Raw genomic sequence first — 103,167 nt, 5'->3', positions numbered from 1 at the left:
TGGTCCTGAACTTCCGGATTCTACCCTGGCCCCGCCCCTCACCCAGGTCCCGAAAGGCCCACCCCCTCCCTCTCTCGGCCCCGCCCGGTCTTCGTCACGCCCCCTGCCGGCACCCTGCAGCCAGGCCAACACAGGAGAGTGATGCCTGCAGTGCCGGCCGTGGCCGCTTGGAGGCAGCCGCCCGGCTCTGGCCCGACCGCTCTGGGCCGCGCGGCTCGCTAGCCCTCCGACTAGGCTCCGGCTGAGAGCGACCGCCCTCCCCGCGCCCAGCGCCGACCCGCCGGGCTCCCCGCGCCGGACCCAGCACCTCGGTTCCCCGGGGTCGGACCGAGGTCGCAAGCAGCGCCGCGGGGTGTGGGGCGGACCCAGGAGATGAAATGACAACGTCAACCCTCCAGGTACCTCGGCGCGGCCCGGCCGGCTGCGGAGGCCGAAGGCGGTGCGGCGGGGCCTGCGGGCCTTGGAGCCGGCGGGCGGGCGCCACCTCCGAGCCCTGGCCTCGGGGTCCAGCCTGAGCACCCGTCCCGTCTCCGCCGTTTCTCTTTTCACGTACTGGGAGCAGAGGGAGGTCTCCACCCCCTGGTCTCCGGCCCTTGCCCTGCTGGCGGAGCCGAGAGGACACTACGTGCAGCCGGCGACCAGAACCGCCGCTTTACAACTGCTCCTGGGCCCCGGGCCGCCTCCTTGGCAGGCTCTACTCGGGTTCCTCCGGTTGCTCAGGGAGCGATGCTCACTCCCTCCTGCCCTTAGGCCCTGGCAGCTCCTCGGCCCTCTGCGAACAAGCCACGGTCCTTTTGGGTTTACGACTCCCTCTTCTTAGCCGGAGACCCACCATTCATTGCCTAGATTGTGCAGGGTGGTGCTGGGCGGCGCCGCTTGGATGAATGACGGGCCGGTCCTCCAGGTGCCGTCAAAAAACAAACATACATGCTCAGGCCTCAGACCCGGGTGCGAACCCCAGCTCTGCCACGCACTAGCATGTGACCTTGGGCTAGGTTTTTGATCTTGGAATCTCCGGTATGCACATCTGTAAAATGGGGCGATGTAGGATATGGTTGTTGTGAGATGCCTCTAGGTTGAATAATTCCGGTAAAGCATTTTTACTATAGGTCTTGTACATAGTAAGTGCTCAGTAAGCAATGGCAGATAAACACTTGGGAGAATCAGGCAAGACTTCATGGAAAAGGGGGCATTTGGCTAGAGCATCAAAGGATAGGTAGCATTCAGATACCTGGTGGTGGAGGAGAGATGGTTACCCCAGGTAGGGACCAGCATGGAATAAATTGGGGTACTGGGCTAGGAATTAGATGGAGTCCAAAGCCAACACCCACTATCAGCCAGCACCCACTATCGACCAGCAGAAACTCAAATGTTGCCACAGGAATCTATAAACTTCAGTCCATAGATGCCATCTGCCAGTCCAGTTTTAGTATAGTCTGTGAGCCAAAAATGTTTTTTACAGCTTCTTGAAAACAACTTTATTAGAATATAACTCATCTCACATGACATACAATTTACCCATTTAAAGATACTACTCAATATTTTTAGTGTAATCACAGTTGTGCAGCCATCACCCCTCACTTTTTAGAACATTTTCATCACTCTGAAAAGAATCCCCATGCCCTCTGTCCCTCTCAGGAAATCATTAATCCACTCTCTTTCTCTATAGATTTGCCAATTCTGGGCATTTTCTCTAAATGGAATCATACAACATGTGGCTGGCTTCTTTGGCTTAACATAATGGCATAGGCATTTACATTTTTTAAATGGCTGGAAAAAAAGACTTTTATGACATATGAAAATAATTTGAAATTCAAATTTCAGAGCCTATGAATAAAGTTTTATTGGAACACATCCCAGTTCATTCATTTACATATTATCTGTGGCTGAGTTGAGTAGAGATTGTATGACTAGCAAATTCTAGAATATTTGCTCTTTGATTCTTTTCAGAAAAAAGTTTGCCAGTTCCTCTGTTAGCACACCCTTGTTACTTTTCTCCTTCATCCTCATCCTTTGTCACACTTGTTACTAGAGATGTGGCAGGGCTGGCAGCTTTGTCACCTTACCCTCCCGTTATGCAAAGCTGTTTTTCATTAAAACTGCACCCTGCGTGTAAAAACAGTATTGGTTGCCTGAAAAATCTAATGCACTTCAGTGTATTAGTAAGAATGTCTAGAAGGACAGCAGGGATGAGCCCCCTCCCTCGCGCCATGGAGCAGAGCATACCTTGAACTTTGTTCAGAGCCCCCACTTCAAAAGGACAGACCCAAGCAAGGAGCAGTACCGAGTGAAAAATTCCAAGGAACTGGGGTGTTCTGGAGAAGCCACCAGGATGGAAATATGGTCTCCATGCCTTATCTAAAGGTGAATAGACAGGATTTGTGCTTTAGCTGATTGTGCATGAAAGTTCAGGACTCCTAGTCTTCCTCTGTAAGTAGGCAGAGGAAGGAGCAAAGACTGACAGTAGTAGCCAACACTCTCGCTTTTCCTGTCTTTTCAGTCTAGTGAGGACCCTCTACGTCCTTCAACTGGCACACCTCAGCTTGCTTCCCTCAGCCAAAAAGAGAAGATAATTTTCTTTAAAGTTGGCACTTGGGAGGGGATACCTGGCCTGTTTCCCTGTCAGTCTCGTAGAGCTCTCCTTGTGCCTTTCTTTGGGAGACTTCTTACAGATGAAAGGCTGAACCAGTGCTCTGACCCTGCCAGAGTTGATCAGGAGGTTATCATTTGCTGTGACTGGAACTAGGTCTGCAGTGGGATCTGCCAGCCTAGCTACTAGAGCTGCACTGGATAGAGATGAATTCTGGTTCGGCTTGTGGGTTGGGGAAGCTGCAATTTCTAAAACTGAATGTGTAGGTGCTTCCAGTTTGCAATTCAGCCAATATAGAGACCTACAAGACTTAGATGACTCCCAAAGACATTGCTCACAGAGTTCTTAGAAGTTCCAAGGGAGGGGCTGGGGCTGGGGCTGGGGCTCAGTGGCAGAACACTTGCCTCACATGTGTGAGGCACTGGGTTCGGTCCTCAGCACCACATAAAAATAAACAAGTAAAGACATGCTGTCCATCTATAACTACAAAAAAATAAAATTAAATTAAAAAATAAAAGAAGAAGTTCCAAGGGAGTTTCCCTCAACTGGCAGCATATGTCATCTGTAGTAAGCAAGCATTTTCCTTCCTGGAACTATAGGTATTATATGGAGCTATGTGGCCAAGTGTCACCTTCAGACAGTTTAAGAAAACGGTCTTCCCTTTTCAGCTGAGGGAAGCAAGTTGAGGTGGGCCCATGGAGAATGTATAGGTGTACTGAAGCCCTTCTCTTGGGTCTGTGAAAGGCTTTCCTACCTGGCTGGCTCTTTCGCAGCCCCAAGGCCCAGTATAGTGTCTGACTTCCTTGCTGAGCAACACAGCAATCAATTGCTTCCAGTGTTTCCTCTCAGCTTAGTCTGGTTTTCTTCCTTGAACCCCAAGCCCCAGATATTAGGTCAGGTTTTCACTTGCTGTGCTCCAGAGAACCGAAGAGGATATTGTTTTGAACTATGTGATCTCTCTGGGAAGAGGGACAATTTTTTTTTTCTTTAGTTGTCAGTGGACCTTTATTTAATTAATTTATTTTTATGAGATGCTGAGGATCAAAACCAGGGCCTTACACATGCCAGGCAAGCGCTCTAATACTGAGCCAAAACCCCAGCCTGACAATTGTTTTTTGTTGTCGTTGTTTTGGCAGTACCAAAGATCAAACCCATTCTAGGCAAGCAAGTGCTCTACCACTGTTACATCTCCAGCCAAGACGATTGTCTTTTAAAGCTGCCTTTAAGGCCTCAGTTGATGTGAGAAAAATAGGGCAATATACTGATCTGCAACCAATGAATCCACAGGTCTGGCACTCTCTCCTCATATCTCATTCTGCTGCTTGTGACCCCAAGGGGCTTTCTGAATCTCCTAGGAAGCAACCTGAGCTATTTGCCTTGTTTTTCCAGAAAGCCATTGATCTGGTGACAAAAGCCACAGAAGAGGATAAAGCCAAGAACTACGAGGAGGCACTCCGGCTTTACCAGCATGCTGTGGAGTATTTCCTCCACGCTATCAAGTGTGAGTCATGTCAGGGCCTTCCAGCTTCAGAGCTTCTCGAGAGCAGGGTGGGCACACAAAGCTCATGGGTCCGTTTTCTGCTTCCCTTTGCAGATGAGGCACACAGTGACAAGGCCAAGGAGAGCATTCGAGCCAAGTGCGTGCAGTACTTAGACCGGGCGGAGAAGCTGAAGGATTATTTAAGAAACAAAGAGAAACACGGCAAAAAGCCAGTCAAAGAGAATCAGAGCGAAGGCAAGGGGTGAGTGTGCTGGAGCACACTGCTGACCCTGGTGGAAACTGAGCCGCCATGTGCATGTGCCCTCTTCACATATCACTGTTATTCTTGGTGCTAATGCTGCCTTGGACTCTCATGGCATCCTCCTTCTGGGGAATTCCACTCATAACAATAATGCCAACAGCTGTTTTCATTAAGACTTTGCAGAATACTCACCCATGTTATGTTATTGGATCTGTATAGAAAAGCCATAGGGATGTAGGGGCCTAGCATGGGGTGATGAGCCTTGGCCTTTGCGGTGCAGCTCAATAGAACCCTGGCTCTCCCATTACCTTGCCATGGGACCTTGACTTCTATGTCTCTGTAGTCTCATGTCATAAAGGGAAAATGATAGACCTCTTCTCCTAGTTTTGTAAGGAGCAGATGAGATGATATGGGTAAAACCTTAGATGGGAGCTTGGTGCATAGTAAGCATTCAGTAAACATCAGCTGCTATTATCACAGAGAACCATTATCTGCATCTGACAGGTAAGGCAACAGAAACTGAGAGGCTGAGATTAGCTAAGGTCATTGAGCTAAAACATGTTTAGAGTCTGGACCCCCATCCAGGGCCTCTTTTTCTCATCCCACAGCTAGTGGTCTCTCTGTAGCCTCTCAGGTCTGGGGATCACTTACCACAGTGATCCCAGTCAGCTGAGCACAAATGTGGTATCTGGAGTCTGGCAAGGGCCCCTGGGGCTGGAGAGGTACAGGGTAGGAAAGAAGTGAGTATGTGTCAGCTGCCTTATCAGAGGTGAGATGCTCTCCTGTACAGAGAGTCCATGCCTGTGGTCTGGTTCCCTAGAACCAGAGATATACCAAAGAACTAAGAGGCCAAGTGTCTCCAGAAGGGATAGAAGAGTTTTGTGAATGATGAATAAATGATAGGATAGGAGCTGGCTCTTGGGATGAGAGCACATTCATCTTTTTTTTTTTTTTTTAATTTTTTTTTTTTTGATGTTGATAGATCTTTATTTTTATTCATTTATTTATATGTGGTGCTGACAATTGAACCCAGTGCCTCACATGTGCTAGGCAAGTGCTCTACCACTGAGCCACAACCCTAGCCCCTCATCTTTTGATTTTAACTTTACCTCCTTTCTGTCCTTGGAACCGTTTTGGAGTCACTGCCACGTGCTCTTTCCAAGTCCATAGGAAAGGGTCCTGACAGCTACATTGGCTTGACTGACTGCTCTTCAGACTTAGCCAAAGCACATTTCCCTTACCAGCCCTTGGAAGAGGCCAGAAATCTCTATCCTTGTTCCCTTAATGAAGAAATGAGAATAGGTTATGGGCTGGTGAATAGCCAGTGGCCCTGGTGTCTCAAGGTTCCTGCCTACCAGTCCCTTACCAGTGTTGAGGAGGGGGCATTCTTTATCCACAGCAGTGTGGCCTCCCACTGAGGGCCTCCCTGCTCCCAGGCTGAAGGGCCAGCTTGTGATCTTCTATTTCCTTTCCTAGCAGTGATAGTGACAGTGAAGGGGATAATCCAGAGAAAAAGAAATTGCAAGAACAACTGATGGGTAAGAAGCCTGCAGGCCTGTGGCAATGGGAGGAATGTGGCATGGTCTCCTGTTGGCTCGGCTCATGCTCACAGGTTGGACTCTGGTTCTGCTTCCCTCTGTAGGTGCTGTTGTGATGGAGAAGCCCAACATACGATGGAATGATGTGGCAGGGCTGGAGGGAGCCAAGGAGGCTCTCAAAGAAGCTGTCATTTTGCCAATTAAATTCCCACACTTGTTCACAGGTAAAGAGTCGAGCCACCTGAAGCTCAGGTATAACACTATCAGACTTCTGAGGGAGCCATTCTGGGGTTCCCCCTCTGAAATGTCCTGGAACAGATGGCATCATCTTCCTTAGCCCCAGAAGATCAGGCCTGGCCTTGCCATGTGCTTTGTCAGGAGAAGCCCCAAGATCTGCTCATCAGTTATCTACTGTGGCATCAAAAGCATCTGTGTGACTAAAACTTTGAGTTGACCCATTTTAGTGGGTGGGCAGGATCAGAAACCAGTGCCCGCCAGTGTCACTTGGTAAGAACAATGAAGATCATTAACAAGGGCTAGGGGTTTGTTGTGTAACTCAGTGATAGAGCATAAGCATGGGTGAGGCCCTGGTTCAATCCCTAGCATCACAAAAACAAAAACAGAAAACAAGGACTAAGCTTCCAGTAGGTGTTTGATTCCTCACTTTGTTCCTAGAATCGGTTGTTTTCTAGGACTTTCTCTTTCTTACTGTACTTACAGTGCCCAGAGACCCTCTGCTCTTTTTGTTTGTTTGTTTGTTCTTTTCCCATTCTCCAACCAGGAGGCTTACTTCAGTTATTCTCTGTTGCAGGCAAGCGTACCCCTTGGCGAGGGATACTGCTCTTTGGACCCCCTGGCACAGGGAAATCCTATCTGGCCAAGGCTGTGGCAACAGAGGCCAACAACTCTACCTTCTTCTCTGTGTCCTCCTCAGACTTGATGTCTAAGTGGTTGGGGGAAAGTGAGAAGTAAGTCAGCCATGGGGCTGCACTCTCCTGGCAGCTCTGGCAGCTGTGGTGGTCCAGCTTCCTTGCCCCTTGGAGTTGCCACCAACACAAGCTGCTGTTTAATATTCAGGAAAAGTAGCCAGGAGAGTGAAATCTTGCCAGCTTATTGGTTGGGACACCATCCTGATAAGTGACTAGAAGAGAACTTGGGAGAGATGAAGTACTCAAGAAAGAAAGGGAAAGGACCTAACCATGACTGAGTATGAGCTGACTGTCCTATCAGAGGATTTAGTTTCATCCCCACACTGATTCCTATCTTACAGATGACGAAACTGAGGCTTAGAGCAAGAGAAATGACTTGTTCTAAGTCCAGAACTAGTGCATGGGCCCCCAGGGTCTGAAGCTGGTGCCAAGGCATGCTCTTCTTCTTAGTGCACTGCTGCCAAAGAATTTGTCACCACCATTCTCCCTGACATTAATTTTTAACCTCCTTGCAGGAAGGGCAGAAGCGGTGACTGGAACCCTGGGTGGGCATGTTTGGGAACATCCCAATCCTAACCCCTTTTTTACTCTTACAGGCTAGTCAAGAATCTGTTTGAGCTGGCCAGGCAGCACAAGCCCTCCATCATCTTCATCGATGAGGTGGATTCCCTCTGTGGGTCCCGGAATGAAAATGAGAGTGAGGCTGCCCGAAGGATCAAAACAGAGTTCTTGGTCCAGATGCAGGGTGCGTGCCAGTCTGGGTGCCCCCTGGGTCGTCATTCCACCTAAAGCCAACTCAGGGCTCCAGGTTTTGCTGTAGCTGGATGATTGTCCTCGGAGTGGAGGAAAAGCACTTCTTGGCATCATCTCCTCAGTCCTTAAGTGGGTTTTCACCACAGAGAGGTTGCTGAGACTTTTGCCAGCCAGCCACTCTACCTTTCCTGTGGCAGATGGTGCTGTCGGTCTGTTCACCCCAGCAAAGCCAGACTAGGGTATGGTTTAGTTTCAGTTGGGATCCTGCCAATGGTGGCACAGGGATGGCTTCCCCTGAGGTCTGTCCCAAGAATTCTGATGACCTTTGCAAGTGTCCACATCTTTGTCTCCCTTTCTCCATAGGGGTGGGGAATAACAATGACGGAACTCTGGTTCTTGGTGCCACAAACATCCCCTGGGTGTTGGATTCAGCTATTAGAAGGAGGTAAGTCTTCCACGGGATGGGCTGGGGACTAACTTCTTCCTCAGGCCATTGGCAGCCTGTGGGTGCACTCTGACTTCATTCTCTGGTGTCCTCCCTGGTCTGATTGGAGCAGAGCCCTTATGAAGCCAGGTTCTTGAGATGCCAGCAACACTGGCCTGAAAGTACATCCCATTTGATCTTTGTGCTGTGCCTTCTTTAACTCCATTCTGTGGTCAGCTTTCATTTCCTGCTCTGCATTTGGCTCTTTAGGTTTGAAAAGCGCATTTATATCCCACTGCCAGAAGAAGCTGCCCGTGCCCAGATGTTCCGATTGCATCTGGGGAGCACTCCCCACAACCTCACAGATGCCAACATCCACGAGCTAGCCCGGAAGACAGAAGGCTACTCGGGTGCAGACATCAGCATTATTGTGAGGGACTCCCTTATGCAGCCTGTCAGAAAAGTGCAGTCAGCAACACACTTCAAGAAGGTGAGTGGTGGCTGGGTGACTTGGGAAGTCGAGGCAGGGCGATTGCAAGTTTGAGGCCAGAACTGGCAACTTCGTGAAACCCTGTCTCAAAATAAAGAATAAGGACTGGGAATGTCGCTCAGTGGTAGAGCATCCCTGGGATCAATCCGCAGTACCAAAAAAAATCAGGTGAGCGGCCAGTACTGGCTTAGGCAGTATCTAGGGGTATCTATTTTCTTTGCCAGCTCCCTGGCTGCTCAGAGAACACATTTCTCAATTTCTTGGAGAACCACGGAAAAGAGTCAGGTGTGCCTGCTGGTTCCAGGGGACAGGCTGGCACCTGCCCTCCCATCACTACAGCCCTTGCCTAAGTGTGTCTGTCTCTGATTGTGAGGAGCCAAAAAATGGGCACTGTCTCCACAGCTCTGCAGCCTCCCCAAGCTGCACTGTGTAGTGTGAGAGTAGATGCCAAGTAAATGCTTGAATGTTACTAATTGTGAGGACCCACGCTCTCCTTCAGCAGATCTTTACTGAGTGTCTGCTGTGTGTCCTGTGTGCCTGATAGTCCTAGGTGCTGAGAAGTCATTAGTGACCATAACAGACAAAACTCTTTCTAGTAGCCTCCCTTCAAGTGGGGGAACACCAATAATAAATAAGATAAAAGTCAGTTCCTTAGCAGGTGATGAGGAAGAACTAAGCAGGGTAAGGTAGACCAGGAGTGCCAGAGTTTTAGGGGGCAGGCAGGTTGCACTATTAAAAGCCAGGCAACACCAGGGTGACATTTGAATAAAAAATTGAAGGTAATGGAAAGAGTCTTAGGGTATTTGGGGGAATGTTTTGCTAGGGCATACACTTCAGTGGAAAAAAATTTTTTTTTATTGCTACTGCATTTTTGATGAAATTTAGTGGCATTAATAAGGAAGGTGAGGGCTGGGTTTGTAGCTCAGTAGTAGAGTGCTTGCTAGCGCTTGCCTAGCACGTGCAAGGCACTGGGTTCTATCCTATAAGTAAAATAAGGAAGGTAAGATGTTTGGGAATATTAGTTGAGATTTTGGAGGTCAGTAGCTGTCAGAGCATGCTGTCAACACACTCTGAAATTAGACTGAGCCACTTTGACCACTCAGCACAGGAGTTGTTTTGTTTGTTTGTTTCCAGTGCTGAGGATTGAACCCAGAGGCCCTTACCACTGAGCTACATCCTCAGCCCTTTTTGTGTGTTTGTGTATGCTGAAGATTGAACTCAAGGGCTTAAACACTGAGCCACATCCCCAGCACTTTTTAATATTTTTATTTAGAGACAGGGTTTCACTAAGTTGCTGAGGCTAGGTTTGAACTCACAATCCTCCTACCTCAGCTTCCTGAGCTGCTGACGTTACAGGCATGCACCACTGTGTCCAGGTAGCCCTTTTTATTTTTAATTTTGAGACATGGCTTTGCTAAGTTGCCCAGGCTGGCCTAGAATCTGTGATCCTCCTGCCTCAGTCTCCTGTGTAGCTGGGATAATAGGCATGTGCCACTCTGTCCTGCTAGCCCAGGAGTTTTGTTTTGTTTTGTTTGGTACCAGAGATTGAACCCAGGGGTGCTTAACCACTGAGCCACATCCCTAGCCCTCTTTATTTTTTGAGATGGGGTCTCACCAAATTGCTTAGAGCCTCACTAAGGCTGGCTTTGAACTCATGATCCTCTTGCCTCAGTCTTTTGAGTTCCTGGGATTACAGGCATGTGCCATTGTGCCCAGCTAGCCCAGGAGTTCTGAAAGAGCCTATTCCTTCTCTGATCCTGATGTCCTAGAAAACCAACCATTCCCTTCCTTAAAGACATCCTTAGAAATCCTCGAGGTGTCCTGTTGTCCCCTAAGAACAGCTATACCAGCCTGTCAAATTCCTGCTTGGTTTCAGGTCTGTGGTCCTTCTCGCACCAACCCTAGCATTGTGATTGATGACCTCCTGACCCCATGCTCTCCAGGGGACCCAGGGGCCATAGAAATGACTTGGATGGATGTCCCTGGTGACAAACTCTTAGAGCCTGTGGTTTGCATGGTAAGTAAACAGCTGGGAGAGAGGGCTTTACAGAGTCCAAAAAATTAGGGGCCTGGGTCCAAGATGAAAACTGAGTTTCTTTCCACGTCCTGGGTTATCATGGCTCCTCTGAAACAGTGTCCTTGCAGGTTTGGGTTGCTGAGACTCTTGCTGTGACTAAATGGGGGGCAGAGGCAGTAGCTTTATCGGTTTATATTCTTTAGCAATAAGAGTAAAGTCTAGATAATGTGACTGTCATTCCAGGGGTTTGACTTAGTTGGTCCAGAAGGAACAAGAAAAAGTATGTCAGCAAGGTTTCATTTAATGCAGTGGCAGAGGCAGCCTGTCACCCAAGTAGTCTGGCCCTCTCCATCTCCTAGTCTTACCAGTCACAGTGCTCATTCTGTCCTGGTGTGATGGATATGCAATTTAAAAATGGGAGTTATGAGATGATGGAATCATGATTCATTCAGATCAGGCCTCTGGAAATGATATGTGCTGCCTCAGTATGGAAGAGGGTCCCTGTCACAGGCAGATTCAAGTGGAGCAAACATAGGGAGTTCTGCACTGGGCAGTGACATGGAAAACAGGCCTCTTGCTCACCTAGATGGCACAACTTTGCAAGGAAGGAGACAAGCACCTGGAGCCTGGCTGCTTCTCAGTAGGATGCTCTTGTCTTTGCAGTCTGACATGCTCCGGTCTTTGGCCACCACCCGACCCACAGTGAATGCAGATGACCTCCTGAAAGTGAAGAAATTTTCAGAGGACTTTGGACAGGAGAGTTAAAAGCTTCTTCACGTGGGTGAAGGTGAAGGTGGGAGGTTGAATGGGGCAGATCTACGGTACTCCCTACACTGGTGGCCAGACAGGGCTCCAGGGCTCGTCCTAAAGTCACCACAGTGTCTCCTCTGCTGTCTGGCCGCCAGCCAGGGAGCAGGAAGAAAAGGGCCTCCACGGCAGCCAACGCTCCGCTGCGGTCTGGCACTCAGTGGATACTGGCTCTTCCTACTTCTCTCTTGTGGATGCTGACCAGTTCTTTCCCTGCCCCTCCATACCTTTATTTTTTATTTTTGTTCCCCTAAATTAATGCTGCTTTGATTTGTCTTGTTTATAAAGATAAAATCCCCTGGAAGTGTCCAGGAGTGGGAGTAGCCAGGCCCCAGCTCCCTGCTCCTTTTATGTCCAAGTTTGGCTCCTTGAGAACAGACTGATGAAGAGTAAGAAAAGCCATTCCCAACCTCCTAGGTTTGCATCCAGGGCCCTGTGTCTTCCTTGCAAGAGGAGGAGATGGTTTCTGTGAGCACAAAGCTGTTTTGATCAGGAGAGAAGGCAGGTGCATCTTCACTGCTGCCTTTTCCCCCCGAGTGTAAGAGCACTGAACCCAGCCGCTGCCCTGGGTCCCTATCCTGGAGATGGTCTAATAAATCCTTTTCCCTTCTTGAGCCACTGGAGTGGTCTCATCTTTGACTTGTCTGGGGCTACCTGAAGGCCACTCTTGCTTCTAGTAAGATGCTCTGATTTTCTTTGCTTCCTCCTCTCTTCCTCTCTCCTCTCAGCAGAGTAGGAAGCAAGCAGGAATGCTGGCCATCTGTTACAGTTCTCAGGCCTGCTTTCTGGTAAGGTGGCAAGAGCCCCTCCAGCTAAGGCTCAGAAGATTGACTGGGGGTATTTAAGGGACCTGGTCAGCTCTTCCTATGGTCCAGTGTCCAGATCAGAGACTGCAAACTGGGAGGCCTGTGTGCCAGATATAATCTATAGCTGTTTGGTTTGGTCTGCTGCCAACATTTAAAAATCAAGAATTGACATAAAAATGCAGATTTTGCCGGGTGGTGACACATACGTGTAATCCCAGTGACTTGAAAGCCTGAGACCAGAGGGTCCCAAGTTTAAGGCCAGCCTCAGCAATTTGGTGAGGCCCTGTCTCAAAATTTAAAAAATTAGAATTAAAAGGGCTGGGGATGCAGCTCAGTGATAAAGCACCTGTGTTCAATCCCCAGTACCAAAAGTAAAAAATAAAAAAGCAGATTTCTGGCTCTGGAGGTAAAGCTGGGCCTGCATCCCTGTTAGACAGCCTATCAGCGGCTGCTGAACAGGGGCTGCTCTGTTTAGGAGTTCCCCTTCCCCACTCAGTTACGTTGCCTGCCAGGCAGCCAATGGACATGGTGACCCCTGAAATAGACACCAAGGTTCCAAAGCTGGTAGTCCCAGAAATGCCTTGTGACATGGAACAGACACAGCACTTTCAGCTTCACCCTGTGCACAGGAATACACTAGTCAAACCACATGCACATGGAAAAGGCCTGACAGGAAACAAAGACTACAGCCTGTGAAGGAATGGTCTAACCATTCTTCCTTCCAAAACTGGTATTATCCTATATTTTATTTTACTGGGACTTAGCAGGCCCTCAAGCATATTAAGCACATTCTCTACCAGTGAATTATACCTCCAGCCTTAATTCCTCTCTTAAAACCTGAATGGGACCAGGGGTGGTGGCACAAGCTTATAATCCCAGCAACTCCAGAGGCTCAGGCAGGAGGATTACAAGTTGGGGGCCAGCAACTTAACGAGGCCCTAAGCAACTTAGGCCCTGTCTCAAAATAAAAAAATAAAATAGGCTGGGCATGTGGCTTAGTGATTAAGCACCCCTGAGTTCAATCCCTGGTACCAAAAAGAAAAAAAAAAAAAAAAAAAAAAAAAAAAATTCAAGATTCTGATTGGTATGTATGTATGGTTTGTGTGGCCAGTAACTTGGTGGGAGAAGTTTTCTTTATTGGAAATGCAAGGATTTGTTGATACTAACAAAGGGCTGTGACCCTCAGAAGACTAAGGAAGCATTAGAATGTTTTGATGTCACTCTGCAGGAGCTTCTGAACACTGTTCAAGTGAACGAATACTCACAGAATTCTAATTTTAAAGACCCTTGTTTTCAGTGTGAAGAAGTGCTTTCTACAAACATCCCTAATGGCTGAGCCTCTAACCTTGGGGCAGTGCTCCATTGTGACTCCTCTCCAGTTTGACTCCATCTTGAGCCAGTCAGCCTGCTCCAAAGTTAGAGAAAACTACAGGCAAGAGTGGGTGTTTCCTGGGTTTGTCTAACTACTGTTTAAAACACTTTTTCTCTAAATAATTTACTGGGCTCCCTATCACTGAGCTACATTCCCAGCCCTTTTTAGTTTTTGAGACAGAGTCTCAGTAAGTTGTCAAGGCTGGCCTCCAACTTGTAATTTTCTTACTTCAGCTTCCTAAGTAGCTAAAATTACAGGCATGCACCACCATGCATGTTGTTGTATTTTTGCAGTACTTGGGATTGAACCCAGGACCTCCTGTATGCTAGACAAGTGCTCTGATCTGCCATTGACCTATACCCCCAGCCCTCACTGTGTACATTGATTTAGAGGATTTTGTTTTACAAGAATACCTGCTTCAGAGGCTAAGGGTGTAGCTCAATGGTAGAGCCTATGCACAGCCTCCAGCAATACAAAAAAACAAAAACAAAAAAACCTGAATACCTCAAACCTCAATATAAGAATGAGGTTAGACAATTTACCTAATACTTTTGGAATTCACCTCTTAACAAAACTCTTGACAGTTTCTTAAAAGTTAAACACTGGTCAGTATAATGCTCATTTGTTTTAATTATGACAGGAAGGGGCTATCAGTTATCATCCCCACCTGCAGCCCTGTTCCATGGCCTCCACTCAAACAATGAGCCAAGTACCAGCTGTTCAACAGATCTTAGCAGCAAACTTTTTTCTAACTTTGTTAAAGGTGGCAGGTAAAAGACCTGAGCTGGGTACAGTGGTACACGCCTATAATCCCACCTACTTCAGAGGTTGAGGCAAGAAGATTGGGAGTTTGAGCCCAGCCTGGGCAATGAAGCAAGATGCCATTTTTAAAAAAAGAAAAAAGAAAGGTGGAGACCCAAACTATCTGAACCTGTTAAAATGTGTGGATACTTATTTACATTAATAATGTCATTAAACACTTTCTTGAATTGGGACCACTCTGTCCTGTGTTTTACTTTTATAAGCAGCTGATGTCGAAGGCAAATAAGGACTCTGCAAGTCAGACACAGCCTTTTGTAAAAAGCAGAACTCAGGGAATATGGTCAACCTCTGCCTTACCTGCATTTTTAAACACAGTTTTCCAATATTTGGGGACTCTATTATTATGAAATCTTGGCTTTGGGAGTAGATTATACAAGACTTTTATGATATCACTTCTGAGAATGGTTATTTACTTGCTCCAATTCTCTCCATACAAAATTGTCAGGTAACATCCACGTCAGGGGGGTTATTTTTCTCAAGTTGTAGCAGTATTTTGTCCAAACCTGACTTGAATAAACATTCCTAAGATCTTCCTCCAAATCAGTTCGACATGCATTGGCAGTCCACTGTTTTCTTTCAGATCTGGACTAATACCAATGTGAAGACAAGTAAGATGTTCCCAGCTCAAGGGTTTTCCAGATCCTCAGCCCCAGCAGGAATGCCTCAGTCATTCACCTCCATCCAGTGGATGTTTGTAAACGTCCTGCTGTCCATTTTGTCAATGAACAGGCAGCCTTGCAAGTGGTCCATCTCATGCTGGATGATGCGGGCAGTCCATCCTTTTGCTTGCCACTCCACCTGCTCTCCTCTTGGGTCCATCCCTGCAAAGGAAGTTACACGATGATCCAGGTGAGGTGAGGACATGCCGAACTGCACCATTCTCAACCTCCTTGCACTGTTCCCTGCTCCCTCCCCTATTTGCTCCTATTTACAAGAGGCAACATCAGGAAGCAAATATAGACAGCAGCCCCTATCCCTTCTAGAGAAGATGCCTCACCTCTGGCCATTCCCAAGTATTCAACCTGGTTCCCCCTCTAATAATAAGGTTGTGGTGCTCAGTATGGGGCGGGCAATGAAAAACTTGCTAAGACGCCTCCTTTCTGAAGACTCCTCCCACTTCTCAAGTGTTGCTTCCTATCAAAGGTATTTCAGCCTGGTACAGTAGAAAATAAAGAAATACCTTCTGATGCTCTTGGACCAAGTGATCTGCTCAAGAAAAACAATCATCCCAACCCCGCCAGAGAACCACATTCCACAAAGCATCTATGGTATGACAGAGGTGGAATGGCTTATCGCCCTGGGCTGGGCAAAGTTGGGTTCCACTTCTCCAAACCCATCATGACAGATAAAGTGGAGCAGGAGAAAGTGGGATGGAGAGAGAGAGAGAGAATGAATGTGGTGTGGGGAAAGAGGAAGAGAGAAGCAGGGAGGGAGACAGGGAAAGAGAATAAAGTCGAGGCTGGACTGGGAGCTAACTGCGGAATTAGGGCACCTCCCGACCCGTGTCCAGAGGGGCCTTGGCCTGACAGGCGCCTCCTTCCCCACCCGTCCGTCAGTCCTGAGTTCCGTGCGCTCCCAGGTCCTGCTTCGCTCCCAAGGGAGGCTCTACAGACAAACTATGCATATGTCTGCACTCTCGCTGGAGATTCGCAGAGACCATTCCGCGGGCTTCGGTGCCGCCGCCTCCACTGGCAGGACGAGAGTGCAAGGTTATTCAGCCGTCCCCAGGCCCTGCCGCCCACACCTGAGATCTGCACAGCCTGGAAGCGGGGAACGCAAGCCAGGAAGCCGGCGACGCTCTCGCAGCCCTCGGGAAAGGTGACAAGACGGCTGTCCAGCACCCGCAGACTGGGGTTCACGAGCACGCGCAGCGGAAAAGGCTCCATTTGGCGGAGCTCGCGCAGGCGCGGCGCGCAGGCGCGGAAGAGCGCCTCGGGGAACTCCAGGGCCAGCACCTGCAGCGGCACCCCCAGCTGCGGCGCGCTCAGGCCTACGCATCGCCGGCGCCGCATCACCTGCACCAGCCGCTGCACCAGCCGCTGCAGCTCCGGGCCCGCCAGTTGCGCCGGCTCCACAGGGGCCGCCACGGCTCGCAGCACCGGGTCCCCGACCTGGCACACGTGCAGGTACGGCGGCTGCGGCGCACCTAGTATCAGACGTCTCACGTAGTGCCAGTAGGAGCGCCGGCGCGCGGGGCCCTCCAGGCCGTCCGCGGCCGCCATAGAGCTGCAGACCCGGGCGGCACTCGCCTGTTCCCCGCACGGCCAGGCGGTCCGTGGGCAGGCACGCGCCCGCAGCGGTCCAAACAGCAGCAGCCCGTTCAACAGCCGACCCATGGTACGCACCAGCAGGAACCCGCTGCCCCCGCCGTTTCCCTCCCGCTCCGCCGCCGCCAGGGACGCCGGGAAGTGTAGTTCCCGCGTGCCTTGGGCGAGGCCATCAGCCATAGGACAGTAGTCAAGACGATGACGATCGTCCAGCTTTATTGTTAAATTCTGCCGATGTACAAGAGTGACTGGGAAGTACCCGCTTTGTCCCGGTGAACACCCTCCCAGCTTCCTCCCAGCCTGTCCTGGGCGAGGCAGCCCTGACGGAGAGCGACTCTATTCCCCGGTGTTGCTGGAACCCCTGATCCTACGCACCACACACTGTTCCCCTCTTGGGCGATGCAAACACAGGCTAAGACCCTGTACTAGGCACCTCGGCCAGCAACGGGCCCCCCTCCATCAGCTTCCCCTGCAGCGACTCCACTGGCTCCATCTCCTCTGGTTCATCAGTGTGACAGGCTGCCACAGCAGACCCCAGAACTGGCTCCTCGGCAGAAAGCTCCGGTGCTGAAGCTGTAAGCTTGGGCGCTAGCTCCTTGTCATCTAGAGAAAAGACCATCTCTTTCTTAGGCAGGATAAAGGCAAGAGGCTCCTGGATAAGGATGATGTTCACATGCCCAAGGTTTCCATACTTGGAGAGCTGAGTGGGTGGAATGCCTGCCCCAGATGGTAGAGAAAGTGAAATAGAAAAAAACATTATTAATAAAATCAAATGCAGAAGTCACAGGAAAAAACACTAAAGAGTAAGGAACATACACCAATTACTTTATTTATTTATTTTTTTGGTACCAGGGATTGAACCCAGAGTTGCTTTACCACTGGACTACATCTCAGCACTTTTTTTTTTTTTTTTTTTTTTTCCGGTGCTGGGGATTGAACCCAGGACCTTGTGCTTGCAAGGAAAGCACTCTACCAACTGAGCTATCTCCCCAGCCCAGCACTTTTGTATTTAGAGACAAAGTCTTTTCTGTTGCTGAGGCTGGCTTTGGACTTGAGATCCTCCTGCCTCAACCTCCTGAATCTCTGGAATTACAGGGGTGGGACATCAAGCCTGGCTCACAATTATATATTTCAACACAGCAAAGACCATCTTTGTGATGTGGGACAAGAAGCTATACTGTAAAGCAAGACCACAAAGGTAATTTGGAATAGCATAGGGAAGGGTAGATGGAGCCAGAGTCAAAAGGTTACTAAACAGATTCCTGGGACAGACCCAAGGGAAAATTAGAGCTAAGGTGGAGGGCAGCCACTCTTAGCCAATGTGATCACTAACTTACTGCCCTTTGGGAAGTTGTGCCTCCCTCACCAACATCAGGATGGGACACAGTGAAGAGAAAGCAATTTGGGAAAAAAAAATATTTTTAAAACCCCTCCTTCTCTCTGGCTGTATAATCCTTGCCTAGTGTGCTTGAGACCCTGGTTCAATCCCCAGCACGACCCTCAAAAAACCCTAAATAAATAACGAAAACACTTCTCTAATGCTGGGTGTGGTGATTTACACCTGTAATTCCAATGACTTGGAGACTGAGGCATGAAGATTACAATTGAGGTCAGCCTCAGCAACTTAGTGAGACCCTGTCTCAAGAAAATGGGCTGGGGCACAGCTCAGTGGTAGAGTACACCTGGGTTCAACCCCCAGTACAACAAAAACAAAGCAAAAAATGCTTCTCTGGGGCTGGGGATACAGCTCAGGGATAGAGGTCTTGCAAACAGAAGGCCCCTGGTTTGATCTCCAACACCACAAAAATAAACTGGGACAGAAATAAACAGAAGGGAGGTTGCCTGGGGCTAAGGCTGTGACTGAGGAGGAACCAAAAGTGGGCACGAATGATCTATTTTGAGGTGTTTGAAATGTTATAATATCCTATGGTGTGATTGTACATTTACTAAAAAACAAATTACATACCAATAAAAGATTTTTTAAAAATCCTTTCTCCTTTCTCTTACCTAAAGTTTGTGCAATCTGAGCTGGTGGGAAAAGGACTTGGAGACAACGATTTAAATAAGGAACAAGGTCTTCCAGGAAGACAGTGCAGAATTGGACGAAGAGTTCTTGTTCTCCACTGCTGAAGGCAGCCTCTTCAGCGCGATGGAAGGCCAGGATTATTTTAGTTACCTAAGAGACAAGAATGCCATCAATCACTTGCACAGTGCATGAAATGGAACACAAACATGCAGCCTTCAGGTTTTCATGAAGTCACTCCAAACAATACTATCTTGTTTAAACTCAGAATTGTGGTCAATCTTTGCAACTGTCACTTTCCTGATGTATTTCTTATCCAATTTGTTTCATTACTGACATAGTTTCCAGTTCTAGTGGAAGAGAGTCATGGAATTATACAGAGAATACATGGTTTTTGATATCCTTGCAGGGCTGGAAGAGGATCCAGGAAAATCAAGCAACTGACTTTGAATTATTCAAAAGGGAGATTATCCTAGATAGATATGCTTAATCAAATGACCCTTTTTCTTTTTAATTTGTCCTTTTTAGTTACACATGACAGAGGAACCTTTTAAAATAGGATACCTAAAAGAAGAGACTCAAGTTGGGGATATGCGCTCCTGCTGGCCTTCAAGAAACAGCCATAGCTGGGCATGGTGGCACATGCCTGTATACCCAGCAGCTCAGGAGGCCGAGGGAGGAAGATCACGAGTTCAAAGCCAGCCTTAGCAACTTAGCAAGGCCCTAAGCAACTCAGTGAGATCCCTTCTCTAAAAAAAATATAAAAAGGGCTGAGGATATGCTTAATGGTTAAGCACCCCTAGGTTCAATTCCTAATACCGAAAAAAAAAAAAAAGAAGAACCAACAGCCCTGATGTGAGCTGCCAATGGAGGGGACAGCTGTTCAGATTTGAGGATCTCAGTCCTGTAACTTTTGCAACTGTATGGAATGAAAACTGCCAACCGGAATAAGCCTGAAAGAGAGTCTTTAGCTACAGACACCACCACAGCCTAGATAACCTGACTACAACCTGGTGAGACCCTAAATAGGACCTAGGGATGCTGTGCCTGACAATAATAGATGTACTATTTTAAGCTGCTAGATTTGTGGAAATTTGTTATACAGTAGTAGAAAACTAATATATTACTGAATCATGATCTCAGGTGAGCCACTTCATGGACAGTTCTAGGTTCCACAAAGCAGAAGCTTCTCAACTACAAAAACCTTTAAAACCACACAACTTCTCCAGGTCAGCAGACACCACTTTCACATGAACTGGTTTATTACAAAAGTCTGGCCATCTGTTACCAAAGAAGGTCCAGGGTAGGAGAAAAAACAATGAATACACTCACCTTGGTAAGGGCATCCTCCAAGGCACCAGTCACATCCTGTGCCAGGGCCACAGGGCAGCAGAGACGCAGATCATTGAAGGCAACCAGAATATTGTTGAGGAAGCAGGCAAGGGGTGGGAAGTCTAAAAGTACCATTGGTGGCTGCAGTGTCCCTGGCTGAGTGGCTGGCACAGCAGCAGGAATGTTACTGCTGCCCAGAATGGCTGGAGCTGAGATGAGGGTATAGGAATTCATTTCATCCTGGAATTTTTCCACTGCTTCCTGAATTGCTTTCTGGAAAGTACTGATGGCCACCCGCTGGAAAACAGGAGCCAACTGACCCCGGAAATCAGCCCCCACCCGGCTGAAGGACAGCCCAAAGTACATGCACTGGCCCAGCAGAGAGTCCAGGCGGCCTCCTATCCCCCGGTAAAGGTCAGTCTCCAGCACTTGCAGAAACTGTGAAACTTTCTGCAGCACCCAGCCATGGAAGATGGCACCCTCATTCACTGTGTGCTCCCCGGTGGCAGTGGGCAGCAGTGGGTCCTCATCTGAGAAGATGGCACGGTACTGTGTGATGATATCAAAAAGGTGGACTCTGCAGGCCTCAATAGTTTTTGTGATATGGAAATAGGGATCATCATTAGGGATGGCAGTCAGGATGGAACGAAGCCAAGCATCTCGGGCCTGAAGAAACTTTACTCTTAGCTCAGCTTCAGTGAAGATGTCCATGCGCCGTAGGTAGCCAATGACACGGAGGCAGGCAGGGAGCTGGATGTTGGTCCTCAGTTGCTGGATCAGTTGGCTCAGCATCAGCTGCATGGACTGGCGCACTTCATTCACAATGCCCTGATGATACAGGGAGTGAGTAAGAACAGACACTCTCTGAAACCCACTCTGCTAAACCTGAACATTGCAGACCAACTTCCCATGGTTTTCCTGACATACAAAATACATCTCTAATGCTGATGCTACCAGGTTCACAAAAAAAGATCTGGTTGCATAACTCCCTTGCTTATAATTCTTTTTTTTTTTTTTTTTTTTTTTGTACTGGAGTTGAACCTAGGGGTGCCATAGCTATACATATATAGCTATATTCCTAGTTCTTTTTATTTATTTTGAGACAGGGTCTCACTAAGTTGCTAAGACTGACCTCAAATTTGCAATCCTCCTGTCTTAGCCCCATTTTCTTCAGATACTTACCACTATCTAAAAGGATCACATTATTTATTTGTTAATTATCAGACCTCCACTAGGATATAAGCTTCATGAGAGCCATGGCCTTGGCTACTTTGATCAACCATAGTCCTGGCACCTATATCAGTGCCTGGCACATGATTAACATGAATCTTTGAGTGAATTAATTAATGTTTTCTGCTCAAGCCTGCCTCCCTGACAGAAACTGATGTGAAACATGCAAAGGTTTTTATCTAACAGTTCAGTCACAATCACAGAATTAATGATTATAAGATCAGTTTAGCCATTTGTGATGGCCCTGACCTATAATCTCAGTTGCTCAGGAGGCAGAGCCAGGAGGATTTCCAAGTTCAAGGCCATCCTCAGCAACTCAGCAAGACCCTTATCAACTGAATGAGACCCTATCTCAAAATAAAAAATAAAAAGGGCCGGGAATGTAGGGACATAGCTCAGTGGTGAAGTATTCCTGGGTTCAATCCCCAGTCCTAAAAAAATCAAAAAAGAAGGTCTGAGGGCAATCCCTAATACTGGGGAGAAAAAAAAAATCAGCTTGAATACTCTAAGCAAGTAGGATACCTGGATGACAGGGATGGAGGAGTATTTCCTTTCCAGTCGCCGTACATAGGCTGCAAGCTCCAGGGCCTCTTCATAGTAGCTGTTCCGGACACAGGTATCCATGAGCTGAGGGATCTCCAGAATTTCCAGGATTTCTGTGTGCCGGTTTAGAGTCAGGGTGTTCATCCGGCGATTAGAGCTGATCTCTTCAGCTTCCTTCACAAAGTTCCTAGAAATAATCAAGATAATGTTAGTCCCTTAATGCTTTGCCCCCAAACATTAGCTGGTTACCAAGCACTTACTATAAACTGGGCACTGGGTTAAATGGCTTACCTGATTTAATCCTTACACCAAACCTGTAAAGTAAATAAATGTACCTGAGGAAATTTTTAACCTCAGATAGGTGAAGCAACTTGTCCAATATCACACAACTAATAAATGACTGATAGATCTCAATCAGCTGCATGGACTGGCACACAGAGGACTAGATTTTTCTAGATCCTGTAAAGGGGAAATAAGTAGCTGCAGCAAGGGAGCTCGTCTCTCTAGAAGTGTTTCCTCATTTGTAAATCTTTTTTTTTTTTGGCACCAGAGATTGAACCCAGGGTTGCTTAGCCACTAAGCCACATCCCCGGCCCTTTCCTTTCCTTTTTTTTTTTTTTTTTTTTGGTAGTGGTAGTGCTAGGGATTGAACCCAGGTCCTTGTGCAAGAGAGGCAAGCACAAGCACTCTACCAACTGAGCTATATCCCCAGCCCCCGCCACACCCCTTTTTTTGAGACAGGGTCTTGCTAAGTCCTTAGGGCCTCCATAAGTTGCTGAGGTTGGTTTCAAATTTGCAATCCCCCTGCCTCAGCTTCCCAAGTCACTGGGATTCTAGGCATGCGCCACTGTTAAATCTTAATAGGCAGAGTAAAAGAGACAAATATTCCTTTAATAATAGTTACTTTCAAAATAAAGCACTAACTAGCCTACAAGACACAACCTTGCCCCAAGTTCCCTCAGGTTTTAATGTCCTATGCTACTGTTCCGCCTTAGTTCCCATCACATCTACTTTGTTATTTATCTGTAGTAACTGCAGGAACTTGCTCTATGAAGTCCCTCATCTATTTTGGGGCATGGAGGGTACAAAAGCTGTTAAATATCTAAAGGATCAAAAGGAAAATTAAACTTGAATCATAAAAGGCTGGACTACAGTTTAGGGAAACTGGACTGTGACCCAATAAAGTACAATATAGCTCAAAAACAAAATTTTTATTGTCTCTGATGCCCCAAAATGGGAGGATTTCCTAGTTAGCCTCCCGTCAGTGTTTTGGAGCAGATGGCATTCTATGTGAGCTGTTGTATATATACATAATTATATAAATGTGCACATATAGTAAGCTGGCATTTATTGTGAGCTATGTCAGACCCAATGATAAATGCTTTACGTAGATTCTTTTTATTTAATTAGTACTCACAACAGCCCTACAAGGAGGAATATGCTCCTGGGTTCCAATCGCGACTTGAAAACTTAGTAGCTGTGTAATAAACAAATCACTAACCTGTATCTCAACTTCCTTATTCAAAAAATGGTAATTACAGTAGCTACCTCGAAGGCTGTTGTGAGGTTTAAATGGATTAATAAAGTGTTCAGCGGAGAGCCAGCACATAGTATGCGCAATGTGTTAGCTATTTCTATCATCCTAAATGTCAGCTATCATAATCAGAGAAGCCCTTTAGGGCCGGGCGGCTGCACCTGCAGTTCTGCTGGAAGCTGGGCAAGCGGTCGAGAAGGCGGCCGAGGGACGCCTCCACGTCGCCGAAGAGGCGGTGGATGCGCTCGGTGCACTCCGCGCCACGGATAAAGGTCTTGTAGTTGGCGAAGGCCAAGTCGCGCGTCTGTTGCAGCAGCTGCGCCCGCTCCTCGGCTAGGCGCTCGGGCTCGCGCCGCAGCCGCTCCAGCCCGGAGCCGCTCAATTCCCGGAGGTAGCGGCCCACATCGGGCCGCTCCCGCCACTGGGCCTCGGGAAAGCGGTCCCGGAACAGCGACGCCAGAAGCCCTTCATCCTCCACCTCTCCGAGAGCCGCGGCCGCGGCCGTGGCCGTGGACGAGGATGGGAGAGTCGCCGCAGCCGCCATCTTCCCGGCAGCCGCGTCACTTCTCCTCCAGACCGGCGAGGGCGCGGGCGGAGCACCTGGGACCGGAAACGACCGGGACACATTTCCTGTCTCTATGGTTCCCTATTTGGCCGACTTTCTTTCCCCGGCGGTCCTCCAGGCAAGGGGGCACTAGTGCAGGACAGGGCTAGAGAGGCAGGCTTTGGGTTGCCTGGGAGCCGCCGGTACCCGACTTCCGTTTCTGACTACTGAGGCACGAGGATCCGGTGTTTCAACCCAGCGGGAAAATGCGGCCTTTGACTGAGGAGGAGACCCGTGTAATGTTTGAGAAGATAGCCAAATAGTAGGAGCACGCGGGGCGGACGAGGGAGTGTGTGTGCGGTGGACCCTGGGTGGAGTGGGGACGCGGTACCGGGGTGCATCCGTTCGGGCGTGGCCTCCAGTCCTCTTTTTACCCTCAGCATCGGGGAGAATCTTCAGCTGCTGGTCGACAGGCCCGATGGCACCTACTGTTTCAGGCTACACAACGACCGGGTGTACTACGTGAGGTGAGGCGTTGCTGGGCAGGCAGTGAGGACGAGTGGAGGCTGGCGTCCCGTCAGCCTCCCTCACTCGAAACCTTCCTCCCGCTTATCCCGTTAGTGAGAAGATTTTGAAGCTGGGCGCCAATATCTCCGGGGACAAGCTGGTATCGCTGGGGACCTGCTTTGGAAAGTTCACTAAGACCCACAAGTTCCGTTTGCACATTACAGCTCTGGATTACCTTGCGCCGTATGCCAAGGTTTGTGGGATGCCTTCCATTTCGTCACTGGGAAGGAGATCGAAGATGAGGGGCACGTCAAAACGGTGACACATGCCTGTAATCCTAGCAGCTCGGGAGGCTGAGTCAGTAGGATGGCAATTTCAAGACCAGCCTCCGCAATTTAGTGAGACCCTGTCTCAAAACAAAACGAGGGCTGGGAATGTGGCTCAGTAGTAAAGCACCCTGGGTTCAGTCCCCAGTACCTCCCTCCCCACCAAAAAAACCCGCAAATTATTGGGCAGCTGTTTTTCTGTGGAGTGCCTGAGAGTACCTGGCCCTGTGCCAGCACATGGGGACGTTTGTAGGACTTGCTGCTTGGCCGTGCAGCTGCATTGTATAGTTATCTCCAGCAAAGTAGAAAAGCCTATGCAGATCCAGCTCAAGATGAGAAATCAAATAAATGACTGTGATGAGGAGAGTACTGGGATCCAGAAAAAGAGCTGTTAAACTGTCCATGGGAAAAATTGCTTGTAGAGCTGAGGAACTTTTTGGCAGTTCTGTTCAGCGGATGAACAATTTGAGGGAAACATCACCTCCCCCTCTCTCCAAATTCTTTTCAGAAATTAATCACAGAGCAGCAGGTAACTTGTCCACAGGGATATAACTATGACTGTTTTTTCTCTTTTGTATTTTAATTTTGTCTTACAGTATAAAGTGTGGATAAAGCCTGGAGCAGAGCAGTCCTTCCTGTATGGAAACCATGTGTTGAAATCTGGTCTGGGTCGAATCACTGAAAACACTTCGCAGTACCAGGGAGTGGTGGTGTACTCCATGGCAGACATCCCTTTGGTAAGTAAAGATAGTAGCTGTTACAAAATCCAACTGTCTTTTGATTCAAGAAGGGTGTATTTTCAGTCTGTCCATCTGAGAGATTAATTTCTAAGCATTTTTTTAATTCCTCTAGGAGAAGAACTGTGTTTTTTTCTCATTTTTATTGTTTTCAATCCTCAGCATGGGCTTGTTGAATGACTTGAGTGAATTAGTGTCTCTTCTTTTGAATCCCAGGGTTTTGGGGTAGCAGCAAAGTCTACACAAGACTGCAGGAAAGTAGACCCCATGGCGATTGTGGTATTTCATCAAGCAGACATTGGGGAATATGTACGTCATGAAGAGACATTGACTTAAAATGAAGTCATCGCGAGAACTTAACAGCTGTGTGGAAGGGCCTAGCTTTGTTTCCTGTGTCTGTGCAGATGCCTCCATCATGTTGAATTTTGTCAGCACTGTGACCTCTACAGGGACTTCTTAGTTTAATATTCTCATTATCACTGACAAGTGCAGGCTCTTTCTTCCTATACAGAAATGACTCAAAAGTGAGGTTTTAGATCTTTGCATTTGTGATTTTTATATTTGAATCAGAGGGCTCTTGTTCTGAGTAATAGCTCCTAAATTATTGGAACTGAGGACAAGAATATAGTATTAATTGTTATCTGTGATAACACTTTTCCAGACTCATGGTAAGAACACAATGGATTTTCTTTGTTATTTATTAATATCACAAAAGATAAAGATAAATACTGCTATATAAGAATAGTAGGCCATGTCTGAGGTTTTAGATATGAATTTGGCTAAAATAATAAGTGCAATTTAGTCAGCTGTTTTTCTATACAGTAAATGCTGTATGGTATAAGAAAAACTTGGATTCGAATCCCACTTCTGCCACTTACCAGCTGTATGACCATGGGTAAGCTTCATTTTCTTCTGTTTAAAAAAAAAACTAAAAACCAACTTTAGCCATCAACGTAAGAATGTTTTTTTAGGATTAGGAATCATGATTGTAAAGCATAAGGCACTGTGTCTGGCAAATAATAGGTGTTGGAGAAAATGGTAGAGGAGTTATTTATATATTACATATTTCTTTGACTAAGCATAGGGTCTTATATACTTATGAGTATAATTTGATTACATTGTCTTGTTTTTTACATTTTTTAAAATCTTTTTCTTGGATGGAATGATCCCAGTTTGTAATTTTGTTTCATTACTTTGATTTTATAAAACACTTCTCTTATCAACCTTTACTTACCTGACTAGACTGAACAAAAAGCACTAATTACAAACCCTGAAGTAATTCAGCTCCTTGATCTTCATACTTCCTCAAAATCACTTATAGAATTACAGTATTTTATACAGAACATTTTAGAGACAGAAGTTTTCAAAGCTACCTGTACTGTAAAACAAAACAATTTCTTAAATGAATATAATACTTTTAATTCCAAAATTGACATCTTTAAAAATAAAATACTTTAAACTACAAAAAGCACTCTACCAACTCCTCTTATTCTCTGCAAGCATATTTGCTTTTGTCCCATCATCTTCTACTCTTCTCCCTTCCACGGTTTTCTGTTAACCTCTAAGTAGAATCACTGAAGGCTAATGGACTGCTTTGTAATGAACACTGTTTTGATCTTGGCATTTAATACTTATTTTAGAAATAGTTAAACAGAACATTTGCACTATGAATTTTATTGCCTTTTTGCTTTTGTTGATAATCACAATAGATTAAAATATTAAATTGATTTTTTTTTCCCTCAATAACTTTTCAAAGCTGATTTGACCAAAGTTTTGAAAAAGCTGCTGCCCCAGAAGAAAAGCCCAGATGCTGGAGTCAGCTTAGCATCTTGGCTTTTTTGTGTCAATAGTTGTTGGAACACTGAAGAGACGCTTCAAGAAATAGAGCTGCAAAATCCCAGAAAGAACAATAACAAGGCTCTGGGATGCTGACCACCAGTTCACATAGGTGTAGTTTGATTGGACAAGGAAAAAGTCAGCCGTTTTCCTCATTCGTGTCAAGGTGTAGAATCGCCACATGTGGAAGACATTGTTGTGCACCTTTCGTGTACTCTCCTGTGGGAGAAAAAATAAAGAAAGGAATCCACCCCCAACTATCCTCATGGGTGCTCACCAGCACTAACCTATCAGAAAGTCAAGTAATTTACTCATGATTTTAAGGTATATAATAAAATGTATTTGGCAGGGCTGGGGCTCAAACCAGCACACTCTAGGCAAACACTACCACTAAGCTAAATCCCCAGCCCTGTAAAACTATTATAGTTGATAAATGCTAACTTTGAAGCTGGGCATGGTGGCACACTCTTGTAATCCCATTGACTCAGGAGGTTGAGGCTGGAGGATCAAGGATCACAAGTTCAAATTAAAGGCAACTGAGTGAGTGAGACCCTGACTCAAAAATCAGGGGCAGGGCAGGGTAGGGTTGTGGCTTGGGTAGAATGGCCCTTGTTTCAATCCCTAGTACCAAAAAAGGGGGAAAAAAATCAGTGTTAGTTTTGCTGTATATCAAAAGCAGTTTCTACAACAGGGTGGCAGAGTGGTTATTTTTTTTTTAATATTGGGGAACTGGGGATGTGACTTGGTGGTATAGTGCTTGCCTGGCATGCACACGTTACTGGGTTTAATCCCCAGCATGCCAAAAAAAAAAAAAAAAAAAATGCGTATGTGGTGCTGGGGTTAGAATCCAGGGCCTCCTCATCTGTAGTAGGCAAATATTCTACCACTGAGCTACATCCCTAGTCCCCCTATAAAAAGTTGTTTTCTTTTCTTTTCTTTTTTTTTTTTTTTAAGTGCTGGGGATTGATCCCAGGTCCTTGTGCATGCCAGGCAAGCACTCTACCAATTGAGCTATATCCCCAACCTGTTTTATTTTTTATGATGAAAAAGCTTCAGTGCTTTATTAGAAAGCTCTTTCCAGAGGATCTCTGTACTTAGGCATGTATTCCGCCCTTTATTATACTTTTGGTGATTTCTTACTGCCTGTAGGCAGTAAATATTTTGGGTTTTACAGACCATCTTGTCTCTTGCAACTCTAAATTCTGCCATTGTAGTACAAAAGTGGCCATAGATACCTTGTATTTGTCAAATGAGCATGACTCTTCAAATAAAACTGATTTACAATAGTGTTCAGTCCCTAGTACCACAAAAATAAATAAAAATAAAACTTCCATTTACAAAACAGCTTTTGCACACCAAGGAGACTATCAGGAGAGAAAAACTGGCTCAGCGGTATATACCTATAATCCCAGCCACTTGGAAGGCTGAGTCAGGAGCATCACAAATTTGAGGTTAGCCTGGGCAGCCTAATGAGACCCTGTCTCAAATTTTAAAATGGAGTTAGGGTTGTAGCTCAGTAGTAGAGTGCTCACCTAGCGCATGTGAGGCACTGGATCCAATCCTCAGCACTACATAACGATAAATAAATAAAGGTATTGTGTCCATCGAAATAAAAATTATTAAATAAAAGGTGGGGGTGGTGCTGGGATGTAGCTCAGTAGTAGGGTACAAGCCTAGCATGCACAAGGCCCTTGGCTTCAGTCTCTAGTACCACAAGAAGAACAAAGAATGAAAGTGAAAAAACATCCCACAGGATTATCTGCAAATCATTTATTTGATATGGACTCCTGTCCAGGATATATAAATAAAACAACTCTACAAAGACAACCCAAGCTGGGCACATGCCTGTTATCCCAGTGACTTGGGAGGCTTGAGGTAGTAGGATCACAAGTTTGAGGCCAGCATTGCCAATTTAGCAAGACCCTATCTCAAAAGGACTGGGGTTGTGGTTCAGTGGTAGAGTGCCCCTAGATCAATCCCCAGTACCACAAAAAATAACTCTATTTATGGCAGGAGTGTGAGGTGCTAGAATTGTGCATACTAGGCAAGCGTCCTACAACTGAATCAAATCCCCAGCTCAACCCACCCAAATTAAAAATGAGCAAAGGAAACCAGGCGTGGTGGCACATACTTGTAATCCCAGCGACCCAGGAGGATCGAGAGCTTAAACCCAGCCTCAGCAACTCAGTGAGACCCCATCTCTAAAAAAATATAAAAGAGGGCTGGGAATGAGGCTCACTGGTTAAGCACCCCTGGGTTCAATCCCTGGTACAAAAAAAAAAAAAGAATTAGCATAGAATTTTTAAAGCAGATATGCAGCTGAGCACTAAATCTCGGAAGCATTTGTAACTTGGGAAGCTGAGAAAAGAGGATCACAAATTCAAGGCCAGCCTTGGCAACTTGGCCCCTAAACAATTTAGCAAGAACCTCTTGGGCTGGGGAGATAGCTCAGTCGGTAGAGTGCTTGCCTGGGTTCGATCCCCAGCACCGCAAAAAAAAAAAAAAACCTCTTAAAAATAAAAAGGCCAGGGATGTGGCTTAGTGGTAAAGCACCTCTGGGTTCAATCCCTAGTAACACACACACAAACGGTCAATAAGCACCTGAAAAGATGCTTAACATTAATTATTAGGGAAATGTAACTCAAACCACAAACCACTTCATATTCACTAGTGTGACTATAAAATTAGTGTCAGAATGTGTCAAAATTATCCTCATACACAGCCGATGGGAAGGTAAAATGATTTAGCCACTGTGGGAGATAGTATGACTGTTCCTCAAACAGGTACAATGTAACCCAACAATTCCACTTTTAGGTAGACCAAAGTAGAAACTAGCACAAATGCTTGTAGGCACATTCATGGTCACATTGTGATAGCCAAAAGGTAGAAACAACTCAAAGGTCCCTCAACTGATAAGTGGGTAATAAAATGTTTATTCACACAAGAGAATATTATTCATCCATAGAAAGGAATAAATTGCTAATACATGCCAAAACCTTGAAAACATGAGTGGAAGAAGCCAATCACAGAAGGTGACATGCGTGATTCCATTTATGTGAAATTTGCAGGATAGGTAAATCTGTAGAAACAATAGAATAGTGGTTGCCAGCTGGAGAGATCATGGGGGAATTGAGAGTGACTAGCGGGTGGAATTTCTCTTTGGGGTGATGAACTTATTCTGGATTAGATGCTGGGGATGGTTGTACAACCTTGTGAATATACTAAAAGCCAATGAAATGTACTTAAGGTTAGTGAATTGTATATGGATTATATCTGTGTGTGTGTGTACGCGCACATGTGTGTACACAAACATACAGGTAGTAGGCCCTATTTGGTTTTGTGAGCCATAGTTTACTAGCCTGTGGAATAAAACAGGAGGAATTTAAAGAGTTCTAAGTCATAAAAATCTGTTAAAGGATTCAGATCCTCGGGCTAGGGAGATAGCTTAGCTGGTAGAGTGCTTGCCTCAAAAGCACAAGGCCCTGAGTTCGATCCCCAGTACCGCAAAAAAAAAAAAAAAAAAAACCAGATCCTCTTGCATGTTTGGTTTCTACAAATATGAATCCTCAAGGATATTGCCCCCATAATTTTTAATCTTTATCAAATCAATTTCCATGGATATTTCTTTGTCGCAGAACATATTACCTGAATTGCATCCAGGGTATCGTTCAGTTTTTTTCTTTGAATGTGTTCGTGGTCCATCTCTGGCCCTTCGTAGAAAACTCCAAAGTTGAGGTACACTTGCACAGAACCAAAGTGATTTTGCTGAGTTTTTAGGCAAAGCTGATAATAACCTGTAGGAATTCCTAGGTCATTACCAAGTCTTTGGTCTCCCACCCTATCTTAAGGTTTTCCTGGAGATACCTATTCCCCTTTTTAAATTGCTACTGCTGCACATTCTTTGATTATTTTTTTTTTCGCGGTACCAGGGATCGAACTCAGGGCCTTGTGCTTGCGAGGCAAGCACTCTACCAGCTGAGCTATCTCCCCAGCCCTGCACATTCTTTTTACTTAGGAAATATCCCATTTTTAAACATGGAGGACACTGTTCTAGTCTTACTAAATATTATCAATATATTTTATTAAATATCATAACTTTCGTTCTATACTGGGCAGATAACAATGTTTTTCCTTTCTAACCTGTAATTGCCATATCTCTTATTTAAGATATTCCTTCTCAACAGACTGTTGGAATTAAGAGCATGTGTTTTTCTGTGTCTTGTACACTGTTAGAGCTGAGGACACCATCTTGAACTTGAAACTAGGAAAAAAAATTGATGCTTCGTGAATGAAAAAACTGCCCTATTGGAGTAATTGCCTGCAGGGTGGTCTATTCAGCAACTGGTGGGGTTTCTATTAGAGCTGTTTTGAACTGGGTCACCTCTCTGTGCGTCAGGGGTCATGGCAGAATTATAAAAGTGTGGCAATTTTTGAAAGGCACTCCTTGCACCGTAGGGGCCAGAGATGCTAAACATCCTTTAGTATAGAATGAGTATCTTTCACATGTGCTACACAATGGAGGACTGTCTGATGCCTCTGCTGGGAAATCTGTCTTGTTTATTAGGACACTTGCTTAGTTACTAAGATTGCCTGGTGCTGTCCAAAGTGAATAGGCTTGATCTGGCTCTAGGTACTTTAGCTGGAGAAGTGCTTTGCTGTGGAGTGTGGGTCTCTCACATGACCATGCATTTTCTTTTGTGCTGAATCTGCTTTTAAATGACTGAAATATTCTGGTAACTGGAAAGAAATGTGACCCCATGATAAATTTGTTAATTGGAAATATGTATTATAACTTGTTTTTATTTTAGTCACTCCTTTTTTTTTTTTTTTTTTTTTTTTTCGGTGCTGGGGATTGAACCCAAGCCCTTGTGCTTGCAAGGCAAGCACTCTATCAACTGAGCCATTTCCCCAGCCTTGTTTTAGTCACTTTCTAAGAATTTGATCATTTGGAGAGATGAGAAAATTGAGTTTCCACTGAGTGCAGTGAATGGCGCACACCTATAATTCAGCTACTTGAGAGGTTGAGGCAGGAGGATCTAAGTTAGAAGCCAGCCTGGGCAACTTCGGGCTATGGGTGTTGTTCAGTGGGAGTACTTGCCTAGCATGAGAGCCCCTGGGGTCAGTCCCTTTTACCAGGAAAAAACAAAATTGAGCTTCGATACCCTGGGTTTATAATGCTCACCTTGAGACCCTGCTCCCAAACTGCCATTGGAATGCCAGTTGACATCCTTAGATGTCAGAGGTCTCCAAGAAACTCTTGGAGGTGAAGGCTAAATTTTCTTCCTACCATCTTACTGTTTTCACCATCTCTATGTACTTCCTCATTATTTTCCCAATTTCATAGAAACCTGTGATTATTATAATAGCTGTGGGGATGAAAACAGACCTGTCTCTTGGACAAAGAAATTAATCTGGCCCCGAACATCCTGGGAGGTGCCTACGAGGAAACCCTGTGGGGTATGTGCAGTGGCAGCAACATGCCGTTCATGTGACATCCCGAGTATCCGCTGAACCTGCCAAGACATTAAGGAGGGACAAAAGGCCCTGCTACATCACCAAGAAGCCAGCTAGGTGGTAAGATTGACGTCCCATAATCATCAGCACAGTGGTTCTCAGTCTGGCATGGTACCGACCACCCAATCCCCCTTCTGGTGAGTTTGGAATTGAGCTTTTTGGTTGTCACAGTAATGGTGTTGTGAGGAGCCGCATCTGAACAATCTGCAATGTCAGACATGGCACGGTAGGACAAATAATTGTCCAAAATGCCAATGGCTCCCCTGCTAAAGAAGAAGACTGTCTCCAGCCACACAGCTTGTATGGATCAGTTGGTATGTACAATTCTGCCTGTAGAGTTCTTGGCTGAACTTACTTGGTTGCTGAGCTCCCTGGTGGTGTCCCAGATTTGGGCATTTGCTGCTTGGCAGCCCATGCCTATAGCAGATATTCCATGGACACCTGTCCCCAAACTGGATCTTGATAAACCCAAGCTATAGTAGCTACTGTTTTAATACAAATTCAAAGATAAGAAAAAGCTCTAAAAGTTATGGTGGGGTGGAGTAAGATCAATATTATCTATTACTATATAAAAAAATTGAAGCGTTAACAGGTTTCTAAGATAAAGAACAAAGGAAAGGTAACAGCCTCTCCAGGCACAGTGTTGCACACCTGAGATCCAAGCTACTCAGGTGAGGCAGGAGGATAGTAAGACGGTGCCCAGCCTGGGCAACTGAGCAAGACCCTGTCTCAAAATAACAAAGGTTAGGGGTGTGGCTTAGTGGTAGAGGGCCTCTGAGTTCAATCCCCAGTATGGGATAAATAAAGGAAGGTCAGGGGGTGGTTGCTCGTGCTTCTAATCTCAGCAGCTAGGGAGGACAAGGCAGGAAGATCTAAAGTTCGAGGCCACCTCAGCAATTTCATGAGGACCCTCAGCAATTTAACAAGATCCGTGTCTCAAAATGAAAAATGTTTTAAAAGGGCTGAGGATGTGACTCAGTGGTTAAGCACCCCTGGATTCAATCCCAGCCCCAAAAATATATAGATAAAATATAAATAAAAATAAAGGAAGAGGGCAGCTGGAGTTGTGGCTCAGTGGTAGAGCACTTGCCTAGCATGTGTGAAGCACTGGGTTCTATTCTCAGCACCACATATAAATGAATAAAATAAAGGTCTATCAACATCTAGAAAAAAATTTTTAAAAATGAAGGAAGGAAAGAAGGGCTGGGGATGTATCCGAGTGGTAGATCACCACTGGGTTCAATCCCTAGAGAAAGGAAGAAAGGAAGGAGGGAGGAAAGAAAAGAACAGCCTCTAACTTTTAAGTGTTCATCATCCTTGAGCAATACGGTGTAAGATCACAATATGGGCAAAAGTACTTGACTAATAGAGAAGTAACAAACACATTTACCTTGCTAAAAGAAGTAGATGTCTGGCTGCATGGAAAACTTTGAGCCAGCAATTATCCAGTCTGCCATGATTACCTCTAAAGGTTACTAGTGGAGTAGATGTGGCTCCCTCAGCCCCATTCAGTACAGCAGTTTTCTTTTTTTTTTTTTTTTTCAGTGCTGGGGATTGAACCCAGGGCCTTGTGCTTGTGAGGTGAGCACTCTACCAACTGAGCTATCTCCCCAGCCCAGTAATTTTCTTTAAAAACCTCTTGGTCAATCTGCAAAGTTCATGTGTTTTCATTGGGCTTTGTATTATATTCATGTTTTATTTATTTCTGTATGCTGGGGACTCATGTATTCATTTTTTAAAAAATATTTTTAAAAATGTATCCTTTCTCCTCTCATCCCAAAATCCAAGTAAATGAAATGGTTGCCTCTCCAGGGAGAGATATCTCCTTGGTCCCATGGCTTTGAGCACACTTCTGCAGCCCCAGTTTGAGAAGCCAAGCCATATGTTTTACCTCCCATTGGCGAATGATTATTCCGCCAGCTCTCACCAAGAGTTTCCCTCTAACTGCAGATCTATTTCATCAGTAGGTGGGGATCACAGCATAATAGACAGCTAGAACTTGGTCTGATCTAAACCTGACTCATGTTACAAAAGGAAAAAAAAACTTCCCCATATGGCCAGAGAAACCCAAGTACCTCATAACTGAAATAGAAGTATCCAGTCTGGTGGGCAAATTGCCAAAAGCATTCTGTATTTCCTGGAGGGATCATGATGGCAAAGTCATGTCGATCAGCTCTATGGAAGAGCGGTTGGTCCCCAGAGCCACTTAAGGGTTCTGTCTTCTGGCTCCTAGCAGAAATCACTAGATTTAGAACCAATAGCCAAGCCCTAAGGAGTAAAGGGGACATGCTGCCTTCTGTTGACTCCTCTGCAGGTGGACTGCTCGAAGCCCTGTAGATCCAGGTAGTTCTGATAACCATTGGACTAATCATTAACTCAGGTTATATTTCAGCCAATTTTAGAGCTATACGTAGAACTCCCATGTTTGACTCATGGGAGAGTTTTTTCCTTTACCTCAAAAACTGGCTTAAGTGGCTTAGCTGGGCGCAGTGGCTCCGGATGCTGAAGCAGGAGGATCTTGAATTCAAAGCCAGACTCAGCAAAAAGCAAAAGCACTAAGCAACTCAGTGAGACCCTGTCTCTAAATAAAATACAAAATAAGGCTGGGATGTGACTCAGTGGTCGAGTGCCCCTGAGTTCAATCCCCAGTACCCCCAAAAAAACAAAACAAAAAACTAAGTAGCTTATCAGACCTACTCCATGGGTGATAGAATCTACTACCTCATCAGAGAGATTTCTACCCATTCCTTAGGCCATCATTTTTCAATTCTTGGTTCTTGGGGATGAAATATTGGGTAAATGCATTTACAGCCATCTAAATATACTGACAAAGATTGGCTGGAGGTGTTTTTGTTTTTTTAAATTCATGACATTTGCCAGTGATATCTCTTGCTCCTGTAAAATATCCAGAGCAACGTGTTTCAACAGATTTCTACCTAGAACTAGTTTAGAGCAAAGCTCAGCTTGTGTGAGCAAATGTTTAAATTGATGAGTAGAGTGGCAAAGACAATACCCAGTCCTCTCTACTTGGTAGTCACCTTCCTTCTGCTAACTTCAACCTGACAATGCATCCAAAGCTATCCAAACCCCACTTAATGACACTGTTCAAATCCTTTGGCTTCATTTCTTCTCTTATTCATAACTTTTTCAGCCTGATAGGTTTAAAACAAAAAAAGGGGGGCCATCCAAAACCCACTTCAAGACTATTATATTGTTCACACCATCAATCTTTCTTCTTTTACTGATGACTTCAAACACCACTGACTTCATGGCAGGCACTGAGCTAATAAATTTACCTGCATCTTTCTTACTTCAGTCTCACAGCAGCCCGGAGGTACTGTGATGAGGACACTTGACATTTTAGATTCGAGTGGCTGCACACAGTCTCACAAACACAGCTGGCAGGGCTGGGCCCTTAATGGGGCTCATGCTCTTAACTTCCAGGATAGTGTTTTTCAGGCTGTCAGTTTCCATATTCTGATGTCTAAACATTTTTTTTTTTTTTTCCAGTCAGTCTTTAAAAACAAAAACTGCCCAGGTGTGGTGGCGCCTGCCTGTAATCCCAGCAACTTGGGAGACTGAACTTGGAGGATAGCAAGTTCAAAACCAGCCTCGGCAAAAGAGAGGCGCTAGGCAACTCAGTGAGACCTTGTCTCCAAATAAAATATAAAATAGGGCTGGAGATGTGGCTCAGTGATTGCCTCTGAGTTCAATCCTCAGTATCCACAAAAACCCAAAAAACAAAAAACTGCATTAGCACCTTCTAACCAAGAACTACTTCAGAAGTCATCACAACTAATGACTCCAAGCCTCACAACTAATAAGCAGAGAACAGACTTAGTAAGTGTGGTTCAGTTCCAGCCAAGGTCACATGGCATCCCAGCACTGGGAAGGCACAGTGGGTCTGTGGTGGTCTTGCTGAAGTCAAGGCAGGAGAACCTGGGGCCACCTCAGTAGCCCCAATACCCAAGCCCTGCTGCCACCATAGTACTAACACCAGTCATGTCGGGGACAGCAACTAGCTTCTATCAGTTCATGAAGTTTTATAGTTCTAAAGAAGCCATAAGCAGAGTTCTGTGTGTACACATTTCAGTAACAACATAATAAAAATAACACTTAAGTTCTATGAAAAAAAGGCTAATGGAATTACACATTTTAGTGTTTGATTTTGTTTGTTTGTTGTGGTACTGGGATTAAACCCAAGGGTGCTCTGCCACTGAGCTAACATCTCTAGCCCTTTTTATTTTGAAACAGGGTCTCCCTAAGTACCTAGGCTGGCCTTGAACTTGTGATCCTCCTGCCTCAGCCTCCCAAGTAGCTGGGATTACAGTAATGTGCACAGTGCCCAGCTTCATTTCCCAAACTTGACAAACACTGACTAGGATACTTTGCTTCCCTAAATGCATCATGTTTTCACCTTCTACCCTGAGAGAACCATTAAACAATGTTGAGAGTAGAGGGGAGGAAAGTTTTCTGGACTCTAATCAAGTTTGGAGAAAGACCTCACCTCACAGCAAACAGAAGGCAACTAAGCCAAGAAGAGCTTAAGTTCTCACCTTCTCCCTGTGGCTTCCTTTGGGTTTAGCTAATAGAAAAACAGTAGGATCAAACCCCAGAACACATAGTAAAAGATAATAAAGCTATGCAAAGTTTCCAACTTGTAATTAAAGGATAAATTTTAAAATTTTAGCATATCTTTAAGCCTTGCCTTTTACTCACTCAAAAGCAAGAAAGGGGGAATTCTTTTGTTCCCCCAAGAAGTATTTTACATGAGGAAATGGACAAATTAAGAGGAAACTTCCACATTGTCTGACATGGCTTCCAAGGATTAGAACATCCAGTTCAATGGCTCCTCCCCTCCCCATGGTACTAGGGATTAAACTCAGTGCTCTACCACTGAGCTACATGTCCAGCCATTTTTATTTTTTATTTTGAGACAGGGCCTCACTAAACTGCCAAAGCTGGCCTCAAACTTGGCTTCAGCCTTCCAAGTAGCTGGCTTCATAGACATGCACCACTGTGCCTGGCTGACATCAGTCTCTTTTGATCAATGTATATGTAGTTCAGTTCACAATTTCACTACCTCTATCTGTGAAAACATGCTGTGCTGCAATTAAACAGCTAATTAAATTTGAGAGAAGCAAGACTTTAATGAAGAATGCTACAAGTGTGGACAATAATTAGTTCTCATATTTTAAAAAAAGATTACAGAAAACACTTTCTGAAAGTTTTGCTAAAAAGACAGTCTTTAAGGATGTCTGAGAGACAGCAAGCACGACACAGTACAAAAGGAGAAGGGAATGTTGAATTCCAGTGCAAGACACTAACACAGCACAGTAGGGAATAGGCAGAAGCAACTGGTTCACAAAGAATGGAACTAGGCGTTTATATTCAATCAGGAATTTTTTTTAAGCTTTCAAAGTCCAGCATAAGGAAGGAAACTGAAAAGGAAGGAGGTGGGGCTTAGAGGGCTAAGCTTATCTACAATCACCATTTTACCAAAAAACACACTGGTTCAACCACATGAGAAGGAGGATAAACCTGCCAATGTAGCCCAGCATATATTAAGAGCAAATGCCAAGGCAGTCAGATCTAGGGTTGATTTCACAGGTGGCTAAACAGTTTTTTAAATGATTCCACAAGGACTGGTCTCTCATCAACCTGGGCTCAAAATCGATGGAGTTCCTTTGCATTTGCATCAGAAGGCCAAAACTTTATGAGGAACAAGTTCACTCCAGATGATGCTCATGTTGCTGGATTTAACAGGTCATAGAGTCATAAGTGACTCCAAACAGACTCCACCATTTCTAGAAGAAGATTCTACAGATTACTGGGGATTTAAATTTAAGCAAACCACTAAAGAAGGGAAACACTAATGGTATGTGGCACTGTACAAGCTGTGCCTGTCACCTCTGCCAAGAACACAGGGCGGGCTTGGCTTCGCTTCTTAGTTCTTAGCTCCATGATCTCCAACAGTAATGAAGTGGACTTGGGACCTCCTCCATACTGAAGGAGGTTGCCCAAAATTCTCATCCCAGCCCAGCTTCTGAAAGAAACAGCAGACTATCAGGGACTATTATTAGGAACCATGCTCCTGTGAATCCTGGGAAAATGAAAGCCCGTTTCAGTTCATGCCAAGTTTTTTCATGGTCCGCCAGCGATCCTTAATCATCACAGCTGTTCGGTTAACAAATGGATAATTTTTAGAAATGGCAGCCCAGTTTCCTTCCCCGTATTTCTGTACTCCAGCCTTGACCCACTCACTTTCTTCTACAGTCCACTTCTGCAAAAGAAAACCAAAAAAGAGTTATCAAAACCCATCTTTACTCACGTGTTTTCCAAAATAGTAATGAGGTAAATTCAAAAGGCTCAAATGCAGTTCAGTGGCAGAGTGCTTGCCTAGCATGTATACAGCCCAGGAGTTGATCCTAGGAGATAATCAACCACTGAGCCACATTCCCAACACTTTTTATATTTTATTTTGAGACAGAGTCTCTCTGAGTTTCTTAGGACCTCACTCACTATGTTGCTGAGGCTGGCTTTGAACTTGTGATCCTCCTGCCTCAGCCTCTGGAGCCACTGGGATTATAGGTGCACCACCACATCTAGCTGTGCCCTTAAAACATGGCAAAGATAGTAAATTAACACTGTGGATTGGATAGTTGGTAAATTTCCTGCCATTTCATTCTCAACTAATAATCATTTCTGTGTTCCAAACTTCAAACATGTATATGTTGTTCATAATCCAGAAAGTGTATCAGACTCTGTCCTAGATTTTTCTTCTAGAGAATAATTATTACTTGGTCCATCGGCAATCCTTTGAATTATCTCAAAAAAAGAAAACTTTTACCAGAGGCGTGGGTAGTTGATGCCTATTAGGAGGGGAATTTATTTTACCTCTGTTCTAATCACAAAATTTGTATCAGAAAAGAGAATTTTAAATTACCTGCTTTTTCGTTATACCAGTTGCATTGTCGTCTTCTGGTGCTGCTGGAAAACATTAAAAGTAGACTCATTTTAGAGTTCATCTTTCTCTGCACAAACCAAAAGAAGCAAACATAGAATGTCCCCACGGGGAAAACTTGATTCAAATTTCACAAACATTGACAAAAAAAGGACATCACTAAATGATAATTTATTCTTGTCCTTTGTGAACATCAGTCATTTCAGTCCGTGAGGATCTGTTCAAAGCAAGTGCCTTACAAACAGGTTTCCAATAAAAGTTGGTTAATGATGGATTTTAGGCTTTTTAAAGACCATCAGTGTTTAAAATTACTGAGGGAACATCGTAGGTAATATCTTAATAGAATCTGTATGTGTGTGTATATCATACATACATGTGTAATTTCTAGTTTATAACTCCTTGCTAACCACTGCTTTGAAACGACAGTTTTACTATTTTATGTTCGGATTTTCCAATCCTTGATCATTTTATATAAGTATAGCTTATGCTAGGAATAAGAGGTCAGGCATCAAAAAATATGCACCAAGATGATTTTTTTTTAAAGGCCAGAGAGCTATAGGAGGGTATACGAGTGTAAACCACATGCCATTTCAAGCAATGGGAGGCAGATGAAAAACTGCAAGAGGCAATGGTGAATGAACATGAAACCTGCCAGTATGTCTGCCTCAGCAGATGTCACTATCCTGACAATGTGTCCTTAATAATGGAGGTAAATGGCTTTGGAAAAGGGATACTTACAGGACAGACTACTTATAAGGAAAGGAAAAAAAAAAAAAAAAAACTTCATAAATTATAAAGTATACAACAGTGGAAGCAGATTTCTAAAACTGACAAATCTGGCTGCATTGGATGTGGATATTTTCTAGAATTTTATAGTCTATTGTTTTAGACATTTAATGTCACTTATTGTTTTTCTGTTACTTCCCTCCATTCTTCATGTGATCTTGATCTTACCAATCACATTTTCATCAATTAAGGTACTTTTTAAGGACAAAATCTTTGGGACTGGAAAAGGATTATTGTTGCCATGTTAGGAAAGTCTTTAGAAACGGGCAAATGAAGATTTAGCACTCAGGTATTTCCATCAGAATGTAAAATACGTGGAAGAGATTCTAATGCAAATGCTATTAAGTTTGGTATTAATTAGGGAGAAGTAAAGCCTCATCTTAAAATATATACATACATATATACATATATATATTTATATAAAATGGGAAGAAAAGAGATTTTTTTTTTGAATTTTACTTAAACAAGAATGCAGGAAGTGACCTTTATACTGTCTCTTCTAATTGAAGAACTTTAGGAAGTACATCAACTATGATTAAATAACCTGGGGTTTATTGAAATGGTCTCCACTGTTTAATGGGAAAGGACATAAAATTAACTTTTTTTTTTTTGCGGGGGGTTCTGGGGATTGAACTCAGAGGGACTCAACCACTGAGCTACATCCCAGCTCTATTTTGTATTTTATTTAGACAGGGTCTCACTGAGTTGCTTACACCTCGCTTTTGCTGAGGCTGGCTTTGAACTCAAGATCCTCCTGCCTCAGCCTCCCGAGCCACTGGGATTACAGGCATGTGTCACCACTCCTGGTCATAAAGCTAACTCTTTATGAATCAAATGAAGCCAGGAATTAATTTTTTCTAGTTTGGAGATAGCAGCTTCAGGAACATGAATGACAGTAATTGTAGCAAACATTAAGGAGAGGCCACAGGGAATTTACAGCTTACCCTGAACTTGAAAGAGTTCATCTTCTTCCACCCAAGTCTCTTTTTCTTCAACCCCATTGGAGCTGTTCCACTTGCCTTTGGATACTCTGAGGGGAGATCAATGAGGACAAGGTATAAAATATTCATCCCAGTCACCCCATGTTCTGATCTTGGCTCACTCATGGTCCTCTTTCGAAGTTCACCTACACACAGCTCCCAAATGCACCGTCCCTTCTCCTAGACTGGCCAGGCATCTCCACATCAGCACCCCTCAGGCTGCAGGAGCATCCCTCTAACTCAGCACCATCCCTTCAATTTCTATTCACTTCCCCAGGGTTTTGTTTGGTTGGTTGGTTTTGGCTCTCTTGATTCTGGAGAAACTACAAACTCTTCTCTCCTTCATGGATATGCTCTCTTATCTCCAAGCTGACTTCCTTTCTCTCTCCCTTCCCCTAGTTCAAGCCCAAAGTGCTTCATGCCAGCATTAAACTAGGCACTTCCCCTTCCAAAGTTGACTTAATTTACCACATACCTTCTCCAGTCTGTGTTGGCTTCTCTCTAACCAGCAAAGCCTAAATGCCTAGATAGTCTATTGGCCCTAGGCAGTTTCCTACCAAAGGCCCCCCCAGTACCTGCCCCACAGCAGAGCCAGGCTGCTCTGCTACTTCTACCAGCTTGGCACTTGCTTGCCTCTCCATATAGTCTGTTCTCTCTAACTGGGAGTTCTTTGCCTGCCCAGAAAACTCAAGCCATCTTTTAGTGACACCTCCTCCTCTATCTACTGGCCCCAACTCAGTCCGAAAGGCCTCACTCCTCTGCCCCATGGCAGTGTTTCCACTTTATAAAAACTATTTCACAGTGTGCTCTTAACCATGAACTACTCAAAAGTCAGGCCCTACCTTAATTTACCTTACAAATACCTAGCACAGTAACACACCCAACATGGGCTAGAGATATGCTAGTTAAATCAATATTAGGATTATCCAAGAGCCAAAAAGGAATTATACCATCAAAATTCAGAATGATAAGCAAACAAGAATCCTTCCTAGAAACATGAAATAAGTACTTGGGTATAGCCACCAAAAAAGGTCCATAGCTAAAAAACACCCAAACTCAAATTACAGTCCTTCTCGTCTAATCAACTTTTAACTGTGTTTATCATTAGAAATATGACTGCCCTTAGTACAAAACACAGCACAAAGCTGACCTCAGAATTCTAACTTCTACAAAATAAACATGGGGAATGTCTGAATTGATTTGAAGAATTTATACGGATAAAAATGACCTACAAATGTTGACACACAGTAGAGACAACTTCTGTCTCCTCTCTGACAGGAGACACCAAGCACAGTCATGCATGCCTATAAACCCAACAATTTAGGATGCTGAGGCAGGAATATTGCAAATTTGAGGCCAGCCTCAGCAACCTAGCAGGGGCCTAAGCAACTTAGGAAAACCCTGTCTCAAAAAAAAAAAAATAAAAGGGGCTGGGGATGTGACCCAATACCAAAAAAAAAAAATCTATCTAAGAAATTACTTAACCAAGTGGCTGATACAAATGGTAGACTATTTACTGTGTTCTTAAATTGAATTCTATTCCCCATGTTATTTGAGAATTACTTAAGACAAAGCGAAAAAAATTTCATGAGATTTTTCCTTCTCAGGATATTACTATTAATTACTATTTGTAAGTAAAAGTCAGATGGTTACAGTTCAAGCTTTCCTGTCCCAGTGCTGGCATAAAACTGATTTGAACCCAGGTTTCCTGCTGGCCCATCATTTCCCAAGTTGTCCTCTCTTCCTACAGTCTTCCAAGATTATGTTTACTTCCCCTTCCTCTGGATTCTCAGCATTACCACCTGCACGATTATTTCAGGAGTCACTGCAGGGGCTTCAAGACTTGCAGAAGATGGCATCTTGCTGACTGCCTCTGCTTGCTTCTGATGCTGTGGGAGCTGAGATCAGGGTTCTGTTCATGGCTGTGTGGTCCTGGGCAAGCGGGGCCACTTTATGCTCCTCATTGCTAGGTTTTATACTTGGGATCTGGGTTGAGAGTGCTGTGTTATAAAACAAAAAACAAACTACGGGAGAAGGTATGGCCCGCAATATTTGCCTCATTTTATTTGGTTAATACCTAATTAGCACTGGCTATTTGCAGCACTGTGGAAGATAAGTATAAAAATCTAGGAGTCATGGCCCTGCCCTCCAGGTGATCTCCTCTAACCCTTCTTCCTCAGTCTTCCCTGCTCATTGACAGTTGTCTCCAGCCTCCCTCACTACTCTCTGTGTCTTTTCAAAAGCCCTCAGTGGTGCCCCTTCAGGCCTGCCAATTAGTTACATTAGAGTCTATCTGGGACATAGCTAGAAAAGTATACTCAGAGCCTTCTCCTGCCTCTTCTAATTCAGTGCTCAGGAGTCTGGGAATGTTGTTTGTTTGTTTTGTGGTTCTGGGAACTAAACCCAGGAGTACTCTACCACTGAGCTACATTTGATTTTTTGAGACAGGGTCTACTAAGTTGCCTAAGCTGGACTTGAACTTTTAATCTTCCTACCTCAGCCTTCCACATAGGTGGAAGTACAGGTGTGTAACATCACATCCAGCAGAGTAAGTACTTTAAAAAATATTTTAAAAGTCACTGCAACTTGAAGCCCAGTATGAGAAACTGCCTGACAGATGAAAAATTATGAAGATCTGGCCCTTCTAACTTTCCTCCTCCCTTCTCTCCCAAGCACTGCACTTTCTTACCAGTTACTATATGGAGCACTCTGAAACATGCCAGGCTTTCTGTGACCATAAGTAAGTCTTTCCCACTGCCTTAAACCCTCTTCCTGCAGTTATGCTTGATGACCTACTCAGCCTTCCAGGCCAGCTCAATGTCTGCTCCTCTGCAAGATCTGCAGGCTCAGCAACCCTTCCCCTAATCTCCCTGAGCACCTCACACATCCTTTAGAGCAGAGATCACTGGATCCCTTTTTTCTGTGAAGAGCCAGCTAGTATTTTCAGATTTGCTGTCTTCATTGTGACTACTCAACTCAGGCAGAGTCAACTCATGGACAATCCATGACTGATGGGTATGGCTATGTTCCATTAAAACTTTATTTGAGAAGTGGTAGGTGAATTCACCAGCTTAACGGCTGTACTGCCAACCCCTGCTTTAGAGTACCCACCATACTTCACATGCTCTTGACGTATGAAATAGGTGGGTATGTCTGAAACCTTCACAAATCTTCCCCAATTACAAACACTGCAATCCTGCCCTTTCTCCCGTTTCTTAATCTGTTCCTGGGGGCAATACCTACATTCCATAGAACTAATGTGAGGAATAAATGCATTGTGTATCAAATATGAACAATGTATGTAGAGCTGCCATCAACTATGCCCATTGCCAGCCAAGGACTCATATTCAGATCCAAATAGGGTGCACATAAGGCAAATTTGTGCCAAATAAGAAATCACTTAACAGATGCCACAGCCCTTTGGGGCACCTAGTGTGATGCATGCCAGAGCATGGGTCCCCAAACAACAGAACATGGTGAAGATGGCAATGGCTTTGGGAGATCAGCAAAGTGGATCACTTACAGCAGGAGCAACCAGGGAAGAGTTCACAGAAGAGGCAGTTTTGAGAGGCAACTTGGTGTACGTGACCTACAGGCCCTGGAATTTTGTGTCAAGATCAACCTGGCTTAAAACACCCAAATCCTAGTTTTGCCACTTTCAGCTGTGTGACTTCAGGTGAGAGCCCAACTTTTCTAAGCCTTCCTCGTCCATGCAGTGGGGCTAATATATCATCTCACAGTGGGGACTGTAGATTCACTAAGATAATACATGAAAGGGCTTGGCCCCTGAAAGCCCTTAATCCACAATAGCTTCCCTTCTCTTTGAAGATAGATGGGATTCTAAGAAGCAATGATGGAAAGATGATAATCCACTGTGGGGAATGACAGGAAGGAAAAGTACAGTAATAAAAACAGACAGTGTTCCAGAGATAGCAAGCAGACTAGTTTACCTGGAGGGTGGATCCACAATAAGGCACAAAGGGCAGCAAAAATCAAAAGCCAGGTTGGGCTGGGAGTCATGATGGGGAGCAATATTAAAATGTTATAACCACTGCCCCACAGTACCTAGCAGGATATGGAAGATTAATAAGTATTTACTGAATATGCCAAGTTTAAAATGTTCATAAAAGGTACAAAACTGTAAGTATTGATTAGTCTCTTTTAAGAATCAAAGTATAACATGGCCCAATCCAAACAAATTTCTTTTAACAAACAAGACTAATATTTAGTAGTCAAGGCACTGAGATGTTTGCTAAAAACGAAAGCAGTGACAGGGAGGAGGCTCAGAAACCTTCCATCCATCCTCCCTCATGCCCTAGTGCAAAGCTGGGCTGCCTACATATGGACCTTCAGAACTGGCAGGAACTGCTACGTCGTCACGCCCTGCTCCCAAGTCACATTCTAGCAGTCTGAGCAAGCCTTGGTGGTGAATAACTTAGCTGAAAGTTACTTCATTCACGGAAGTAATACCAGGCCCAACCAGGACCGCCAACCAGCCCCAAAACTGCTACAAAGAAGGTCTTCATACTTGGGATTCTTCTCCCCAGGGCGGGGCTGGTTGAGAGCGGTGGGCTTGGATGGCGATGCTGGAACGATCTCCTGGGAGGAACTCAAGCCTGTGCTGGGCTCAGTACTCTGGCTGTCCTCCTCCAAAACCAATCTGCTTATAGTCATGCGCTTGTTCTTAGGCTGCAGTTCTGAGCCACCTTCACCCTCAACAGGAGCTGAACTTTCATTTTCATCTTTTTTGGGTCTCTTGTTTTTGAGGGCTGGTGATGATGGGGACGCTTGATTAGGAAGTACCAGATCTTTCTGGTCCAGTTTTGAGAATGCTGCCTCCGAATCCTGTGCACCGGACAGAGCCTTGAAAGCTGCCTTCAGAGTCATAATTCCAAAGGTGGTTGGAGTACTCCGTAGCTGCCTGTGAAAAAAGTAAACAAGGATCAATTTCACCATTTTTGGTGCTCAAATAGGCACAACTTTTTCTTGAGTGTAAGGCTTCAAATCAGACAGAGGACTCCTTAAGTTGAGGACTCCCTATTAAAAAAGGGGTGGGGAGGGCCTGGGGCTGGGGCTGGGGCTCAGTGGTAGAGCGCTTGCCTAGCATGTGTGAGGCACTGGGTTCGATTCTCAGCACCACATACAAATAGGTAAATAAAGGTTTGTCAACAACTAATAAAGATTTTTTTTTTTTTTTTAAAGAGGGGTAGGGGCTGGCTTCACACACCCTTTATTTAAAAATTTATATTTTAAATATGATAAGTAAGTTGTATTATGGAGTTTAAACTCCAAGTAAGAACCTTGAAGGAGCTAGAGCCAATGATACTCTCCCCACAGAGGCCTCCTTAGCCCACCTACTCTCTCCCTTTCGTTTACACAGCCTAGAGCAAGGCTTTCCTTGCTGTAGGCTACCTTTCTACCTACCACAAAGTCCACAAAAACAATCCACTGTAATCCAACAATCTCACCTTGAAGTCTAGATTTTCTTCCAGCCATTCCAACTATCATATAAGAGAAATAATTGACTGGTCTCCACTCACAATATACTTAAGAACAAGATCTTGAAAACTGTCAGACAGCATGTGCCATGCTATCTTGGAATAATGAGAGACCTGCCTTTTATAAAAAATTAATCTATCATTTAGAACAGCTTGTGTAATGAAAGTAGAAACTGTCAGGAAAGGGGCAAATTGACAGCCTACAGGCTAAACTCAACTAGCAGATGAATCTTATTGTCCAACAGATAAGAAGGGTTTTTTACCCTTAAAATGGACTGTTGGCCAGACACAGTTGTAGTGGTGCATGCCCATAATCTCAGCAACCTGGAGGCTAAGAAGCTAGAATTGACAAGTTTAAGGCCAGCCTCCTCAATTTGGTGAGACCATGTTTCATAATAAATATAAAAAGGGCTGGGGATGAAGCTCAGTAGTTCATTCACCAGTATGAAATAAATAAAAATTTAAAAATTTTAAAAAATGGACTATCAACATTCAAAATTTGAGAAATCTCAAAGAAAAGTGGACATCTCACACAAAGATTGAACCACCAAAATGCTGGCATGCTTGGACATTCCCATGGGGCACCAATCACCAGATGCTGAAAAGTACATCCTTTCTGCTTCCCAGTCCCATGCTCTTGACTATCTTATGCTAGGACCCACTTTGCTGTGTCCTTACTAGGCTGATATGGTATGGATATGATTTTATGACCCCCAAGGATTCATGTTAAAATTAACCTCCCTTTTTGAGGTAGAAATTAGACTATAGGGTTTAGAGGTAGGGCCTTTCAGAAGTGAGGAGGATTAGATAAGACCATCAGAATACAGTCCCTGTGTTTGAATACTGATGGCTTTATAAGAAAAGGGAGAGAGGCTAGAGGACATACACATAAATTCAAGCTCCCTGTCTCTTGCTATGTGATGATGACCTGCACCACTTCAGTATTCTGTAAGAAGGCCATCACCAGATATGGGCCCTCAAACTTACAAAACTCTATGAGCTGAATACACAACTTTTTTTTTTCTCCTTATAAAAAGTTATCCAGCCTCAGGATACAGCAACACAAAATGGACTAATACATATGCTGGCAGATGTATCTAATGTGACGCCCCCCACAATTCATTTTGGGATTTTGACTCACATCTGAACACTGCTTTTTGAATATATTAAGGAAGTATCCACAGGATATGGGCATGGCAGACAGCAAGAAAAGTGGAGACAGAATCTTTGAGGAAGAGCCAATCAGGAACTTCTATTAGGAATCCCAGACATCCCTTCTTCAATATTCACATTTTCCTTCAATGTACACTCTATCTCCCAGAGAGCCATGTACAAGTAATCCAATGACGTGTTAGGAGGTCAAATAATCAAGAGGAACTGATCCTACTCAGTGTTTTCCCGAAGACCACAAAAGGGCAGCCTCCTCACCTTGCAGACTCTCTGAGTGGCTTTTCCACAGGCTCTGGTGCTGGCTGTTTATCTTCCTTCATTGTACTTGAGGGAGTAGACTCAGATTTCAAAGCCTTTTTGGCCATCTGGGAAAGGAAGGATGTCAGCAGGTAAAGGAAGTCACAGAATTTCATTTATTCTCCTTTCACCAAGAACATCCTCAATATGCAAATAAGTTCACTTACAAATCCAATCCAGATATAAACTGAAGGAGGACATAAAACAGAATGGACCTAATGAGAATCATGTCAAACTCCTTTTTTCTTTCCTTCCTCAAAAAAGAGTTACATTTCCACAAATGCTCACAGTTATCTACCCTAAAGGAGAATTCAAGTTGAGTGGTTCCCTCTTGACATTGCAAGAACTCTTTAATCTTTCACACACCAAATAACAACATGATTTTACTTCACATTTCTTCTTCTCTCTTTCCAATCTCAGCCCTAATCCAGTTTGACTCCCATGTATACCTTTAGTGTCATATAAAAAAGCCAAACATCTTTTCTCAAATGTAGGATAATGTTTGTACTACTGATTTTCAACTTGTGCATAAAACTTATTGTATTTCCACAAATATATTTTGCCTCATTGACAACTTTGAAAAGCCTTATTCTATATAATATATAATCTCTATATATACATCTTTATTTATTATTATTATTTTGGTACCAGGGATTAACTCAGGGGCACTTGGTCACTGAGTCACATCCCCAGCACTATTTTGTATTTTATTTAGAGACAGGGTCTCACTGAATTGCTTGATGCCTCACTTTTGCTGAGGCTGGCTTTGAACTCGAGATCCTCCTGCCTCAAACTCCTGAGCTGCGGCGATTACAGGCATGTGCCACCATCCCCAGCTTCTGCTGTATATTTTTAAGGCATTTAGTTAAGGGAGATAATACACATAATTCGAAGTCTTTTTCACACATTAATTTTTTCCATTTCTTTTTTGGTGGCACTAAAACCCAGGGGCACTGTATCACTGAGCTATATCTCCAACTCTTTTTACTTTTAATTTTGAGGTGGAGTCTCATTAAGTTAGGCTGGCCCCAAATTTTGAATCCTCCTGCCTCAGCCTCCTGAGTTGCTAGAATTACAGATATGTGTCACTGCACACAGCTCTCTTTTAATTTTCTAATTCCCTGTGTATCCTCAAGAGCAAATCACTGGGAAGAAAGGAGAGGTCAAGGCACACCGTGAGGAGGTAGGGCTCGGTGTCGTCCAGGTGGCTCTCCAGAAAGCGCAACATCTTCTGCTGGAAGGTCTCATAAGAGAAGTTCTGGATAACAGGGTGAGCCAAGTTCTTTTCTCGAATAATGTTTAGGAGATCATTTCTCAGCTTCTATACAAAGGATAGTGTTTTGGAACATGAGAAAGGAAAACACCAGTAAAAATTCAATGAGGAGTTGAGACAGAACACTGTCAGAAACTTTGCATCATTATCAATGAAAATCACTGGTATGCGTATAGGAAGGGAAGTCCAGCACAAAGGACTAGTCAATAAACCATGATTCAGCCACAACAGGTTACTATGGAGCTATAAAACAAAGAATAAATAAGCTCCTATGTGCTACCACAGAACTTCAAGATTTATTATTAGGTGAGAAAAAGCAAATTAAAAAGTGTTCAATATCAGCACATAAAATATGTTGTCATGTGTGGATGGGACCAGGCAAAATGGGTACATATGTATGACTATACACACAAATGTGCTTGCATATGCAAATCTCTGATAGGATAAAAGAAACTGAGGGGAACAAGATGGGAAAGGGTCAGAGATGAGAGAATTTTCACTCAACTTTTTGTTATGCCTTTTGAGTTGTATATTATATATACATTACCTTTTCAAAAATAAAATTTAAATCTATAAAGGAAAAAAAAATAAGAGCAGAGGACCAAGAGAGCTTTTGACACCAGAAAACAGGTGTTAGGTCCTCCCAAAACAGAATCTCCTCAAATCTACAGAATTAGCACTTCAGTAAACAAGGAGTACAAAGCTTGTCAGCTCAATAAATGTTCTGTCACAAACCAGATAGAAATAAGGCAAGTAAATGGCTTATATAAATTTGTCTAATGAAAAATAAATTTTGAAAAGCCAATCTCGGAACTTGAATCAGAGTGATTTTGGATATAAAAAAACATGCTAAAGACATTCCATATTATTTAAAGGTGAGTATCTAGATAACATTCCTAACAAACAGCCCTTTCCCTGTTGTTCCACAAAAAGCAATAAGATGGATTTAAGCCATGGGAGCAAAAATATATCAAATTTACCTGAGTTGTTGGGTCCTTGGACATGTGTTTTTTCAAAATTTTTGAAGCCTTTTCAAATTCTTTGTTTTTGATACAAATAATGACAGCCTACAAAAGGGGGAAAAACTTTTTTTTTTTACTTTTGTAATGAAAGATGTTATCAGAATATCAAATATCAAAATAAACTGTTCTAAAAAGTAAAGCTGAGCCTTACCTACCCAAGAACTTTTTCACAACATATCAAATTCCTATACTTAAAAACCAGTAATTGTTCAAGGGTTGTGAACTACTGTAAGCTGCCTCTTTGAGCTTGTAAGATAGTAGCCTTTCAACATTACAATGGATTGTTTTTTAAATGGCTGATAGAGCAGAATGGGATCCCCTGGATTACAGACCATTTAAACCAATCTGAAAGGGCCTCCTAAGGAAAGACAAAATAGACAGGAGTCATTCTAGATTCCTCCAATCCACAAAACAACTGCTTCTGTTCTTTTTGGTTGCAAGAGCGTTGAAGTAAAGGGGAGATGGGGAAGGAGGATGTACAGTGGGGGAGAAAAAACAAGTGGCTTGCGGACCATAGGGTTTGCTGAGGCAGGGTTCACAAGTTACATTCCAGAAAGGCCTGAGGCCAGTTCTGTAGAATGAAAAAAAAGGCTCTTACACCATAAATAGCAGCAAGCAGCTTTAGTTAAAATGTGCGGGGAATTACTGAGACCAACAAACCAACTCATCCACAGTGGTAAATAAAAAGGACAAAGTTCCAGGTAGAATGAGAAGTTTTCATCAGCCACAGAAGAGCTTTCTATAAAGAAAGCCCAAAAGAATATACGAAAAGGAAAAATTACAATGATTAAAAATAGAAGGGAAATTTTAACTTATGTAAACACAAAACAATTAGAAAAGCAAAGAAAAAAAGAAGGACATTTGGAGTTATTTAACAGGATAAAATAAGTCACTTTAAACCCTGTCTCAAAGAGGCACACAGAAACGGATCTTTTGAAGAGATCACATTAAAAAAGGAAGGAGGGCTGGGGCTGGGGTTCAGCGGTGGAGCTCTTGCCTTGCAGGCGTGAGGCACCATATAAAAATAAAATAAAATAAAATAAAATAAGGTATTGTGGCCAACTACAACTAAAAATACTTTTAAAGTATTAAAAAAAAAAAAAAAAAGAGGAAGGAAAATTTTTCCACAGGTCTTTTCTTCCTGTGTGTATGTGGTATCAGGGATTGAACCCAGGGGCCTGCTACCACTGAGGTATATCCTCATCCTTTTTTGCTTTTATTTTGAAACAGCCTTGCTAAAGACTGCCCAGGCTGGCCTCGAACTTGTGATCCTCCCTTCAGCCTCTCCAGTTGCTGGGATTACCAGCATGCACCACCACACCAGGCTTCCATAAGTATTTTCATTCTTCATGAGGGAGAATGTACAGAGATACAGACTAAGGAGATATAGAAAGGGAATTCATTAAATACCAATCTCTAGTGATTCCATCCTTTACATGCTAAGCACAGCCATCCAGAGCATAAAGAAACTGGTATTAAATGCTCTGAAATAAGCAGGCATGATCAAAAATTCTTGCTATCCAGAGAAGTTACAAAATAAGTCTTTTAATCAGAAAACCATATCCACTTACACATCATTTTCAGCAGAAAAACTATTCTAAGACTATCCTTACTATCTTCAAGTACAAAGCTTTTACATTTTACAAGTCATACAGGTTCCATTACATTTTTTAATTTAAATTGCACACAGCAGTATCAACCTGCCTTAGACATAGAGTTTTGAATGTTTTTTGGGTATTTTGGTTTTGGGTTTTTTTTTGTTTTGTTTTGTTTTGTTTTTTGGTACTGGGGATTGAACCCAAGGGTGCTTAACCACTGAGCTACATCCCCAGCCCTTTTATATTTTATTTAGAGATAGGGTCTCACTGAGTTGCTGAGGCTGTCTTTGAACTTGTGATTCTCCTGTCTGTCACAGGAGCTGCTGGGATTATAGGCACGTGCCACCATGCTGGGCACAGTTCCAACACAGACTCTCATAACCACCATAGGAATCCAAAAGTCTCCCCTGTATGGATCCTTTGTAGGTAGTCACATCCTCCCCTCTTCCCTAACTGCTGATCTTTTTGCTGTTTTATCTCTTCAAAAATGCCATATAAGTTGAATCAGGCCAAATATAGCACTTATATCAGTTTGAACTGGCTCTTCTCATTATGCCTTTGAGGTCCAGCTCCACATTTTCTTGTTGGTAAGCATTCCACTGTGTGGACACATTGTCACATACCCATTCATCCACTGAAGGACCTTTGGGTAGTCTGCAATCTTTGGTCTTCATGCATACAGATGCTAAAACATTTATGTATAGATTTTAGTGTGAACATAACTTTTCTATTCTGAAGTAAATATCCAGGAGTGGGGTTGCTGACTGATATGGAAAGTGTATGTTTAAGTTGATAAGAAATGGCCAGGGCTGGGGTTGTGGCTCAGTGGAAGAGCGCTCACCTAGCATGTATAAGGCACTGGGTTCGATCCTCAGAACCACATAAAAGTAAAGAAAAGGCATCGTGCCCATATACAACTAAAAATAAAATAAATTTAAAAAAAGAAATGGCCAAACTATTATGGTATAGAGTAGCTAAATCATTTTGCACTTCTATCAGCAATATGAGTTCCAATTGTTCCATATCCTCACCAGCACTTATTTTAGACAAAAACTTTATATATCTTTCATGTACAACATGTTTTGAAATATAGCATTTCAAACTGGTAAAAAAAAAAAAAATATATATATATAGCATTTTTATTGTTAAAGTTTAGAAATACTAATTAGTATGTACTAGTATTCATTGTGATTTCAATTTGTATTTCCTTAATGACTAAATGAGTGAGCATCTTTTCATGTGGCTTTTTGCCTTCTACATTCTTTTTGGTAAGCCTTTTGCACATTAAAAAAGTAGAACTGTATAGGCTTGTTTTCTATTAAAAGCTCTTTGTATATTGTGAATACAAGTCCTTTATCACATATATGATTTTCAAATAATTTCTTTTTTTTTTTTTTTTGCGGTGCTGGGGATTTGAACCCAGGGCCTTATGCTTGCAAGGCAAGCACTCTACCAACTGAGCTATCTCCCCAGCCCTGCAAATAATTTCTTGAAATCTGTAGCTTGTCTTTTCCTTAACAGTGTTTACCTCAAAGCAAAAGCTTTAAATTTTGATGAAGTCCAAGTATCCATTTTTCCTCTTATGGATTGTGTTTTAGTGTCATATCTAAGAACTTTTTGCCTAACAATGACATGAACATTTTCTTCTTGCTTTCTTCTGAAAGTTTTAGTTTTACATTTAGTTTATTATCTATCTTTTTGGTTAATTTTAGTGTAACATGCTTATTAAGTTCATGGTTCATTTTTGCATATGAACTTTCCACTGTTTCAACACAGTGTTGAACCACCAGTGCTTCTGGACTCTCCCTTCTTATTTAGAGACATAAATAAAATATAGACATAGGATCTCTACGGTCATGGGTATTATAGCTTTCTTTTCTTTGCCCTGCCCACTTTATAGTTATTCTTAAAACTGAGTATTATGAATCCTCCAACTTTTTTTTTCATAAAATTCTTTTAGTTACTTTAGTTCCTTTAACTTTCACATAATTTGGAAATCAGCTAGTCGGTATAAAAAGTCCTGCTGAAATTGTGATATGAATATTTATTCTATAGATCAAATGGAGAAAACTGTTAACTATTTTAAGTCTTCCATGAATATGGTATGTCTTTTAAATAAGTTTTCATTTTTATTCATCAGCTTTTTGTATTTTTCCACATATAGATACTTGGTTTTGCTAGGCTTATTATCAAAGTTTTTTCCTTTCTTTTCTTTTTGGCAGTTGTTATAAATAGCATTGTTTTGGTATTTCTATTTTAAATTGTTCACTGCTAATATATAGAAATACTATCAGTTTTGTTAACTTAATACTGACAAACTAATTATAGGAGCTATAGTTGGGTATATTTCATGGGGCTTTCCAAATAGTCAAGTCAGTTGCAAAAGGGACAATTTTATTTCTTTTTTCCAGACTATATGCCTTCTTTCTTTTTGTTGCTTTCTTGTATCAGCCAGGCCTTCCAGTATGACGTTGAATGAAGTGGTGAGAATGGACATCCTTGCCTTGTTTCAGATCTTAGGAAAAAAGCATTCTATTTTTCACCATTAAGCACATTAGTTGTGGGGTTTTTTGTAGATATCCTTTATCAGGCTTAGGAAGCTCCCTTCTATTGTCTGCTGAATGTTTTTATCACGAATTAATACAGCATTCTGTCAAATGCTTTTTCTGCACCAATTGATAGGATCATATGGATTTTTTTTCTTTTTTAGACAATATGGTAGATTATACTGATTGATTTTCAAATACTGAAACAGACTTGCAGTTGTGGGTTTTAATTTCCACATCTGTATTCAGAGCCAAACAGCAGGTTAGAGACAGTAAAAGCAGTGGAATCTGTTCCAAGTTTTAAGGAATCAAAACTCCTCTAGTAAGAGAGAAGGTTTTCCTTCCTCGGTTTTAAGAACCTGCTCTGTTGCCAGTGTCACTATGAGGCACCGTAGATGCCAGGGTAGCATCACCTGGGGGCCAGGTTGGAAAAGAGAAAAGAGAGAAAAAAAAATGGCTGAGTCTGGTGGTGCACACCTGTAATCCCAGCTAAATAGGAGGCCAAAGCAGGAAGACTAAAGTTCAAGGCCAGTCTGGTAAATATAGGAAGATCCTGTCTCAAAATAAAATAGAGCTCAAGAGATAAGAGTGCTTGCCTAGCACACATGAGGCCCTGGTTCAATCCACTGTACCACAAATGAAAAGGAAAAAAAAAAAAATCGATTTCTCCCACCATCTTTGACCCTTAGAAGAGTCACTCCTGCTACTCAGACTAGAAAGAGAGGACATCTCTTGGAGTTCTTTCTCCTCACATCTGGAGTGTACTTCTAGGGTTCAGGCTGTCTGAGTTCATCCCAAGTAATACAACAGGGGACAAAAAAACTACTCAACACTGGTTTGGTGAAACTTCAAATTTGGTCTTTTAAAATAAGAGAGGAAATGTGAATGTTTCCAAAAGTGAAATTAAGCTGGGTGCAGTGACCACACCTGAAAGCCCAGCTATTTGGGAGGCTGAAGCAGAAGGATCACAAGTTTGAGGGAGCTTGGGCAACTTAATAAGATCCTGTCTAAAATAAAAAATAAAAAGGGCTGGGAATATAGCTCAGTGGTACAGCACCCACCCCTGGGTCCATACCAAAGGGAAGGAGAGAAGGAAGCGAGAGGAAAAGAGAGAATGGGGCTGGGTATGGTGGTGCACACCTGTAATCCCAATGGCTCAGGAGGCTGAGGCAGGCGGATCTTGAGTTCAAAGCCGGCCTCAGGAACTTAGCAACTCAATGAGACCCTATCTCTTAATAAAATACAAAATAGGACTAGGGATGTGGCTCGGTGGTCCAGTGCCCCTGAGTTCAATCCCCAGTAACCCTCGCCACAAAAAAAAAAAAAAAAAAGAGAGAGAGAGAGAGAGAGAAAGATTTAGAAAAGGAGAGAAGGAGGGAGGAAGGAAGGAAGGGAGGGAGAGGGAGAAGGGGAGAGGGGGAGAGAGAGAGAGAGAGAGAGAGAGAAATTAAAAGTCTGTGTCCAGGGTTTGTGATGAGCTTATTCTTTTCAACCTGTATTAATTTCCTGTGAAAACAAATTTTTAAGGGACAGAGAATTCAGCTCAGTGGTAGAATGCTTGCCTAGCTTGCCTGAGGTCCTGGGTTCTAGCCCCAGCACTGCCCACTCCCCAGATTTTTTAAAAAGAGATGAATGATTTCTTTTACACTTGGCAATCCTCAGAAATATATAAGCCCTATCAATGGTCTCTGCAAACTTAAACAAAAAGGATATTTGAAGCAGGTTTTCAAAATAGGTGAGATAGAAATGTTGAGAAAAAAATGCCAAAAAGCATATAATATGAAAGGATGAGAAAACCAAAACTCATAGAACTGAAGAAACGATAAAGAAGCAGATACAAAAAGAAATGAGGTTGTTCTGGGAAAAGTCCTGACAAAGCTTTTTGTTTTCAAGAAATAGTTCTAAGAAGCCAAATGTGAGCTGGGTGCCATAGCACATGCCTGCAATGCCAGCAGCTCAGGAGGCTGAGCCAGAAGGATCATGAGTTCAAAGTCAGCCTCAGGAACTTATCGAGGACCTGACCAACTCAGTGAGAACCTGTCTCTAAATAAAATATTAAAAAGGGCTGGGGATGTGGCTCAGCGGTTACATGCCCATGGGTTCTATACCTGGTACCAAAAAAAAAAAAAAAAAAAAAAAAGGAAGCCAAGTGTGGTAGCATATGCCTGTAATCCCAGCAACTCAGGAGGCTAAAGCAGCAAGATCATACATTTGAGGCTAGCCACAGTAACTTAGCAAGGGGCCGTCTCAAAACCAAACAAGCAAAAAAACCCCAAATAACAACAACGAAGGAATGGGATGTAGCTCAGTGGCAAAGTACCCCTGAGTTCAAACAAACAAATGGAATTAGTAAGAAAATATTTCTGATGTGTCTGATGTACCAGCATGTGCAGTGCAAGTGGGATATGGTCCTGAAAGAATCAAGCTGCTGCTACCAAAGGTGCAAGGGAACATGCTGCACAGCAAAAAAGCAACAGTAAGAGAAACAAATAAATTTATAAAGCAATAAATAAATGAAAAATCTTTCCTGAGAAAACATGCCATAAATGTTGTTCTCCCTGGTTCTTCAAAAAGTCTGAGCAATCTTTCTTTTTATTATGAAGAGAAAAACCAATGTAGTCTCAATATAATTTACAGCTTGCAGAAGATCTCAAACTTTCTGGTCTCAGGATTTTCTTCTACTATATTCTTAAATGTTTATGAGGATCCCAAAAAGCATTTGTTTATGGGGATTATATCTGTTGATATTCACCAGATGAGAAATGTAAAACTGAGAAAAATTTTAAGTATTTATTAATTCATTAAAAAAACAACTCACTACAGGTTAACATAAATATCTTTGTAAATAAATTACTAAACTTTTTTAGAAGTTTTATGAAAAAGATGGTATTATTTACATTTTTGCAACTCTTTAAAATCAGGTTTAATGGTAGATGGCTAGATTCTCATAACTGCAGCTATATTCAATCTGTTGTTAGGTTGTTTTAGTTGTAGATTAAATAACCTGCTTTATTCAGAAATGAACTTGGAAAGACCATTCTAATTGCCTTTTCAGAAAATCATGGACAGTCTTCTTTAATTCAATGTGAAATTTTAACAAGTAAACTTTTCTTATCTATTACACTAAAATCCATCAGTTTATCTTGTACTTTAAGTGGATCTCTCATCCATGAATGATTTGTAACACCACGCACCCATTGCTTGGAAAATATTAGTTCATTTGAGTTACGCAGATCTTCCAGATGTTGACACATTCATTAAAAACATTTTTAAAATCACAGTCATAGTTAATATCAATAATCTCCAGAAAAGCCTAAGTATTTGGAAGATGTCAAGCATAAAAATACAAGTTTTCTAATTTTCTTTTGGAGTTTGCATTTTCCCACTGGTAACAAACACTGTCAACTGTTTTGAGTTGACAGTGAAAATGATTCCCAAATACCCAAATACCTAGTTTGTCAGTTGTTCCCTCATGTAACAATGGTGTTCCAGGAAAAGAGCAGCTAGTTCTACATGCAACTCAAACACTCACACAAGTGCTTTTCCTGAAGACAATCATCATGTTTTGGTAGCAGCAGAAATATTGCAGATAGACTCCTTGTTTTACCACACAAAATACTAAAAAGATATTTACTCATGGGTCTATATTTAATAAAATGTGAACTTTTACTGCTAGAGCAAAAACATTCTTACTGAAATTGGTGATTTTTTGTTTTGTTTTGGTACTGAGGATTGAACCTAAGGGCACTTTATCACAGCTACAATCCCATCCCTTTTTTAAATTTCAAGACAAGGTCTTGCTAAATTGCTGAGGCTGGCCTTGAACCTTTGATCCTCCTCCTCAGTTTCCCAAATCGTGTGTGCCACTGTACCCAATGAAACTGGTGGGTTTTTTTAAAACTGCATTTGACAGTAAAGAATACAATAGTTACTAATATAATTTACCACTGCCTTGAGCATGCTAAGGAACCAGTAATTTTAAACTTCATGCTTTCGCGCTATCAGTACAAATGCCAATGTACCAAAAGTCAAATAACATCTTGGTTTTGTTAGGAAAACAGTTTTAACCTCATGGGTGCTCTAGAAAGGCCCCCGAGACTTCAAAGATCCCAGACCATGCACTAAGAAGTTCTAACTTAACTTACTTGATATACTTTTAAACAAATTACTGTGACACATTACAAAGCTTAAATGCATCAAAAAACCTCACTGATATTTAGCTCATCCCAAAGATGACCATTAACAGATTTTAAACTAAATGAGAAACTTCTAAAACAATAGATTGAAAAGATAAATTATCAAGGTAATATTATCAAGGTAATTGTGGTTTCAGCCTCTAAAATAGTCCCCAGTGATTCCCACCTCCTGCAGTGCCCCATTAACACAGTCTACCAGAGTTGGTCTGGTCTGTGTGAATTCTGCTAATAACCATGTGTGTAAGTGTGGAAGCAGATCTCAGAGCCCCAGCTGAATCTTTTTTTTTTAAGCTGTAGATAGACACAATACATTTATTTATTTATTTATTTATTTATTTATTTATTTATTTATTTATTTATTTTTGCTGTGCTGGGGATTGAACCCAGGGCCTTGTGCTTACAAGGCAAGCACTCTACCCACTGAGCTATCTCCCCAGACCCCTTTATTTATTTTTATGTGGTGCTGAGAATCGAATCCAGTGCCTCACACATGCTAGGCAAACACCCTACCACTGACCTACAACCAGAGCCACCCCCCCCAGCTGAGTCTTGAATTGACTGCAACTCTAGTTGACAGCTTGACTACAACCTCACAAGAAACCCGAGCCACAACCATTCAGCTAAGCCACTACCAGATTCCCGACCTTTGGAAACTGAAGAGATACTATTTATTGTTTTAAGCTGCTAAATCTTGGGAATAATTTGTTAACACTATAGTAACAGTATACAGCAGATATAGCAAGAGCTCTGGAACCTGTCAGAGAACTGAAAAGCAGAAAGAAGTCAATGTAAGAAAAATAATTGACTTAGGTACTGGGAATTAAACCCAAGGCCTTGCACATGATAGGCAAGTGCTGAGCTACCCAGCCCTTTTTGGGGGAGGGTAGGGGGGGTGGGGGCAGTTACTAAGCATTGAACTCAGGGGTACTCGGCCACTGAGCCACATCCCCAGCACTATTTTGTATTTTATTTAGAGACAGGGTCTCACTGAGTTGCTTGGTGCCTCACTTTTGCTGAGGCTGGCTTTGAACTCATGGTCCTCCTGTCTCAGCCTCCCAAACCACTGAATTACAGGCATGCAACACCGTGCCCAGCTCGCAGCTCTTTTTATTTTATTTTGGGACAGATCTTACTAAATCTTCAAGGTTGACATTGAATATTCAATCTTCCTGCCTCAGCCTCACGAATCCCTGGGATTACAGGCATTCACTAACGCACCAGGCAGCAGGTGACTGTTTTGAGTTTAGATTTTGCCAATAGATTATCCCAATGAAGCTCCAAAACAAGACTTATGAACTTAAATAATAAAATTTTATAAATACACATACACACACACATACATGGCCTCCTCTAGAAGAGGGGTCAGAGAGCAAATCTGTAACCCTTGTATTCTAAAGGAATTACATGAATTATTCTAAACTGGTACCATTTCTTTCCATTTAAAAGAAGCTTACCTGTTTTGAAAGGAGGAATGGATTTCTCCTCTCTTGCCAATGACTTTTCTGACATCTCCCCACAACAGGAACCTGACTTACCCATACTGAAAACCCCATTCTTAGAACTGCTCTTCCTTGGAAGTGAGTATTATATAAACATTCTTCTCAAGACGAAAACTAGTTCCTGCCCAAGGTCCTTAACGGAATAAAATATCTGCACCCCATGAATACGGTTGATTTTTTTTTTTAACAGGGTACTTGAGTACCCTGTACATACCCAGTATCTTCCTTGCAAAGGAAGGTTTTCTCGCTCTACCCTACATCCACCTCTGGGATCCCATCCTTTTATAGGGTGCTCTTTTCTTCCCGTATTCTTACTTTTCTTAACCAAGGCAACAGTGAGCTGCTGTTCTTCAATCCCCACCTCTGCATCTGCTTCCACATCTCCAGTCTTGGTTACTGGAGAAGAAAAAATCTTTTATGACTGTTTCCCTCAGCCACTACCATGTTTTAAATAAAAATAAATTCTACTACTTATAGCCACCTGAAGTATAATACAGTGACAGTTCCAACTTTCCAGATACTCCATTAGCTTTTTTTCTTGATTTCAAGAATACTGCCCTTGGCAGCCTGCTAACCATTTATTCGTCTACCATTCCTGTTTTTCTAGCTGGCTTATTATCCCAGAAGCTCTTACTCTATTCTGTTCAAAGAGAATTTTCTCCATGCCTCTTTCAGCAGACAAGTGCACGAAAGAGCTCAAAGTCAGTCCCTCATTTCAAGGCCCCGGCTATTCCCCTTGGTTATTTTTGCAGTACTGAAGACTGAACCCAGGGTCTCATGCATGTCAGACAAGCACCCTACCACTGAGTTATAACTACCTAGTCAGTTTTTCATTTTATTTTGAGACAGGGTGTTGCTAAATTATCCAGCCTGACCTTCAATGGGTGATCCTCCTGCCTTAGCCTCCCCAGTCACTAGGATTACAGGCGTGCACCAAGGTCCTGGCTTCCCATTGGTTAATTATAAACAAGAGTGATCAAATCCTAGATCAGATATACTGTTCACAGCCTCCTGATCAATACAATAACCTCCACAATTTCGGTCTTCAATGCCAACCCGTTCCCTATGTACTGTGGTTCTTCCTGCCAGGGCCACAGCAAAGACCACCAAATCACAAAAGCAGAATACATTCCAAGTCTGGATGGGAAAGGGTACCTCTGAAGAGATAACATCTATGTTCATGTGTTCATGTGCTTTTTCACTCTCTCCATTCCTGGTTTTCCTCTATCCCACCCAGAAAAGACTAAGCACTGTGTTCTTAAAGACCCCTGATTTTTGTTAAAAAAACGAAAAAAATAAAAAATATAAAATATAAAAAGAAAAATCAGAGCCTTACAGCTTCCTTGACCAGTTTTCTACTGGATTCAACCACTGCTTCTGTCAGTGTAAATTCCGTTTTAATCATCTCCAGCACATTGATAGCTGATTCCAATGGTGTGAGCTCAGCTTCCATATCAAAGGAACAGTCTAGGACAAAGCACAGTTTTCACTTTAAGCTCTATTCTAAGGAGTGGAAGTTAGTCCAAAAAATATACACATTTATGGGAAAGAACCATGCAAATATATGAAGATTTGTGTTTATTTTGCTGACATACTTGCTACAGCCTTATGTATAAGGGGCAAATTCAAATCAATGAGTTTAAAGTGACATCATTTAATACTTTTCAAGATGGCTAAGTTATTATTTAAACAAATTCATTTGCATCTCAAGTTCAGAATAACACATCCTCCTCAGATATAAGCGGCCAGAAACAGTTTGGCTAAACAGCTACCAATTTCAATTCAGGAAAAAAAAAAAAAAAAGCAAAACAACAAAAATGTGCTCACACTCTGAAAAATACTCTAACATGGAGGAAATATGTCCGATTTAATAACTCACTTTCCACAGCAACAAAGTTATATTAACAATTAACAGGTGGGAGAAAACACACACAGAGAAAAGCAACCAAAAGAACTTTAACTGGAGAAAACTAGAGCCTGCAAATACACCCATGGTGGAATGAAAACGACCCCCGAGATGGAAACAGCAGCGCACTTTAACCCGGAATCCTTTAGTTTCCGAATATAAGTTTGAAAACAACAAAACCCTACGTAAGTAAGCCCAGAGAAGAACACAAATATAGCCATACCTAAATTTTCCCCTTCTTCAATGCGTGACAGACACTGCATAACCCGAAGCAACCGGGACACCGTATGCTCCTTCCCCAAGGGCCTGACAAGCAAAGCTGAGAAAGAAGACATCGTTGGCTTGGCTGCCCCTACCCGCTACCCAGTGCCCACAGACCCCTCCTTCCCCGGCCAGGCCCTCACCCTGCATGATGTCCCGGATCTGCCTGAAGTCCCCGTACCGGCTACCCCGAAAGGCCCGCAGCGCCTCGTGGAAGTAGAACTTGAGCACCCAGCGGTTCACCGCCTCCTCCAGCCGTGCCTCCCCCGCGCCCCGCTCCGCCGCGCCCCCCAGCCCAGGCTCGTGGCGCCCTCGCCGAGCCCGCCCGCTACTGCGGGACGTCCGCCGGCCCACCGCCCGCCCGCTGCCGTCGCTGCTCCCGCCTCCTCCCGCCATCGCGTCCGATCGCCGTGCGCCCTCCCCGCCTTCCCGGCCGGGCCGCTTCCTCGGCTGTGACGCCGCCGGGTCACGCACTACGCCCGGGCCGGAAGCGGGACCCGCAGTCCCGGCTCCAGCGGCCATGATACGGACTGTGTTCCCAGCCGCCCGAGGGCTTCTGGGAGGGAAAGGACCAGGGGGCCCAGCCCCGCTTACGGACTCCGTAGTTCCCGGAGTGCCCGCCGCACTGCCTGCTGGGGCTTGAAGTCCACACCACCCAGACACCGGAGCTCTGCTCCAAATTTAAGAATTATATGCTGAAGACGTGGGACTCGGTAAAGATGCTGAAAAAGTAAGTACATGCAGGCTAATAGACACTTTGAAAAGTGTGCAAAGGAGTATAACAGAGGAAAGTTTAATATAAACAAATTTACACTTTAGCAAATTATTTATAAAGCCAGTGTAAGTACAAGCAAGGTCAAGGAATAGAACCCCCGGAAACACTAGACATATAATTTTCAAAAATCACAAAATAGCACATTTTTTTATTAAAATATTTTTTATTTTCACAGACACATTTTGATTCATTGTACACAAATGGGGTACAACTTTTCATTTCTATGGTTGTACACAATGTACATTCATGCCATTCATGTAATCATACATGTACATAGGGTCATACTGTTTCATTCTACTGTTTTTCCATCCCCACCCCCTCCCACCCCTTTTATCTTTACACCATCCAAAGTTCCCTCATTCTTCTCCCCGCTCCCCCCCCTCCGCTTGTTTATTGTCACGCACTTATCAGAGAAAACATTTGGCCTTTGGTTTTTGGGCTTGGCCTATTTCACTTAGCATGATTTTTTCCAACTTCATCCATTTACCAGCAAATGCCATAATTTTGTTCTTTTTTATGGACAAATTAGCATATTTTGTTGCGGAACATTTAAAATTAGCAAATTCATTTGGATTGTGTAGACGGAAATGAGGGGAGGGGAGATGGAGGAGGAAAGATGGTAGAATGAGACAGACATCACCCTATGTGCATGTATGATTACATGAATGGTGTTACTACATCATATGCAACCAGAGAAATGAAAAGTTGTGCTCCATTTGCATACAATTAATCAAAATGCAGTCTGCTGTCATGTATAACTAAATAGAACAACAAACAAACAATAAATAAATAAAAATAAAATTAGCAAATTCAGCCGGGATCAGTGGCATAGACCCGTAATCCCAGTGGCTGGAGAGGCTGAAAGCAGGAGGATAGCAGTTCAAACCCAGCCTCAGCAATTTAGCAAGGCCCTCAGCAACTTAGCAAGACCCTATCTCTAAATAAAATATAAAAAGGGCTGGGGATGTGGCTCAATAGTTGAGTGCCCTTGGGTTCAATCCCCAATACCAAAAAAATAAAATAAGGAAGTTCGAAACTAGCCTCAACAATTTAGTGCAGCTCTAAGCAATTTAACTAGACCCTGTCTCAAAAAATAAAAGGACTGGGGATGTAACTCAATGGTAAAGTGCTCCTGGGTGCATTCCAATACCTAAATAAATAAATAGATAGATGAAATAAGCAAAAGGATCACTCATGATCCTACATGAAAAGAAAGTTGACATTTAGGTTTCTAGACTTCCAATGTCTTCCCCCATTCCAGGTACTTCAGTTACATCCCCAAGTCCTTTTATTTTTTTGTTTGGAGAAAGGGTGCTGCTAAATTATAGAGGCTGGCCTCAAACTTTCAATTCTCCTGCCTCAGCCTCCTGAATCACTGGGATTCCAAGCATGCATCACTGTGCCTGGCTCTGATGCCTTGTGTGTATATGTGTGCGTGTGCATGTGTGAAAAATGGGATGGTACTACATGTATTCTTTGATGCCTTCATTTTCATTTTAACATGCAATGAACATCTTTCTGTGTCATTTTTCTGTAATATTTTTAATTTACAGTATTTTATTTTGTGGCTGCATAGCATCCTAATATATGGATGAACGAAAAGTTTTCTTTATCTAAACTACTATAAGATGTTTGGGCTACTTAAAAGTTTCATAGAGAGCTTGAGTTGTGTGGCTCAGTGGTAGAGCACTTGCCTGGCATGGGTAAAGCCCCGGGTTCGATACTGGGCACCACATATAAATAAATAAAAGATCCATTAACAAGTAAAAAATATTAAAAAAAAAAAGTTTTGTAGAACTTTTAGCCAGGCACAGTGGCACACCTGTAATCCCAGCAACTTGGGAAACTGAGGCAGGAGGACTGCAGGTTCAAAGCCAGCTTCAGCAACTTAGTGAGACTCTAAGCAATTTAGCAAGACCCTATCCTCAAATTTAAAAATTTTTTAAAGGGTTGGGGGATGTGGCCCAGGGATTAAGTACCCCTGGTTCCATCCCCAGTTAAAAAAAAAGAAAAGGAGAATGAAAATAGCTGGGCACAGTGGCCCACACCTATAATCCCAGCAACTTGGGAGACTGAGGCAGGAGGTTGAGGTATAGAAATGGCAAGTTCATGGCCAGCCTCAGCAACTTAGTGACCCTATCTCAAAATAAAAAATGTAAAAGGGTAGGGACATGGCTCAGTGGTAGAGGTGCCCTGGGGTACCTTAACCTAATAGTAAGTTCCAATTTTTTATGTGTTGGGGATCAACCCAGTCCCACCCTGCCCCGCCTCCTCCCCGCTACATGCTCAGTGTAGTGTTCTACCATGGAGCTACATCCCAGGTGCATCCCAAAATTATTAGTCTCGTTGCTCAATTTAGGATGGAAGAAGTCCTTGGAGGAAAGTAAAGTGTACTTAAAATTCAAAGGGCATCTTTATAGAAGCAGTTTCTCAAGAGAGATGGCATTCAACACAATAGACATCTTCTGCCACACAAGACCCCTCAAGGATAGAGAGTGGTGCATGCTGGTGACCCAACTTTGGAGATGAGCTCCAAGGCTAACAGGAGGTGACTATGTTGTGGGATGAGCTCTTGGTCCTTAGTGGGTAGCTGACAGACTGTGGCCTGACACAGTGTAAATTCTTTTTTTTGTTTGTTTTTTTGGTGCTGGGGATCAAACCCAGGGCCTTGTGCTTGCAAGGCAAGCACTCTACCGACTGAGCTATCTCCCCAGCCCCCTGACACAGTGTAAATTCTTAACGTGCCTGTCAAACTCTTTAGTTCTATGTGTGCTATAGTTTGGATCTGGAATGTCCCCCAAAGGCCCATGTGCTGAAGTCACAGTTCTCAGCCCCCAATACTATTGGAAGTGGTAGGATATTTAAGAGGTAGCACCTAGAGGGTCACTGGGTATGTAGACTTGAAAGGGAGAGTGGAACCCCTCACCTCCCTCTTCTCTGTCTTTCCCATTACATCTGTGAGGTGAACGACTCCACTGTGATCACATGCTTCTGCCATGATGCATTACTTCTCCACAGGCCCAAAAGCAGTGACACAAATTGATCAACGACAGAAACCTCCAAAGCTGTGAACCAAAATCTTTTTTTATCTCTTTATAAGTTGATTATCTCAGGTATTTGTTACAGTAAAAGAAATCTGACTGACACAGTGAAGCCCACGACAATGAAGTTGAGGCTGGTAACTCACGTATGGAGTCTGTTAGGTATGAGGTCATGTTATGAAGGGGAGAGGGAGTTCATTCCAATTTCTCACGCATGGGATCTGATAAGAACACACATCTGGAGTGTACAGGACAATACACTCCACTTTCAAATCACAGCAAAACCTATTATTCACATCTGAACTATTGAAGTGTTTGGAATCATTTTGAAGCTGCATAGTTTGGTCCAAACATAGTAGCACATGTCTGTAATCCTACTGACTTGCGAGGCTGAGGCAGGAGGATAGCAAGTTCCAGGCCAGCCTCAGCAATTGAGCAAGGCCCTCAGAGACTTAAGACTTAGTGAGACTTTGTGTTAAAATTAAAAATAAAAAGGGGCCTGGGGTTGCAGCTCAGTGGTAGAGCGCTTGTCTAGCACGTGCAAGGAACCAGGTTCCATCCTCAGCACCACATAAAAATCAATCAATCAATCAATCAATAAGTTATTAAAAATTTTTTAAATAAAATAAAAAGGGCTGTGGATTTGGTTCAGTGGTAAAGCCACTCTGGGTCAATCCACAGTTCACAGAAGGAGAAGGAGAAGGAGAAACATAATACAACGACACAGTGTGGAACACAGACCAGGACAAGCCACTCATTCACTACCCTTTTGAAAAAGAACACTCCTTAACATGACTTTTGAACAATGAAGAAATCACCTGTTTGCCCGCCTCCTTTTGTGCTCATGTGGTGTGTGTGTGTGCACATGCACGCACATACACACTTGCCCGTGACTTCTATGAGTTCCTTTTCACCTGCTATTTAATCAGCCTGGAGCTTTGTCCTCTCTGTTCTGGCCTAAGTTATTTTTTTCTAATTGCATTTATAAACATTTTACCTTTTCCTACTTTCTAGATTAGGTTAAATCCACCCTGCTGCTCCTTCCATAGCACCTTATCTTTCATTTCTTGAAATATCATCAGTTATCTCCTTGGGGGCAGGGACCCTGTACAGTGAACAATGCCTAGTCCAAGTCCAAGATCTAAGACTTTTTTTTTTTTTTTTTGGTACCAGGATTGAGCCCAGGGGCACTTAACCACTGAGCCACATCTCCAGCCCTTTTTTTGTATTTTATTTAGAGACAGAGTCTCCATGAATTGTTTAGAGCCTCCCTTACTGAGGCTGACCTTGAACTCAAGATCCTCCTGCCTCAGCTTGGCTGCTGGGATTACAGGTGTGTGCCACTACATTTCTTTCTTTCTTTTTTTTTAAATATTTTTCCTTTATTTTATGTACTTATTTATATACAGTGCTGAGAATCAAACCCAGGTTCTCACACATGCCAGGCAAGTGCTTTACCACTGAGCCACAACCTCAGCCCCCCTAACACATTTCTTAAAGTTGAATTGAACTGATTAGGAACATGAGTAAGGCTTTATAAATTTTTTTAAACTGATACATAAAAACATAAAAATTGGGCTGGGGAGATAGCTCAGTCGGTAGAGTGCTTGCCTTGCAAACACAAGGCCCTGGGTTCGAGTCCCAGCACCGCAAAAAAAGAAAAAGAAAAAAAAACCATAAAAATTGTACATATTTTTAATGGAGCACCATGTAATGCTTTAAAACATGGATATATTGTATAATGTTCCAATCAGGTTAATGAATAGGCTTCAGATGCATATTGAAAAACTACCAATTACATGCCCATCAGAAAACTATATTTATTGAAATAGAGGCTTCCTAGGGCTCCCTTCCACTTCTTATGTGTTCATGCCATGATTTTCTAGATACAAAAGAACTGACTACATGTTCTTATTACTGCACAGGATCCTGACCTAAGTTCTTTTCTCCTTTTCCATTCTAATAAATAGGCCTTGAAAGGACTTCAAAAAATCATGATCTCTCTTCCTCTCCAGGTACTCATTGTTGTCCAAGCCTCAGCTCCAACTTTCCACCTTGCTGGACATATTCTTATATTCCTACACCTTCCCTACCTTCTTTGCATTTTTTTTTTTTTTTGGTACCACAAATTGAACCCAGGTGCACTTAACCACTGAGCCAGAGTCACATCCCCAATGCTTTTTTATATTTTATTTAGAGACAGGGTCTTGCTGAGTTGCTTAGGGCCTCACTGAGTTGCTGATGCTGGCTTTGAACCCAAGGTCCTCCTGCCTCAGCCTCTAGAGTGACTGGAATTGCAGCAGGGGCAACCCTCCTTTGCGCTTCTGAGATGGGTATGCCTCGTTGACCTGAGCGTCCACTCCCCACTCCTTCCCTGGGCGCCTCGGTGCTCTTATCTTCCACAGGCAGGGGAGTGAGGTAAGGAGCATTTCCACAGGACTGAGTGGGCCTGGGGTGGGGTTGGGGAGGAAGTGGGGACATAGGGTCTGAGTCACTTGCAGGTGTCTCTGATGCTCTTGGAATTCACCACCCAACACCTGGACCAAATAGAGAAACTCCAGCTCAGGCCTTTACCTGAGTTGGTGGATTGGGGTTGCCTTCTTCTAGGAAGCCCAGTAACTGTTCCAGCTTCAAAGGTTGTCCTTCCAGCCCCAGTTGGACTGGAACCAACAGAGATCCAGTTTGTGGCCACTAAAAGACAACTCAAGAGGGCTGGTGGTCGCAGAAAAAGCATTTGGCAAAATACAACACCCCTTCATGCTCAAAACACTAGAAAAAATAGGGATAGTAGGAACATACCTGAACATTGTAAAGGCTATTTATGCTAAGCCCATGGCCAACATCATTCTTAATGGAGAAAAACTGAAACCATTCCCTTTAAAAACAGGAACAAGACAGGGAAGTCCTCTTTCACCACTTCTATTCAACATTGTTCTCGAAACTCTAGCCAGAGCAATTAGGCAGACTAAAGAAATTAAAGGGATACGAATAGGAAAAGAGGAACTTAAGCTGTCACTATTTGCTGATGACATGATTCTCTATTTAGAGGATCCAAAAATCTCCTCCAGAAAACTTCTAGACCTATCAATGAATTCAGCAAACTAACAGGCTATAAAATCAACACGCATAAATCTAAAGCATTTTTATACACAAGCGATGAAACATCTGAAAGGGAAATGAGGAAAACAACTCCATTTGCAATAGCCTCAAAAAAAATAAAAATAAAATACTTGGGAATCAATGTAACCAAAGAGGTAAAAGATCTCTACAATGAAAACTACAAAACATTGAAGAAAGAAATTGAGGAAGACCTTAGAAGATGGAAAGATCTCCCATGTTCTTGGGTAGGCAGAATTAATATTGTCAAAATGGCCATACTACCAAAAGTGCTATACAGATTCAATGCAATTCCAATTAAAATCCCAATGACGTACCTTACAGAAATAGAGCAAGCAATCGTGAAATTCATCTGGAAGAATAAGAAACCCAGAATAGCTAAAGCAATCCTTAGCAGGAAGAATGAAACAGAGGGTATCGCAATACCAGAACTTCAACTATACTACAAAGCAATAGTAACAAAAACGGCATGGTATTGGCACCAAAATAGACAGGTAGATCAATGGTACAGAATAGAGGACATGGACACAAACCCAAATAAATACAATTTTCTCATACTAGACAAAGGTGCCAAAAATATGCAATGGAGAAAGATAGCCTCTTCAACAAATGGTGCTGGGAAAACTGGAAATCCATATGCAACAGAATGAAACTAAACCCCTATCTCTCACCCTGCACAAAACTCAACTCACAATGGATCAAGGACCTTGAAATTAGACCAGAGACCCTGCATCTTATAGAAGAAAAAGTAGGTTCAAATCTTCAACTTGTTGACTTAGGATCAGACTTCCTTAACAGGACTCCCATAGCACAAGAAATAAAAGCAAGAATCAATAACTGGGATAGATTCAAACTAAATAGCTTTCTCTCAGCAAAGGAAACTATCAGCAATGTGAAGAGAGAGCCTACAGAGTGGGAGAAAATCTTTGCCACTCATACTTCAGATAGAGCACTAATTTCCAGAATATATAAAGAACTCAAAAAACTCTACACCAAGAATACAAATAACCCAATCAACAAATGGGCTAAGGATATGAACAGACACTTCACAGAAGAAGATCTACAAGCAATCAACAAACATATGAAAAAATGTTCACCATCTTTAGTAATAAGAGAAATACAAATCAAAACTACACTAAGATTCCATCTCACCCCAATTAGAATGGTGATTATCAAGAATACAAGCAACAATAGGTGTTGGAGAAGATGTGGGAAAAAAGGTACACTCATACATTGCTGGTGGGGCTGCAAATTAGTGCAGCCACTCTGGAAAGCAGTGTGGAGATTCCTTAGAAATCTTGGAATGGGCCCACCATTTGACCCAGCTATCCCACTCCTCACCCTATATCCAAAGGACTTAAAATCAGCATACTACAGAGATACAGCCACATCAATGTTCATAGCTGCTCAATTCACAATAGCCAGATTGTGGAACCAACCTAGATGTCCTTCAATTAATGAATGGATAAAGAAACTGTGGTATATATATATATATATATATATATATATATATATATATACGATGGAATATTACTCAGCCATAAAGAATAATAAAATCATGGCATTTGCAGGCAAATGGATGAAATTGGAGAATAACATGCTAAGTGAGATAAGCCAATCTCAAAAAACCAAAGGACGAATGATCTCGCTGATAAGCAGATGATGACACATAATAGGGGGTGGGAGGGGGCAGGAATGGAGGAAGGAGGGAAAAGAGGGGTGGGAGGGGTGGGGGGGAGAAAAAAAAAAAGAGGGCAGGTGGTAATACCCTTGAAGATATGAAATCATGGGCTAGACCCTTGAATTAACTAGATATCCAGGTCAGACAAGATCTCCATACAGTGGACATTCCAGAATAAGGGAGGAGGCATCTAAGTCTGACTGATCTTTGGGGATCAAAGCTGCTCTTGTGGTCCCAGCCTACTCTCCTTAACAGGAGTCAAATTACCTGCTTTCAAATCCTTACTCATAGGCCTGGGGATGTAGCTCAGTTGGCAGAGTGCTTGTTTCTCAAGCACAAGGCCCTGGGTTCAATCCCATGCACCCTCTGCCCGCCCCCCCCAAAAAAAGAACCAAATCTTAACTCATCTGCTTGCTGTGTCACCTTGGGCAGTTACTTCCCACTCACTGTGCCTGTTTCCTATTCCCAGTGCCAGTAGCACAGGATGCATCTTGTAGGAGTTCTTAAGATGTGAGCATTTTCCCCCTTTGGTACTGGGGATTGTACCCAGGGGCACTTTACCAGTGGTTACATCCCCAGCACTTTTTATTTTTTAATTTTGAGGCAGGGTCTTGCTAAGTTGCCAAGACTGACCTCCAACTTGTGATCTTCCTGCCTGAACTTCCCAGGGAGGGAGTGCAGGCAGGAGCCACTCTACCTGGTTATTATATAAGCTACTTTTAGCAATTTTTGTTTGCTTGTTTTGGTACTGGGGATGGAACCCAGGGTCCTGTACATGCTAAGCACATACTCTTATCAGTGAGCTACCCCAGTCGAGCTGTCCTTATGAACTCACCCAGTACCTGCCTAAGAAGTCTCATTCACTTCTCTAGGCCAATCTCATTTTTTGAACTGGGAATGCAGTTCAGTGGTAGAGACCTTGCCTAGCACATGTGAAGCCCTGGGTTGATTCCCAGCCCCGCAATAGGAAAAAACAAAACAAAACAAAAAAAAAACTTATTTTTAAATCTAGCTATAACTTCCTTGAGGTGCACAAATCTTAAGTACACATCTTGATGAATAGTGTCCTCATTTTTTCAAAGTCCCATATCATTCTCTTCATCTGTCACAGATACCCAAGTGTGTATCCAAGGAACTCTGTGGAACTTGGGTGCTTCATGCCCTCCTGGTGAGCTTCAGCAGAAGGCAGTGTGGTGTAGGGAAAAGGCCATGGTCAGCCTATTAAGGACAGGCTGATCCCCACCTTGTAATTTTCTGGTTTGGATGAGAATTTAAGCACCAGGTGTCTGGTTTCCTCATCTGCTGAAGGGGGAAGACTACTCAATGGACAATTCAGAGGGTTGTAGTGGAGACAAAATAAGGCCTGTAAATAATGCCTGACACATACCAAATTAGCACGGTTTTAAAAACTAATAATTTCCATTGTTAGGGAAGGTGCTACGAAACAGGACTAAGGGGAGTGTAAATCAGTACAATCTCTCCAGAGTGCAAGTGTGGAAAAAACAAAACACCCTTGAAAAACAACAGAAATCCATAAAAAATCCCATTTTTGACAGTGGTCCACTTTATGCTTTGAATAAAGCCCTTGCTGCTCCGCGCTCTTATTTTTAAAAGGACATGTTTCTTTTCCTTCCTCTCTCCCTCCTCCTTCCTGATCTCTCCCCCTCCCTAATCTCAGGGGAGACAGGATTACCTTTCTTCGGGTCCTAGGCAGTAACCTGTCCTTGAGTACACACCCACCACCGGAAGGAAGTAATTCAGACATTGGGGATGGCACCAGAAGATCTCAAAAATGACTGTCTCCCAAATTAACAAGTGAATTAAAACAAGAGAACCCATGGAGTATAGCCTATGAATCACCTCTTTAAAAGCTCCCTATTCCTGCTGATGGGCAGAATCATCCTCTGGGACAGGAGTCCCTGTGGTTGTCCTTTGCTAGCAAAGTAATAAATCTTCTTTTTCCTAAAACCGTGTCCTCTTTACTGGACTGGCACTGGGAACAAGGACTGAGCTTGCAGTGACCCACGGAGGAGCATGCCTGTAGTCCCAGTCACTCCAGAGGCTGATGCAGGAGGATCCCAAGTCTGAGGCCAACCTAGGCAACATAACAAGATCCCCTTCTCAAAAAGAAAAAGAATCTTAAAAAAAACTTTGTTTTAGAAATTCATCCTTTGAGAAGAATCATAAATGAGCAACAAAATTTAAATACGAGGATTTTCATCACAGTATTACTTATGACAAAAAAAAAAATAGAACTGAAAAGATCTGATTATAAAATTAGTAAGTAATGGTGTTCTCATATTCAGGACTTTTATTGTGATAAAAATTATTTTGCCTCTCCCTTTGAAATAAAGAAAATATACCCAAAGATTATTTCATGCTCAAGATATAATGAGGAAAAGAAAAAAATAGAAATGTAGTGTGACCATGAATTTATGGAAATAATAATCATATTTTTTGAGCCTATATTATCTAATCTACTGGGCTTGGGTATGTTTCATCCTTGGTTCCATTGAGTCTGCACCAACATCCTATAAGAAAGGTATTTTCAAAATGGGGGTTTGAGATAAAACTGGATTCTCTGCTTTACCAGTTTCTTTATGGGTTCTTGTCTTCCAAATTTGAAGAATAAAATCCTTGGACAATAACAGAAGGCAAGAGTAAAGGGGAGGGGATCTGATAGCAGGAACCCCCATTTTTTTGGTGTGTGAACCTAAAGGCTTATATGGTTTATTAATATGAGCATTGACCAAAATCTGTTATATAGGCTTTGAAATAGTAACAAAACCATTGGTCAAAATCTGTGTTAAACAGGTATTGAGAAAGTATCAAGGATATTGACTGTACTTAACTGTCTGAGTTTGAATATTTTTTTGTCACTTTTTGTGGGGTGGGTACTGGGGATTGAACTCAGGGGCACTGACCACTGAGCCACATCTCCACCTAGGGGTCTTTTTGTCACTTTCTTCTGGGTTTAGCCCCACCTTCTATTTTCCCAGATTCATTCCCACCAGTAAGCTTTATGGTCTTTACATTTGAAAGAGGCCCTGATGGGGCCCAATAGTGTTTCCAGCAGTTAGATTCTAGGTGTGATCCTTACATATGAACAAGCTCTTAATTGAATCTCATTATTGGGATTGCCTCACGGTTGATGATCTATTCTTATTCATTATTGTGTCAGTTTTACAGATGAATAAACTGAGGCTTCAGGAGGTTACAAGTCTTGTCTGAGTCAGACTTGAATTTTTTTTTTAATTGTTTGGTCCTGGGAATTGAACCCAGGGCTTCAAGTATGCTAAGCACATGCTCTACTGCTGAACTACATTCCCAGCCCTGAATCAGATTTTAAATCCAGACTTGTTTGATATTAACGAAATACAAGGACAAAAGATTAGTTTAGTTTTAACTATTCTTGAACTTCAGATAAACAAACCATACACTTATAGGTACTCTGTGTCTAGTTCCTTTTGTGTGACAGCCTTTTGGAGATTTGTCCACGTTATTCCTTTTTATAGCTGAGTATGAAAATCCACAATTTAATTATCCATCCTCTTGTTGCTAGACGTTTGGATTGTTGCCAGTTTGAGACAATTAGGAACAAGTCTGCTATGAACACTCTTGTTCAAGTTTAAAGAAAAAACAAAATGGTATGATCAAAACTTTCAGATGTCAACTTTAAAATGTGCAGGAGAGACACATTTTTAGGTGGTTTCTTTATTGTGAAGTATAACATACATATAAAACAATGCCAAACTCTTTTGCAGAGTAGATGTATATTTAGTGCTACTAACTTTCCTTTATAATTTAGTATTGCAACAATCTGGTGAACATACTTTTTTTGCAAACATTTTTTACTTTGTGGTTTATCTTTTATAGTTATATTTATGAACCAGTGTGTAACTTTAGTATGGTTAAATCTATCATTTTCCTTTATCATGTGTGCCATTAGTAGCTTGTTACATGAATTCTTTCCTTTCCAGAAGTCATAAAGATATTTTCCTTTTTGGGGGGAGGGGGGAAAGGGTACCGGGGATTGAACTTAGGGGCCCTCGACCACTGATCCACATCCCCAGCCCTGTTTTGTATTTTATTTAGAGACAGGGTCTCACTGAGTTGCTTGGTGCCTCACTTTTGCTAAGGCTGGCTTTGAACTCACAGTCTCCTGTCTCAGCCTCCCAGGCCGCTGGGATTACAGGTGTGCACCACTGTGCCTGGCAAGATATTTTCCTTTTAAAAAGCTGTAGGCTGGGGCTGGGGAGATAGCTCAGTTGGTAGAGTGCTTGCCTTGCAAGCACAAGGTCCTGGGTTCGATCCCCAGCACCCCCAAAAAAAAAAAAAAAAAAAAAAAAAAAAAAGCTGTAGGCTGGAGGTGTAGCTTGATAGGGCAGTTACCTAGCATGTGTGAGGTCCTGGGTTCCATCCTCAGTCCCGCCTTCCCCCCAAAAAAATTGTTTGCAGAGCATGTGGTGCTCATCTGTAATCCCAGCAACTCAGGTGGCTGAGAAATTGTTAGGTAGTAGTTCAGGAAACCAAGATGGCAGAGGCAGGGTGTAAGAAGGATGCCTCTGGAGGAGAAGACAGGGAAGGAGTCAGGTCCTCATTTACAATAAGCCCCATTATTACCATGACAACTCCTGCCACAGGTCCAGTGTTTTAAAATGACCAATGGGGGTAAAGTGGGCTGGATTCCAATTAGGTTTTCTAAATTAACCAATAGGGGAAAATTGGACAATATTCTAATCAGATATCATAAGGTAAATGGGGGCAAATGGCGTAGGGTCTTCAATCTGGTTCATGTAGGGAAGAAATCTCCCAGAGCTCAGCTTATAAGACACTAATTTCCAAGCAGTATGGAGATTCCTGAGAACACTTGCAGTGGAACCACCGTTTGACCCAGTTATCCCACTCCTCGTTTTATGCCCGAAGGACATAAAAATCAGCATACTACAGTAACACAACCACATCAATGTTTATAGCAGCTCAATTCATGATAGCTAAACTATGGGACCAACCTGGATGCCCTTCAACAGATGAATGGATAAAGAAAATGTGGTAAATACACACAATGGAATACTACTCAGCCTTAAAGAAGAATGAAATTATGCCATTTGCAGACAAATGAATGGAACTAGAAAATATCATGCTAAGTGAAATAAGCCATTCCCAAAAATCCAAAGCCAAATGTTTTTTTTTTTTTTTCTGATAAACAGTTGCTGATCCATAGTGGGGTGTGGATAGGGAAGAATGAAGGAACTTTGGATTGTACACAGGGGAGTGAGGAGAGAGAGATGGGGCAGTGAGGATGGGAAGGACGGTAGAATGAGACAGACATTATTACCCTATATACATGTATGAAAAAAAATTTTATATTTTAAACTGTCAAAAGAAGATAATGAAAAACATTTTCAATACCACATATTACTTTACTAAGATTACCCTGAAATGTTCACATTTTCCTGTTCCCAAATGAAATTGATGTGTACTTACTAACAATAAAAAAAAAAAGGAAAGAGAAAAATGGGTGAAGTTTCTAAAGATAGTTCACCAAAGAAGGTACATAAATGGCCAATAAGCATGTGGGAAAAAACGTTATCAGGGACATAGAAACTGAAACCCAAAGAGACACCACTTCACATCTACTAGGATGGCTATTGGAAACAAAACAAAACAAAAACCCACAAAAAACAAGTTAATGAGGATATGAAGAAACTGGAACCTTTATACACTACTGGTGGGAAAGTAAAATGGTGCAGTTACCTTGGAAAACAGTTCAACAGTTACTCAAAAGGTTAAAACATGAAGTTATCATATGTACCAGCAAATCCACTAGTAGGTTTGCATCCAAGATTACTGAAAACACACGTCTACATAAAAATTTATACCCAAATGCTTACAGCAGCATTATTCATGATAACCAAAAGATGGAAACAATCCAAATGTCTATCAACTGATGAATGCACACAATGTATTAAGCACATATATGAAATATTCAGTCATAAAAAGTACTGCTGCACAGACAACATGGATGAATCGTTGAAAACATGACAAAGAAGCCAATCATAAAGGACCAAAAAAAATTATCTGATTCTGTTTATATCAAATGTCTAGAATAGGCAAATCCATAGAGACAGAAAGCAGATGGTACTTGCTGAGGGGCTAGGAGGTTGGTAAGGAATGCAGAGTGATTGTTCCTGGGTACACAATTGTTGTGTTGATGAAATACTAAAATTAGATCGTGGTGATGTGTACATAACTAGATACATTAAAAACCACTGAACTGTACACTAATGGGTGAACTGTATAGCGTGTGAATATCATAATAAAACTGTCATTATAAAAGACACTAGTGCGCTTGCCCCTCCCGTCCTCTTTCTGCCATCTTTTCGTGCCGCCGTAATGGTGCGCAGGAACGACCTGGCTGATGCTCTCAAGAGCATCAACAATGCCGAAAAGAGAGGCAAACGCCAGGTCCTTATTAGGCCGTGCTCCAAAGTCATCGTCCAGTTTCTAACTGTGATGATGAAGCATGGTTACATTGGCGAATTTGAAATCATTGATGATCACAGAGCTGGGAACATTGTTGTCAACCTCACAGGCAGGTTAAACAAGTGTGGAGGGATCAGCCCCAGATTTGATGTGCAGCTCAAAGACCTAGAAAAATGGCAGAATAATCTGCTCCCGTCCCGTCAGTTTGGTTTCATTGTATTGACGACCTCAGCGGGCATCATGGACCACGAAGAAGCAAGACGAAAACACACAGGAGGAAAAATCCTGGGATTCTTTTTCTAGGGATGTAAACCATACATATAATAAAATGCCTCAGTGGACTCTGCTTCTTAAAAAAAAAAAAGAAAAAGAAAAAAGACACTAATTTCCAGACCAGGGCTTGAGCCTCTCTCTTGCTGAGTCCACTCTGTTCTACCTTACTGAGTGCTACTTTCACCTTCAACAAATCTGTACTCTGCCTGTTACTCGTGTCTGTCTTGCTCAATTCTTTGTTTGGGATACCAAGGACCTGGACCCCAACTTGTCACCCTGACGATAACAACAGGAGACTTGCAAGTCCAAGGCCGGCCTCGGCCACTTAGCTGAGACCCTCAGCAACTTAGTGAGACCCCATTTCAAAGTAAAAAGGGCAGAAGACGTAGCTCAGGGGTAAAGCCCCCCTGGCTATATCCCCAGCACCAAAAAAAAAAAAAAAGGTGTAGATTTTTGCCTTCCACAAAAATCTTCTTTCATCCAGCTAAATTTGATGTTTGAGAATGGTATGAAGAAGGGTCCAATTTCATTTTTTCCCCATTGAGGTGTCCAGCTATCTCAGAACCATTTCTTAAAAATATCTCCTTTCAGGGCTGGGGCTGTAGCTCAGCAGCAGAACTCTTTGCCTAGCATGTCTGAGGCAGTGGGTTTGATCCTTAGCACCACATAAAAATAAACAAAATAAAATAAAGGCATGCTGTCCATATACAACTATAAAAATAATTTTTAAAAAAATCTCCTTTCATGCTCTCTGCAATGCTATCTTCTTTGTATATTAAATAGTCATATGCTTGTGCACCTATTACTAGAGATACCTAATTTTTCCAAATTATTTGATGGTGTAGGCAGGTTTAAAAAAAAAAAAAAAAAAAAAGAATGAAGACCACTCTATTAAACAAATTGTGGGTCTAGTCATTTTCACTTCTCTGAGTTCCAGTATTGCTGGGAGAATCACATGGGATCACACAGTGAAAGCAGCTCTAAGTTCTTACCTAGGAAGCCTCAGGGAGCAAGAGCAGTATTTCTTTTTTCCTTTTGTGGTTATATTTCAGGTGCCACAGAGTACATGGAAACAACACCTACTTGGGGCAGGAACTGCCAGGGAAAGAGCCCAGAGGACGTGACATTTGGGTGGGTCGTGAGTGACGGTGAAATCTGTCATCTCTTTTTATGGCTGCAATCTGTCTACTGTCTCTGGCACGTTTCCCACCTGGATTTCATCTGCATTATATTTTATCTGATTTAGAAGGGCCCAGAGGGAAAGGTGCCTTTCCCCCCACACGAGCACCCCCCTTTGTATCAGGTGCTTAAGAAGACCAGCTAATAGCGCTGGCTCCACATTTGCTGGACAGATATATGTCACCAAGGGCAGGGTTGGAACTTTTTACAATTTCTGCCACTGTAGTGCTGCAGGATTCCTGAGTTTCACCCACACCTGGCTCCCTTCCCAAGCCCCAGCCAGCAACCAACCCGTTCACCAACAAACTCACCCGCTTGCCCCAGCACCACCACCCCTGAAAGTGGCGAAATCCACACCACACCCTTCAGGACAATCTTGTCTCTTGGAGAGAGCATAGGGTCTTGCACTCAGTAGACACCTGATGGGCATTGATAAGCATCTGGTAAATAACAAATGAAGAACTACATTAGGGTTAGGATTTAGGAACTGCTGTGTCCCAAGAAATGAGTAGATTATGTGACTGTTCCCAATCCTCAATGTGCATCAGAACTGTTGGCAGACCTGTTCAATATACAGATTCCTGGCTTCTTCTCCACCTGCTGAACTAGAATGAAGAGGGAGGTTTTCAGAAAGGAACTACATTTTTTAAAAATTTTGAGTGGTACTGGGGATTGAACCCAAGGGGCATTCTACAACTGAGCTATATCCCCAGCCCTTTTATTTTGAGACAAGGTCTCATTAAATTCCCTACACTGGCCTTGAACTTGGGATCCTCCTGCCTCAGACTCCCCAGTAACTGGGATTTCAGGTGGGTTCCATCTCACCCAGAAGATTCTGATTTTGCTGAATCACTAAATATCTGGAAAGAATTACTAAATATCTGGATTCATTTGTCAATAAAGTGCCAATTTGACAATATCTATCAAAATTCAGTATTCACATGATTTAAAAAAATTTTAGTTGTCAATAGAAATTTATTTATTTATATGCGGTATTGAGTATCGAACCCAGTGCCTCACACATGCTAGGCAAGTGCTCTACCACTGAGCTACAAACCCAGCCCTCACATGATTTTTTAACCTATACTTTCTACTGACCTTATCCTATACCAAAAATATAGGTATAAGGATATTTAGGAAAGCACTTTTTGTTCGTTTGTTTACTTGGTACCGGGGATTGAACTTAGGGATGCTTAACCCCTGAGCCACCATCCCCAGCCCTTTTTATTTTTTCTTTTGAGACAGCGTCTTGTTAAGTTGCTCAGAGCCTTACTAAGTAGCTGAGGCTGGCTTTGAACTTGCAATCCTCCTTCAGCCTCCTGAGTGCCTGACATTATAGGCATGCACCACTACACCCAGCTGGGGAAGCATTTTTGAGCAGAAATATTTGAAACTAGGAAAATGTGTCATTCATTAGACCCATCCTATTGCATATTATTCTAGTTGCCGGAGACAGCAGAAACATTCAAATAATAAAATTCTTACTCTTTTTAAAAAAATTTTGTTGTAGAGTACTTTTATTTTTTTTTTCTTATGTGGTGCTAAGGATCAAATCCAATGCCTCACACATTCGAGAAAAGTGCTCTGCCACTGGAGCTAGAGCCCCAGCCCTAAAATTCCTACTCTTTTTTGTTTTGTTTTGTTTTTTTGTGGTGCTGGGGATGGAACCCAAGGTCTTGTGCTTGCAAGGCAAGCACTCTACCGACTGAGCTATTCCCCAGCCCAAATTCCTACTCTTGTAGAGATTTACTTTTTAATCCCACCAAAGGAGGATGGAATGAATAATTTATAATAACACAAGCAATGAATATTATGCCTTCATCAAAAGGAATAAGGTTTGTCAATACATACTGCTTTGAAAAGATATTCAGACTTTTAAACTTTGGAAGCTTTTATATGTGTTAAACTAAACTAAAAAAAACAAAAAGTTACAAAAGTATGTGCAATATTGTTTTATTTGTTTGTATACAAAAGTTATGCACACAAAAAATGAAAGTTACATACATATAAACGTATACATTAATAGAAATATTGTGGATATTCAAAAAATGATTAGTGACAACTAGAACTGGAAAATGGAATTGATGGAGGGAGGATTTTGCTTTTCTCTTTATACCCTTTCGTGCTGTTTAAAATTTTAACCTAAAGAATGATTGCTTTTCTAATTTTTGAACTATTAACCAATTTTCCATATAACCTTGAGAGACGGTGAGGTTTTAAATTTCCAGCAGGGGGCAGCAGTGACTCAAATATTTCTGACGTCAATGCAAAGCTGAGGATTAGCGTCCACAGGTTTCCAATTCAAGGCCGAAAATACTGTCGTCCTTGGATCATCAGATCACAAAGGAACAAAAAACAACTACAGAAATGTTAAATGCTGTAGGAATTGTAACAAAACATTTTTCGTATGATTCTTTTACTAACATTCTCTCCGTGAGTCTAAACTGCCTTTTCCTCTATGTAGTTTGTGTGTGTGTGTGTGTGTGTGTGTGTGTGTGTGTGTGTGCGCGTGCGCACGCATTAACTGGGCATTGAACCCAGGGCCACTCTACCACTGAGCTACATCACAGCCCTTTTTATTTTCTATTTGGGATAAGGTCTGGCTAATTTGCCCAGCTGGCCTGAACTTGGCGATCCCCCTGCCTCAGCTTCCCTGTTTGCTGGAATTGCAGCCTTTGCCACTACATCCAGCTTGAAGCTCAGTTTTGTAATCTCATAAATTAATCTTAAAAGTCCTTTTTCCATCTCTGAAATACTAAGGCTTTACAATTCAAAATCAGCATCAGGAAGAAACAAGCCCCAGAACCCTCTGAAATTAATTGCTTTATCAAAGAATCTGCTTTACAACCCTTAGCAGATCAGGATGAATTATTACCAGTTTATCTTTAGTGTAAATCAAAGAATACTTTTTTGGGAGGGGGGTGGGGGTAGGGTTGTGTGTTGGTATTTATTCAACTCACTGATGGAGAAAAAGAACTCTCCCACTCTATAAATGTTTAGCATGTGTATAAAGGTCGTAGGTCTGGTGTTCAGAAATTACACACAGGCTTACGAAAGAATCTTCACCAGGCTGGCCAAATTAAACAGCAGGCAGTTGTAGAGAAATAAACACAAGTTAACTTTTAACCACAAGTATCTGTTCTTACTGCTCAACAGGAGGAGCGGGAGACGGGAGAGGGATCTGGTTACTCTAGCAAGAAGCTGGTCTCTGGAACTCTCACCTTCTTCCACCTTCAGAAAACATACTGTATATATATATATATATATCTTAAGCCTCTGATTGTAAACTTTTCCAGCTTTTCCTCATGCTCCCATAGCAGTGCTCTTTCCACAGATACCCTTTAAATTTGTAAAACTATTGTTTTTCCTTTAATATTTGTCCAAGGTTGTACTGCCAATAAGTGACTGAGGCAAGACTCAAAACCGTACCTGGCTCCAAGACCTTACACATGACCGTGGTACTACATGAGAGGCGCCGACATTTCATCCATTCATTTCATTCTCTTGTTTTCCTAAAGCTGTGAGTATCTACTGTGAGGAGCAGCTGATTGTACATATGCAGAGCAAATGGCTATTGTGTCACAAACCTGCATCTAGCTCACAGATATTGAACACTTGCTGCACTCTGTCAGGTGCTGGGGGTGAAAGTATCAAAAGATGAATTAGACTGGATCATGCATGTGCTTAAGACACAGTTTTTGAGGCTGAGGCAGGAGGATCACAGGTTCTGGACCAGCCTAAGCAACTTAGCAAGGCTCTAAGCAAATTAGCGAAACCCTGTCTCAAACTTAAAAAATAAAAATGAAAAAGGGCTGGGGCTGTGGCTCAGTGGTTAAGTGCCCCTTGGTTTAATCCCTACCAAAAAAATTACATTTTTTTAAGGAGTAAGGAGCCAACAAATAAACAAATATAACATGATATCATGAAAAATAGTAAAGAAATAGATAAGGGCGAATAGACAAGGCAGCACTGGTGGAAGGCTAAATCTGGAGTCCCCAGTTCTTAGCTGTAGGGCCTTTGAGCCTCAGTTTCCTTCTCTGTAAAATGGGAATACTAATAATTTCTACTAAAGGTAATTACTGGCCAGGTGCAGTGGTGCCTGCCTGTAATTCCAAGAACTTGGGAAGCTGAGGCAACTGAATCTCAACTTTAAGAACAACTTCAGCAATGCAGCAAGACCTTGTCTCAAAATAAAAAGGACTAGGGATGTAACTCAGTGGTAAAGTGCCCCTGGGTTCAATCTCCAGTACCCAAAACAGAACAAAAGAAAACAAAAAAGACAAATGTTAGTTAATAATATTGCTTAACAAAGCTTAAGACAAAATAAGAATCATTCATACAACTACATTTCTGGAATGTGGGCACCCCTTTCTCAAACTATTCTGAATCTCCCGACACCAAAGGACACATTTCCTTTAGATTTATTTCCTCTCAGACAGAGTTGTTTTGTTTTGTTTGGTAGTAGGATTTGAACTCAGGGGTGCTTAACCACTGAGCAACACCATCAAGCTTGTTTTTTTATTTTGAAGCAGAGCCTTACTAAGTTGAACAGGGCCCAAGTTGCTGAGGCTGGCTTTGAACTTGCAATCTTCCACCTCAACCTCTTGAGCCCCTGGGATTATAGGTGTGCACCACCACACCTGGCTTATCTTTTGATTCTACTGTAATGTCTCCTGGAAAGAATGATGCTCTAAGGGGGTCCAACTCCCACATTCCAGGATCTTGGATTAGATCCCAGGGAAGGAGAACTGAGACCAGAAATGGACCTCAGGATGGGAAATCAAGACAGGTATGAGAATCACCTGGATCCTGTGTTAGAAAACTTCCAGGGTCTACTGTCTGAGACAGTCATGCCGCTCTGAATTGAATTTCATTACATTTTCAAAAAATTAATCACAACAAGCATTTTCACATGATCTTATTCTGAAACCAGTTCCCTTCCTCACCAGTTTGTTTATTGTTTTTTCCCAAACACTGACTCACCTCTTTCATCCTCAGTCAAGGACATTGCTTTGAAATGCTACAGTGGCTGCCCGGTTCAGCTTCTGAGTCTTGGCAGGAGGGTGTGTGAATTCTTTCATCTGAAACCCTCTGCCGCCTCCCAGCCACACGTGTGAGCTAAGACTTCGCCACTCTTCTGAAACCTTCTGAACACTCCTTCCCTACTGAGTTTTTTACTTTTGCCTGGTGTTCTGTACCACAGATGCAGTGGGGTTGTGGGAATGCAACAGGGGTGTCCAGAGGTCTTTGCATTAAGTTTGGCCCTTCCCACTAGGGGCAGCATGGCTTCGTGGAGTAGAGGCAGGGACTCTGAAATCTGTCTGGCATGAATACTCTGCGAGTTCTCAAATTCATTCTGGCTGTCCTTTGTCACCTTGGAACTGATGCTTCATTTTCATGGGCCGTTGTCTTCCACCCCAACTTCTCTAGGCAGCTGTCCCTGGTCTTTATTTCTTTCTTTAAAGGGATTCTCTTTTAATTCTCTAAAGCCCTATTAAGGCCACCCCATGCACCCCAACATTTACTATTGTGTCCTCATCTGTCTGTTGGGGATAATTATAGTCCCTTCCACACTGAATTCTTGTAAGAATGAAATGAGATCAGGCATGTTCACAGGACTTGGCACCTGGCAACTTGTGGCAGTTGCTTTAGACTGACTGACTTGCTCAAAACCCTTTCTTCCCCCGCCACCCTTTTTTGATACACAGGACTGAACCCAGGGCCTTGTTCTTCACAAGCAGGCACTCTACAAACTGAGCTATATCTCCAGCCCAGCTTTCAACTTGTGTTGGATTATTTAGGATGTAACTCCATGGTAAGTTGAGGAGCATCTGTAATTGATAATCTGGGCTTAATCAAAATTAAAGATTTAGGAGCTGGGCACACGCCTATAATCCCAGCAGCTCAGGAGGCTGAGACAGGAGGATTGTAAGTTCAAAGCGAGCCTCAGCAATTTACCAACGCCCTAAGCAATTTAATGAGACTCTGTCTCAAAGTAAAAAGTAAAAAGGTTTGGGATGTGGCTCAGTGACTAAGCACCCCCAGATTCAATCCTTGGTGCCAATCATAATAATAAAATTAAAGACTTAGGCTCTGTGAAAGACACTGTCAAGAGAACAAGAAGGTAAGCAATAAACTGGGAGGAAGTATATGCAAAACACATACCTGGTAAAGAACTTTTACCCAAAATATACAAATAACTCAGCACTCAACTTACAACAAAATGGGCAAAAGGCCTGAACAGATACCTTGATAAAGAAGATATGCAGATAGCAATTAAATATATGAAGAAAATGTTCTATATTATATATTATTAGGGAAATGAAAATTTTTAAAAATATATCACCATGCACTTGTTAAATGGCCTAAATCCTAAATACTGACAACATTAAATGCTGGTGAGGAAGTGGAGCAACTGGAACTCTGATTCTTTGCTGATAGGAATACAAAATGGTATAGTCACTTGGCTACTATTTGACTATTTATTGAAACTAAACATACTTGAGCCGGGCATGGTGACACATGCCTTTAATCCCATTGACTAAGGAGACTAAGGCAGGAGGACTGCAAATTCAAGGCCAGCCTGGGCAATTTAATGACTCTCAGTCTCAAAATAAAATTTAAGAAAGGACTGGGTGTGTAACTCAGTGGTAGATGGTTCCTGGGTTCAAGCTAAACATACTCTTACCATACAATACAACAATCACTCACCAGGATATTTACCCAAAGGAGTTGAAAACTGATTTTTACACAAAGTCAGCACATGAACATTTATAGCAGCTTTATTCAGAATTGTCAAAACAACCAAGATGTCCTTCAGAAGGTAAGTAAATACATAAACTGTGGCACTTCAGATAATGGAATATTATTCAGTATTAAAAAGAGATGAACTATCAAACCATGAAAACAGCACATGTCTATAATCGTAGCTACCCAGGAGGCTAAGGCAGGAGGATCACAAGTTCCAGGCTAGCCCCAGGAAGTTAGTGAGACTCTGTCTCAAAATAAAAAGAGAAATCGTGAAAAAAACCTGGAGAAACTAATTTAAATGCTTATTACTAAGTGAAAGAAGCCAATTTGGAAAGACTACATACTGAATAATTTCCGAGTATATATCACCTTCATGCTTCTCCCCTGCAGGGCTCTAACTACTAACACCACCGTCCCGTGTGTTCCTGAATCTACTGTTGTATCCTCATCCATCGACTATGGATAATTAGAGTCCTGTCCTCACTGAATTCTTGTAAGAATAAAATGAGTTCAGAATTTTTGTTGTTGTTGTTATTGTTGTTTGTTTTTGGTGCTGGAAATTTAACCTAGGGAAGTTTTATCATTAAGCTACATCTCCAGCCCTTTTTTATTTTTAATTTTGAGACAGGGACAGGGTCTCACTAAGTTGTTTAGAGCCTTGGTAAGATGCCAAAGCTGGTCTTGAATTTGCCATCCTCCTGTTTCAGTTTCCCAGAGTTGCTGGGATTGCAGGTGTATGCCACCCTGCCCGGTTTGACTTTTTTTTTTTTTTTTTTTTAAATGTGTATATGTATGTGTGTACATATGTATGCATTTTTGAGGTGCTGGTGATTGAACCCAGGGATTTCTGCATACCGGACGTGTACTTTACCACTAAGTTATACTCTTAACCTCATATTGGTTCTTACAAACCAGTATGATCAAACTCTGCACCTCAGGGGTGGTCTCCTTGAGGCTGGTCATACCTTTACCAAAACAAAGAACTCAACTTCTGTTTGCCAGAAATCATTCAATACCCAAGAACAGTGTGTTCAAGAGACTGGCATGAACAGGTAACTGACTGGGTTTGTAGCGGGAGAGAAGTAGTAAGGAGATGTCTCCATTTATAGCTCCTGACTCAGGCCTCCCAAAGGGGGGAAAAATTATTTTGCAAGCTGAACATTCCAGAAACAGAGCTGAAAGACCAAGTTGAATAGTAATGCAGGTTCACACCACAGAGACCTTAGGAGCCCAAAGAATGCAGATTTTAGAGCTGAAAAGATCTGAGTTTAAATTCCTCCCTGGGTGTCCTTGGTTAAGGTGCTTAATGTTTCTGAATCTCAACTCCTTCATCTGTAAAATGCTAATACTAGTCTTAACTGGGAGAGGTTGTGTGGGATTCAAGATAAGGTTTGTAAAGCAGCTACCATGTCCAGCATATAGTGTGTATTATGACTTTTATTGTCATTCCTATCAATAATTAACAAGGCTAAAATTCTCTTCCTTTATTTTTGATGATGAATACATTGAAGTTCAGGAAATTTATATGGCATTTGATACATTTTATAGAATAAATAGAAATAGAATCATCCTTCAATATCCAAGGGGTATTGGTTCCAGGAACCCCCTGGATATCAAAATTTAAGAAAATAATGGTAAAATTTTTAAGGAGCGTAATTTACTGGGAATTAAAATGCATAATTATATAATTGTTATTCAAAGCCAAGGTCCTCCCTCCCCTGCTACCATTTTAGTGACCGTAGGCCACAAAGACACAGATATCATGGAAACATCATCCACCAACTCTGGGACACAAGCATTCACAAAGAGAGCACATTTCAGTCAGGCTTCATTTTTATATACCACTTTCATATCACATGAATAAATCCAAATAATCAGTCACAAAGGCTTCACAGACCTTCCTTCCTGTATAACCAAACAAATGAACAATGCAAAGGAAGCCGGGAAAAAGACGAGGTGTCCAAGTTCCGTTTCATGTGATCTTTTTATTATGGCCCTTATCACCACCTCTCCCCCGACACAGATGTTCCCCATAAATGAGCTTTGGCTCAGTGCAATTCGTACCAGAATGGGATGGTCCAAAGTAGTTTGAAGAGAGGAACTCACGCTTCCTGAAATGATTCTGTCCTGATATGAATGCAAATTTAGGAAGGAGCTGTCTAAGCCTTTTATAAATACCCGTGATACATATGTGCCTAAGACTGATTTGATTTCCTTCTGTCCTCTTGGTGCCTCTTTTGCTTACTAGAATGATGCTGTGGCTTTGGTTCATGACTGCAGTGAGTGACAGCTGGAAGCCAGCCCTTTCCTTTTGCCCTGATTCAAAAACAGTGGGGCGTTTACCATAACTCAAGGCCCAGGTGCTTGGAAATGCTGCCAACTACTTCTTCCAGCTTAAAAAAAAAGAAAAGAAAAGAAAAAATGTAATTGTATCCACTAATTCTGGATTTGGTCATGCATTCACATGTTTCAAAAATCAGAAGATATAAAAAGCATAAAGTGCAATTTGCGTTATCTGTGGCCCAGCTTCCCGGTTTCCTTCCCCAGTTCTACCAGTTTTTACAATATTTCTCTAAAATAGAAATTTTGTGCATACTTAAAAAAACAAATTTATGTCTTTCTCTCTCTTTTATTCTTTTGTTTTACATTAATGATAGCACACTATACAAATGTATTTTTCGTTGAAAAGTTTTAAGAAATTTAGGCGGTGGGGATGTGGCTCAGTGGTAGAGCACTTGCCTAGCATGTGCATAAGCCTCAGGTTCAATCCCCAGCACCACAAACACAAAACAACAACAACAAAATACCCATGATAAAAATTTTTTTAAAAAATTTAACAGATACATAAAAAATTATATTATTAATGGGGTACCACATAATGTTTTGATACATTTATCATTATATCATTTATTATTTATCATTATATCATTTATTATTATATAATGTCATGTTTAACTTTTTTTCTCTCTCATCCCTGCCACTAGAATGGAGGCTCCATAGGAAAGAAATTTTATTTTGTATAATGTGTCCTCAGCACATAGAATGGTGCCTGGCACGTAGCAGTTGCTCAATAAATATTTTGTTGAGTAATTAGATGAAAATACATAATTCTGAATCTTGCTTTTTTCACTCTGATCATCTGATTTCAAAACACAAGGAACCTTCTAATTTTTTTCATGACTGCAGTTTTCCATTGGGTTCATTGTGATTTATCTAATCAGATCTTTATGATAGATATTAATTTGTTTCTAATCCTTGGCTCTCACAAATAATGCAGTCACATCCTTGCACAAACACTAGGTCACACGTGTGAATATATCTATTTGCAAGATAAACTACTCAATGAAGGATAATGAGTCAACCAGTAAAGTGCATGTAGCAAACTTCTTTTAATCAGAAGCACCTTGCCCTGTCTAAATAGTATTATCGAGGTTCGTGGTAGCTGACTTTAGCCCACTCTGGGGAAATCTATTATTAATGAAATTGTTCTGGTTTGGCCTGAACTTACTACTTCACTTATTCCTGCTAATCTTTTTTTGTGTGTGTGGTGTGCCGAAGATTGAATCCAGAGGCACTTAACCACTGAGCCACATCCCCAGCCCTTTTCTATTTTTTAATTTGAAACAGGGTCTCACAAAGTTGCTTAGGGCCTGATTAAATTGCTGAGACTGACTTTGAACTTGCAATCCTCCTGCCTCAGCCTCCTGGGATTACAGGCCTGTGCCACCATGCCTGGCTCCTGCTAATCTTAACAGAAAAACTCTACATAGGTTGAAACTGGTGGAACAACAGAGATGAATCTCAAAAACACAATGTAGAAAGAAAGAAGCGAGACACAATAGAAAGCACTCTACCCTGTGGGATGCTATTTATATGTTGTCGAGTCAAGAACAGACAAGATGCATCTAGGTGATAGAAATCAGAGCGGTGGTTGCCTACAGCAGGACAGTATTGACCCAAAAAGCATACTAGGCAACTTTCTGAGGTGTGGGAAAGTTCATTCTGGAATTGGGTGGTGGTTACATGTCTGTACTTGTCAAAACTCATTAATCTGAAATGTCAACATTTTATGTAAATATACCTCATTTGAAAAACATGAAGAAACTGGGTGGTGTGGTCCTGATTGAGTTGTGTTGCTGTCTGTGAATTGCAGTCATAATGGCCTTTCTTCAAGTCCCCAAACACTGTGCTTTTTCTTACCTTACAGCTTTTCCTGTGCTGTTCCCACTGCTTGGAACCTGCTTCTCTCCCTTTCACCAAGAGACAATTACACCCATTCATGCACACACACAACTCACACACTCACAAACTATCTTTTTATGATTTCCCCACCACACCATGGTACTGGGGATTGAACCCGGGGCACTCTACCATTGAACTACATCCCCAGCCCTTTTTATTTTTATTATTATTATTTTTTTATTTTGAGACAGTTTCACTAAATTATCGAAGCTGACCTCGAATTTGCGATCCTCCTGCCTCAACCTCCTGAGTAGCTGGGATTACAGGCATGCACCACCGTACCTAGAATCTTTTTATAATTCACTTTGCGTCAAAATACATAATACTAGAGCAATGGCTGGAGTGGTACATATACTACTGTAACCTGTATGAATGACTTTGCAAAACCCAGGCATCAGAAACTGCACATTTCTCAATTCTGGGACTTGAATGTAACTCTGTCTCTACCTTCTAGGTGAGGTGGGTGATACAGTCCCAATCACGTTTAGTCACGCTGCTTTCTTGGCCTCCTGAGATCTGAGAAGTATCTGGAGCTTAGAAAATTCAGGAAAATGGGAGAAGGGCCTTGGTCCATGAAGTGGCAACTGAGATGCTTATGGTTCTGTGTGGATGACTTTAAAGGCAGGCTTAGCCTCAGTGTCAAAGTTCAACCGCTGGGATATCTTGGCTTGTCCTGGATTTAGGAAGTACTTAGCACTCAGTGCTTCTAATGCCTCCTGTCACCCCCACCCTCCTATCTGCTGGGGTTCTGTGTGAGACTGAAGTGGGGGTCTCTGTCACTCTGCCACCTGCCCTCCCTTCTCTCTCCCTGTTGGGTTTGAACTTTAAAAAACCCTTCTGTGGAAAATCGACAGCAGCCGGGCAGTGGGTGAGAGGGATTTGGGGAGTCCTGGTAAATCCCAAGGTTGAATTCAACAACTTCCATTAAATAACCATAAGAAAACCAGAGAGGAGGACTGGAAGGGGAAGGAGAAAGAAATAGCTTTTTTCCCAAGCTTCTAAGAGAGTTTTGCAAACAATTGAAGTAATTAAAAGTTCTCAGAAGTAGCCGCTATTGCCCTTTTCACCGAGGGAATGTGGGCCAAGCATGATATATTAAGAGAGGGAGCTGCTCTATTGAAGTTAAAAATAATCTTCTGTCACATGGCTAATTTGTTGGAATGCAGCAATAAAGGGCTGTGGGCAGAGGGAGAGCTGGAAGCAGCTGGGGAGCTTGAAGGCAGAGTGTATGCCCTGGGGACTGTGTACACAGGGAGAGAAAAACAGTGTCACAGCTGACTTAGAGCACCTTATCAGAAAACCCAAAGGCAGGAAGAAGTGAAAGTGGGTTTAAGTTCAGAGCCGTGACCTTTGGGCTTATCAGACAGTGAAGGGACGGGTCAGAACTTGTCACCGGTGCTCACGGGATGCTGATTCACTCAGCAAGGAAGAAGGCTTTCCAGTTCCTCTGCCTTTGAAAAGGTTTTCAAAAAATACATAACCCCAAGGAGATTTTTTATCCTAAATCCATGGGAAAATCAATGTATAGGATCTCGAGGGTGGGGGTGTGGGACCCTCAACAATACAATCCTAGTTGGGCCATTGGAGAATTTTAAACTTTTGGAATTAAGTTAGAGTTGAAAGGGATGGGGGAAAGTGGTTTAGTATAATCCCAGTATTTTCCACTTGAGGCAACAGGCTGAGAGAATGACTTGCTCAAGTTACTCAGTTAGCAAGTGACAGAGCTAGAGTCAAACCCATTTAAGCTAGAGAGGAGGGACCTGTTGGTTAGGAATGCAGGGTTCAGATGACTCTGGTGCTGAATCCCAACTCCACCAACTGGAGGATCCTTTGGCAAGTTCCTAACCCATCTCAGTGTTAGTTTGACCATCTATAAAATGGTGGTAACCATAGTACCCACCACCTAGAAGTGCTATGACGCGTGTAAAATGCTTAGTTCAACATCCAGCTTAAAGGAAATGCTTAGTAAAAGTTTAGGCTGGGTGTGAGTGGCGCATGCCTGTAATCCCAGCAGCTCTGAAGGCTGAGGCAGGAGGATCACAAGTTCCAAGCCAGCCTTAGTAACTTATGAGGTCCTAAGCAACTCAGTGTGACATTGTCTCAAAATAAAAAAATATATAAATGTCTGGGGGTGTGGCTCAGCAGTTAAGTGCCACCAGGTTCAATCCCTGGTACAAAAAAAAAAAAAAAGGTGCTATTAGCCCTAAGATTCTCCTCCACCATCTTCTATTAAATTCCTAGTGCTTTTACTCGGGTTAACATCCTCTTTGGTTTGGGTGAGATTCTCTCCTCTTCCCACCTTCAAATCCATCCACTACATACAGAGAGGATAGTTGAACAGATTTTAATCTCTCCATCCTCATGTAAAGTGAACAATTTCTCTAGCCTTGCCTACATTTGAATGCAGCCTTGTGATTTGTCTTCTCTTAACCTATACACCCTCCAGCCTGTGTTTTCAACTTTCGCATATGTGCTGTCTAAGCGAGCACTCCAGGCTGTGTTTTCATTATGGTTTCTGACTTGTTGTCAAGTCCCAAGAGGGCAGATGTGAAGAAGCAAGTATTGCTGCTACAAATGCAGCAACCAAATATATTCGAATCTTCTAGATTACTTGACCACTTTTCAAACGCATAATGGACACCACTAACAGAAGACTCTTAAGGTCCAGGGGAGGTTCGTGCTCACTCGGAGCACTCCTAGGAAAGGGAGGCCAGGTTCTCTGTGTGAGCATGCGCAGCAGAGAACAGAACCCTGCCTCACACTAGTTTGAGCTGGGGGTTGAAAAGAAGAAAAGGCGAATTTAATGACTCTTGTAACCAAGACACCAGATTTCATTTGTGACTAGATTCAAGTGTTCAATAATGTCCTCAAGGCACCTTTCTGCTTGGGCGCCATTCTTCAGACTGATTCTTTCCGCTTGGCAGGCAGAGCTCCTGCCGTCTTTCTTTTCCAGTTTAGTATTCTTAAAGTAGTAGTCTTCCCTGACTGCCCCACCCCGCTTAACCCTCTTTCTGATTGGCTTCCTTAAATCATGCCTGATTTCTGAAACAAAAGGGTCAGATAAAGGAACTTCTCTGATTAGACAGGTCGGGTCACGTGGCCCAGCCCGGCCACCAAAGGAAGGTGGAGCAAATTGATTGGCAGCCCCCTACCTTCACACAGAATGGAGTACACTGGAAGTTTCTCAGAAGCAGCTGGGGCTGCTGAAAGGGAAGGGCTAGTAGGTAGTCATTTTCATAACAGTACACACGTGCATTTTTCTTTGATGGTGGTTTGTAACTTGCTTCACAGTCTTGTTTTTTGGGGGCGCTGGGGATTGAACCCAGGGCCTTGTGCTTGCAAGGTAAACACTCTACCAACTGAGCTATATCCCCAACCCACTTGACAGTCTTAAAGTGTTCTATAACCCAAGAAATAGTAAAGACTTTTGGAGAGGAAAATGCTTCCTCCTGCTCCTTCTGTGTGGAGGGTTGTGAACTAACGTACTTAACCCAGGCTGCTCCTCACCCTTTCATCCTGCACATATGGGAAGGAGGGTATTAGGAAAAACTGGGCATCAGCCACCCAGTGCCTTCCTCTTTCTGGGCTTGGAGAATCAAAATGCTGGGAGGGGGCTGAGGTTGCTCAGTGTTGGAGTGCTTGCCTGGCATGCATGAGTTTCTGGGTTACCCCCAATTCTGGGGGGTGGGGGGGGGCGTTGCGAAAGGATGCTGGGAAGGAGCATGCTCCATCATTGCCTGGGGCTGATGAAAAATTCTGGTTAGATAACCAGGGAGCTGGGGATGTGGCTCAGTGGTTAAGAGCTGCTGGGTTCAATCCCTGGTACCAAAAAAAAAAAACCAAAAACAAAAACAAAAAGAAGGCCAGCAGATGAATTATCTTCTAATAAAGGCTATAGGTTTGAGCCGGGCATGGTGGCTCACGCCTGTAATTCCAGAGGCTTGGGAGACTGAGGCAGGAGGATCTTGATTCTAAAGTCAGTCTCAGAAACTTAGTGAAGCCCTAAGCAGCTTAGGGAGACCCTGTCTCAAAATAAAAAAAATAAAAAGAATTAGGGATGTAGCTCAGTGGTAAAACACCCTGGGTTCCATCTCCAGTACCAAAAAAGAAAAAAATCTGCAAGAACCACCAACCCACAGATTCACCCTCCTGTTCTCCCCGTCCTTGTTGAGGTCTCAAGAGCAAGGAGCAGTTCCTAGGAAGCTCACAGGAACAGTGGAATGCAGAGGTAAGATGCAAGAAAGGTAATGAAGCTAGATTTACTTACATTAGCAGGAGAGGAACTGGGTTATTTCACATGGGGGAGGGGCAGGCAAAAACAAGACAGAGATGATTTAACGTGGCCAGGGATAGAGTGGTAGCTTGCCTAGCAGAGGTGACACTGAGTTTCATCCCCAGGACCAGGGGACAGATGGGGAAAAAAAACAAAGCTGAACTTCAGCAGAACCATGTAGAGGGTGTGGCATCCCTGGTATTTTTCCATAGCCTCAGTCTGACCAGGATCATAGTCACAACTGCCCCCCCAACCTCTCTCCTCCCACTTCTGTGCCCATCTCTTGGAAAATAAATTGTTTCACTTCCACAGAGATGTGCAGGAGACTGGGACACACAAACCAATTTAAATTAAAATATACTTTATTATTATTTTAAATTACAAAAGTAAAGTGTAATATTTGAAAAGACTGAAAAGATATAGAAAAACATAAAGGTGAAAGCTAAAATCAATTCCAAGCTCTCAACTCTGAGATAGCTATTTGTTAACATTTTGATGTATTACTGTCTAACCTTTTTTCTATACATAGTTTTAAATTTCTTTTTTCCTTCTTTTTTTTTTTTTAAGGTACTGGGGATTGAACCCAGGGGCACTTTACCACGGACCTACATCCCCAGCCCTTTTAAAAATTTTTAAACAAGTTCTCACTAATTTGCCTATGTCGGCCTCAAACTTATGATCCTCCTCCCTCAGCCTCCTGAGTTGCTGGGATTTCAGGAATGCACCATCACAACTGGCTCACTCTTCTAAAAATTCTATGTAAGTAATTCAAATACTATAGAAGTGTATAGTGTAGAAGATAAAAATAGTATATTCTGCTGTTTCTCTTAATATTATGATGTATATATACTATTAAATGCTTTATTTTACCACTTCCATTTCTCCTGACCTCAGGAATAGCTGAAATTAACTACACTTGTTAGAGAAGGTCTGGTGTGGTAGCACTCATTTTATAGATGAAGAACTGAGGCTCCTAGACTTGCCCCCTACTTGTGTGGCCAGGGTCCTTGGGGACAGGAACAATTTCCTTACTTGATAGGCAGCTTTGGTAAGAAAAGCTGTAAGAGACAAGATTTTCACTAGCCAGGACCATTGACTTTCCTTCTCTACCAGAAATACTGGGGCTGGGGAGATAGTTCAGTCAGTAGAGTGATTGCCTTGCAAGCACAAGGCCCTGGGTTCGATCCCCAGCACAAAAAAAAAAAAAGAAAAAAGAAAAGAAATACTGTCACATCTATTCTTTCTCACATCAGCCCGTCCACTTGCAAGAATTTGATTCTGGGAACATATAGATGCAAGTGAACAGAGTCAAGGGAAAGTTCTTTATCAGCAGAAGAACTCTTTTATTCAATGTGTTTCCTTACATGAGTTGGGACAATAAGGGGAAAGAATGAGAAGAAATAAAAGGCCAGTTGTTTAGATCACTTTCAATGAATCACCCTCCAGTGTCATTACCCATCTCTAGTCTGGAAAACGTTGAGTTTTTCCATGCCAAGAAAAACAGAGGGCAGGAAGAAACAAATTATGACCCTGTTTGTGTTTTGTGTCTTAACTCCTTGATTTATAGGATTTGATTCAGTGATTATGGATGAAAGAAAATATTTCAGTGTCCCAAACCTAACCTGAACTTAACCGGGGGTGGGTCTCACGTCCACAGCTCAAAGTTAGCACAAAGTTAAAATGCTCTGGAAATAAAGCAGTGGGGCTGCCTGTAGGCATTTTCAACCCAGTAGCAAGGTCAAATTCCTTTCCCACACTCCAATATTAAAAAAAAAAAAAAATCTCTTTAGAATTTCACCCTTTTCCTTCATTACAGGACTGGTCATTTATCTACTCAATGGATGGTTATTAAGTACCTACTGGGTGCCAAGCACGAGGTCCCACACTGAGGATACAATGGTCAGCATGTAGATCAGTGAACACATATGTCAGAAAATATCATGTAGCTGTAGCTCGATGGAGTGAAAGAAAATAGAATGATGTGTTAGAGATTGGGGGTCCACTAGGACAAGGTGGCTAACCAAAGCCTCCTTTAGGTGCTGGCATCTAAATCTAGATTAGAATAAGACCAGTACATGAAGTCAGGGTTGGGGAGACCATCAAAGCAGAGAGAATATCTCCTAAGACAGGAAGGTGCATGCATACAGAAATTAAGTCATCTCAATTCAAAACAAATTCTTGGCCATTAGGATTATTTTTCAAAACTTGATCTGAAAAAGAAAGTTGATCAAATCCTTTCTGACTCTAAACCATAGTAAGAGATGTTTACTCTCAAACATAAGAAGATAAATGTGCTGGGGATATGGCTCAGTTGGTAGAGTGCCTGCCTTGCAAGCTCTAAGGCCCTGGGTTCAATCCCCAGCCCCGCAAAAAAAAAAAAAAAAAAAAAAAAAAAAGAAGAAGAAGAAGATAAATGCAACTACAATGTGATGTATTTATAGCATTTCAGGAAAAAAACCAAGTCTACTGCTCTGGGCCTGGAATGGCCTTACAATTATAAATTTTTAACCCTTCAAATGGTACTGCATTATATGAAACAATATTACAAGTGAACATTTCAGTTCAAAAATAAACATAAAAATTAAAAAAAAAAAACTACAATGTGAAGCTACAATGGTATATGCCTATAATCCCAGCCACTCAGGACGCTGAGGAAGAAGGATCCAAGGATTGAGACCAGCCCCAGCAATTTAGTGAGGCCCTAAAAAGCTTAGCAAGATCTTTTCTCAAAATAAAAATATAAAAAGGACTAGGGATATAGCTCCAGTGTTAAAGTGCTCTGGGTTTAATTCCTAGTACCAAAACCCAACCAACCAACAAACAAAAAACCCTGCAATGTGATACACATTTTTAAAATGCAGATTGGCATACTTTGAAACTTTGATACCATAACCTATATATTGGGTTGGGTAAACTGGCACTCAAATGCATTGCATATGAAAAGTAAATTGGGGCAATTGCTAACATTACAAATGCATATGCCTTTGACCTAGAAGTTCCATTCCTTTTTGTATGTGTGTATAATTATGTAAGATCAAGTTAATTAATTATAGTATTCTCTACAATCGCAAAATCCAAATCTCTTATCAGTATAAAACCATTGTGGCACATTCATATCAAACTGTTAAATTGTGGAAAAATATGCGACTGTAAAAAAGAACAAGGAGGTTCTCTCTGCATTAATATCCAAAAAGAAAAAAAATTTTTTAACTGCTGGGAGTCAAACCCAGGGTCTTTGACACTTGAGGCAAGCACTTTACCACTGAGCTATATCCCCAGCCTCTGATATCTAAACATTCCTGAGATAAGCCATTAAGTCAAAAAAAAAGATACAGAACTGTAAGTTGTTTTCTATCTTTTACATTTAAAAGGGATATGAACTTGGATTTGCAAAAACAAACTCAGGAAAGATACACAATTAATAAAATTGATTATCTGAGTGGGTCAGTGAAAAGGGATGGAAACTGAGCAGTAAAGTTGGGAAAGAGACTTTTAATTGTATGCCTTTTAAGTTTCATTTTTTTCCTTTATTAGTTTTGAATCATGTGAACATATTATGGATTCAAAAAATTTTAAATTTGATTCCTCTCCTACTAAGTGACTTATCACTTAATTCATAACCATCTTCACTTCTTCAGCCACACACACAGGAAGTTTCTACTTGAATCAATATGGATCATGGTTTATAAAAAGTGTATTAGTGCACATAAATGTTTTCTTTTTTTTTTTTGGTCCTGGAGACTGATCTCAGGGGCATTTTACCAATAAACCACATCCCCAGTTCTCCTTCAGCTGAGTTGCTGAGGCTGTTCTGGGACTTGTGATCCTCCTGCCTCAGCCTCAGAGTTATCGGGAGTTTTCTGTTTTTTTGTGGTGATAGGACACACACACACACACACACACACACACACACACACACACACACACGGCCTCAGCATGTAGAGCACTTGCCCAACATGTGTGTGAGGCACTGGTTCTCAGCATCGCATGTAAATAAATAAAATAAAGATCCTTTAACAACTAAAAAAAAAACCTAAAAAAAAATGACCTTTCCCTAACCATTAATTCAGACTTTTAACATTATATCAGTTTGCTTTGTGTTTTTTCTATAGCTTTATTGAGCTAAAACTCAATATACCAGAGAATTCATTCATTTAACATGTACAATTGAAGGGTTCTGCAACCAACCTCACAATCAAATTTTAGAACATTTTCACCACCCCCTAAAAAGAAACCTCTTACCTTACCCATTATCAGTCACTTACCATTCTCCCCAACTCTCTTAGCCCTAGGCAACAACTGGATCCCTCCTCCCCCAGTGTTTGGTGCTGGGGATCAAACCCACCGCCTCATTCATGCTGGACACATAATCTTCCACTGAGTTACATCCCCAGCCCCTACACTCTGCCTCTATGGATAGGCCTCTTCTAGGAATTATATGTAAGTGAAATCATACAATGTGTGATCTTCTTTGACTTCTTTCACTTAACATTATGTTTTTGAGGTACATCAATATGTTAGCATGTTATTTTTACTACTGAATAAAATTTCACTCTAAGGATGCAACACATTTATCCATTTATCAGTTGATGGGCATTTAGATTGTTTCTACTTTGGGGATATTATGAATAATGTTACTATGAATGTGTGAATAAGGTGGGGTTTTTGTTTTGTTTGTGGTTCTGGGGATGGAAGTAAAGAAGCTGTTGTGTGAACATGTTTTTAATCACCTTGGGTATATGCCTATGAGTGGAATTGCTGGTACTGTTATTGATCCTAAGGCCTCGTGAATGCTGGGCAAATATTCTACTACAGTAGAATATTTTGCCCATATCCTTTTTGCTTTATTTTGAGACAGGGTCTTGCTAATAATAAGTTGCCTAGGTTGGCCTTGAACTTGTGATCATTCTGCTTTAGCCTCCCAAGTCTCTAGAATTACAGGTATGTGTCACCATGCCTGGATATGTAATGATTTCTAAGAGAAATTGTTATGTGAATAAAGCAATAGAAACAAAGTATGTATAATAAGCTATGCTTTGTATAAAAAGGGAGGGGTTGTGGGGATAATAAATAAGAAAGTAAAAGTAGCTATGTGGTGGGAACTGGAGATACATACTTATACACATATTTATATACACATACATTTACTTTTCAAAATGTGGATGTATCTACTACCTGGTAAAAACAAACAAACTGAGCCAGAGCTGATGGTGCACAATCCTACCTACTCAGGAGGCTGAGGCAGGAGGCTCCAAAGTTTGAGGCCAGTCTGGGCAACTTAGCCAGACCTTGTCTCAAAATAAAATTTAAAAAGGGCTGGAAATGCAGCTCAGTTGTAGAGCTCTTGCCCATCGTGTGCAAGATCTGGGTTGGATCCTCAGTGCCACATGCATGATAATAATAATAATAATAATAATAATAATAATTCAACAAAAACTGAAAGACTGGAAGGAGGAATGAATGTTCTAAAGCCAGGGACCCCAAAGCAGGGAAGAAACCATCTTTGTCAATGGCCATTTCTGCACAGTAGTTTCTTTCATATCTAAAAATTGGGCTGGGCTGGGGGCAGGAGGCTGTTGGGTCCCATCAGGTTCCATCAGCTTAAGTCTCAACAGGATGGTCGTGGGGTAAACTTGAGAAGAGTCCATTTCCTATGGTGTTTCCCTGCAAAAGAGATTGGAGAGGTCTGGTTGACTGGGTGGGAACCACTCTAGTATGCTGACAACCAAACCCTCCTTGAGGCCATACCCTGGAGATTTAGGTTCCTAGTTTTATACCAATCTTCTGACACCTCCAGGATATTGGATGACTCAGGTCTGACCCTGGAAAGGGAAAGAGAATAATGAACTATGACAGCTTGATATTGGTCTTTCCTTTTAAGAGAGGAAGAGACTAGGTTGCCAGGGTTATAATACCTTGAGAAGGGCAAGAACAAATTTGAGGGTCATGTCATTGTATTTCATTCCTGGAACAGGAAAGGGGAACACCTCCTCCCCCAACATAAAAGAGTGTGAGGACACTCAGGAGTTATGTTTGATGTCTTGCAAAAAAAAAAAAAAAAAAAAAAAGGGACAGAATCCTTGCTTCTTGCTCTGTTCATAAGGAACATGCACCAGATGCTAGGAGTATAGGGGAACTTCCTCAAGCTGATATAGGACATCTACTGACAGATCATAATTCATTCAGGGATGCTCAGCTTGCCATTTCCATTCAACATTGTACTGGGAGTCCTAGACAGTGCAATAAGGTGAGGGAAACAGGCATACAGATTGGAAAGGGGAAAGTAAACGTGTCTCTATTAGCATGGCATGATTGTTGTATAGCTAATTCTAAGAAATCTACATAACAGCCACTAGAACTATAAGTGAACTTAGCGAGGTCCTAGAATATTAAGTCAATGTACAAAATCAATTATATTTCTCTATACTGGCAACGGATGATTGGAAAATAAAATAATTCCACTTGTAGTATAAACAGCATTTAGAAATAAAAAGACATGGAAGAACTCTGTTGAAAATGACAAATTAAAAAAAAAAAAACTGGAATGGAGTACTACTGTGTTTGTGAGTTCCTGTTAAAGGAGAAACACCAATCACTGCTCTTGCCAGTTAGAAACTTCCTCCCACTATAAATGCATGCTTTCATTTGCTTTTTTTTTTTTCTATTTTATTTTTTTAAAATTTTAATTGTAAACAAATGGGATACATGTTGTTTCTATTTGTACATGGAGTAAAGGCATACTATTTGCGTAATCATACATTTACATAGGGTAATGATGTTTGATTCATTCTGTTATTTTTTATATCCCCCCCACCCCTCCCACCCCTCTTTTCCCTCTATACAGTCCTTCCTTCCTCCATTCTTGCCCCCCTCTCACCCCCCATTATGTGTCATCATCTGCTTATCAGCGAGATCATTTGTCCTTTGGTTTTTTGAGATTGGCTTATCTCACTTAGCATGATATTCTCCAATTTCATCCATTTGCCTGCAAATGCCATAATTTTATTATTCTTTGTAGCTGTACTACAAATATATTTCTTCAACTTCTTCCTTCATCCAAGAGATTCTCTCATTCTGTTCTTTCATCGTCTGTTTTGCTTTCTTTCTGTACTGAGGATTAGTACAGAAAGTGCTCGACTACTGAGCTATATCTCGGTCCTTTTTAAAATTAATTATTTAATTTTATCATTTAAATATTTGTGTGTGTGTGCTTCTGAGGATTGAACTGAGAGTCTTATGCAAGCTAGGCAAGTATTCTACAACTGAACTACATCCCCAGCCTTATTTTTTATTTTTTGAGGCAGTGTCTCACTCAGTGCCTAGGCTGGATTTGAACTTGGAATCCTCTGACTCCACCTCCGGAGTCATTGAGATTACAGACATGTACCACTGCGCATGGCCAGTGGTAAAACACACTTGGGTCAGGCACAGTAGCACACACCTGTAATCCCCAGGAGGCTCAGGCAAGAGGATCCCAAGTTCAAAGCCAAACTCAGAAATGGCAAGGCACTAAGCAACTCAGTGAGACCTTGTCTTTAAATAAAATACAAAATAATAATAATAATAATAATAATAATAATAATAATAGGGCTAGGAATGTGGCTCAGTGGCCAAGTGCCCCTGAGTTCCATCTCCACTACCAAAAACAAAAACAAAACAAACATACAAACCCACAATTGGGCCAGGTCAGGCATGGTGGCACATGCCTTTAATCCCAGTGAGGCTGAGGTAGGAGGATTACAAATTCAAAGCCAGCCTTAGCAATTTAGCAAGGCCTTAAGCAAATTAGTGAGACCCTGTCTCAAAATAAAAAATAAACAGGGCTGGGGGTTTGGCTCAGTGGTTAAGTGCCCCTGGGTTCAAGTCCCAGGACCAAAAGAAAACACACACACACACACACACACACACACACACACACACACAATTGAACTCACTTTTCACAGATTAGATGCATAAGAATTACCTAAAATCCTTATTAAAAATGTTGATTTCCAGTTCTATACTCATACCCTTTGGACCAGAGTTTCTGGAAATGGGGTGGAGAATCTGTATTTTTAACATAGCCTCTTCAGAAGCCTCCTGTGCTGGGGTTAAGTGTGAGTTTGTCATTTAACAAACAGTTTTGAGAGCTGTCCCACTGCGATTGTTATAAATCTCTATTCTAGAAATTAAATTACATACACGTGTGTGTAATGTTTTTGTTTCTTTTGGAGACATTGTTTCCTGTATTACCTTTCTATCCAGAGCCTATCACGGGACTGGTGATGCAGTAAATTTTCCTGAAATGATGTTAATATTTGAATCTAGAGTTTGTGGAAGATCGTAAGAACCATTTGTGATTGCTCACATAGTTTCATTCTAATTAGGGAGATAAGATATTGGAAAGTTCAAATTTATAGATTGTTTCAAAAAATAGTATATGCTTAGATACTAAAAGTGATGGACCCAATGGAGCTCAGAAAGTTTGTGAAAAAGGAAGAAATTGAGTAAGAACTTGAAAGGTGAGTAGGCATTGGGGGTTTGGCTCAGTGGTTAAGTGCCCCCTGGGTTCTTAACCACTGAGCCAACCATTGAGGAAGAGGTTATCTTAACTGGGTGGACCCACAGACATGGGTACAAAACCAGGTTTAGGAGTCAGTGATTGATGCCTGGTTATATTAGTGAAGGAGGT

The 103,167-nt window shown here is 42.3% G+C and overlaps 6 protein-coding genes and 1 long non-coding RNA gene across 14 annotated transcripts; 4 read left to right on the top strand and 3 right to left on the bottom strand.

Moving 5' to 3' along the window:
• The first annotated feature begins 215 nt into the window (after positions 1–215).
• VPS4A (vacuolar protein sorting 4 homolog A) lies at positions 216–14,889 on the top strand. Of its 4 annotated transcripts, none has more exons than XM_079116904.1 (12): positions 216–398; positions 3,980–4,091; positions 4,185–4,332; positions 5,809–5,870; positions 5,975–6,094; positions 6,682–6,838; positions 7,396–7,544; positions 7,916–7,997; positions 8,247–8,466; positions 10,343–10,483; positions 11,147–11,270; positions 14,871–14,889. In XM_079116904.1, exons 1-11 carry the CDS (start codon positions 378–380, stop codon positions 11,246–11,248), a joined length of 1,314 nt encoding a protein of 437 aa, XP_078973030.1. In that variant the 5' UTR covers positions 216–377; the 3' UTR covers positions 11,249–11,270; positions 14,871–14,889. The 4 variants fall into 4 exon arrangements, with proteins under 4 accessions (XP_078973030.1, XP_078973029.1, XP_078973031.1 ...); XM_079116903.1 differs by lacking the exon at positions 14,871–14,889 and adding an exon at positions 11,708–14,028; XM_079116905.1 differs by lacking the exon at positions 14,871–14,889 and having other exon boundaries at positions 5,812–5,870; positions 11,147–14,028.
• Positions 14,883–23,798, bottom strand: COG8 (component of oligomeric golgi complex 8; the record flags this gene model as incomplete). Of its 4 annotated transcripts, XM_079116876.1 has the most annotated exons (6): positions 23,381–23,798; positions 21,665–21,872; positions 19,913–20,740; positions 18,565–18,733; positions 17,074–17,274; positions 14,886–15,111 (listed from the first exon to the last, which is right to left on the bottom strand). In XM_079116876.1, the coding sequence occupies exons 1-6, from the start codon at positions 23,761–23,763 to the stop codon at positions 14,954–14,956; spliced, it is 1,947 nt and encodes a 648-aa protein (XP_078973002.1). In that variant the 5' UTR covers positions 23,764–23,798. The 4 variants fall into 4 exon arrangements, with proteins under 4 accessions (XP_078973003.1, XP_078973002.1, XP_078973001.1 ...); XM_079116874.1 differs by lacking the exon at positions 14,886–15,111 and having other exon boundaries at positions 16,757–17,274; positions 23,381–23,797; XM_079116877.1 differs by lacking the exons at positions 17,074–17,274; positions 18,565–18,733 and having other exon boundaries at positions 14,883–15,111.
• Positions 23,799–23,892: 94 nt separating this feature from the next.
• On the top strand, positions 23,893–25,947 carry NIP7 (nucleolar pre-rRNA processing protein NIP7). Its single transcript, XM_079116927.1, has 5 exons — positions 23,893–24,085; positions 24,204–24,290; positions 24,385–24,523; positions 25,193–25,333; positions 25,550–25,947. Exons 1-5 carry the CDS (start codon positions 24,030–24,032, stop codon positions 25,667–25,669), a joined length of 543 nt encoding a protein of 180 aa, XP_078973053.1. The 5' UTR covers positions 23,893–24,029; the 3' UTR covers positions 25,670–25,947.
• Positions 25,948–26,542: 595 nt separating this feature from the next.
• TMED6 (transmembrane p24 trafficking protein 6) lies at positions 26,543–35,100 on the bottom strand. The gene is made up of 4 exons (XM_079116924.1): positions 34,759–35,100; positions 32,556–32,682; positions 30,815–30,963; positions 26,543–27,388 (listed from the first exon to the last, which is right to left on the bottom strand). Exons 1-4 carry the CDS (start codon positions 35,053–35,055, stop codon positions 27,155–27,157), a joined length of 807 nt encoding a protein of 268 aa, XP_078973050.1. The 5' UTR covers positions 35,056–35,100; the 3' UTR covers positions 26,543–27,154.
• Positions 35,101–37,851: 2,751 nt separating this feature from the next.
• Positions 37,852–63,228, bottom strand: TERF2 (telomeric repeat binding factor 2). 2 transcript variants are annotated; one of them, XM_079116887.1, is made up of 10 exons: positions 62,823–63,228; positions 62,642–62,737; positions 61,849–61,979; positions 50,632–50,718; positions 49,553–49,699; positions 48,340–48,446; positions 45,942–46,334; positions 41,378–41,463; positions 39,630–39,670; positions 37,852–38,966 (listed from the first exon to the last, which is right to left on the bottom strand). In XM_079116887.1, the coding sequence occupies exons 1-10, from the start codon at positions 63,199–63,201 to the stop codon at positions 38,808–38,810; spliced, it is 1,626 nt and encodes a 541-aa protein (XP_078973013.1). In that variant the 5' UTR covers positions 63,202–63,228; the 3' UTR covers positions 37,852–38,807. The 2 variants fall into 2 exon arrangements, with proteins under 2 accessions (XP_078973013.1, XP_078973014.1); XM_079116888.1 differs by having other exon boundaries at positions 39,630–39,673; positions 62,823–63,225.
• On the top strand, positions 53,754–61,822 carry LOC306647512. The gene is made up of 2 exons (XR_013760115.1): positions 53,754–55,405; positions 56,589–61,822. It is a non-coding gene; the product is annotated as an uncharacterized lncRNA (long non-coding RNA).
• Positions 63,229–77,655: 14,427 nt separating the features above from the next.
• Positions 77,656–78,120, top strand: LOC306647806 (small ribosomal subunit protein uS8-like). The gene has a single exon (XM_079117330.1). The coding sequence runs from the start codon at positions 77,690–77,692 to the stop codon at positions 78,080–78,082; it is 393 nt and encodes a 130-aa protein (XP_078973456.1). The 5' UTR covers positions 77,656–77,689; the 3' UTR covers positions 78,083–78,120.
• Positions 78,121–103,167: the final 25,047 nt, after the last annotated feature.

The sequence above is a fragment of the Sciurus vulgaris genome (assembly GCF_902686455.1).
Source record: "Sciurus vulgaris genome assembly, chromosome: 17".
In the NCBI taxonomy this organism is placed as follows: Eukaryota; Metazoa; Chordata; class Mammalia; order Rodentia; family Sciuridae; genus Sciurus; species Sciurus vulgaris.
This window is presented reverse-complemented; position numbering and strand designations above follow the sequence as displayed.

Bases quoted from the DNA above. Each gene is read 5' to 3' on its own strand.
- LOC306647806 (XM_079117330.1), top strand. From the start codon at position 77,690: ATGGTGCGCAGGAACGACCTGGCTGATGCTCTCAAGAGCATCAACAAT.
- VPS4A (XM_079116904.1), top strand. From the start codon at position 378: ATGACAACGTCAACCCTCCAG. The intron at 6,095-6,681 runs GTAAAGAGTCGA...TCTCTGTTGCAG, and splicing joins ATTCCCACACTTGTTCACAG to GCAAGCGTACCCCTTGGCGA. The intron at 7,545-7,915 runs GTGCGTGCCAGT...CTTTCTCCATAG, and splicing joins GTTCTTGGTCCAGATGCAGG to GGGTGGGGAATAACAATGAC.
- NIP7 (XM_079116927.1), top strand. From the start codon at position 24,030: ATGCGGCCTTTGACTGAGGAGGAGACCCGTGTAATGTTTGAGAAGATA. The intron at 24,086-24,203 runs GTAGGAGCACGC...TTTTACCCTCAG, and splicing joins TTTGAGAAGATAGCCAAATA to CATCGGGGAGAATCTTCAGC. The intron at 24,524-25,192 runs GTTTGTGGGATG...TTTGTCTTACAG, and splicing joins ACCTTGCGCCGTATGCCAAG to TATAAAGTGTGGATAAAGCC.
- TMED6 (XM_079116924.1), bottom strand. From the start codon at position 35,055: ATGATTAGTCCAATGGTTATCAGAACTACCTGGATCTACAGGGCTTCG. The intron at 30,964-32,555 runs GTCTGTTTTCAT...GAATTCCTACAG, and splicing joins TTTCTTTGTCCAAGAGACAG to GTTATTATCAGCTTTGCCTA. The intron at 27,389-30,814 runs GTAATATGTTCT...TTTCTCCCACAG, and splicing joins ATACCCTGGATGCAATTCAG to GAGAGTACACGAAAGGTGCA.
- TERF2 (XM_079116888.1), bottom strand. From the start codon at position 63,201: ATGGCCGCTGGAGCCGGGACTGCGGGTCCCGCTTCCGGCCCGGGCGTA. The intron at 46,335-48,339 runs GTGAGGAGGCTG...CTTTTTTCACAG, and splicing joins CCACTCAGAGAGTCTGCAAG to GCAGCTACGGAGTACTCCAA. The intron at 39,674-41,377 runs GTAAGCTGTAAA...AATGTTTTCCAG, and splicing joins TGAACTCTTTCAAGTTCAGG to CAGCACCAGAAGACGACAAT.